Raw genomic sequence first — 123,024 nt, 5'->3', positions numbered from 1 at the left:
CACCGAACGATCTAAATGAAAAATGTTGTAAAATTGATTGATTAGTTTTTTTAAAATCTACTTTATGCACAGAAAGGCTAATTGAGACTTGGCCTATAGCTTAAGGTGGTTCCGAACCACTATGTGCCTCCACCGGGTATCGAACCCGGGACCCTTTGATCACAAGGCGACGATGTTACTACTACACTTTTGGGGAGGCACAAAAGTTGTAAATGGTATAATGCCATGGTGTCCCGTGAAATTATTTTCGCTCTTAAATTAATATTGATTTCAGCCTGCAAAAAAATTGGATCCAAAAATTTTCTTGCTAGCAATTTATATTTGTTCGCTGTAATGCATTGTAAATCACCAGACAGAGAAATAAGACTTGTTTTAAATGAATGAACAGTTGTTTTGAGGAAAGGGAGCGTGCACATTTGAGAGACAATTTATGTAATTTTTACTGTTGTTTAATTGTGAGATGGATGAATTGGTTGTGTAATGTATTTAAATAATATAGCTATGCTGTACATAATATTTGTTAAATAAACTTTGAATACGTACACAATTTAGTGTCCACGTCACTCCAAGTTGCATATATGTGAAACATATATCGTGCATGAAAGTTATAGCCTACATGTTAATGTAAAAAATAATTATATTTGGAATGTACTTATCAAGCATTTTCTGTGTTTCAAAAATAGTTTATGTGCTTGTTTTCCGTTATTAATGGGAAATTGTACGTGTCAAAAAATAATCCAAATCGTTTGTTCGAACACAAATGCTTTGAACATTAGTTTCTACCCCCTTTTTGCGTAATTTGTCGAGGATAATAACGTCTTTGATACTACCACTCAGTGACGTGCACTGAGGAGAGATAGATTGATCAATCTCACATCTCTAATTATTTTCAAATCACAATATTTATTATATTTTTAAAGCCACAGTTCATATGTAACAATTTTTTTCACGCGCTTCTCGTCAGCTGGCCTAGCTCGCTCTTACTCCGCCTCACCAGTTCCAGGTAAAAAAGGCCGCACGAAGGAAAAGGGAAGACTTCTGCATCTACCTCCCTTGCCCCCTCGACCCCCGCTGCAATGGTTGAAAGCCCGTGCTTTCAGGTCCCCCAGGACATATAGGAAATTGGTTTCCTTTCGATTTCTTTGTAAATCCTCTAGAAGCAAATTTCCTGCAGTACTTATATTCTCTGTGTTTACACCACAACTTTTATACGTTGTACAGTGGGATCCTTGAGTATTACCGTGCAAATTGTCCACGACTATTTTCATTCATTTTTCTCTTACGTCCGATGTGTTTTTAAGCCATGGATTTTTATGTATGCTGGTGCAGAAGTTGTCAACAGCTTATTTTGAGTTTTGTTTTAATTCTTGAAGCTCTTATTGGGTCAAATAAAGTGCACGAACATGGTGATGGACAATTTGCACGGTAATACTCATGGATCCCACTGTACAATATGTATGTATAATATGGGATGTAGTTTCATTATTTATGAAATGGGAACGTGTTATGTGCAGACAATAATGTTATGCTTTTTTTTTCAAATATGGAATATATAATGATTAAATTACAAATATTTGCTCAGGCTCTCTCTCGCTCTCGTTTCAGTAGTGTTTTATTTAAATATACGAATCTCTTGGCCTCTAACGGATGTATTTATTTGGGCAAGAGAACGCTCGTTCATATTGTTGTTGGTTTTGTTAATTTTACTTCGCTTTTCTGCCACATTTGGTTATCGCGAAAATGAGGATGAGTGATGATATGATGAAATTGATGAAGGGACCTCATATGAACAATCCAGACCAGGATTTGAACCCGTGATGAGCGCGCATTCTTGTTCCTATGTGTTGTACTCTGCAGTGATTAATTAAATAATTTGGAATGAAAAAAATAACAACAAATCAACCAACTGTGGGGGGAGTGGTTATCACAGCCCGGTACGACACCAGGAGTTCCAGGTTCGAACCGCGACGTGTTTTTTGTGTTTCTCCTTTCATTCATTTTATCGTATCATCTTCGCAATTAACCAAATATGACAAAAACGCTACGCTAAGCAACAAAAATCAAATCAAATCATTGATTGATTGCTTGATTTGGTTTACTTTACTTAGCTTTTCCGCCACCTTTGGCTAATCGCGAGGAGGATATGATAAAATTGATGAAGGGACACACACAAAGAATACCCATGGCCAAGCCGAGATTCGAACCCAGGATCTCTGGCTTAGTAGTCAAATCAAATAGTTTTTTTTTTCGAATGGTGTGGGGGTTACGTGTACTTTTTTTTAGTACTCACTCATCATTTTGCAATCTATTCCTGTTATTGACGTTCTATTTTTAGGAATAATGGGCCCTAAAGGGGGAGGGGGGAGTGGTTATCACTCGGTAACCCCCTCCCTTGCTTCCCCAAGTGTCGACGTCACCGCACGTCACTGCTAGCACTACTAATAGTAATAATAATGTTGGTCCTGGGTTCGAATCCCGGTTTGAGCATGGATGTTTGCGAGTATCCATTCATCATACCATCACTCATCCGCATCATCGCAAATTAGCCAAAAGTGGCACAAGAAGCGAAGTAAAATACAAGCACATCAATAATAACAATAATCATGGCCGTAGGCAGGAAAAATTTTCGGGGGGGGTTCACTCATAATTGTTCCCAGGGCGTCGCCAGAAATTTGAATAATATAAATAATAATAATAATTGTAAAATAATAATTAAAATTTCATAATAATAAAACAATTTTATTTCATAATAATAATACTAATAATAATAATTATTATATTATTGTTATATCCTTGAGGGAGCTTACTCAATCCAGCAGATGAGTGAATATCCAGCATAAGTTTCTTTTTGTATTTTTTTACGTTTCTTACAGTGTGTACTGAAATGCACAATTATTTTACTTCGTCATTAAACTTTAGATACCTTCAAGAAAAACTTTAAAAGTTAGATGGAAATTTTAGTCATAAAGTTTTTGTTGTTTGACTTTAAAATTAAATTTTTGGAATTTTGAAAAGTGTGGAACCAGTTATTCTCTTTAAAAGCTTAGCCTGGTGCATGGATTGTAACCTCAATCGCGAACGTAACGCGCTACGAAACTGGAGATCCTAGGTTTGAACTCCTATCAGGGGGGGGATTTATTTTGGACTTTATCGGACGGGGAATTTAAAAGCTGGAAAGGGAATTTTGGGACAATCATAAGGGAATCTTCAGTCTATATTCCTTGTGACGCAGGAACAACACTCGAAAGATGACAGCAGAAGTGATAATGGAGGGATCGCCGGTGGGCTGCGATTCCGAGAATAAATCCTGTTTCACTCAACTTTCAGAATTCCAAATGTATGAAAATTCTAGCTCGGTCGTTTCAACATTGTCTCCTTGTATTTTTGTGATGCTTTGAAAAAAAATTGAAAATTTGTTACAGATTTTGGTTTCTGACCATCCATTAATCCAACATGTCAGAAGTTTCGGGGGGGGTTGAACCCTAGAAACCCCCCCTCTAAATACGGCTATGACAATAATAATAATGTTATAATAACACTATTAGTAACATTAATATTATTAAAATTATTATTGTTATTATTATTATTATTATTATTGGTACGTTTATCCTGGTCCTTGTCCCCCCCAGCAAAAATTCGTGGTTGCTCCTCTGCGGCATGACCATCCCATTTTCATTAAATTTTCCTTGCATCCTACGTGATCCTACGTATTTTTATGGACTGTATTTTTGCGTATGGTGACGCAGAGATTGTCACAGCTTGTTTGACATTTTGTTTCAGTTCTTGGCAATTCGCGATTAAAATTACCACCTGAGCGAAGTGGCGGATTAAGCTTCCTCGCCGCCCTTAGGCACAAACTTAATGTGCGCCCTTCTTCAATGGATCAAACTCGGCAATAAGCTCTAGAGACATCATGTATTGCCCGTTGGGCAGAGAATGGAATTTTTCTTCGTGACCACGTAAGGGAAGCCCGCGACTTGTCAACTTCTTTACGACAGCAAAGACACTGACCCAGTACGTAAGTTCCGTCTGAATATGTGATTGAAAATGGTTCTCCAAGGTCCCAACAGATTTATGCCTTGTTAAGAGTGCCAACTCGCAGTTTTTGCGTTCTTCAGAATTTTAGTGTGATGCTAGAATATTTGAAATGTTTTTCCAGTCTAAAATGCCGTGAGTTGCGATGTTTGTCTTGCCCTTGAACAACCTGCATGATGCACAATAAACAGCACCAGTGCTGCTCGAATATACCAAACAATTCCGCAAAATTGATTCGCCATTTACAAGTTTACGAAAAAAAAAACACTATTATTTAAAAATCTTGTCTTACCTGATATGAGTCTTTGCGATTTAGAAAAATCGTTTTCAGCATTCTGATTAATTCCACGTCTTAGAAGAATGTCAATTGTAGACTCATTCAGACACCACTCGGCAGGATCGTCACTAACGAAATTTGCACTCTCACCGTCACAATCAGGAACTCCTACGAACTGAGGGGACACTACCTCAGGTGCACTTTCTTCCTCCATTAAACCCACAATATTTTCGACATTTTGCGTTTCACAGAGTTCACTCGATGTAGCCGCTTCCACTTCAATTTTTGGACTGTTTTCGGAAAACACTTGTTCCTTTCGCCTAAAAAACGTGTCCACGGTACCAAGCTTTTTCTGTAAGGTTGCTTCTCTTTCACGCTTTTCGTTTGCAAATTTACGATAAGCCGCCCCACTTAACTTTGTTCGCTTCATGGTGCCTGCTGCATAAAAATAAAAAAAACACCAAAAGCGCAAAGGCACTGGCAACAAACTGAATGCACCAGAGAATACAGTAAGACAAAAATTAGTTGCGGTCCACGCCAAAGCTGCACTCACTCACTCACTTATCAGCAGTGTTTATTTTTTTTTTAAAGACTGGCATTGTTACAGATGCGAGTTTCAAACAACCAGTGTTCTTTCCTGCCTGGCCATTAACAAATTCTTAGTGGATGATTGAGGGGTATGTATTTACAAAAACAAACCAACAAAGGCTGGGCGGCTTGTATTGTCATTGTAAGCAATAAAAGCCACAGCACGGGTTAAAAACAAATTGATTGGCGCCTGAAGGAGGCAGAGCGGACGAAACATTTCTTGATAACACATAAATACGATACATCAAGGTTTCTTTCGTATGAAGCGAAAGTGTTGCAAACCGTTGATTTGAAACATTGGTTTCATAGGTCTAAATTGTCACTGTGTACGTAAGACACTTTTTATTATTCTTGATATTCTGGAAAAAATATTTGCCGCCCCCAAGATTTGTCGCCCCTAGGCACGTGCCTAGTGGGCCTATTTGGTAATCCGCCACTGCCTGAGCGCTAGTGTCGCTTCCAATATGGCCGCTATATGTAGGATAAATCTTTGTTTACATTTATTTATTTATTTAATTGAAACACAACAGGCGCATGCCCAATTACAGTGTTCAATATGGGATGACACCATTACATAAACAAGAACATAACTAAGAAAATTAACAAGAAATATGAATGATGCAATATACATTTTACTTTTAAGAATAATTGTGAGAAATTAACTATTAGATTATAGAAGCAAAGGGAACACAGAGACAAAACAACAATAAATGACGCTAAACTATTGGATATAACCTTACAAGCTGAATGAAAACCAAAATTCAATGAACAAAACAAAACAAAACATACAGAAATTCAGCGATTAGATCTTATGTTACAATTACATTTAAATAGGTCTACGCTTGGATTATTCTTAGAAACTAAATTAAATAACTTGCACATTCTCCTCATGGGTTCAGCTTCGGTCATTTTGGTTCTTCCAAGGGGGATTTGAAAGAGATCAGTTCTGGGCCTTAACATACAGTTTGGCACATAAAAATTTAAATTCGACAACAGATTAAAAGAATCTATTTTACCATTGATAAGCTTGGAGAGAAAAGTTATTTGACTTGTTTGCCTCCTTTCGTCGAGTGACGGAATATTAAAGATTTCGCGTAATATGTTGCTAGGAGTGAGTTTTGGATATGTACCATCAAGTTTAAATAGTAGATATCTGAGAAATTTATTTTGAAGCTTTTCTAATTTTTCGATATCTTTCTTGAATTGCGGGTTCCAAACAAGAGAAGCATATTCGAGTTTAGATCTGACGAGCGTATAATATAGCAAGAGAAATGTTTCCTTTTTTCTAAATTGATGACCCATTCTCATTATAAATCCCAAATTTCTGTGAGCTTCGCTTAAAATGCGGGCAATATGTGATTGGAATGTTAACTTTTGGTCAAAAGTGACCCCTAGGTCGGTAACTATATTCTCACTTTGTACTAACACATTAGAAATAGTGTATGAATGTTGAATAGGGTGTCTGTTGTGGGTGAATGATACAAGTTTACATTTCTTTAGGTTTAGGCTGACTTTATTAATTTCACACCACTGAAGCAAGTTATTCAGCTCTTCATGTAATATTGTACAGTCATCAGCGTTTTCGATATTTTTGTATATTTTAACATCATCAGCAAAGATTAATGTCTCACATTTTGTGAGTAGTTCTGGCAAATCGTTTATAAAAATTAAATATAGCAAGGGACCAAGGTTCGACCCCTGTGGAACTCCCGAACTGGCCACGAATTCGGTTGATCTGCAGCCTTGATACACGACATATTGTCGGCGATTCTGCAGATAGGAAGAAAGAAGGGTAATAAGTGGAGGAGAAAGGCTATTGTTGGCAAATTTCTGTATTAATATATCGTGGTGAACTGTATCAAATGCCTTTGAAAAGTCTGTATATAAAACGTCAACTTGCCCTTTATTAGCTATACTGGGTGCAATGTAGTTTGTCAGTTCGACAAGATTGGTTACGGTTGAGCGTTTTTGGACAAATCCGTGCTGTTTGGGGGAAAGAATGGGTTTAATATGAAAATATATATGTTTGTATATTATCTGCTCGAAGAGTTTTGCTGGTACTGACAATTTTGCAATAGGCCTATAGTTACATATGTCAGCCTTATCAGCGGCTTTGGGAATCGGACAGATTTCTGTTGTTTTCCACATTGCTGGAAATCTCGAAGTTCTGACAGCCAAGTTGAAAAGGGTGTGAAGAGGGTACTTAAGAATTTCCGAACATCCTTTAATTACATAAGGGGGGATTGAATCAGGGCCGGCGGATTTTTTAGGTTTCAGTTTTTTAATGGCTTCCTCAATTTCATTTAGTGATATTTCAGAGATATTTAAGATACTAGGAAGTGAGTTCATGTTTACATTAGGATGCGGATCTTTGTAGATAGATGGTTCTTTGGAATATACGGATTCAAAATACTTTGCAAAGAGATCTTGGATACTTTCATTATCGTCAATGGTTTTATCATTATACTTAGTTGGCTGCACGGGTGGATATTTTCTTTGATTTTTAATGAAGGACCAAAACTGGTTAGTATCGTGAGCAAGATTGATTTCTGAAGTTTCAATATAGTTTTGGTAAGCTTTACTGATCTCCCATTTTAATTTCGTTCTTAAAGTTTTATACTTAGTTTCGTGATGTGTTACATTTCCCATTCTTTGTTTCCATTTTTTGTGGTGACGTGATTTTGCTTTCAGATTTTTAATAATTTCCCGCGTGAACCAAAATGGGTAAGATTTTTTTACAGAGGAGCGAGAGCGTGGAACACATTCATTAAAATGCTTTCGATTATTTCATAAAATTTATCAACGGCAATATCTACGTCTTCGCATTCTTTTATTTGGTCCCAGTCAGCTAATTCGAGTTTCCGATACAAATTAATGAAATCTGCTTTCTTGAAATTATATCGTTGGATGTTTGGATTTAAAGCTCTTTGTTTAGGCATGGTTTGTGTTAAAGTTATTCCTAGAGCCGGATGGTGTTTATCTTCGCTTACCAGAGGCTCTTGGCGAAATATTTTAGTATTTTCAATATTTGTTAAGACTAGGTCGAGAGTTCTACGAGAGTAGTACGAAATAGCAGTGTGTTGTCATAGCTGGTATGGTAGTAGAGACGTTTAAATTTCGCGATATTTTTAAATATTGAGAATGCGATCTGAATTCCAGGAACTTTAACGAAGGTGAAGCTGTGCTGAGAACGATGCATTTAATTATGATAGGCAAAAATAACACGGAAAACGCAGACGAAACTAATGTTCAAAGCAGTGCTGTATCATCTGCCCCTCATATTATAACTGGGGTTCTCGGAAATTATTTGAAAATAAAGCAATTGAAATTGACCTGTACTGAAATATCTGGGACAGGAGAAAATTGCGAACATATCGTAACGATATTGCAGTTCTTTCCCGAAAGAGGAAGGCTGGTTTACTAATATTCAAGACTTCGTGACCAGGCTGTCCTCACTTGAAAAAGGACATCGTACTGAATGAAACAGCAACATTAGCATGTCCATTTTCTTTTTCTGGTTACATTTAAGACATTAATTCATTCTCAAATTATTTTCATCTTCTCTCCTAATCGACTTGCACCTCTTCCAAATTTCACACATACATAATACATGGATGCATTGGGTAAGACGCTTCATGACTTTCCGAAAAGAGATGTTTTATTTATAAAGTACAATTTAAAACTTTACTTTCATGGTAATATATATACGCGTATCTCTCGAAAAATAAAGTGATCAGCCTCGTGCATTCTTCGTAATTTCCTTGCCGAATTACAGTGTTATCCCCCATGCCAATCTTCTGTCAATCAATTACGTTTTCCCTGATTTTTTTACAAATTTCATTGTGTTGATTCCATGGGGTGGTAACACACGAAAACTGGATATGATCCTCCCGAACCATATCAAGGGTTCGGTCATGTTTAATATTTTTCTTAATCATTTTGCTCTTTATAATTTTAAGATATTTGAGGGTTGATCTAATTACATAATTAGATCATCTGGGAGTTTTGTATTTGCCTTTTGCAAGCTTCATGAAAGAAAAAGAAAGCTTTCATTGTTGGCAATTAGTAAAAATATGTTGTTTTCCGTTTCAAAATCAAACTATTATGAAAGCCATAAGAGCTAAATTTCAGTTGAAGTTATTAGAAATACTGTATAAGCCATTATGGACATTGGAAAGAAGTTTCTTTAAGAATGTGACAACTTTATAAGAATAAGTTAATTTAAATTTTATTTTGAAGTTTTCTGAAATTTTAAATAAAATCTTCGCAAAATAATGTTAAATTTCGACTCAGAACTTACTGTTATTCTGACGCATGGTTAGGTTCGCCCTGTGGACTAGGGATGGCCAAACGGATCCGGATCCGAAAGTTCCGGGTCTGGATCCGGATCCGAAAGTTCCGGATCCGAGAGTTTCGTATCTCAATCCCATTATAATATTACCACACCTCAAAAGGTATTATGATCTTCGATTACAAAGAAATTTTTCATTAGTTAGTCCTTCAAGATTTTTTTTCCAAGTGTCGTTCCTAAAATAATTTGCTACGCATCGGCTAACACATTCGTGCACAAGAATAATCTTACTTGTTTAACATAAAATGCCAGAGGTGATTTTGTAAATGACATTTAAAGGAATATGTATTCATTCGAATGTATTGGAAATGGAAACACACATAAATGTGAGACATTCCATTCCAGGATGAAACCTCTAACACATTTAACAAGATAGAAATGTTATACAAAAATTATACAATTGTTCTACAGTTACAGTTTTAAAAATTAAAATAAAACATTATAATATATGCAGTGTTCTATAATTACAAAGTGTAAGACTAACAAGGGAGGTTATCTATGTGTCCCCCTCCGATTTCCATTAAACTTCACAGGTGTATAGAGGAGCCCAAAGGAAGAAATACGTGTTTTATTGTTTCGGCTAAAAAACTGTTCTAGGGGGCAACCACCCCACCTAAATGTCAAGATGAGGACAAATTTAAGTGGGCTTTTGACACCTGTGTCCCTTTCCGATTACCATGAAACTTGGCAGGTGTATAGAGGGGCCCAAAGGAAAAAATCCATGTTTTTTTGTTTCAGCTAAAAAACTGTAATAGGGGTCAAAATCCCCTCAAATGTCAAGATGATGACAAATTGAAGTGAGGAACTGACCCCTGTGTCCCCCTTCCGATTTCCATGAAACTTGGCAGGTGTATAGAGGGGCCCAAAGGAAGAAATACATGTTTTTTTGTTTCAGCTAAAAAACTGTGTTAGGGGGCAAACCCCATTAAATGTCTAGATGAGGACAAATTTAAGTTGAATTTCACCCCTGTGTCCCCCTCCGATTTCCATGAAACTTGGCAGGTGTATAGAGGGGCCCAAAGGAAGAAATACGTGTGTTTTTTTGTTTCAGCTAAAAAAACTGTTCTAGGGGGCAAAACCCCCTCAAATATCAAGATGAGGACAAATTGAAGTAAGGATCTGACCCCTGTGTCCCCCTCCGATTTCCATGAAACTGGGCAGGTGTATAAAGGGACCCAAAGGAAGAATGCCCACTTAAATTTGTCTTCATCTTGACATTTGAGGGGGGTTTTGCCCCCTAAAACAGTTTTTTTAGCTGAAACACAAAAACACGTATTTCTTCCATTGGGCCCCTCTATACACTGCCAAGTTTCATGGAAATCGGAGGGGGACACAGGGGTCAATTCCCACTTCAATTTGTCCTCATCTTGACATTTGAGGGGGGTGGGTTGCCCCCTAAAACAGTTTTTTAGCCGAAACAAAAAAAAAGTATTTCTTTGGACCGCTCTATACACCTGCCAAGTTTCATGGAAATCAGAGGGGGAGACTTAGACCTCCCTTGTAAGTGTATTAATTACAAATCGCGCACGCGCGCACACACACACACACTATATATATATATATATATATATATATATATATGTGTGTGTGTGTGTGTGTGTGTGTGTGTGTGTGTGTGTGTGTGTGTATGTATGTACGTATATTATATTATGTATGTAATATTAGCAGGTAACAATATGTTATAAACACATTCTTACTTTCCAAAGAAGCGCTCATGTGGGAAGGCAAAACGGATCCGGATCCAAAAAACCGGATCCGAAAGTTTTGGATCTGGATCCGTTTGGAACCGGATCCGAAAAAAATTAGGATCCGGATCTGGCCATCCCTACTGTGGACATGCTAACATGTCACCATGCGTGAGAATAAGTTAATTGACGATTTCTTTCAACCTTTGTGACAATTCAGTTTGATTTCTTCGAAACTTATACGTATTTTCAATTTTTGCATAAAGCAACAGGATTTAATGTTATTCTGCCGTATAAGTAGATTCGCCCTGTGGGCATGCTAACATGCCATCATACGGAAGAAGAAGTTCAGATTATTTCGTCTCCATGATTATTATTTATTCATCAGGTTATTCATTATTGATATCTGGCATGGTTAGGTTTCGCCGTAGAGTGGCCGCCGTGTGTTGCTGTTGTTGTATTTGAAATGCCTAAAGACTAAAGAGTATGGTATCGTGATGTGTAAAAACAATGAAACAGTAAGAATATTATTCTTCACAAAATAAAAATAAAATATTCTACTTTTCGTACTTCGTGGGTTGCGCAATGTAAATTTAAAGACCCGTTTAAACCTGAAAACAGGACGATTTGTCGGAACATTTTTGTGAACAACATGAGAAAAAAATCTGCAACATGAAGAATTGCTAGGACTTACAGTTACAAAAAAGATTTACAATTGGCATTTTACCTTCAATGAATTCAAATTCACCTCACGTTAGCAAATCTAACAAAGTTGAAATGTAAGACAGTTGAAGGGGGGTGGCAGGGTGCAGTGGCGATTTCGCTGGGTGTGTAAGTCGTGTGTTAACTGCCAAAGAAAAATGAAATAAAGAAGAAAGTATCTGTACTTTTATAAATTACGATTTTGAGCGTTTTTCTTTAATTGTCAGTTTCGAGCGCCCGGTAGTTTACGAACGCGGCGCAACGCGCAGTGGTTGTCAGGCAGGCAGATCGGTCCCAGACTGCCAGGACGTTGGAGAGGAAATACAACGTCTTACCACTGCCGAAACATAGGATGACCGCGCATGCGCATCCTGCCACCCACCACCATGGTTAGCAAAAAGTATGGTTAGCTTCTCAAGGCGTTGTATTTGTTCCCAACGGTTTGGCTTTCATTCACTCCGCGTTCCGCGCTGTTTTGTCGTGATTATTGTACATTATTTTTTAAACGTGTGGTGTGAAGTGATGTGATTATTTTAAGATGGAGAATAGTGAAAGTGTTGTGCAAAACTATTTAAATGATTCCTTTTTTTCGCTTTCATATTCAGAGAAGAAACAAGTGATTGACAATGGTCGACCATGTCCGAATCTCACGATGTCAAAATATGTTAAAGTAAAAAGTGGTGCTGGAAAAGGGTTTTGAGAGACATTTTCGAAAAGAACTCTATGAAATTTCAGACTGGCTTTGCGGGTGTGATGTGGTGAATAAATTTTACTGTTGAACATGTTTATTATTCTTAGGGGAGTGCGGGATCCCGAAAAGTCGGCACCGGGATTGGGAAAAAAATTTCCTGTCCCGATCCCGACTTCGGGAAATGACTTCCCGACTTTTTCGGGATCCCGAGCAGTCGGGAAATACCGAATGGTTAATGTAAAAAGTTGTTAATTCTCGATGTTTTCGGCATTGCAAATGTCTGGAACTTATCGGAAATTCTTAGTTTTTGTATCAGAAATGCAAAAACAATCACTTAAGGTGAAAATGACGTGTAGAATTCGATTTTTCAAGAGGTTCGGAAAATTTCGAACATTTCCCGTCCCGAATGTCGGGATTTAAAAAATACCCCGTCCCGACTTTCGACTAAAAAAGTGTTTGGAATTATCAAGGGTATGCGGATTTGAATCATCTCAATACTGCAGTGAAGAAACACAGTGAGTCTGAATTGCATCTTTCTAGTTTCTTTAAATTTAGTAGTTTTGCTGCCACCCCTACTAGAATTGACGGTCTTTTGGATACTCAACGAAAATCTGAAACAGAGCTGCACAATGAAAAAGTAAAAAAGAACAGGGAAATATTAAAGAGGTTGATTAACGCCGTCTACTATTTAACAAAGCAAGAACTGCCATTCCGAGGCCATGAGGAAAATGCAGCATCTCTAAATGAGGGCAATTAAATGGAATTCCTTATTGCAAGTATCGAGTTTGATCCCTCATTAAAAGAACATTTATTAAATTCTACAGTTTTTCGCGGTACTTCGGCAGGCATTCAAAATTATTTAATAAATTCAGTTTCGATGTTCTGAGAGATGAAATCTACAATGAAATTCAAAACACAGACTTTGTGGCTATCATTGTCGATGAAACATCAGACATTAGCAATAAATCTCAGGTGTCAACGATGTTACGTTTTTTTTCGGAGTCACAGAAAAGTCATTGAAAGATTTCTTGGGTTTCATGACATGAGCGCCGATAAAACTGCAGGAGCTCTTTTTAGTCACGTGACTGAAATAATGGATAAATAAAAGTGTGGGGATAAATTAATTGCTCAGACATACAATGAATCTTCTGTAATGAGTGGTCAGTTGAATTATCTCCATCGAGAAAGAATTTCTTTATAAGCTGAGAGAAGGGGATAAATCCAAATTTTATGAGGCGGTGATCAGGGCATTTCTCTTTAAAGAAAGAAGAATAGAGCTGGAATTCAAGTAACTGTAAGTAATGAGCAGTCGATTTTTCAAAATTTACTTTTTGGAAGGAGAAATGAAGGGTAAGGGAAAAACCGGGAATGTGCATTTTAGCGATTTTTCAATGAACGGGTCATTCTTATGTCCAGGGTGTTTTTTGTAGGGGTGATGGGAGTTCCACGAACCCCTCTGGTTGCAAACTGCTGCTTTAAAAATTAATTGTATGGCGAAGTATTGAACATTAATTTTCTCGTTTAAACAGTCCTTGCTTGTCCTTACCCTTCAAAAATATTATAATTTTAAATGAAGTATTTACTTCATTTTAAATAATTTATGTAATTTAATGTTTTTCTAAATATTTCTAAATTTACACCAAAAATGTTCGTAGAAAATGAGTAATATTAGGTCACAGAAATGAGAGGGGGAGGGGTTAACATTCCTTCTTTGACAACGCCTTAAGTTCAGGGTCAGGAGACGCCACTGGCAGGGTGGACAGTAGGGGGTGCCAAATATCCACTTCACCACGGTGACAATTTTATCTTCTTGAGCCACCCCTGGACATCGGCACGCTTCGTCGCTGGACGTAAACACAATGCTCGAAGGAAAATATTAAGGCTCATCAGTGTGTATTTGTTTAAAATTGATTTCTTTTAACACTAATAATAAACCTATTTCTGTAATGGAAACGCAATTTTGATTATCACGACATTTGTCATGTGAAGTATTTAAGGAATGTTCCATATTCACAATTATAAGTATTTAATGGTCAATCTTTTCTTTACTCTCGTAGCGACCATTGTTCCAAATAGTATATTTATTTTCACATTCATAGAAAAGTTAAAAGGAAATGAACCAGACGTTGCAACGAAATTCTCATTTAATACCATTGAAAGCAAATGGAATCTTGGTACATGAACTTACACCAGCACCACAGCAGATTTCATCCAGAAACACAGCTGCATATGCGAGTGCCACAGTCTCTCAGTCGTTAGGTAATGTGAAACGCATCACAATACAAAAACATGCAATCTTTCATTCTGCAGGTTCAATTAGGAATGAGAATTTCCCCGATTTTTAGATCACCCCTCGGATGTCTGCAAATGAAAACGCTTGGCTTCAGCCATAAGCTCATCAATTCCAGATATTCAGTCTCAAAATTACATATTATTCTTGCTTATATGTCCTTTACAAAGAATACATTTTCATTTCATAACTAATAAAATGAAAAACATTCAATATAATGTCTTTATTACCAATAAAATTAAAACAGTGGATTAGTTACAAAAATACGCTACAAAATTTACATGTGATAATGATTACAAATTAAAATTCTATTAAGAGATTTCACATTAAACATTACCATTTTAAAATCATATCATGTTAATTGAATGAGATAAAGATGGATAAGTTTAAAATATTCGTGTGAGATGTATCATCATAACTGCTTAGTTAAATTAAATTAACAGCATGATGCTTAAGAATACTAATTGTATGCCTTATTTTGTAAAATCACCGTACCAGGTGAAAACAGATATTTGAGAAGATAAACAAATCTTTCTCTGTATAAGCAAATGAGACTGGTAAGAATCAATCTCTAATCTGTTATAAAGCAGTGTATAAGAATATGATCTATTTATGATATAAAAGCATACATATACATAGATATCACAGATATTCAGTTGTGTTGTGTACAAATATTTACAGATATTTCGCACTTGCATAAGTATGTAATTTCAGTACTTTAACAGTTAGTAGTCATGTGAAAGATATTGGTCGTAGGTACCACACACGATAGGTTCTTGCTGCAGGGTCCTGTAAATATTGAATAGGTAGAAACCTATTCAAGAAATATGAACAATCCTATTTGTGAATATATTTTTTATTAATCGCATATGAAAAAAAGTCTGCGAGTTTTAACAGTTTGTGTTAATAGTTAAAATGGATTCAATTGAGTTGGCTAGAAATTTGATATTTGAAACCTGACACTATTTGAAGGCAGATAAGTGAAGTTTGGTTCGTTTAATAAAATTTAACATAAAACAAGCAAAAGTTCACTGACTAAATTTCAGGTTCCACTTTCATCACTTAAAAATCAAAATGAATGTTTCTACAAAGTACGAGATTAAATTAAAGGGATATTTATGCAGAAAGGAAAAGTGTGTATGTAACGACGATGACATGAATAACTCTTTCTTCGCCAGGTAAATATCGCCGCCACAAAATTCTCACAATTTTAATTGCTTTGTTTCAGCGGTTGTTTTTAAACGAAACACAAATAGCGGTGGACTAATGTATTGGTTTACAGTTGCAGTAGGAACAATAATAACACTGTTATTTCAAATATGAAAGTGTCAGAAGAGTCTTTCTTGTAACAAGGTAACAACGTCTCGCATGGACGCCCACTACTTCTTGGAAACAAACTCAGCGAGATAGAGGCACTTGTGTTGTATTACCTCATCTGGCGTCATTCCCACAGGGGTTTTTACTTGCTACATACTTTATAAAATTGAAGAAGAAATCATTTCCAAAAATGTCCATGTCATTCAAATGGACAAAATGACAACCTTAATATGAAAAACAGCTTATAGGTCTCACATTGTCTTTTACATGTTTCTTGTGTTCAATAAATCATAAATAACAGCAACTTTCAAGTGTTTTACTTTAGGTTACTTTAACACTCACCGGAATGTCTTCACTCGACTTTAAAGGACGCACAAAATATCCACTTCAAAGCCTTTATTTTCCCTTATGTCCTCTCAAGATACCAGAAGAGCAGTAATATGCTCCTATATATAGTATCCCCTAATAACAACAAATAAAGCTGTATTTCAAGTTAGAGATTATTGGGTGCCTGAAAGTTTGTAGTTAAAAGAATTATGTCTTTAGCCTGTTCTTCAAACCAGGACTGCATTTGGTTAGGAACATTACACTTGTATATCCCTAATTACAGAATATAAAATTTTCTCTCAAGTGCTTTGCTATCTCTGTTGTACAAGGTTCAAAACAGGTTCTTGAACAAATAGACTACTTCTTCCGGTAATAAAACAATGTTCAAACTATATTTCAATGTCTTTTCTTCATAACAGCTTACAGCCAAGTTGCAAATACTGGTCTTTAATAGAAGCTTGTATTTGACGGAAGCCTCTATATTGCATCATAAATGTTTCTCCTTATGACATGAAGTTTATCAAAACTGCCTTCTCCTCGTCCTGAACTTGAGTTGAGGTGCTGCAGATCTATTTTGTTCCCACTTGACGCAATCATTGGTTTCATTCTTCATCACACATACCCTTGGGTATGTTTCATCCAGGCAAGGGACTTGGAGAATATTGAAGTAGACATTGCCCATTACAGTTGCCGAAGAATGGTTGTTCTTCTTTAAACACTTGTACAGATAGTCATCACATGCGCAGTGAGATCTGAAAGTAAGAAGAAGTTATTATTAGTAGCTTGCCTTACATTTCCCCCTTTTAATCATATTTTGTATTGTAAAAATGCAGTGAGTTCACGAATAGAAGGAAAAATCCTTGATACAACTAGAGCCTAATTATAGCTGAAGAATTATTCATAACTGATTACACTGGTGATGTTGGTTGGTGACTACTGTGTTCCGTAATAAGACTATACATTATTCATAAAGTATTTTTATCACCGAAAATGAATCCAAGTCATTGTTACAATATTTGTCGAAGTGCCACACAATACAAAGGCTACCTGCTATAAGAGTAAGCCTTGAACTTTATTTGGGCCATATGACAAGTAAAAACCTACAATGTCATTGTGAAGCCAAATAAATACAGGGTTATTAAAAAAGAATGGTACAAAAGTGAAGTTAATTTATTTTAAGGTGAAAAAAGATACAAAAGCAATTCTGGTGGAAAAGTAGAAAGGAAGGTTGTAAATTTACCTGGCAATTACAAATGTTGGATATGAGCACCCTGGATAACACGGCAGATGTCAAAACGATAATCCATTTCTTGCTTTTCTGGTCGACCGGGAATTTTTCTACTGCACAGACATCCAATTGATTCAAACGTCTGCACTCAGCGTGTAATGCAGTGTCTATGTGGTGGTCGTTTCTTGAATTTCTCACGAAAGAGTCTCTGAACTGTAACAACTGCCCCTGTTCGTGCAAATTCCATTACGTAATATGCTTGTTCTACCTTCGTTGCTGCCATTTTAGCTATCAACAACAAGTAGCGCCTCTAGCGGATTTTACGTGAACTACAGCCACAGGCTATAATTTTACAACCTTCCTTCCTTCTTTCCCACCAGAGTTGATTTTGTATCTCTTTTCACTTATAAAAAAATAACCTTACTTTTGTACCGTTCTTTTTTAATAACACTGTACTTCACGAAGACACTAAAGTGTTTGTGGAAGAAGTCTAAAAAAAAAGTCAGAAGAGTATCGATGAAATTACAGTGAAGAATGAGAACTTTAATAAGCATCCTTTCATTGCAACAATGTTGATTTACAGAAGCATCCCCCCTCCTATCACCAAACTCAACGAAGCATCATCCCAGCTAAGAATCACTTCGAACACTGGACGAAAGATTTAGCTATTTTAATCTTTAGTCAGCTAATGGTCCACTAGAGTGCGCGTCAAATCTCCTGCATATGGCCTTGAAAGGCTGAACAGCACCAGCGAATCACAGACGTGCGGCGTTGCCTATTTCCGTGACAAGGCGTTTCGCTCAACCACGCTGTCTCTTTTCCGTGTGAGATTTCGACATGGCACCGCTGCAGTGCGCTGCTATTGGCTATCGCCATATGCAGGAGATTTGACGCGCACTTTAGTGGACCATCGAAAATATAGGCGTAGTCCGCCGATGGTCCACTAGTGGACCATCGTGCTGATTAAAAAGTTCATGTGCTTTTAGGACCTTCATACTTGTATGTGAGGTTCTAAACGCTGACAAGATGTTGAGATAAAACTTTGAAATGTCATGTGGATGAAAACCCACCCTCCAAGGACCCCCCTCCCCCCGACTCCAAAGTTACTTATGGAAGCTGGCGTGGATTTTAAATTTGCACACTTATTTGACAAAAAATGTTATAACTCGTAGATTATTTGACCAATCTACTTCGGGTAACTTTTGTTTTTCCGCTAAAACATCAGGGCATGTAACCGTGCAGGAATCAAAACGCCAAAGCCAATAAGAGGGGGGTTGGGTGGGCCGCGGCCCCCAATTTTCAATGAAAAAATCATAAAAATGGGGAGTTTGCCCCTCTTTTCCCGCTATTTTTGGAAGGGGAGGGAAACTTTAGCCTTATTTTCAAAGAATGGTCCTTTCTCAACCGAATGAAAGTCATTTCATGTTCCTGGGTGCATTACATTATCGAATATGTGAAAAAACTCCCCATTTTTATGATTTTTTTTCACTGAAAGTTGGGGCCGCGGCCCACCCAACCCCTCTTATTGGCTTTGGCGTTTTGATTCCTTCACGGTTGCATGCCCTGATGTTCTAGCGGCAAAACAAAAGTTACCCGAGGTAGATTGCTCAAATAGTCTTCGAGGTATAACGTTCTTCTGAAATAAGTGTAAAGTTTAAAAATCGCGCGCAAAGTCGGCGGCCAGAGAGAGGTTACTTTCGAAAACACGCTCGGCGGTCTAAAGGCACTTGAATCTGCGCCTGCAAATACCTGAATCCTCTATGAAATTTCATTAAAAAAATTAAACACGATTTGCATCTAACGTTACAATACATCAGTCCTCGCCGTCGAAATTAAATAGATAGAACAGAGATGGTAAGTAAACAAATACAAACTCGAAAGGGGGTTACCAGGGCGAAAATCCCCTTCGGTCTTAATTTTCTTTTAAAAATAAGTCATTTTGATACAATAATGCTCAACAAAAAATATTTTAAATTTGTTTTCTTATTTAAAATAGTTACACTTGATTAATTTTGGGTCAAGAAAAACAAATACGACCTCAGATTAAAAAAATATAGCTCTAGTTTTTGAGATACACTCACGTACTCTTGCTTCAATAATATAGTTTCAACAATATTATATTTTATTGAACAAGGGAATTGAACAACCACAACAGCACCTACATACAACAATTAAAATTACTACCTGAAATAGTAGCCAATTCACTAGTGTGCCTTCTCTTTGCTTCTCCCGGCAGAGGCTCATATAAAGGGAGGGTTTAATGGGTCTAACCCCCGTCATAAATTTAGTAAACATTTTGCATTAATTTTGTAATCCAATAATTGATTAAATAACTATATTACTTGGTGGAATTTTGAAAAAATATATATCTACGGTTTAGAGGTCATATATTCCTCAATTACATACAATACTGTTATTTTCTTCGGAACCTCACCATATTTCAGAACTTATTATGTAAAAATGTACCGTAATTGGCAATAATTAATTATATAAGCCTACTTTCAAAAAATGAAAATACAGACATATTTAGATAGATAATTATAAAAAATTATCTAAATTACAATAATAATAATCAGTAGCGGCGATTTTGTGCCAAAATTGGGTGCGTGCAAGGATAGTTTATTTTCTCTTTTTAGACTAGGGCTAAGCATTGAGAAGCTATAATGCAGGGGCAAAAACTGGGGAGGGGCAACTGCTCTCCTCAGCCCCTAAAGTCGCCTCCACTGATAATGAAGAATAAGAATGTTATTGTTAATACATTTAGTGCACATTGATATATACAATTAGGCTATATTGTTTAAATTATAATATTTTATTAATTAATTATACGCTATTTAATGATAATAGTAATAATAATTGGGCTAATGAAAGTGGAACCCCTCCCATAATTTATCTCTATTTACGTTCATGCATAAAGGCAAACAGAAAGAGCTGTAAGTTCAGTGTTCTTTGGTAAATACAACGTACACATTTTGGGCGTGTAAAATTAAGTCTCTGCTGTGTGTTACATTTTTAGCACTAGAGTAGAAAGAATAGGAAGTAATAATTTGTTGAAAAAAATAATAAAAAATTGCAGTTCGTCAATAATCACCATTAAATAATATTTATGTATAATTCTCGAAGAACGCAAATACTACTGGAAATATCTCCATGGTCCAATTGCAAGACAAGTGGACTATCCGGGTGCTTAATAAAAGAAGCTGCTTTCAAGGACCGTGTGGCCTAATGGATAAGGCGTCGGACTTCGGATCCGAAGATTGCAGGTTCGAGTCCTGTCACGGTCGCTGCACCTCTTTTTCTCTTACGTTCATGTGAGGTTATCTACTCTCGGTCTCTAAACGCAGATAAATTTTTAAGACAAATAAACAATGTTAAAAAGAGACAAACTTCTGGACACAACTACTTTCTCCTTAGAAGTTTATTGTTTAGTTCCAACATTAATTGGTTCCCTTCCCATTTGCTAATTCCGCTGCATTTAATTTCACGAATTCAAATGGACATTTTTTTAAATTTTATTAAATTTACTTGGGATTACCGATAAGAAGTTTTTCCCATATCTATTCAAATGGACATCCTTTATTTGAAGACAACTTTTTCTTCTTTTTTTAGGAGATTGTTGAAAACTGTTCATCCAACAGAGGCTAACAATAAGCAATACATGATTTCTTCTACAGATATGTCAGAAATTGGGGAGAAAATAGTTTTTGTTTTCATAAATATAGCTTTACTTTAAATAGAAGCTAAATACGGCGAATAAAGTAAGTTGCTTCTCAATGTTTTTTTTTTTTTGTTATTTACCGTCGATTTTCTTCTACTTTTGCCTAATCGTGATGATGAGGATGAGGAATGATAAGATTAAATTGATGAAGAGACAGTCACAGTTTTTATTAACAATTATACTTTAAGAATTTCATACTCTGAAACGTTTCTTAGAAAACACATTTGAAATAAATAAGTTTGAATAAAAAAGATTCAATTACAAGTAACAAAAAAAATCACTACATTGTAAACGTCTATATTAGAAGGTTTAGTAATGGGAATACACAAATAATGATTGCCTTGTGTTCTGACATCTGAATTATGGATTTTCACACATTATGACAAATGCTATTTTACAACAAATTTATAAAAAAAAAGGTAAAGTGCTCCCCTGTGCATAGCACCACGCCATGAAGGCGTATAGGGGGTGTGGGGGTAACGCCCCACACTTTCTTGATCCGGTCGTGAGTGGGGGTGATGTGATCAGCATCACGCCCCTGACCGCCTTTACCCCCCAGGGTTTCCCCCAGGTACCCATGTTATTCGACGCTGGGTGGGCGCCGGGGCCGCTTCCAACCTTAGAAAAGTTCCCGGATTTGAACCGGCCGGGGATCGAACCCGGGACCTTGAGCATGGTAGTCAGACGCGTTACCGACTGAGCCACCGCGGCCACAAATTTATATAATTGTAAATTATAAGTAAGTATACATAAAACATATTTTGTTCATCATTACAAATTCTACTTAAGGAGAAGAAAACACAAGTCCAGCTGACAGCTTTTAGATATTTTCAAGTATTTCATAACAATTTTCTATAGTCTAATGAATAATATGGAGTAGCAAATTCGTTAAAAAATACTAGCAGATAATTATTTCTATGTCAAAGAATATATAGTAATTGTTGGACAACGCTTCAGTACACACTAGTTTTGTAAAGAGGGCTTCTGATTTTTAAGTGATGAAAAACTGGTGTCTCGTATTCTGTGTAAATTTTCTTTTGTGTTTTCTCTGGCATTTGTTCTTGTAGTTTCTGTTATTCACTGAGTTTATAAGGTTTTAAATTTGGTTATATTTTTGTTCGAAATAAATAGTGTAAGTACTCAGATTCGATGTTTTCGTCAATAGTAATAATAAACTCTGAGGCAGGGCCTAGGGAGCAAATGCTCCCTTGTCTTTATGGTCCTCAGTGCTGGTATAGGATGAAGTAGGAAGAAAAGCGAACCAAATATTTTCGTATACTAAAGAAATGAAATGCTTAAATCTATTACATAATTACTTTTTAGGTGGAGATATTTGATGCTTAGAGAAAACAAAATGTTAAATCCGCTATGTACTTACTTCGTGTAGACGGAGAAATTGATTAGATTATAACGAGATTGGAATGCTCTGACTTTTACAGGACACAAGTCATGCGTTCGACAGCATCGGTCCAAATCTGGGGCTGTCCCAAGGTCAAAATAAGTTTCCGCTATATCTCCCGTACCACACCATTTGGTACCTGCAAAGTAAGATATTTATATCACTTAGATGGTATTTTGCTCAACGCTTACTTTATCAAGCAACAAACATGAGGTAAATTGTAACATTTATTTAGAATCGCTGAGAATAAAAATATACCGTAAGGTAAATGGTGGCTCTTACTTAGCTACGTTTATAAGGTAACCAAGCTTTCTTTCATCTTAAATGGTACAGTGGGGTCGAATCTGACCCCAGGCAGCAATAGTGACCTTCCCTCGATCCTCCCTGTGGGTGCTCATGGATGTCTTGTTATACGTCTATGAAAATCTGGTCACCATAATTTAGTTCCAAGCAGGGCTCGAAATGGACATTTTCAGGAAAAAGACCGCTTTACTTTAGTGAATAGTAAAATGACGCCCTGTATTACAATTAATAATAGTTAATATTGAACAATTTACCAATAATATAATGTAAATAATATAAAATATATTGGACACGTGTCTTCTGAAATTTAGTTCCCTTTTTAAAATTTGAACAGACGGAAATCTTGGAAATCGAAAGTCAAACCATACATTAAGCAGTTAAGAAACTCGCGTCAGCTAAGCAGAGAAAGATTTATCAATTCATATGGAAGTGAAGTCGAGTAATGTTCTTGCCAACTCCTTTAGTTCTTAATATGCATTGTTCTTCAGAACGTCAACAATATAATTTGTCCAGCTTAGGATCAGAAAGATAAAAAGTAAGTAGTAAGAACGATTTGATATGAGTTTGATTTAGGATGCCTAGCCCACTATATACCGTTAGGTTAATCAGGGAAAATGTAAAATATGAAAGTATGAAAGAATAACGAATGACCATAAAAAGAGGAACCGAATTTGTGTACGATATTGTGCAGAACAATTTACGTAGTTCACACTGAAATGGAAAATGGAAAACCTTAAACGAACCGGAATGATCCGTTACCATTTCTGAACCAGGAAAGTTCCAGATATTAACGAACAGGACCGCCGTTCCGGCCCATTTCGAGCCCTGGTTCCAAGTGCAGAAAACTATTGCAACATGTAGGCCTGTTCGCTAAAATGCAAGGTAAAATCCAACAACCAAACGGAGTATATTTAGCTTACCTGGCAAAATGCCGTGGAGGACGGTGTACGGATTCAATTCGTTGCTATCCTTGTGGGTAGAGACATTCTCAGCCCCCCTGGCCAGAATCTCGGGAGATCGAAGCTGGTGACATTTGTACATCAAGTCCAACATTTCGTCGAATTTTATCTGCAAAGGCTTCGAGATCTGCGTCAGATTCCTCAGAGCGAGCTTGGCCTCCTGCTGGTTGCTGAAAAGAAAAGAAGAAAAACAAACATTAAACAGTTTTGCATCTCTTGGGACTACTGTATCATTTAATATGTGACATCTCACTCATTACCAAGGCACCTCCGATTAACTTCCTAGATTTTTCAACAGTGGCGCAGAAATCTGGACGCTACGAAAAACTGAGGAAAAGCGACTAGAAGTTTTAGAAACGGAGCTAAGGTGAAAAATGGACAGACAAGGGAAATAGTTGGTGAACATAATGCAATGCTGAAAATGATAATGAAAAGAAAAAGAAATTGTCTGGGACACTGGCTAAGAAGATACTGGCAGGATAAACGTCAGTTGCAGAAAAATCCTGAGGTTTGAGAAGACAAAGTTTCTTTTCCTCCTTCTCAGCAGGGGCGCCGAAACCAGGGGGGCGGAGGGGTCCGGGCCCCTCCAGTTTTCGCTTGAGTCCCCCTATAAGAGGCCCAATGTATAACTTTCAACATTATTTGAACAAGTGTAGTTAAAGGCACTGGACAATGGATAATGCCAAATTAATACTGCATGCTAATAATACCTGTAGACTACATATAACTTTAAAATTATAATTATTAAGCTTCATAATTTCTTGTGGAGAAAGTATCCACGAGATTTAATATTTCAATACCTCTTGAAAGACAATCAATATTTCTGGATGAAAAATAGTGACATAAACTAATTTGCCCACTGTTTCACATGCAAAGTCTATCAATTGAAATGTTAGCAAGTTACATAAGATATTTTACCCTTGATAATCTCTCTATATAATATTTATACATTTCATTCATATTGCTTTGAATATCTTATTTCACCATCACTTGCAATTCAGTCTTCTTTTTACTGGAGCTTCCAATAAAATATTCCCCGCTTAGTTTTATGGATTCCATTATCCTAGCATAACCCATAGTCATTTTCAAGCTTATTGTTAGCTTTCTATTGAGTTTACATTTCTTTCGCATTATTATTGTACTTAAGTAAGACAACTATTTAGAGAACTAGAGAGAGTAGTGCGCTTGCTAAGACACTACGTGCATCTTCTTGCGAGGCTGAACGTAAAAGCTTTAACCTGGCACAGTTCGCGCCAAACCATAGATTTCCTTCTGCTAGCAGACTTTCCCGGGCGTCACGTGAATGTTTCCAACCATTGGCAGAAGCCTTGGAGACAGCACGTGCTTTGTCCTCTGCCTACTAGGGGTCGCCGCTTCCTTCGCGTGTCCTTTGTTGCCACGTTGTCAAGGACGTGAATGTTGGTGATGGAGACATCTGTGCTTGCACCCCCAAATTACCGCTTGCTTGAGCCGAAATCAATGGCAACAACGTCCTGCAGACGACAGAGAAGGTTTTGGTGGGAGTCGTGCTAGGTTAAGCCTCTTGCGCTGTAGTTTCAGTGCTTTGCGTCGCCTCAAGATGACCCAAAAGCGTCTTAACTCTCTGGCACTGTATCACGTATAACGAAAAACTGATAATATCAACAGTAAACATATGTAGGATTTCATCGAACGCTGCGATAGAACCATCGCATTCGGAGAAACAGTCTAGTAGACGTTGAAAATATTGTTTTGAAACATGCATTGTTTTATTTAATTGGGATTAGTACTACTATTGTGGCTGGATTGGTTCGGTTTATTTTACTTCGCATTTCTGCCACTTTTGGTTAATCGCGAAAATGAGGATGAGTGTTGATATGATGAAATTGATGAGACATTCTTAAAGAACACCCATGCATAGGCCTGGATTTGAACCTGGGACCACTGGCATCGTAGCGCGCCGTGACAACCACTTCGTCTCCGTGCTGTGGCTGTTGTGGAAGTTGCAGTGTTATATATTTATACGATGCGTAAAACAACATTTCAACAAAATACATGTGTATGTGTGTGTTTGAGTTTTTGTTTTAAGTCCACTTTATGCACAAACAAGTTAATCGGAACTGCACCTACAGTTTATAGTGGAATCCGAACCACTGCCTCCATCAAGTATCGAATGTATGAGCATGTGTGAAGATATTAAAATCCAATAAAGGATTGTGGGAATACGTATTATAAAACAGACTGTGACAAATTTTCAATCCAAAGTTACATATAAAGTATCATGTTGTACAGTGACCAACAAATGTGACACCTAGATCCTAAAATAGTTCCCTGCAAGGCATTGTGTGTGTTGCCTAACTGTACGGCGCCGGTAGAAGTTGCCATAGAAAATTTCCTATTAAAAATCCACTTATTGCCGTAGAGTTAGGCAACACACACAACGCCTTGCAGGGAAGCGAGTATTTCAGGATATAGGTGTCCCATTTATATTGCCGGTGACTTTACAATTATGTAACCAAAATACAGTAAGTTCCTTGTCCAGCTAATAAAAGTTTCGACGTTTTCGTTTTCAGAGCTAGTAAATTGTAATAACAGTTTTGCAAAGGTTACGTCGAGTGTGTTTATATTGGGAAAAAACCTCCACCCCCTCGGTATTTATGCTTTTCATAGCATTGCCTCCCCCTCAAATATCGGAAGAATTCGGCGCCTAGGCTTCTCAGTGGCGGTGAAAAGTAACCACATACTTTGCGGTGCATGTGGAGAAAATTGTTGCATAATGTAAAGAGTTTACAAAATTCCCCTGCATGCAAATGAATGTCAAACATTAACGACACTGTAATCAAGGGGTTCCTATTTGCTTGTCGAGTTTCAAACTGCTTTTTACTCTTAAAAAAAAATCAAAACAAGCAATTTTAACAATGGTCGGCGTTGCTGCTACAACCATTTTTTGTCGCCTTCTTCTTCTTAGTGAACCAAACCCAACAAGCCTAACCTAACCACCACAGAATATTACCACCCAAAGAAGCTACCAGCAAATGGCAATGCTTAAAACGGTTGTAGCAGCAATGACTGACTACCTTTAACAATATGCAAAGGCTCTGTCCGAAAGGTACGAAGTACTTGAAGCATGGTTTTGGCGGAAGTGACGTCACCTAGTACAGTTCGAAAGCGCCAAGTACAGGAGTACGCAAGTGCATATTTCGCAGTGCAGATGGAAGCTAACTCGGTACGTGATTTCCACACTCGTTGTTCGTTTGTTTAAAATCGCGGAGGTAGAAAGTCAGCAACACAGGTTAAATATACGTTATGGGTCAGCAAGTTGTTGGTTAAAGTGCTTCTAATGTTTGGAAGTGTATGTGTACGAACATTTGAAAATGCAACGTGATTTCTATGATTAAAAACAAGTGTTTATAACGTGGGGAAAACAACGAGTACTCAGCTTTATCTACTGATCGTATTTGGCGCTGCAGTCGAAGTGCAATTCGAAAGATTTTCACTTCCAGTCCACGACTTCAAGACCGCACTCCAAGACCATACTCGGAGGATGCTGGCTTCAAGTACGGTCTTGCACCTTTGGGACACGGCCACAGTAGTCTACAGAATGGCCTACACAACCAGTATAATGTCTAGAGTGGTGCAAAAGTCTGCCTTTATAGCTAGTAGTCATGTCCGAGTTAGATTCCGAGACGAAAAAAGTCGGGACATGAACAAAAAGCTCCCGACTAAATCGTGACGTCTGGTAGCCTTGCATCAATGATTTTAAAACTAAAATTACCAAATATTGCAGACTGCGGACTTCTAGAGCCTGTCTCTCTCCACAAACAACTTATTCATTCGGCAAGGACAAAATCGAAATTATTGCAAAATCTGAGAAATCATCAATTATTTTTTCGTAGGTTCTTATAGCTTCACATTAAAATATTTCACACCTCGAGGGGGGAGAGCATGGCCCCATCCTCTCCCTTGGGTAAGAGCCTGATTAACTTGAACTCGTTACTTACAATTTTGTAAGTTTGAAAGACAATATTACAATTGTATAATTTGTAATTATTAGATTACATAATTCTAAATTTCTTAACGTTCTTAACATTGCACAATTAGTGTAAAAATTGTGTACTGCAAGCTTAAAATTCATGTCATTATTAAATAATATGTTTGTTTAGGATTGCTTTCGATTTGTTGGCAACTTTCACTTAGTAATAAATATGTATGTTGTTTATTACTTTTAAAAAAGTATGTGTATTTTAATTATATAAGGCTCTTTAGAGTACACTACTCAGTAGTTTCAAAAATGGAAAATTGAAATTTATGTGTTCAATTCCTCTCAACACATATACCTGCTTAGCCCGTATATATAGAGTAGGATTTCCTAGTCTTATATACCAAGATTTTTATGTTGCAATCCTGCACGCAACCATTGTTTTCTTGAATTACAGCAAGTCTGCTTAATTCACCATCCCTTGAACTTTGGAGTCACTCTTGTCAGCCATGAGTGTGCATTCGAAACAGAGAAGAGTGGCAATACGCAAAAGGGTGAATGGGAAGGTGCGAAAAGGACAGACGAAGGGGAATTTTCCAGCAACAAACGATTTGATGTTGTTGATGTCTCTCCCTGGGAAGGATGGTGTAGGTGGGTGTGGATTGATAGATAGGTAGCTCATCGCATTTATGCTAAAATCACACTCCATAGTAGCTTCAATTCCCAGCATCAGCAAAAGGAAATTTGTTCACCTGAAGACGAGAGAACGTGGTAATGTAGGTAAAAAAGATAGGCAATGGATAAGTCCAATTACAAAGGTACCAAGGAGAGAACTAAAGTGGATAGGCATTTGTTTCTTTTCCTCTCGCGTAACCGCAGACGAAAACGTTCCCCTACCCGCTTGTGTCCAAGTGCCCCCGCGTTGAAATATTTTAAACTTCCCTCCCTTGCTTCGTTGTCAAACACTTCACCAACGTTAAATATTACGTCTGTGTTTTCGCTGTGTACTGTTTTCCCTTCATGATGATACAAACACTTGGCACTAAAAGACAGTGACGTGCGGTGACGTCGACACTTGGGGTAGCAGTCAGTGGCGTGCTCAAAGGGGGGGGGGTTGGTGTGGGTCACACCCCTCCCACCTTTAGGGCCCAGTATTCCTAAAAAAAAAAAGAATGTCAATAACAAGAAAAGATTACAAAATGATGAATGAGTACTAAAAAAAATACACGTAAACCCCACCCACATTCGAAAATAAAAAACGATTTGATTTGACTAATAAGCCAGAGATCCTGGGTTAGAATCTCAGCTTGGCCATGGGTATTCTTTGTGTGTGTCCCTTCATCAATTTTATCGTATCATCTTCGCGATTAGCCAAAAGTGGAGAAAAGCGAAGTAAAATAAACCAAATCGAGCAATCAATCAATGATTTGATTTCATTTTTGTTACTTAGCGTCGCTTTTTTGTTACATTTGGTTAATTGCGAAGATGATACGATAAAATTAATGAAGGGACAAACACAAGGAACACCCATGCCCAGGCCGGGGTTCGAACCCGGAGCTCCTGGTGTCCTCTGGTGCCCCACGGTTGGTTGATTTGGTGTTTTAAGTCCACTTTATGCACAAAAACAAAACAGGTAACAAAACGCACTTTTTTGTAGTTTCTTCAATAATATTCATTTGGCTTTTCGAGTTCTGAGATACATTTTTCTTTCCAAATTATTTCATTATTCACTGCAGAGTATAACACATAGGAACAAGAATGCGCACTCATCACGGGTTCGAATCCTGGCCTGGATTGTTCATATGAGGTCCCTTCATCAATTTCATCATATCATTGCTCATCCTCATTTTCCCGATAACCAAATGTGGCAGAAAAGCGAAGTAAAATAAACCAATCCAACAACAATATGAACGCGCGTTCTCTTGCCCAAATAAATACATCCGTATTTATGACTGTTACAGGCCGAGAGTAGTATATTTAAATAAAACACTACTAAAACGAGAGTGAGAGAGAGCCCGAGAACATATTTGTAATTTAATCATTATATATTACATACTTGAAAAAAAAAACATAACAGGTTCCCATTTCATAAATAATAAAACTGCATTCCATATTATACATACATATTGTACAACGTGTAAAATGTTGTGTAAATATAGAGAACTGCAGAAAATTTTACCCTGAGTTCTTTAGAGGATTTACAAAAAATCTATGAGAAACCAATCCCCTATCTGTCCTATAAGAGATAGACTGGGGGACCTGAAAGCACGGGCTTTCAACCATTGCAGCGGGGAGAGGGGGCAAAGGAGGTAGAGGTAGAAATCTTCCTTTTCTCTCGGGCGTCCGTTTCTACCTGGAAACTGGTCAGGCGGAAGAAGAGCGAGCTAGGGTATCCAGCCAGTTTTGCCCGCGGAGAACACCGATGGACGAGAAGAGCGTGGGAAAAAAGGTGTTGCATATGAGCTGTGGTGGCTTTAACAAGACAATAAATATTGTGATTTGAATATAATTCGAGATGTGAGATTGATTGATCTATCTCTGCTAGACTAGCTACTCCTCAGTGCACGTCAGTGCTAAAAGATGATGACAATGTATTGAAGAACACCCACAGTTTGCCAACGAAGGTTATCCACGCTCCGTCCGCTCGCTTAGGATCGAAAATTCGATGACAAGGTCAGAGGGTTTTTCTCTTTTTGGTAGAGCAGTAAGATTACGGAACTCGGAGTTTTCCTTTGAGTCCAGTTTGTGTACAGGTACGCTAATCAGGACTGAACATACAGTTTGAAGTGAGATCAGAACAACGATGTGCCTGGATATCTTGATTACAAGATAATGACGTTACCATTACGGGTTCTTGCAGTATTCAATCGATCAGGAATTACAGCGCCGTCTGTTGATGTAGTGCTTATTCACAAGATTTTTACTCGAAATTGTCATAGAAAGTGCAAGTAAACGAGGCATGGAGTCGTTTTTTTCTCTTCGGAAAGCGATTCCGGAAAGTTTTAAACTTCGGCACGACCTCCATAATTTATCCTTGCCTCGTAAACAAGGAAGAGAGAGAGAGGGGGGGATTAAACACAAATTAGATGGCAGTGTGTGTATGATTAACAGAGAGTCTCCGTTAGAATAAGTAGTCATGATTCTCTCGTTCGCCTGCATGGTAAGTCAGGAACAACTTTAGGATTGGAGAAAGTTGTTACTTTAAAAAAAAAAACTTTCACACGTCATGCTCCTGGCTAATTCATGGATAAATACATGCATTATCTGTATAAAATGCTTAGAGGGGAAACTGTTATGCAATATAGAGAGGGGCGCAACCGCCCAGGGCGCCGACCACCAGAATCTGACAAAATTTCATTTCTCGTAGACCTGGTAAAGAAAAATAAAGTATTAAGAAATGGTAAGATTTTCAAGAAATCTCTAATAACCGAAGAAGAAGCATAGAAAGCATATAATCATGGAAATTATTACATTATTTACCTATAGTGACATAACACATCACTGTTAAATAGAATACATTGTGCTATTTACTGCTGCTACAGGGTGTCTACCAAAACAACAAAGCCAAAATTATTGAGTTTTTCATGACATTTTCTTGACCCAAATAAAATATTTATCTTTGCTTAACGTGGACATTTTGTCTATTGCTCTACGACACAGGACAGGGAGAACTTGGCTGCTGTTCGAACGCTGCTGCTCTCTAACGGTGTATGAAAGAATTAGCAATCAAGCGTTTGTTGTTGGTCCGTCCTCTTCTTCCCTCACCCGTCGGGGGATTCGAAACGGGTCACCTGACTTTGCTGTGTTGTAAACCCATTGCAACGACCAAACCGACTGAAGCAGGGGATAGGAAGAACAGCGTTGGACTTTGCTCCAATACTACCAGCTTTGCAACGAGTAGCTGTGCGTCTACTCATACACTGTGAAATCTCGCAGGATGCCTGCCTTCTTTTATTTAACAGATCATAATGGAATTTGCTTTATGAAGCAATGAAGGGCAAAATTGTTTGTTTGTGTTCAATATATTTAATACGAAAACAAATGAAGAAGTATACTAACAAACAGTATGAAATGTTGTTGTAAAATATCCGGTCGTTGTGCAACACTGCAACAATATCAGTAACCGCCCCTGGATGATAGTAACATTTTAATTCGTAGCAATTTTTTCAGGAGAATCAATCTCTGATTGCTTATATGTCCTTGTTTTTCGCTTCTTGAACCTCCTCAAACAGCTGATCAATTGGAAGAATAGCTGCTACCAGGGAGGCGCGTAGAAAAGAAAAATGTGGGACATACTTTTGATAAACATTGTGTGAGCGTGTGGCGTATGACTATTATTACCATTATTATTATTATTTCAGTCGTAACATATGTATATAGATATCTCGAATTCTTTCTTTTTTTTCCAAAATGATTGTTTACACATTCCTGAAATATAAAAGAAACTGTCATTTACGAGCATTTTTCAACACTTTTAATACAAGATGATTTGAAATGTCTCGACTGTTCAAGATCTCGATCATCAGAAAGCCATTTTCCGAATTTGGAAGCGGGATATTTTTCCGACCCTAGCACCAAAATTTTGGGATCCCACACATTCATAATAATTTACAAAAACTTGAAATTTGTGATGACATTTTCCCCGTCACTTGTAGTGCAAATTCGAATTACCTTTGCACGATTTTTTGATTGATTGATTTGGTGTTTTGAGTCCACTTTATGCACATGAAGGCTAATCGGGACTGGACCTACAGTTTAAAGTGGGATCCGAACCACTTGTGCCTCGCCGGGTATCGAACCCGGGACACTTTGATTGTGTAATTTATATACATATTCTGAATTAAAAGAAGTGAACAAAGAAAGTTTTACATGTTTTTTTTTTATTCTGCTATATGAGATATTTCAATGGGGTTTGCCCCACCCCTTCATGTTGGCACGCCCTTGCTGCTGCTACGACGTCTGGGGCATGAATCAAGATCTTGTGATTTCTACTACAGAGCCTTCAATACAACGGTTATACTTCTTAGAGATGTTTGGTAATATTCAAAGGGTATCTTGCAGAAACTATGAGGATATCTGAAAATATTACTTGTAGAATAATAACTATGTATCGTCCATTAATGCATGTGACCTCGGTTGACTTCTTAGGATCCTTAAAGAATCGGCGTTTTGTGTTACCATTACTGGAAGTGCCATTCCCAACTTGCTCCATCCTGTCAACTACTGTATGATGGCTGAGTTTCTCCCGGATGTCGGTTTTCCGGGGTTTCAATTTTACTTGATCGTAAACGACAACCACGTCTTAAAGTTCTGTCGATAGGACGTGTGAAAGAGGTACTGAAAGAAGTAAATCCACTCATTGGGTGATTGACAGCTTTAAGGAAAATAACTGAGTATTTGCCGTTCCATCAATGACGTTATCAAGTTTGTGCAACACACCAGCAGAGGATGTACCAATTACGACAATGAAAACTTTACCGTTTCAAACAAGATCAAGGTCGGGTATTTGGAAAGTAATTACCGTAACATTTAATATCCTTTTTTTCTCAAATCCAGTTTGACTTCATGTAGCATCTTTTTTAAGCCCTATACCGTAGCTACGCAACTGTTATTTTCATTGCATGTTTCACATCATTTACTTGAGCAAGAGTTGGCAAGCAGTTCCCTCATGGACGCATTTATAAGACCCCCTGCACCAGTCTGTGTAAGTATCTTCACTCCAGATACTCCGAAACATTTTGAAACCTTACACATAGTTCTTAAGCTGATTCTAGACATCTTGAAAAGCTAACTGGACGGAAAACACATAGTTCTCCAACTGATGCTATAGGCATTTTGAAAGCATACTGGTCAGAAAACACATAGTTCTTCAGCTGATCCTAAACATTTTGAAACCCTACTGAACAGAAAACATATAGTTCTTCAACTGATGCTAGGCATTTTGAAAGCTTACTGAACGGAAAACACATAGTTCTCCAGGTGATCCTAGACATTTTGAAAGCCTACTGAACAGAAAACATATAGTTATCCAACTCATCCTAGACATTTTGAAAGCTTACAAGGCGAGAAAAGATGTGTTTCTTCAGATGATCTTAGACATTTTGAAAGCTTTCTGACCGAAATACGCAGTTCTCCTGTTAAACCTAGACATTTTGAAAGCTTACTATGCGGATAACTCAAGTTTCTCCAGCTGCTCCTAGAAACTTTGATAACTAATTGGAAGGAAAGCACATAGTGGCCCATGTGTTCCTAGACATTTTGAAAGCTTACTAGACGCAAAACACATAGTTACTATTAATATGCAAATGGCGACCCATACACATGCCTTCATTATACATAGAACATGTGCAACAGAAGTTCGCATGTGGTGTTACCGACATTCAGCGCCATTTTCAATGGGTGAGACTGACCGTACTATGCACTGGTGAAAGACAAATGAACGACTTTCACAAATAGGTCATCAAAAATTAGGGAAAGCTGCAACAAATTTTATTAACTTCAAAAAAGGGTTCCTAACAACATACTAATTTTGCACCCCTCTACCACCCCGTATTTCGCCGCCATCTTGGAAAAATGGCGCCCAAAATCAGTTTTTTGCAAATATCTCGCTTGGAAAGTATTTTACTATAGCAAACGAGGTTATGACAAAATATAATCTACATAAAATTCTCTACAAAAAAATGTTCTGTGCATTTTTCTTCTAGGATGCGCCGTTTGGGTGCTAGCTGAGCGAGAAATTTTGTTTCTTTTCCCGCTCAGTTTTGCAAGTGCGGAACTCACGAAAACGTCTTTTCCATGATGTTTTGTAGTATTTATCTTCTATAAAACTGTACTTATTACATTTATTCTTCCTTACAGAATGTCATTTATGAGTTCAATTTATCATTGCATGCAGTTATTTATGTCAGCTGTGTGCAGGAGATAATATGCTTGGTCTGAAAGAGAAGATAACTCCAAAGGAGCATGTTAACTTTGTCCAAAAAGGTTGTTTCACAATAAAATGGCATTGTAATCAACGGGTCCCGGGTTCGATATCCGTTGGAGACACATTGCACAGTGGTTCGGATCCAACTTTAAACTGTAGGACCAGTCCCGATTAACCTTACTGTGCGTAAAGTGAACTTAAAACAAAAATTCAAACCATAATAAAATGATCAGAAAGTTCTGATCAGATACGAGAACAACTGAGCCGTGATGCGCTCCATTAAGAGTTGTTGTTGTTGAGTTGGTATTTTGAGTCCACTTTATGCACAGTAAGGTAATCGGGACTGTCTACAGTTTAAAGTGGGATCCGAACCACTATGTGCCTCCACCGGGTATCGAACTCGGCGCTCCATTAAGATTTGGGGGGGGGGATGGCAGAGGAGTGACCAGAGTCAATGCTAAGTGAATTTTTTGGCATGTTCATTAGTTTCCAGATAAAAAAGATGAGCAGCATGTCGATGCATGAAAGTCTCGTATATCAAGGGATAAGCAAGAGTTTCAGTTCTTTTATCAGCGAGGCCTCCCCGATGGCAGTGATAACGCCTTCTACTTGTAATCAAGGGGTCCCAGGTTCGATACCCGGTGGAGGCACATATTGGTTCCGATCTCACTTTAAACTGTAGGTTCAGTCCTGATTAGCCTTACTGTGCATAAAGTGGACTTAAAACTCAAACTCAATCTTTTGTTAGTGATTCTCATCTCACCCACTATTCCCTGATTTTGATGACATAAAGTCAATCATTACGGAAGTAACAGGGATTAAGAAAACCAATCCTTCTGAATGCTTATGATGTTGATCCAGTAAAAATTTGGCAAATGTCAAGTTTGAACAAAATAAGAGAGTTTATCACTGGAGCGGTCACTTCAGAAGTGAAAATCAGATGTGTTGTATCCAGTTGATCCAGAGATTTTATTTAATAAATTATTTTACTAAAGAATCACAAGACCAATTCAGAGAAAACTTTAAGTACAAACTTGCCCCATACCAGTTATAGCTGATGAGGTAGGGATGTGGACAGCCAAGAAGTCACTGTTCATCCGCCATTTTCCAATATGGCGGCCAGAGCACAACTCGGATTGTCGGGGACTTTTAGTATGTTGTTTGAAATACCATACTAGTGATATCTACAAGGGTTGGATAAAAAGTAATGGCAACACTGCTGTCCCGTGAAAGGGGCGAGTCACAGCGCCACAACCGTTTCGTGGTTGATAAAGGAATGTCAGACGAGGAAGTATAGTGAGTGGGGTGCGATTGTATGTTATTCAGTCAAAAACAGCAGTGCTCTGAAGCAGAGGACGAGAGTGCAAGCGCCCTAACAATATGTTTAGGCAAGAAGAACAACGTCTCTTAGGCAGACGGTCAACGCAGCCTACTACTGCACGTTCTTGCAACACCACCTTCGTCTCGCATTAAGAAGGAAGCGACGGCACGTTCTGGCACGGTGTCCCATCATCCTGCTTGACAATGCAAAGTGTCACACTGCGAACACTGTGACGGCGCTCCTGCATAACTGGTAGTGGGAGGTACTGGAACATCCGCCGTATTCACCGGTATGAGACCGTGTGATTACGACCTTTTTGCCAAAATGAAGAAACCACTGGGCGGGAAGCACTACGACACGCGCGAAGCCATCATACGTGCTATAGGGCGGTCACTGCGGGACATCGACAGAGATGGACGCGCTGACGGTGTACGACGCCTTCCATACGTGTGACAGAAGGTCGTAGAGATGGGGGGGGGGCGATTACATTGAAGGAATGTAACACGTGCTCCTCTGCCAATACAGTCAAGTAGCAATTATACCAGTGTTGCCATTACTTTTTATCCAACCCTCGTACCAATTTTTATCTCTGTTGGAATTTTTTCCATTCTTTTTTCTAATTTGCCTAGACTATTAATGCTTCTCTTTGTACCACTCGCTGAGAGACAAAGATGCTGCACCGCCATATTCTTCGCATTATACCCTGTAAACGCCTTAAAGATTGCGCAATTGTAGCTGTAGAAAAATTGGGCTAAAGTGTTCAATAACCGGTTTCGAAGAGACACGTGCCGCTTCCGTGTCAAAGCTCCCTTCCTCTACTATACTCTGTCCTGGGAATCTTTGGAACAAGGTCGCGTGTTACATTAGAGAAGGGGAGAAAGCTTGTGGGCGGGCGAAGCAGTACACGCTCCTGTAAGTGGCAAGTAGCTGCAGTCGTTTTCCCTCCACCATGCAATTATATTCGCTCTCACGTATTCATTGGTCGAGTTACTGTCTTCTCGAGTTACTACTTGTGCACACCCTTGTCTTCGTTCGCTCGCTCCAGTATTCCCGGGACAGAGTATAGAAGACGAGCGGAGCTTTCAGATGGAAGCAGCACATTTCTTTTGGAAACCAATCTTAAGAAATAAATGCAACTTTTCGAACTGACGCAAGCTGCACGTGTCACTGGCTTTGTTCTCGATACCGTGCTTTGTAGCACCTCGTCAGTTGTGCGCGCATACACGGTGAATGTTTTAGACTAAAGGGAGCCGTGTCATCACTTAGCTTTGAAATCCCTGTGTAGATTGTGGCCTGTCGCTTTTGCTTCGATCTGCAAGCTCACGTCAATTCTGATGATCTATTCCACATTCACTTACAAGAATTCTTGCTGGTAGAAGACAAGAGATGTTTTGGTTTCTAACAGTAGCAGAAATACAGACATTATGTTCATTTGTTTTATGTTAAATATTACAAAATTATGTTTTAATTAATATACATATATTACCACTGGAGAATACATTTTCAAGAAGATTCTTTAGAACAGGCTGCCATGCAAAAGCGTTTTCTTGAGTTTCGCTCTTTCACAATGGAGCGGGGAAAAAGGTGAAAATACTCGATTCTCTAGCGCCATAATGGTGCTTCCTACAAGAAAAATTCTCTACATTTTTTGTAGAGAATTTTTATGTAGATTAATTTTTGTCATAGTCTCTTTTGCTGTAAAATGCTTTTCAAGCGAGATATTTGCAAAAAACTTATTTTGGGCGCCATTTTTCCAAGATGGCGGCCAAATCCGGGGTGGTAGAGGGGTGCAAAATTAATATGTTGTCAAGAACGCTAAAAAACAAATAAAATTTGTTCCAGCTTTCCCTATTTTTTTCCTTATTGGACCCCAAAATCATCCCTTGTTGACTGGCCTAAAAGGCAAATACCTACTAATGTACGTTAGCACCCGTATGGAACTGTTCGTAGCAATATCTTTGTTCTCTTGGAGATCGAAATTTCCAACTTTGGCTTGATTTTTACACTTCTAACCCACTGTGCACTGGTGTAAACTTATTTCCTAAATACTACATTCAAGAAATAGCGTCATTAAATACTATATTCAAGAAATAGCGTCATATAGTGAGTGAAATTAGTCGCGTTTGGTGACCATCGCGTGCACAAAATAAGATTTTATATTTTCTAAGGTACTGACAACAGACACTGAAACAAAACTTTCTGAGTTGGCTGATGGTTGTACTAAAATGCGAACCGTACATGCCATGCGAATATGAACTTCCTCTGTACGTGCATAACTGTAACCTAACATTATCAGGTTGCGTTTCTAATGCAACAAAAAACGTGTTATTAAAGGGCATTAAACCACTGCACACAAGAAGATTCCATTCATTATATTCTCTCTCATTAGGAGTTATGAATCGTTTGGGTGTTAAACAACGGTTAAATGGGTCATTGCGAGTCATGCTTCATTTATCAACACCATTCCCGCTCCTTAACAATTACAAGTAACGAAGTCGTTATGGAGAAACTCATACTTGCTCTTGCAGAAAGAAATTTGAGATCCGTCAATGTTAACCAGTTTTTGTTGCAAGTGGTGTAAGGTGAAAAGCACACAGGCCACTTCGAGGTTTTTTCTTATAAAAAAAATACATAATAATAATTCCAATACAGGATTTAATTACGTTGATAATACTTTGGCTACATGTAGGAATATCTAGTGCACTTTGGTTCACACACACACACACACACACACACACATATACACACACAAACACATAACACATTCACGCGTGTACAGTCACCGGCAAGAAAATGGGACACCTAGATCCTGAAATACTCGCTTCCTTGCAAGGCGTTATGTGTGTTGCCTAATTCTACGGCGATAAGTGGATTCTAATAGCCAATTTTCAACGTTAACTTCTATCACCGCCGTGACACCTTGCAGGGAAGCGAATATTTCAGGAACTAGGTGTCCTATTTTTACTACCGGTCACTATACTTGTAACAAAAACCGGAAGGGGTGAAATGAAGTGCTGTTTATCTTCCATATACCGAGTGAGTCACCTAAAATTACCACCTGAAATATTTCGTGAACAACAATGAATATAGAAAAGCTGCTTTCGCAGATATATACGAGGGTCACTATTTATATTTTGAGCCTTGGCAACACTGATTGAAGTTAGGCACGATTTGACGTTTGCACGGAATCGTCTGGCATTATTGACCATAACGTACTTCAAATGTTTTGTCAATAGCTTCATTTGTGTTGTTTATGTTGCCTTGGAGATTGCGCGACAACAATAAAATGGAATTAACTCGTGAACATTTTCGTGCGATGATTTTTTACAATTTTTGACGTGGATTATCAAGACTTGAGTGCATCGATCAACTTACTTCCACATTTGGCGATGAAGCCCCATCCTTTGCCACTGTGAAACGCTGGTATAACGAATTTAATCGTGGCCGCCATTCGCTCACCGACGAGATTCGCGAAGGTCGTCCAAAATCAGTTGTTGTTCAAGAAAACATTGATGCTGTGCAAAACCTAATACTGCAAGATCGTCATGTGACATACTGTGAGATTGAGGCAACCATAGGCATTAGTTCCACCAGCATATATAAAATATTACATGATCATTTAGCTGTGAGAAAGGTATGTTCTCGTTGGATCCCACACAATTTGACAAAAACTCAAAAAGACGCTCGCGTCAATTGGTGCAAACAAATGCTCAATAAATACAATCGTGGTGCTTCAAAAGACGTATATAAGATTGTAACAGGTGACGAATCATGGATATATGCATATGAGCCGGAACGTAAACAGCAGTCGACTGTATGGGTGTTTCAAGATGAACCCAATCCAACAAAAGTTGTTCGCGCTCGAAGCACATCGAAACAAATGGTCGCCTGTTTTTTCGGGAAAACTGGTCATGTGGCAACTGTGCCTTTAGAGGAACGTAGAACGGTCAACTCTGAATGGTACACAACAATTTGTTTGCCAGAGGTCTTCGGTCAAATACGGAAAACAAACAAACGCCGTCGGATCATTCTTCATCAAGACAATGCCAGCTGTCACACATCTCGTCTAACAACCGACTTTATGAACAGTCAAAAAATCGAATTGATGGGTCATCCGCCGTACAGTCCTGATTTGGTACCCAATGACTTCTTCTTGTTCCCGAATGTCAAGAATAAATTGCGTGGACAACGATTTTCGTCGGCGGAAGACGTCGTTGATGCGTTCAAAAACCATATTATGGAGGTGTCTCAAGAAGATTGGAAAAACTGCTTTGACAAATGGTTCGAACGAATGCAAAAGTGTATTGACCATAAAGGAGAATACTTCGAAAAACAATAAAGCAGTTTTCAATGCCAAATTCCTGTTTTTTCATTGTTAGGCTCAAAATATAAATAGTGACCCTCGTAGGTATAAGAGGGGCTCATGAAATTAGTGGACACAATAGGTTCAACTATGCAAGGAAGTACGATTTTCAACACAAACTTAGTTCTTTTAATGGAAATTCCATTTTATTTTTAGCTCATTTGAAAGTACGGAAAAATCCATTAAGAACGGCGTTTGTTACATTGCAATACGTCAAGTAGTTCTCAAGTAATTAGAACGTAAAATTGAGCGTGAAGGCGCATCCCCACTATGCCTGTCGGCAGAGCCGAGCGTAAATGCCGTCTTGCATACAGCCCGCACGCTTGTGCTGCATTTTTCCTACACTTACCATAGATAAGTAAAGTATCATCTTTACCTTTTCAGAGTTTGACAATAGCCTACTATTTTCTCAGCAGCAGTTCTGACGTAAGTACACTATCAGAAACGTCTGGTTAATCAGTATACTTTGTTACGCCCTTGCTTTGTTTGATAAATTTGGTAAATCAATTTGAAAGAAAGAAGGAAAGAAGAAATTAGGTGCAAAGTTTAATAGTTGAAATCTTAGTGATTTGTCATGACAAAACGAGAAGAGTTTATTGTTCCGATGTACTAAAAATTATAACGTAAATGAATGAACGGAAATTAAAAATTAGAAAGATGTTAATGTACTAACATTTATGTATGTGACTGATGGCGGAATGTTTAAAATTTTTACTTTTTAATTAAAAAATATTTGTTAACTCAGAAAGATGTATCAGAATCTTTTAGATAATTTGTCAAAGCTTACTTATCTACAAACTACACGTTTCATTGTAACCCGAAGTTGCTGGAACGTAACAACTTCCCTAAGCACAACGCATAGTATGCAGAAGAGTAACATGTTTGTTACGATACATGAATGGCGTCAAAAGGGGGATATGTAAGTTACGACACGCGAATCAACTTGTTAGAATGTTTGTTTCAAGCGTCAACTTTACGTTAGAATTACTTGAGAACTTCTTGACGTATTACAATGTAGCAAACGCCATTCTTAATTAATTTTTCCGTACTTTCAAATGAGCTAAACATAAAATGGGGTTTCCATTTTTTTAAAAAACAAAAACAACTATAAGTTTGTGTTGAAAATCGTACTGGCTTACGTAGTTGAACCTATTGTGTCCATTAATTTCATGAGCCCCTCTCATACCTATATAACTGCGAAAGCAGTTTTTCAATATTTTTGCTGTCCACGAAATATTTCCGGTGGTAATTTCAGGTGACTCATCCGGTATAATTAAAAGTCATACTTAATTTTAAAACATATTTTCTTAATTAACCCTGCATAAAAAAACAACTTTAGGGCAATGAGCTTTCAAGCGGTTCTTTATTGGGTGATCTATTTATTTGTCAGTGTATCGAGTTCCATCGCAATCTTTATCTGACTATCGCTACTATTTCTTTCAAGCAGCTCCCATTATTCTAAAGATGCTGAATAAAAAATCGAAATATTTGTGACTCCCACCAGGGATCGAACCAGATAACCGAGAGAGAAGACGAGAGAGTACTAACTATTAATTGGGAACTCAATTAAGCCTACATGCCTTGTAAAAACTACCGATAATGACTTATTTATAACAGCATTTACTGTTCGTTACTTGACTCGTGGAGTCATTGATGTTCCTCGCCAAATTCCATAAGGGGCTTGGTTCATCAGCCCAACATCATGACGAATCTTCATACTGTAATTCAAACTGTCAGACACCGTAAATCCATCTAGTATCGTTTCATGTAAGTACATATCGGCATATTTCTGATATTTCCCTTTCTGCATTCATCCTTGAACGTAGTACTTGCAACAAAACTCTATCCCCCTCTCCCCCCGACCGAATGGTACTGTCCCACAAAAAGGGCTTACACACGCTTGCTGCCATATTTCTGTATGTACGGTTCATGTACAGTGCGATCTCTTACATTCTATGTGTTTTTAAGCGATGGATTTTAATGTATGCTGGTGCAGAAGTTGTCCACAGCTTGTTTTGAGTTGTTTACTTTTAATTCTTGAAGCTCTTATTGGGTCAAATAAAGTGTACGAACATGGTGATGGACAATTTTTACGGAACTACTCATGGATCCCACTGTACCACGAGAGGGTACGTCGTGGATCCTCCTTCGGTTAGAAATTACAATGCTATGTATTTCTGCTTTTTTGTAAACATATTTACCACTTTCTATGATTTTTTTTCTGTTATTGGACATTGGACCAAACCAGAAAAAACATCTGTCTATTCCTCTAGCCATGAGCTTCAAGCTGGATTATGACTTCGTATCCGTCACTATTTCATAGTCAGAAGTTTTGCTCCTTTTTAATCCATAAAAAAGGTTTAGCACCCATCCTAAATTAGGTAAATGATGGGTTTGTTAAAAAGTTGAAACTGAAAATGCGGGTTCAGCGTCAACTTGGAACCTGGCTTTCGAATGATGATTTGCTACAATTTGTGACGGATGGAAAACGTTTTGGTAAAACTTCTGACTACGAAATAATGGCGGGCTCTTCGTTGTTCTGGTAAAAAGCTATTCTTCACCTGTGCTACTCTACTTGTGACTTGCTTTCTGTATTATTATCGTCCCCAATCTTTGGAATTCCTGAGGAATCAGACAGTAGCAGGGAATAACCGCAAACCCGGAAAGAGCCAATTGACAGCCGCATTGTGTACAGTCCTCAATTTCCCTTGCATCACGTATATTTGCTTGAGCCGAGTAACCTCTTTTGACATGTAAAAGGGATGCTGAAAATTGTATAAGCCACCAGCGCCGTCTACCCTCTGGCACGAAGAAAATATTGAGTCAACATCTCCTTGGCCTTTTGTGGAGAGGAACACTACCGTGACATTTTTTTTCAGTGTTGCTAAGTGTATTGACTTTCCACATTTCCTCGTAATTTGGGGAGTTTTCCAGATTTTACGCTTCGATTTCATTCAGAGATGATATGTAATTATAAAGGCTGTTAGATCTATATTTCAAAACAGGTGTGCTTGGAAAACACAATTACAGAAACCTTCCCATAAAACATATATTAACCAACAATAAAGTTGTGCATGAAATATTAATATTTTCACGAGAAACAATTTCGTGTTAACACGTAGAGCAATTATTTCGGAATGTTATCATTATATTTTGTTATATGGTGCAATACGATCAATAATATAGAAATATTTCAAGGTTAAGGTAATAAAAAAAATAACAAACATAAAACCATCATGGATGATAGCGACTATTTCACAACGTTTCGTCGCAACACACGCGTATCTTTGTCCAGATTGCTTGCGTAAATTGCGTCGGAAACGGGACATTTGCTACACCTCAGGTCATCATCATTATGATTCATTAATATCAATCTCTCGGCAAGAATGTGATTTGCAAAGCTGTAAAAGAGGAAGGAAGGGAAAATAATGAACTCCACAGGTTTCCATTAAATGTTTATGACTTTTTAATGTAGCTATCTGTATTGTTTGTTATGTTACTGCGCCTATCAACCTACAATTAGCGGCTATGACAACTGTTCATAGCAATTCCATTCTTCTTTCATTCTGAGCCCTATGTTGTTTCTCCTGATAATGAAGAAGATATTTGCCATATGTATTTCAATTAACTACCCTCACATTGCAGGAAACATAGTGATTTATAGATAATTCGCATATACATTTGTAGTCGGCCTAGCTTTTGTGAGAGATAGACAAAATTAACAGGCGCAATAATGTTGAACATTTTTTTTTAGTGTGTGTACTATTTACTAAAATAGAGCACCCCTTCATATACTTGTGCTCTTTGAAAGAAATGAACTATATTCTGTATTAGTCTAATACGACGGTAGACACGTAGAACCTGTCCGCGCACTATAGCTCTATTAGAATTGATTATAATTGATTCTCAAGACCAGACACGACTCGTCTATTCATTCATCCAAGTTACCAATGCATTAGATACACACCTTATAATCGATTACTAGGTTCTGTTGATCTGTTCTTTACAGAATTTAATGGGCAACATTTAAACAGCACTTAAAATCTATAATAATAATAACCCTACTTTAATTAGATGATAATTCAAGTCTCTGTCTCGTCTCGTCTCGATTTTACAGATGCCTGTCTCGTTCACATCTCGGTGACACCAATAAAATCGAACAGTGCACATTTAATACACTCACATGTACGTACACCACACCAACTATGTATGATACAACTAGCAGATAGATCACATTTACATATGTGTAATGTAAGTGGAACATTACTGACGTTGTGTACTGCATAGCAACAGTTCAATTAATTATCACGTATTTCTTGTCTTTCTGGTTCTATCGCGACCAGAAATACCGGCATTACTCTCTATCTAGTGAACAGATTACGACGCATTTGTTTTCCTCAGAATATCTGTGATTGTTTCATGAAACAAACAAACAGATTGAAGATAACAGACACAATTATACCTTCTGATAAATAAGTTACCTGCAGCTACCGGTTACAAGCGCCCCATCTTCTGTTCTACTATACTAATTACTTACGCTATTCGTAGTCCACGTGCAGCCCAATGACTGACAAACGGAAAGGGGTAGGGGTTCTAGTTTCCACGTGAAGGCAGATTTGAACGCAATGGAGTGTTTCATATTGCAGCTGAACTTGCTGGCCTTAATCGGAATGTAAAACTAGTCGGTGGAAGTTCGGTCGTAGATGTTGTCCAACTTTTACTTTCCTCTAGCATTTAGAAGAGTTTCGAAATGTTGGTAATGTTGGCCAAGCAATTGCAGTTCTATACTTTTTTAAAAGCCCCGAAGATAATTACATACTATATATTTTATTATTTGTTATGGATCAGAATTATTTGCCTGGATACATATGTTTCGTTACACACACCCACGCTCATATATATATATATATATATATATATATATATATATATATCACACATACACACATACGTACGTTCATATATATATAAGTGTTTGGAAGTAACTAGTAACTGTAACGTAGGTAGTAAGAGTTTCTTTAACTTGCTACTTTTAAGTAATCATAAGAGTATTACATTTTTGCAATACAAGTAGTAACGTTATCGACAGTTACTTAAAATTTGTAACGTGGTAGAATGTGTCTTCTCTGTATGCTTAGGTCAAAGAATTATCAGATTTAACATTTTCTGAGGCAAGCTAGTGTTTTGGGGGAAAAATTTTCGTGATATTGTTTCTAATTATAATTTAATTTAATATAATTCATCTTATGTGATAAATTGTAAAAAAAAGGTAAAAAAAAAGAAAGGTAAAGTGTTCCCCTGTGCATAGCACCACGCCATGAAGGCGTATAGGGGGTGTGGGGGTAACGCCCCACACTTTCTTGATCCGGTCGTGAGTGGGGGTGATGTGATCAGCATCACGCCCCTGACCGCCTTTACCCCCCAGGGTTTCCCCCAGGTACCCATGTTATTCGACGCTGGGTAGGCGCCGGGGCCGCTTCCACCGTTAGAAAAGTTCCCGGATTTGAACCGGCCGGGGATCGAACCCGGGACCTTGAGCATGGTAGTCAGACGCGTTACCGACTGAGCCACCGCGGCCACCTCTTTTTAATTTAAGGCATCTGCATAATAAAGAGTAAAATAAAATGAATGATCATTCAAGCTCAGATATACGTTTATCTGTGATTCAAGCAAAGCTGACTCCTTGTTCCATTATTTATTTGTTTGAATAATATAACTATATGAATGCTTGTATTACGTACCATAAACATTATGTAAGTAGCCTTATTTATGTCAATACAAGAAATGATAATTGATTGCGTGAATTTGTTTGCAGGAAAATTTGCAGCAGAAAGTAACTCTAACAAATTCACGCAATCAATTATCATTTCTTGTATTGACATAAATAAGGCTACTTAATAAAAACGTTAGAGTGAATGGTGAATAAAAAAATCAGTGAAGGAACATTGACAATGTAATGTCCATGCAATAGCATATTCAGGATTTAAACCAGGGACTCACTGCCTTAGTCGTGATCTGTGTTAATCACTCTAACATCTACTGTATATAGCAAAATGTCTTATTCTCGTACTGCCTAATAAATGAACGAATGTAGAGAAATGAAAAATTAAGCACAATGTGAAACAGCTTGTGATTGGTGGCCCAGTGAAGTCATGAATGAAAGAACCCTCTTCCGCAGAATTATTGACAGAGCTCCATTTTATTAAGAGAAAATCTCTTCAATATCAAAGCGGATGTTGTCTTTTGGAACACACTGTTATTGCGAGCCAGTAATAAAACTTTCTCTCTTGGACAATTTGAATGAAAAAGCCCACCTTGACTCGACTTGTAAACGTGCATGCCTGCCGGCACTATTTCACCTACAACAAGAATAATAAAGTTCCGAACCTTCTCTCACACATAAAAACCCTGTGACAATCCATTATAGGCGGGGCTGTAGTAAATAATTGACTTTTGATGGCCTATCAATTCACCTGCTTCCGCCTCAGCAGTCTGTAACAGAGAAGGGACAATTACAAAGAAGGATAGGAAAGTCTTGGTTGAATGGATCTCGTCTGCACGTAAAATGGCCCTTGCACGCTACATTACATACCAAGTGTTGTGTGACGAGCTGAAGTAATGTGGCTTGTAACTGCTAGACGGCACGAAATGAAGTAAGGTCTACAAATCAAACAGAAGGTCATTTGAAAAGTGGATTCAGAAAGAACTTGTAGCTGCATGCCAAGTAACGAAGCAAGAAACTGGAACCTATCACAACGTGCGTTGATTTGATCTAGTGCCATGTTTTTTCTTCTTTCTTTTTTCTGCCTAAAGCCTACTTTCTTCTTCTCGAACGAAAACAAATTTAGGATCTTATTATGTAATCAAAATATTTGAACATCAATGTGTTGTAGAAAGTCTACGTGTTTCTTTCTTATATGTACGTATATTCATTGACATTTTGTTCAAACCTCTAAACCGAATTGTAAATCGACAGTTAAAGAAAGCGTAAATGCTGATAAAAACTAACAGTTTTGATGCACATAACTAGACTTCAACATCAATGATTGATTTAATCAAGGGGTCCCGGGTTCGATACCCGGTGGAGGCACAAGTGGTTCGGATCCCACTTTAAACTGTAGGTCCAGTCCCGATTAGCCTTACTGTGCATAAAGTGGACTTAAAACACCAACTCAAACCAACTCAATGATTGATTGATTGAATTAGGTTTACGTAGCTTTTCTGCCACTTTTGTCTAATTGCGACGACGGGGATGAATAGTGATTCGATTATATGGATAATAAGACAGTGACAAACACATATAGACACCACAACACGATTTCTACAGAAGATTATCCTGGCTGCAGGTCCAGGCGCCAGGGCCTCGTTAGTCTGTAAAATGCAGTCCAGGATGTACAGTGGAAAAGAGGTTGACATTTGAGTGCTTAAGGTGAAGGCACCTCTTCCGTCCATTCAACATCAATGGAAAATAAGTTTCACTGATTTATAAAATGAAACCATGATGTGAAAATTATTTATGTAGGCTATACATTTGTAGTGGAATGAAATTATGAGATTTCCCTACTCTATGAAATTATCTATCATTTCTCGATTTGTCATCATGCTGTTAATATTGTAGACTATTTATTACGTTGCTTATGCAGGAAAAGATGAGCGGAAGAGGAGGTTTTCACTGCAACAATGACCAAATGAAATACCTGAGGTTACATTAGGTTGTGCTAACAGGTGACGTAATAAGTAGTTATTCAAGGTTACCTCCTGTAATACTATTGTGAAATCTTTCTTTTAAAAATCACATTTATTATTAGGAAACAGTGGCACCGACTGCAAATAGTATTTGGGATACAAAAACTGTGTATGTGTTTTATAACAAAAGTAATTTAGTAAAAACATTGAAAAATATTAACAAACTGACACCATAAAAGGAATGGTGTAACAGCAACACTCGCTGTAAAAATAAGCTCTAAAGAATGTCTTCTATGTTGACCCATTTCTTGAGGTAAAAAAAAATCAAGAGGTCCTGGGTTCGTTACCTGATGAAGGCACATGATGTGTAGGATCGCATTTTAAACTGTAAGTCCATTCCCGATTAGCCCATTACACATAAGTGAACTTAAAATAAACAAATTCAAGCTCTTGAAAAATCGTCTGCATCAGTGGCAAGCTCAAGGGGGGGGGGGGGACAAGTATTCTTAGAAAATCCTGTGCACACCACAGTTCTGCATCCTTCGGTATTCTCATCTAATCATTCTCTGATATCTTCCGCCTCGCCGATGGCGTAGTAGTAGCTTCGTCGCCTCAAAATCAAGCTCTCCCGGGTTCGATATCCGGTGGAGGAACATAATGGTCCGGATCCCACTTTAAAACTGTAGGTCCAGTCCCGATTAGCCTATCTGTGCATAAAGTGGACTTAAAAGAAAACACTTTGATAACTCCGAGAGTGTAATTTTGTCGAGATTATAAATGCGTTATAAAAAGGAAGCTTACCAATACCGTTGACATATGATATTCTCGCTACCGATTTAAATTTACATAAAGTAATTAGTAATTACTAGAGCCCGGAAGTTCAGGCATTTATTTTCGTTAAAATAGGCAGGCAAAAAGGCATTTATAATGTGGAAAATAGGCACTAAAAATGAAAAAAAGGCAAAATAAACCGAAAAAATGGCACATTTGGAAGTCGCTTACTTTTATATATAATTTCTGGCAACATGTTAAAATCTACATTGGGAAGAGCATTTCAATTTTCTCCGTCTTGATTGCACATAACTACAAGGTGTTTTTTTAAGTTCTCAACATTCATTGATAGTCGTCTGTCAGAGAGAATGTTTTTCATAATAGAAAATGATCTTTCTACTTCGACAGAAGTTATTGGAGCATACATAGAACAAGCTAATGTAGCTGGACTCATTTTGGTAACAGCATTTTCATCTTTTAGAATATCACAAATTGTTTTCAATTGTTTCAAGTCCTCATTTGCACTCACTACCCGTTTGCACTTTTCCGCAACAGCTGACCCCTTTTCTCCTGGCACTTCCATCATCTGCTGCATAGATTCCTCGAAGATTTTCATGGATGCTACAAGAGTCTCACCTCTTTTTTCTAGCTTTGTAATTGTCTCTGGTAATGCACCATAATGTGCAAAAATAAACGACAGTTCATTCTCGTGTTCTGAATAGCACAGGAGTTTTATACTTCACGAATTGAAGCCGCTTAATTTTCTGGATGAGCATCGATCACCTTACTAATTTTTTCAAGGTTGTTAGCATAATATATAGCTGCTGATATCCAGGTTCCCCATCTCGTCAAGACTGGTTGCGGAGGAAAACTAAGCTCATGCGTAACTTCCTAAAATTTTCGGGTTCGAGAGGGAGATTTCAGAAATATCTTCTTTGTGTTCGAAATCAACCTCTCCACTTCAGCAGTCAGTCATGCACAAGAAAATGTTAACCGAAAGGCAATATCCTAACTCAGCATGAAATACTTTTTTCTCACACTTTTCTCCTTCAGCAATGTTGAAACATGCGTGAGTTCAATATTACTTAAATAAGGCGAAAATTACACTGGTCGACATTTTTTTCAAAATTTGAACGATGTTTTGAAATGAATAGGTGACTCTGAAAGGATTTTTCATGCTGAATTCAAATTTGAAAACTGTTTTGCTCCATCACGACACAATTTTTCACAAATCGTGAAAACTGAATAGCATATAGGGGTCTATTATGGTATTATTGGGATCATTTGGGGTTTATATAACCATATTACAGACACATAGAATAAATATTTTTTGCAAATATAGTAATCAGTGGGACATATATTGAGATTGTAAAATCTATATTATATACTATATTCATGTACATTTTCATTTACACATGTCTAGAAAGAGATATAACATAGTGCATTTCGAATTACTGAGACTCAGGATCAAACTTCATTCTTTTTGACTTTCTGCCTTTCCCGACACCCGAAGTAGGAACATCTCTTTTTAACATCCAACAAAAATCTGCCATCATGGAAACATTCCATCGTCCCTGGTATCTCCGTTCCATCTCTGCTATGTCCTTGTGAAATCTTTCCCCGTGCTCCTCGCTGAAGTGTCCGAGATTACTCGGAAAGAAATCTAGATGTGAGTTAAGGAAATGCAATTTGAGGCTCATTTTACAACCAAGTTTACATAAATTCCTTAGCAGATTTTTCACAAAATGTTCATAGTTAACGTGTTTTTCATTGCCCAGAAAATGGGCAACCACCATTTTGAAACTTACCCAGGCATCCCTTTCCGTAGCAGTCATTATTTCTTCAAAATCTGCATCCAACATCAGTTTCCGTATCTGAGGGCCAACAAAAATACCCTCTTTGAGCTTACCCTCAGTGACGGATGGAAATTTTTTGGCAATGTATTTAAAGCATTCGCCGTTTTTGTCTAACGCTTTCACAAACTGTTTCATTATCCCTAACTTAATATCAGTGGCGTGCGGTGACATTTAGACTAGGGTACGCAAGAGAAATACGTAAGTGAAATCCTTAGTGGATAATTTACCAAACTTTGAAAACAATACTAGTGGCTGTATCAAATGCATTCATATGCACACAAAAAGAAAAGAAAGATTTCTGCCGCATTTTTTGGTATGTTAAAGGAAGCAGAATTTAAGCTTCCTTTATGCACACGAAAGCTGATTGAAGTTAGTTGAATTGAAATGGGATCTAATTCAGGACATTTTTATATAAAGATATAACATTAAAACGCTACCGGAGAGATTCAGATGTAACACGATAAAAAATTTGTATGATATTTTATATACTTGCTTCGCAAATATATTTTCAAAAAACGTGCAGCCCAACAATTCAATTTTGATTAGTTTCTTCATGCAGCGCGATGTACATTGAACGGGAACGAAAGGACATACAAATGTTTAAATAAGTAATATCTTAATTAAGGGTTGAGGAAGAAATACACACATAAGTAAGTTTTTTTCCTGAAAATGTCTAACATACTGCTTACCATCCTTCGTAACTCCTGCCTGAGACAAGTCCTCCAATTCAGGAACAGGCCTCTCATTTCGGATTATTTCCACTTTCTTTTCATAACTATATGACGAAAAACCCCTCTCCAGAACGTCATCAGCAACTCCCGATTTCATATCATTTCTATTTCACCTCTTCACCGCACTGACAAAACAATAACAATAAGAACGAAACACTACAAATTTCACACGCAAGACGGAAGAAACAAAAAACGTCAATCTGTCGCGGTAACAAGTGTCTCCTTCCTCGAAATAGCCACTCACATTTGTAGATGAATGGATCAGGGTTGTCAGTCGACGAGATATTTTGTAGAATGAAGAAATTAAGGAGACTCGTAGAAAATGCATCAGAATAGAATGGTATTAATCCCAACACACTTCAAACGCTCAAATAAACGTTGGGCAGGGTTCGAAGTCCTGAGGGGGAAGGGAGGGATTTCCCCCCACCAATAATTTTGGCCTCAAAAATCCCCACACCAAAATTTCCCGGGGGGGGGGGAGTTTTTGTTATAACAATGAAAGATGAAGGATAATATTGAAAACATACACTACCTCTTCCAGAGATCTTTAACAGATCTACACCAATAGCAAAATATGCACAATAGAAGTAAAACAAGAATGCAAGACAAATATAAATATGATGTTAATAGAAAAACTATTGCATAATAAAACGATTCCAACTATTTTTGTAATTTATTGACATCTTTAACCCGTTAGTAAATGAATTAGTTTGCTACTTTATAAATATCTCATGTATATAAAAGTAACAAATTGATTTCTTTCTATGTATTTATTAATAATGCATTTTTAAATATTTAGAAATTCATTATTTTTTTATATTGAATGACATTATAAATATGTATATCATAATTATATTATGTGTATATGTAATATATGCACGCGTGTGTGTAGATTGAGATATCCCCCCCCACCACCAATATGATTTTGCACCCTTATGTTGGGCACAATGTAACGTCCATTTACATAACTTTGCAACGTAAGGGAGCGGGAGTACAGGGTGGGAAATAACCTTTTGCTAGGGGTCCGCAGGAAAAAGTAACAAAAATTAAGAAATTATGGTAATACCAAATGTTTACTACGACAATTGTGGTTACAAAAACAAAATTAAAAGTTAGTTCACGACAAAGCACCTTGCTTCAAGGCAAGTGCTAAAACCAAGACCTTCTTCGGCGAAGTGGCATTGACTTCTTCAGCAGTTCTGAATGGCCGGGTGCATCACCGGACCTGAATGCAGCGGAGCTTTTTGGGGCTATTCTGGAGGACGCAGTTGAGTCCTTGATTATAGTGGAACGCGGACCGGACCGCTATTCCCTGCCAACACTCCTTGCACATCTGGAACAAGTCCTCCGTGACATGGAATGGAATACGGACTGTTTGCGAATCTTCTGAGCTCCTACCCTGATCGTCTTCGTGCTGTGAGAGAAGCAAACGGCGGACATACTAACTTTTAATTCTGTTTTTGTAACCACAATTCCCCTCCAGGGAACACCGCCTTAAAGTAGCACTGACCGTGCGGGCGGAGGGGTTTGTGTGCTTTGTTGAAGCTGAGAGCTATGCCAGCGGTAGAATCTACCGGCAGGGTCACCCATGCTGGACAGGTCTCAGAAGAGAAGCCAGACTAAGGTGTTCTACAACGTCCCATCTTTACCATATCCTATCCTAATATTCCTTCCTAGTCCCAAATACTGCTGCCTTGTAGTCATAGAGGGATCTATAAAGGCTAAGGGAAGAAAACCCTAAAAGAAAATTACCTGGTCCTCCAGGTTGGGGGTTGGCGTGAGGCTGACAACCTTATCCGGAAAAATCAATCGTTCAGAAACCACAACTTGTGCCTCGGAAAGTGGATAAACATGATGACGGACCAGCTAAACGGATAACGGACATGAATATGGCCACGTGGAATATAAAGACAATGCTAGCCCCAGGAAAGTTGCAGGAGGTAGCACAAGAAATAGAAAAAAATGGTATACAGATAGCAGCAGTACAGGAAATTAGATGGGTTGGAACGGGCAGAATAGACAAAAAAGACTTCACAATGTTTTATAGTGGAACAGAACAAAGGACAGGGCAAAGAGGTACAGGCTTCATAATAACTAAGGAAGCAAGAAAAAGTATACTGCAGTTTGTGCCAGTATGTGATAGAATAAGGAAGCTCAGAGTTAAAGGATCATTCAGAAACATAACAGTGTATGGACCTACAGAAGACAAAGGTGATCAAGAGAAAGAAGAATTTTATGATAAGCTGGAGGAAACATTAGAAGAGACACCTAGATATGATTCAATTATTATCATGGGAGATTTTAATGCACAAATTGGCAAGGAGGATAGGAGAAAAGGAATAAGTGGAGTCTATACCTTACATAGAGAAAGCAATAATAATGGCAATGTACTCTATCAGTTTGCAATTAGAAACAAAATGATAATAAAAAGCACGTGTTTCCCACATAAAGATATACATTTGGGGACCTGGAGATCCCCAGATGGAACAACAACAAACCAAATCGACCATGTTTTGGTAGGTCACAGATATTCCTCCTCAATCACAGATATTAGAAGTTGCAGAGGACCTAACTGTGACTCTGACCACTTTCTTTTGAAAGTAAAAGTTCGAGAGAGAATAAGAACAACACAACAGACAGAAAAACTAAAAAGAATAAAATGGAATATGCAGAAAGGGAAAAAAGAAGAAATCAGACAAAGATACCAAGATGCAATAGCTCAAAAAACACAAAGTTGGACAGCAGAGGAGAGGAGCTCAACCGAGAAACACTGGGAGAAAATACAAGGAACTCTAAAAGAAGTAGCAGAAGAAATAATAGGAGAAGATAAACAAGTAGGGGAAAAAATGTGGTTCGATGAGGATTGTGAGAAAGTAATAAAGGAAAAGAACGAAGCTAGACAAAAAATGATACAAAGAAAAACGAGAGGAAATGTCGAAAGGTATCGAGAAAAAAGGAATATAGCTAATAAAACATGCAAACAGAAAAAGAAGGAGATAATGAGGAAACAGCTGATGAAGATAGATGACTTGAGTAGACAAAATGAAACAAGAAAAGTATATACCGCAATCAAAAAAGTAAATAAAGGATACCAATCAAAGGAAATTGGCTATAAGGATAAAAACGGAGCAGTGATAGGAGATCAGTATAGAAAATTAGAGAGATGGGCAGAATATTATCAAGAACAACTAGGAAAAGAAGAGGAACTAGTGGGAACAACAGGAATAGATGGATACAATGAGGGAAACATTGAAGACCCACCAACAATGGAGGAGATAGAAATAGCAATTAGAAAAGCGAAAAATAACAAAGCACCAGGAGAAGACGGTATAATAATAGAAATGCTAAAGATGGCAGGACTGACAATGAAAATTGAAATCCATAAACTCCTGGAACGGATCTGGAAAGAAGAACAAATGCCGGAAGGATGGAAAGTTGGAATAATATGCCCAATACACAAAAAAGGGGATCGAACGGAATGTAGTAACTATAGACCAATAATGCTGCTAAATGTGGTGTACAAAGTCCTTACCAGTATTATTAATGAAAGACTGAAGAAATACACTGAAGCTATAGTAGGAGAATATCAATGTGGATTTAGACCAGGCAGGGGTACAACAGATCAATTATTCGTTATACAACAGATAATTGAAAAACACTATGAATATGCAATAGACCTCCTAATTCTATTCATTGACTACAAAAGAGCATTTGATAGTATAAGGAGACCCGAACTGAGTAGAGCTATGCAAGAATTAAAAATCCCCATCAAGTTAATAAATTTAATAGAAATGACAATGAAACAGACCAGAGCAAAAGTGAAAATAGGAAATGAAACAAGTAGAGAATTTCCATATTACAGAGGAGTCAAACAAGGAGATGGACTGTCAACCACACTCTTCATACTAGCATTACACGTGGCCGTTCAAAAGGTAGATAAGAGAGGATCAATTTTTACAAAGAGCACTCAAATATGCGCATATGCAGATGACATTGCAATAATAGCACGAACAGGAAACGATTTAAAGAAAACATACCAGAGATTAGAAGAAACTGCAAACAGGTTAGGACTAGAAACAAATGTCAATAAAACAAAGTACATGATTGTTACCCAAAAACCTGACAAATATAGAGAGGAAAGAATAGAAATAAATGGGAAGGAATTTGAAAGAGTCAGGTCATTCCAATACTTAGGGCTGACCATAAATGATCAAAATAAAAAAAGATAGCATGATAAAAGAAAGGATATACATGGGGAATAGAGCATATTATGCAAACATGCAATTATTAGAGAGCAAACTAATAAACAGGAATCTCAAAATTACCATATACAAAACGTTAATAAGACCTATAATAACATATGGTTCAGAGACATGGGTAATGAATAAGATAGAAGAGGAAGCAGTGCGCAGATTTGAGAGAAGGGTGATACGCAAAATATGTGGACCGGTTAATGAAAATAATTTCTGGAGAATAAGAACTAATGAAGAAATTAACCATATACTAGGGAAAGAGGATATTGTGAGATTTATTAAATCACAAAGAATGCGGTGGCTGGGTCACGTACAGAGAATGGGAAACGATAGAATGCAAAGGAAAGTGATGCAAGAAAAAATCTATTCAACAAGAAGAAGAGGAAGACCAATGACAAGATGGCTAGATGGTGTCCTGGAAGATTTGCGTCACATGAAGGTGAAAAGATGGTGGGAGATTGCAGAGGACAGGAATAGATGGAGGCACATAGTTGAGGAGGCCAAAGCCCATGAGGAGCTGTAGCGCCATGTGGTAAGGTAAGTAACCACAATTGTCGTAGTAAACATTTGGTATTACCATAATTTCGTAATTGTTGTTACTTTTTACTGTGGACCCATAGCAAAAGGTTATTTCCCACCCTGTACATTCGAATCCCATAGTAAGCAATGTGTTTATGTTTTTTCTTTCGTTCATTTATATCGTCGGGTCAACAGTCAACACCCATCCTTATCATAAGCTGAAATGCAAAGTGACACGCACGAATACAATTTTGATCTCTAGAATGAGAAAGACAGGTACTGAGAATGGGGTGAAACATGCAAATTGTCCATATAATTTCCCTCTGACACATTGACATGACAACGCCGAAAAAGGTTTCAGGTAAAACGCAATGTTCAGTCGATCACTCCATTTCCCTCACCTCCCGATAAACATTTTCTTGCCTTCGCTCCGATTTGTATGTCAGTAATCAATTTTTATAACGCATTTTTATTGCAACCAAAGCACAGGGATTAATTTATCTAAGCGTGTCTGTCCAATGTTAGTAAACTAAACATTAGAGAAAAAATATATGTTGACTACTACCAACACTGCAGACGCTGCCAAAATCTTAGGTACCCTGGCTTCTTAGAACCATGTGCTTTGAACAGGAAAATGCACCTTGGGATGAGCGCGGGAAGACCCAAACATATGGTGGGGTTGATCGGAGCCAATGGGGATTGCCCTCCGAATTTCTAGGGTACCCAACAGAGGCAGCAGCTTTTGCTCGTGGAAATCGGCAGAAGCCACGGTGGATGGGGTGGGTGCGGGCAACACCGAAGGCACAATCGGGATCATTCGGGCAGACGTTCGGGACTGCCTGGAGGGCCAGGCTACTCGGGCAAGGCAGCAGCGTTCTCGGACGGAAGATAGAATTTCTGGCAGTGGAAGGGGGTTTCGGAGAGACGATAGTTGAATTTTCATGCTCCGAGAAGGTGGGGAAAATTATTATTTTTTCTTACGGTGTTGTGGGTACGCAGTGCGTACCTTGCGTATCCAGAATGCACGCCGCTGCTTAATATGCAACGGAGGAAGCAGTATTTTAGACGTCTGAATTAATTGCCGTTGTGTCACATTCTTCTTCCCTGGAGAGAGAGATTCTCTACTTGGCCACGTTTTCACTTTCCAATGATTCTCCCTGTCCCGACTGTCCCATTCGCACAAGAAGCAGGGGAATTTTGTGTTCCCAGCCTGGAGACCCAACAACAAAGCTATCTCCACAGACAGACCAACCATGTTCTTCATATTTCACTTTCAGTAGCATGAACCTCAAAGTTTCATAATTTTTCTTAAGCGACACAGAATATGCAACTGGAATCGATGGGAACACATTACAGTTATTTAACAGAACACCCTTCAGACTAGTCTGTGATGCATCAATGAAAAGTCTCCATTCACTTACATTGTAAGAAATACCATAAAATTCTATGACTTTCCTTATGTTGTTACAATAAACAAGGTTTTCGTCTTCAGTAAAGTATGGGAGTAGCTCTGTCTCTCGATGCCTGTACCATGATAAATGTGTTCCTGGAGACAACAGATTTTTCTTACTCAGTCGGGAACCAAGAAGTTGGGCACTCTCCTTTGGTAAATTTAGGTCTCTTACGAGATAATTCAGTTCATGTTGTGTGAAAGGTTGCAGAGTGCCTGTACTTGTACCAGGTCAGAAATCAACACTGTCATCATAGTGTGCACGTTCAACTTCAGTGTCACTTGAAGTGCTGCAATTATCAGTACTCGTACGTGGTACAGGTACATCTGGCCCATGAGGCACGGGCCTAATGGCCGATTGTATGTTGTTGGGATAGCTCACATTGCTCTTGTTCTTAGCACTGAAACCGCTAACATCTATAGCACAGAAATAGCTGTCATCAATGTGATTTTTTGGTTCCCGCCAAACCATTGGTATTCCAAATGGCAATGCTTTCCTCTTGCCACACTTCCACAATCGCAAAGCTTCCACACATGTTTTGCAAACTTCATGCGGGGCCCAGTTTTTGTCCTGATCACCTACTTTAACACCAAAATATTCGTGGTAAGCAGACCTCACAAATGTGGTGATACGTTGTCTTTGCCTCTTCACTACATAGATTCCACAAATATAACAGAATACATGGGGCGAGTTCAAACACTTCCTGGACGACAACGACATTGTCTCTCGACACAACACAGCACGAACTATCGACAATGACGAAAAATTTATCAAATATTTTGCATTCCCTACTGCTATTTACATATATAATATCTACAATACACTTAACTAAGGTTTTCGGATCACGTAACGTTATACACGGTAAATAAATTAAAAACTGTACTATTTGCATTAGTTGGTATCGAATAACAAAACTTAGAAACAAATTTATTGAATCATTCATTGTTACTAGGCGTCTTCAGCAATTTTGTTAATCATATAATGTAATAAGAGGTGCACTGCCATCTATCGGGAATATTATTAACTTCTAATTTCTGGGCAGGAATTACGATTTATACAACAATGAAGATTTCTAAATATCTGAGGGTGATAGAACAAAAACAAGGTCACTTCTGAAATCAGCATCAAATGTAGTTTCAGAAACCACAATTAGTTTCCAAACATCAGAACCCATGTCGACCAGTGGTATTCACGTAATAAACGGAAGAAAAATAAATGCCAACATTTTTTTTTTAAAAAAAAAATGGTCAAATTTCATTGAAAAAGGCAGAAAAAGGCATTATAATTAAAAATAGGCAGTGGGGTCCCAAATAGGCAAAATAGGCAAAATGAAAAGGCTTCTAAATCATTCGAAACAACATAAAAAACGTATATCCGGAAAATTTTTATCAATATATGCAGTAAATAAAAAGAGGCATTTTGCCAAACTTCCAGGCTCTAGTAATTACGTAACTGGGAGTACATACAGAGGAGGAGTGGGTAAGATACTCTGGAGAACAGAAAATGTCTCCCCAATCTCGGAGCCTATGCTAAGGAGCAGATTCCTTACACGCCCCTCTCCCCTCATTGATGCGAGCAACGAGGTCCTCAGCTGATGTGACAGGTGTGTCGTATACGAGGGTTTTCATTTCTCTGTATCTGTCTGTGCGGAAGATATTGTAGCATTTGTTGTTTGTTGTGTGGTGTGTGTGTGGGAGGGGGATATTACGTAGTTGTCGCGTGTAAAAATACACGTTGTCGCAATCATCTGATATTGTGTTTTTCTTTCCCTCCTCCTGGTGGAGTAATGTGTCTCTCGTATGCCACATGACATGATTCGTTCATTCCTCGCTTGTAACTGGGGTATGCAGCCGTGCTCAACTTTTCGGATTTTGTGTTCGGTGCTCATGTTTTGATGTTTTAGGTCGGGATGTGTTGTCTTAACGCATTTCTCATTGTTATGGTCCTTCTTGCTGCGTTACATACCCTTTCCATGCATTGTTCTTGCTGGAAATCCCCAATTCCTTTGAGGACTCCATTGCACATGCGTGCAGTGAACTTTTCATAGTGACTTCCGGACTGAGCACATACGATTCCTTGATGATTCCCTTGGAACGATCACTTTCTCACCTTTTGCGAGGCTCCTATCTCGGAAACGAAGCCTCAGTCGTAAAAATGGAACTCACACTTTTTGCTTGTTTTCGTGTGAGGAATCACCTCCCAAGCGTTGTAAACGACCTTTAGAAACACCCAGGAGGAGTGGGTAAGATACTCTGGAGAACAGAAAATGTCTCCCCAATCTCGGAGCCTACGCTAAGGAGCAGATTGTTTACACCCCCCCATATATATATATATATACACACACACACACACACACACACACACACACACACACCCACACCCACACACGCACACACACACACACACACATCGTCATTGCCTTGTAATCAAGGGGTCCCGGGTTCGATACTCGGTGGAGGCACAAGTGGTTCGGATCCCACTTTAAACTGTAGGTCCAGTCCCGATTAGCCTTACTGTGCATAAAGTGGACTTAAAACAACAACTCAAACTCAAACACACACACACACACACACACACACACACACACACACACACACACATACACGCTATACAAGTCTGGCTGTCGAATGGAAAGGAACCCAAACTTTAATTTTATTTTTTACGTTTTTGTTGTTGGTGACAGAGCAGTAAAATGCCAGAGCATGCCAGAGTAAACAACTTTCGGAGAGGATATCGTAGCCAACTTGGTTCCTTCCTGAGTTCTCTATATGAGTTGGCTACGATTTCCTAGTCGAAAGCTATTCGGTCAGGTACCCTGAATGCAATAGAAACGTTTTAATGATTTACCACCTACAACAACAACAACAACAACAACAACAACAACAACAAAAGAAGATCCTTAATTTCGAAATAGAAGAAAACCTTTCTTCTGCCTGTAGCACGCCACTTAGCTTTTATCGTTGGTTTGTGAAACAAGCTGTCCTCGGTTCGAATACGAATGTAAACATCGGATTGTTTTCTCCTCCTCCACTTCGTGATCATCATTCGTTATTCATCATTGTTAAGGTTAACCCAGCGGCATAGATATATCCACTACTCAACCACACAAAACCATAACTATATCATTTTGTTGAAAAATGATGTGTGATATTCAATATGTGTCAACAGAGCTCTAATTGTAACCAAATTGTTCGTAACAGGTTTCAACACCAGTTACACAGCCTTGCCCTGAATAGATGAACGTAATTATTCTAAGATACAGAAAACATTTAGTTTGACCTTCGAAGGGTTGCAGTAAATGTTATAATTCCATGCTTTTTTAGACAGAGCAAGTACAACACACAAAATCTCGACAGTAGTGTAATTTGGGAACATAAATGTAAAAATCAGGTATTGTATCTATATTTCCATGGAACTATCCCAAATTATTTATCGCTTCATAATTCAACTATCAAACTACTTCGATAGTCAAAATACTACTTTCACTTTTCACTAATTTTCAATGTCTATCGTTCAGCAAACGATAAGGGGTGAGTATAAGTGCAGAAACACCCTTTTAAAATAAATGAGGTGAGAAAACACGAATAAAAGGTCCTGACACATGATATAGGAAAGGGGAACAAACAATATGGCGGCCATATTCAAGTCCGACATCTTAAATAGAAAGGTTGTCACGTGACGTCAAAACGGACTAAACATTCCATAGAAACAAGTTAGGATGTATAATTTAAGCATAACGTTAGTCCTTACGCTGCTGGAACCATAATGTTTTTCGTGGTCCATAACCGTGGAAACAACCATTAAAATAAAGGATCACGAAACAAACGTCTTGATGTATAATATCAAAAAGGGGGAGAACTTGTTAGGGGACATTACCAACATGACGGCCATCTTAAAATCCGCACTTATAACGGTGTTTCCGCACTTATAAACCATCCTGTATATTGCTTTGTTTACAAAATTGTGTTTAAAACAAATCATTACCTCAACTTAAGTTGCAAGCAATAGTTTGAGTTAGGATATCTACAGGGTGGCTCATTAAGTCACTTAACACCCCCAGTACAAGGCCACTGCAGCGCGCAACATGGAAATGGTGATGACCAATCGTTATCAGGCAAAGGGGGAACCACATTGACGCCACCCACACGGTCGGCGGCCATCTTGATGTCCGCCATCTTGAATTCAACTTCAGAATTTTAAATGGGAAGGGGGTCGTGCGACATATCAAAATGGGCTAGAATTTCACGAGAAATGCAATGGTGAATTTTTTTTTTCGACGTATCTTTAACCAGTAAAAAGTTATGACTGAATTCTTGTACCAATTTCCTTTTTTTCGAGGTGTTAGAAAAATGCCTTAAAATTTGTTTAGCGCTTCGGTAATGCATTGAGATCAAAGTGACGTCTATGGAGAGACGTTCGCATGCCATTGCACATTATTTTAATCGGATACATCCATGAAGAGCTGTGCATTATGAATGGTTGTCGCGAACAATATACAGTGTGACGCTTCCATTGAATTAAAAGTCCTTCACAGTGACAAGGCTAATATTTATGTTCATAAGGAAGTTCATAAACAGAATATTCTATGCTTTTTATCTGATAACCCATTTTCGACAGATCAAAGCTGAATGGTTAGTGTTGGTAAGTTAATGGTGTGGCGTGCTGTGTGGAACACGATTGGTTAGTCAATTTTCCATCAACGGAACCTTAAATGCTTAGGACTACTTGGATTTGTTAAATAAACAGTTTTTTTCATCCATGCTTATGGAAGAAGGTACTTTTTACAGAGTTTTTTCAATATGGAGGAACACCAGAACACTTATGGGAACGTTATGAACCAGTTTTTGTCCAAAGTTAGTTATCAGATGACAAGGGTCGCATATTCTGTTTATGAACTTCCTTATGAACATAAACATTAGCCTTGTCACTGTGAAGGACATTTAATTCAATGGAAGCGGCACACTGTAAATTGTTCGCGACAACCATTCATAATGCACAGCTCTTCATGGATGTATCCGATTAAAATAATGTAGCAATGGCATGCGAACGTCTCTCCATAGACGTCACTTTGATCTCGATGCATTACCGAAGCGCTAAACAAATTTTAAGGCATTTTTCTAACACCTCGAAAAGGAGCAAATTGGTACAAGAATTCAGTCATAACTTTTTACTGGTTAAATATACGTCGAAAAAACCTTCACCATTGCATTTCTCGTGAAATTCTAGCCCATTTTCATATGTCGCACGACCCCCTTCCCATTTAAAATTCTGAAGTTGAATTCAAGATGGCGGACATCAAGATGGCCGCCGACCGTGTGGGTGGCGTCAATGTAGTTCCCCCTTGGCCAGATAACGATTGGTCATCGCCAATTTCAAATTCCATGCCGCAGTGGCCTTGTACTGAGGGTGTTAAGTGACTTATTGAGCCACCCTGTATATATTCAGGAAATTCCCCGTAATGGTACTACGACATGAGACAAGCTAAACGACTGGTGGATTAAAAATGAAACTGATAATCAAGATTATTAGAATTATGATCATGCCCCACCCCTTCTTGCAACCCTCTGTGGTTTAAGAATGAAACTAATATAGCAACAGAGAACATATGTAATCGTATTCAAAATTTCGTGAGGAAATAACTCGAATAAGAACGCTAGGACAACTGTATATGCAAAGTTGATGATGTTACACAGACCTTGAAACATTTTAAGTTACGGTTTAAATGTTCATTATTTCAATTAGGCTTCTCCTGCCACATCACATACTCATATTTCATCACCTTGACATTTATTTGCATTTACATTAGTGTTGGCTGCATATTAATCGTTCCTGGAACAGTGCCTTTCTCTTGAATCTCGCTCAACTTGCAGCCACCTTAACAAGAAGCGATTCTATTCACTTTCTACAACTGTGTAGGTCTTCTAACTGTATAATTCCCTTTCCAAAAGTCACAAGATAAGAAATAATGTCGGAATTATCCGTGTTATTAAGAATGGCATTCAACTATTGCACGTTGTGACACGCAATTTTGCAAGTAGGACAGAGAAAGCTTTTCTCAAGAATTGGTTTGATTCATAAAGAGATTTTTTAACTGTAAAAAAGAGCAGTTTTTATCAATAATGAGATGGTATTAATATCGCGAAAAACACCAGGAAGTCATCTGTAAGCGTTAGGGTAATCAAGGAATGAAACTTCTGTGCAGAAAGAAAAGGGATTTTTTGGTGGTAAGAAGTATAACACTGACTCCGACGTCTCACTTTGATATTTACAAAATGTCCGTAAGAAGTTTGAACATGCTCGTTTCTCGCATTCAGTACAAATCTCTTGTCTTGAAATTTTCTATTAACATTAGTTTAAAGTAAATATATTTAAATATTATAAGAAAGTCTATTGTTGTCTTTCTACCCTGAGGTTGTCTTTATTTAACTTCAAATAAATAAAAATCCGCAAAATTGTAAAATAACTATTATTTCATTACGGTTCGCAAGCCAAAATTCGTCTGAGTTCACAGCTTTAGATTCTGTTATGTTCCATTAAGTACAAAAATGAATGATGATTTTAAGTAAGTTTATTATATACAGGGATAATTAGAATATAGATTATGACGTCTGGAAATAAAATAAAAATCCTGTCAGTTTAGCGTAAAAATGAACTCCAACAGAGGTTATTTGAACCGTAATATTAGGACTTGGTCTTTTAAACGACATGCAATATGTCCTACTAAAGATGGGCGAATTTCAATAGACACGAGCTCACAAATCGCCTAAATACGTGTCAGGAACACAGTTTGGGAAACGCTCCTCTAAGGCACGTTCATTGATTTACACAGCAGAAGGGCAGAACAGGTTTTATTTGCATTGTGCAAGAAAGTTGCACAAGGCCTCCTGGACTGTGTCTTCTCTGTATCCAAATGAGTCTTGCACAATGACGGTACACATGACCTAGCACAGCACATTTGTTTCAACTTTTTGTTCTCCAAATTCATTCGCATTATGTAGGGAAGGCCGTGCTACGCGGATTACCATACCAAGCTGGCACAGAGAATGAAAAAATCAGAAAACTTTTAACCTCAAAAGGCATCTAACTACAAATCTTGGCTCACTCTGTAAAATCTGTTTATTCAATTGACCTTTTCAGAAGTTCAACTTCCATACGTTCTTTTTCTACAATACTTTGGTTGTATTAAATGTTTTCTTCTATGAGTTGGTTTAATCTGAACGACGATGATACATAATGAACTGATGAAATGGATGAAGGGACAAACGGAATGATACATCCATGACCAGCCATGATTCGAACCTGCGATCACTGGCTTATTACACTGACCACTCTGCCACACAAACTGCATGTTTTCCTTTTTAACTGATTTGTTTTTGTTTTTTTACTTCGCTTTTCTGCCAATTGTGGCTAATCGCAAAGATGAAATTGATGAAGGAACACTTACAGAGAACAACCATGCCCACGTTGTGATTCGAACCTTGGACTCCTGATCCTATCTGTGCAAAGATACTCCGCCTAAGAGATCGGCAAGTTCTGGGTTTTATGGGAATTACAGTCACTCAACATTACCTCATATTTTATCCAGTTTTGAGAACTTGTTTATTTAATTACTTAAAGGAAAATGCTTACTAAAACTGGGGGGAATATTAGACCCGTTAAACTATCTCCTTAAGTACCGCCATGTCAGTTATAATAATTTAAGGATGTGTTTACTATTCATGGATCATTAGCATTCCTTTCTGAGATTCATGTGAAAGCGATACAACTGAAACACTGTAAATTAATAGCAATAATAATTATATTACAATTCCAGTTATTTACTTTCACTTTCGTTTTCACTGATTACATAAATACTTGTTCATCCTTTTGTGCGCAAAACGAGCTTTCAGTATGTGTACACACATTTGCTACGCCCCTCGTGGGTACGTACTTAAATGTTATTTACCACGGCTACAGATATCTTATCTCAGGGGGATAGGTTCTTTTATTTGAGAATTCCAAATAAGAAAGCGTTTTATAGCCAAGAGGATATAGTTAAATGCGGATCTATATTCTGATAACAATACAAAATACAGAGAAAATATATAGATATATGTATAATCGAAAAGGCTTCTTCTTCTTTGACTATCAAAAAGGCATCTTCTTCTTTTATTGTCAAAAGGCTTCTTCTTCTTTGATTATCGAAAAGGCTTCTTCTTCTTTGATCATCAACAAGACTTTTTCTTCTTTGATTATCGTAAGGCTTCTTCTTCTTTTATTATGGAAAAGGCTTCTTTGTAATATCAAAAGGCTTCTTCTTCTTTTAATATGGAAAGGACTTCTTCTTCTTTTATTATCAAAAAGGCTTCTTCTTCTTCTTTGATAATCGAAAAGGCTTCTTTGTCATATGTAAAAGGCTTCTTCTTCCTTTTTTCTTTTAATTTATTATCTTTTCCTTTTTAAAGCGTAATCTTATTTATGCGCTCGCTTTCCCCGCTTCTTTGGCAAACAATACAAGCTATACTTGTAGAAAGAGTAGGGTCGACTAAACTGACAATAGCGCCACCTCCTATTTAACGACCAAAGGGGAATAACCAGGATCGCTAATAACAAGCGCTGCCAATGGCCCAGTGCGACTAAGAAAAAGCGCAACCGAAAAGTGCTTCGGGGCGTCTAATTTGACACAGCGCCACCGGGGAACGGACAAATTCAAAAGCTGACGATGTTCTCCTCGTCAGAGAATCAAAAAGAAATTGAGATGAGATACATTTCTGAATTCATTTGGTCGCTTAATGACTTTCCTAAACGTTTCATATGCGGCTATATTCTGAATTCTTTTACATTACTACATACATCATTCTATTTACTTCTATTATAGTATTTGAACTCTTCTTTTATATATTTCTCAATTTACTATAATATATATCATCCATCTTCTCCGCTCTAAGTTTTTTATAATCTCCTTCACTCCTCTATATATAACGTGCTGCCATCTCTTGTCGATTCCGAGAAACCATTCCTCCTTGCAACATTCATTGTGTCGTGTGAAACTGGCACGTGACACATTACCACGAACATTACCGTGCGTATTAGGTAAAAGCAAAGCTAATAACTGTAATTTGTGATTTCCCTAATAAACGTGAAAGGGTTTTCCCCGAATCGAATTAGAATTCTCACACTTGAAGCTTAGTGTCAGCAAAGCAATGCACGAAAACGCTTCCATTTACTTCTGTCACCCTCTGAAAGCAATTCACGTTGTTCTAAATATAAGTAATGGTATTCTCATACTATTTTGAAGAATTATTAACCAATAATTACTCTACATGAGTAAAGGGGAAGGTTGAGGAGGGTCTTTTACTCTCCTTTGGAACAAGGTATAGTCCGAGTGCATTCGGAACATCTTCAGCTGACTGCGCGAGTCTAGCCAGCGAGTCTACGAGCAGTGCACAGCGTAAGCAATAGAGTTAGCTATAGGCGCAGAGTAGAGATGACGTCAGCGGTTCCCTTCTTGATTGGAGGCGTCGGGAGTTACGATTCGCTCCCAAGGTGCAAGCGCAGAACGGCCAGAGCTGTTACGGAAATAATCTCATTCTAACATCGCCTATTTGTCCTTCTTCTCTTTTTGTTTATTTCTCTAGCTTTCGATATTTCTTTTCTCAATTTTAGTACCACTTTGATCGTGTTTATTTCCTCTTTTCTTGATCATATCTGTCTCATTTCATTTCCCCTTCCCTGTGTTCCTTCTTTTTGCTTTCTCTCTATCGATCCCACTATTCCTCTTCCTCCTCTGTCTCTTTCTGCCTCTCTTGCTTCTATGTTTTTCTTTTTCTATCCTTATTTCTTCCTTTCTGCCTCTGCCGAGTCTTTATTTATCTTCTCTCTCTATCTTTTATATATTTGTTTCTCTCTCTCTCTCTCTTTCCGATTCCTCTCTGTCACTGCCGCGTCTTTATTTCTATTCTCTCTCTCCTTTATATATCTCTTCTTTATCTTTCTCTCGCTTGTTTTTCTACTCTTTCTTATTCTTCCTCTCTGTACGACTCTTTATATTCTCTTATTGCTGCTTCTTTTATCTCTCTTTCCATTATTCCCTATTCCCTAAGACTATTTTCTTAAGATATATCCAAGTTGACACAATTTTTCCATTGTGATACCTCCTCCCCTTGGAAAATTTTCTGCTCCACGACAGTTTTTAAAGAGGTTTAATTTTAATAATTTATTATAACAATGCATTTTACATAAATACTTACATGTAAATATTCAAAAAAGGGGAAGGACTGTTGCAATTAAATTGGGTTGTCTGTTAGCATTATATATACACATAAAATCACTGAATTTTACACTCGAATACAATCAATCAAACCGTACCAAGTGGATATATACCAGATTCGTTTAGAAAAGTCATAGCCTTATTTTATAGTAATCGGAAATCACTACGTTTGTAGCAATTGTGATAGTATGACGCGTGGTTTTGAAAGGCTCGTAGCGTCGAACAGAGCAACTTTATTAGGAAAAGTTGTTTGCCTTACTGAATTCTATACGCTGTGGAAGTTTGTACGTGGCACCCTGTATGTGTTGTTCTAACTGTCTTCGTTTGGTTATTATGCCTCTCGAACGCGTGCTCGCGTAGCGGGTGGAAACACACCGCTTGCCGGCGAAATCCGATGTGCGACACGATAACCAAATGAAGACACTGTACTACGTACATATTTCGAGTCTCGGGACAAGACTAGTGTTGCTCACGGGACGGGACAAGCCTTTTGAAATTCGAGACGGGACGAGACGGAATGCCTTTCTCGTCTCGTTTTCGAGACGAGACACGAGACGGGACGGGACGGGACGGCTTTTGAAAAGTCTCGTCTCGTCTCGAAAAAATAAAAGCAAAATTTTTAATCAGTTGCAAATACTTGTTTGCTTGGAATAAAGTATTTCAATTAGAAACGTTGATAAGCGTGTATTAAGTCAAAATAAGAAGACTATTCTAGAGAGAGGCATGAATGAATACCTAAACTTATTTCCTATACTCTTTCGAAACACAGCGTTACTCCCCATTTTTTTAAAAAAAATATTCCAGGTTAATAACTCAATGTTACGATAGTACTCCAGATACTAATACAATTCTGAATAACATCAAGTAAAAGGGCAGGTAGAGAAGGTGGAAGGAGGAGTCAAAAGATCGTGGAATGTCTGCGTCCGAGGTTTATCTTGTAAAAATAGTCTCAGCTCTATAGGTTGGGAAGATAAACGGACCGACGGATATGGTTTATTTTTATTATTTAATTTTTACATCAAAGGGTGTACAGAAGTAATTGTTATTAGGAAGTAGGAAAAGCATTGTAGGAAACATGGCAGTAGAAATTGATAAGGAGTTGTTGGGAAAGTTATTAAGGAGTCCAAGATATAAGCAAGACTAAGAGAAGGAGATAATTAGGGACAAATAATCTTGCATTATCCCACTCCGAACAGCTGAGAGCTAAAGAGGAGGAGAAAATACGGGAAATATGGAAATAAGTAATTTGGTGATTTTAGTGTTTACAGGGAACCACGACAAGATTTTACCACATGATTATTTGCACGGGCTGCGAAATTATTAGAATGTTATGGAAATTTCGGATGTCTTTGTTGAAAAAATTCTTGTTGTTTCCCTCAGGCATTCTGCAGGTGGTTGGATTCGATTTTTTACGTCCGTTTGAAGATTATTTCCAATGTTTTTTTTTTATTTCTTTATTTCTTATTTAAGGAGAATACTATTCCTTGGATTGTAATAACGAAATACTGATGCTGATATAGAATAGATTTCAAATGAAGGAAGTGCACTAAGTTCTGTATAATCGTCGTAGAAGGAAACTTTGTTCTATTAGGGGACTCCCCGATGGTACAGTGGTAGCATCGTCGCCTTGTAATCAAGGGGTTCCGGGTTCGATGCCCGGTGAAGGCACATTGTGATTTGAACCCCACTTTAAACTGTGGGTCCAGTCCCAATTAGCCTTTCTGTAAATCAGATGAAAGAATGTTGTAGCTGTTCTTTTTATTCTGTAAATTTAGCCTTCAAGTTTATGAGCAAAATACATGTAGTATCTACTGTCTACATTTTCACTCGTTATTAAACACATTTCACAAAGTAGTTTTATCGAACTTCAGAGGGAAGCTGACAGCAATGTCAGGGTGGCGGGAGCTTGTTTACGACCAGGGTGTATTCCGAGACTATTTTTCGCCCTTCCCCACTGACAAAGGTTTCGCTTTGAACAATGGACACCGTTGCTTCAGGGGGCAAACACCGAACATAGGGCGAGGTTGACCTGCAGTAGCGGGTACGTGCCATAAATCCAGGCCTAAAGTAGTAATGAAAGTTGATGCAAGGGAGGGGCAATAAAAATTCTGTAATTTGGTTTGCTTGCTGACAGGAAGTTTTGCAGGAAAAGCTGAAAAGGAAAACGGCAGACTTTGAATGAAAGAGGGACAGTGAACACAAGTTCTTTGTATTATTCGCCGACACACAAGCTTCCATTTCAAAGGCGAGGCTATCAGCAGCGAAGTTATTAGAGGGTTGGAAGCAGTGACGACTCCAGAGGGGGCAGGGGGACGCCCCATGTCAGACACTTCGCCCCCCACCACCCGGGTCCCCCAACTGAAGTTAATTAAATATCGAATAATAAGAGAGTTCATTTATAAGAGTATGACGATTTTCACCTTTTCAAAGTGGTGTATTCTGCATGATATCACTTTTCTGCTTATAATACCAACTTGATTAACAAATATTAATTTGTTTCGTCCAAGATTCGAGCGCCGACCTGGGCATAGGTGATTTCTCATTCATTTATGTCCTGTAATAGCCGAGATTAACCTAAGTTTTAGCCAGTCTTAAGAACTGGGGAAAAATGTTGAATGTGGATGGTTTTAAAACATCACGAATATTTTGAGGACCACAAGACATCATCTGTAGTACGGGCAAATTATTCTAATTGTGGTCGTTAGTGACAACGCTAATTATTAAAAGACATTCAAAGTTGATTCAAGAATTGGTTGGTTGGTTGGTTGATTTGGCGTTTGAAGTCCACTTTATGCACAGTAAGGCTAATCTGGACTGGACTTATAGTCCAGTGTGTAAGGCCGCGGTGGCTCAGTCGGTAACGCGTCTGACTACCATGCTCAAGATCCCGGGTTCGATCCCCGGCCGGTTCAAATCCGGGAACTTTTCTAACGGTGAAAGCGGCCCCGGCGCCCACCCAGCGTCGAATAACATGGGTACCTGGGGGAAACCCTGGGGGGTAAAGGCGGTGAGGGGCGTGATGCTGATCACATCACCCCCACTCACGACCGGATCAAGAAAGTGTGGGGCGTTACCCCTACACCCCCTATACGCCTTCATGGCGTGGTGCTATGCACAGGGGAACACTTTTACCTTATAGTCTCCTCCGGGTATCGAACCCAGGACCAAGAGTGATCCACTACATGTCAGTTGTTGTGGATTCATCGCGACTTCTTACTATTCAGGGACTTGAATTTCGAGATGATGAGTCTGAGGAAACCTTAACAAAGGGAATTTCTTTGATACTCTTGAAGTTAATGAGGGGATATTATTTGGAAATGTATTGAACGTGAACCTTAAAATGCAAATTACACTTAAAATTCGATTCAAAACATATCGCGGGCAGGTAAAAGAACGCTTATTAGGATTTGCCACTCTTCAATCATTAGATGCAGGTTCGCTCTTTCTCGTACATATCAAAATCGAAGAACTTCTTCCCACGAACTCCATAGGTGCCTGTAATTGGGTAGCACAGACATACATACGTTGGAGTGGTAGAGTTAAGAGTAAGTAATGCCAGGGTCAGAATATTTCTTGAATTATGAGATAACTGTAACCTTTGTCTGATTTTTTATCCTGTGATAACATTTCCCTGAAAGGTGAAACACAAATTTTGCCCAAAACTCTTCAGCGTTACGAAGATGGTTGTTCTTAAAATCTTTGAAAAGGCTTGCTCGAAACAGGATGCTGGATGCAAACTGCCTCATTTGGCTGTTCTTGCCATTGAGAAGAAATGTCAAGTCCTGGACGTACCAAGGGTGGGCAATGTGTTCTCCAAAGCACATAGAGCAGAATTCTCCTACAGGAGAATTGCACTTCACTAAGTGCCTCACATTGTTTCTAATACTTAAGAAGATTAATTTCTTCCAACGTCACGTTTATTTTGAAAGAAAATTAAACTCTTAGAAGCATTATTTTCATCATTTATATTATTATCTTATAACTTAAATATTTATATCAGTAGTTTCATCTCAAGAAAGACGATGAATTATAAAATTATGAATGTCTTTCAATACTGAAATAGGCCACTAGAGACAACGCAACTTACCAATAAAAAAGAATTAATGTCTTTATTAAAACTAATCATGTGGAGATAAACTCGTAATCAATAAGTAAATTTAGACAGTAAACATCCACTCTAAATAAAAGACACACACAAAACACCATACATGAATATAATAATAATTATAATAATAATTATTATTATAATTATTATTATTATATAAGTATATATATGTGTAGTGTTTTCGGGCGTTTTAATGTGACTGCCCCCTTACAATATTTTGTTGCCAGCCTTCCCCCCACCAGTCATATTTCCCTGGCGCCGTCACTGGTTGGAAGTAAATTTATTAGGACGAGGAAAGTAACATTAGATGTTGACAGTGTTGCACCAAATGACGTGATATGTGCTACTGTTTGTATAAATGATAGGAAATTTAAGCAAAAAGTTATAATTGTTGAGACTTGAGAGTTGTTTCCTTCATTTAATCGTAGGAAGAGATTTTCTGAGACAGAGTGGGATTATTTTACACATACATGGGAAAGGGTGGTTGTTTAAAGATAGAGACGTATTTTGCACATTTTTTAAAAGTTCAGATAAAACGAGAATTTAGCCTTACTGTTATGAAAAGAAATAACGCAGTACGGGGAAATAATAACTTCACATTTTTCGCACCTGGCGGGATGCAACACAAGAGTATTGCAGGAAGTCTATGAACGAGGATGAAAGTATGTGCGTCATAAGCTGAGCATAAGAAACAGCACAATATCACAAAGAAACACTTTTTGAAACTTATGTCACAGAAGATGTTTAACAATATTAAGAACAATAAATGCTTTCTATTTGTAATATACTAAATATTGAAATTTTAAATAGTCTTTTGTGTTCGTACTACACATTTAAAAACTTTTTTGTTGCTCCCCAGCGCCAAGCTTAGAATTTAAAGAAAAAATGTACATTTTCATAGTGCACGGAAGTTCGACATTCAGAAAGAAAGAAGGTCTATTGGAAAACATTTCAAGACTTCCAAAAGGTATAGCAGTAATGAAAAAGAGCACTCACTTATACCGTGTTTGTTACAACCTGTCCGACTTCCCGCGGTAGCTGATCGCTGGCTTTTCTAGCATAAACCAAGCGGTGTTGCTGCTGAAGACCGCCTGAACTCCGTGCTGGGGAAAGCCAAAGCCAGGCAGCAAATTAAAATACGCAACTTGGCAACAAAGTCTACGTAAGCTCCTCTCTTCTGGCTTCCATTCGCTCCTCGCTGCCCAGCAGACGACTTTTTTCTCGTTTCTCATTGGCACCAAAACTGTCAAGCGATCGCTAGCGCGGGAAACGGGACAGGTTCTAACAAACTTGGTATAAATGTACGATGGATAGACAGTTGTATGAAGCGAGAAAAACCACAAGGTAGATTTCATAAGATACCTAGCAATCAGTAACCAACAAACTGCATTTTTAATATTAATGTCCTCATGATTAACGAACCTTATTTATTCTCACCAAGCAATGGGTAAAATATTTGGAGCTTTATCCCACTTTCCGGAAAAATATTTCGTGTTTCTGCTACTTTTGACTTTTGTTGGCATGATATCCCGGATCACTTTTACGAGACGAGACGGGACAAAACGAGACGGGACGAGACGAGACGGGACGAGACGAGACGAGACAGAACCCTTCGAGACGGGACACGAGACGGGACAAACGAATATTTTCGAGACGAGACATGAGACGAGACAGCATTTTCACGAGACGGGACGGGACAGACCAAAGTCTCGTCTCGTCTCGTCTCGTGGGCAACACTAGACAAGACTGCGCGAGATGGATATTTATTTATAAATCCAAACGAAACCGACAACGGGATATGTATTTACAAGTCAAGACTAGACCGAGGATAGACTGACTATCTATTAATCTGACCCATTTCTAGTTTCATGTTACCTTCAATCCTAGACAAATCGTAGTCGAAATCTACAAATCTCCGTAACAAGAACAAATACCTTCGGGCGTCTGTGTTTCGCCTTGAATCAACGTTTACGACCATTGTTAATGTCACAATAACAGCATATCTGCATCGTTAGCACGGAATGAGAACTTTCACAGCGCCTTCACTTGAAAACGGCCGAAACTGCAAACAATTGTCGCTGCCGTGTTCTTTTTTAATTATGACAATGCGAGAATCACCCTGAACTTCATGGCAGTCGCAGACACAATAAGGGACAATGCAAAGAATGAATGGAGAAAACAAGGAGAGTAGTGTACGTGTAATACTTCCTCATGGACAAGAAAACGTTCTGTACACAATGGCTCCGTAAAAGTACAGGGGAAAAAGAGGAAATTAATTGTCCAGAAGAAGAAAAAGATAAGAAAACGAAACGTCATGCGTTCACCAGATGTCCTAGATTTCGCAAAACTGTCATGCATCGGCGGCAAGAGGATTTATCATCTAAGGGTGCTGAGGTGATGCGGAATGAAATTTAGGGGCGCGATGTTGTAAAGGAAAATGAAACTTGCATTCAACCCTTAGCCACTACATCAAATACCAACTACGTTTAGTACGCATTTATGATAATATGCCATTGAAACTGAAGAATACTAGTGACTTGTTTTATTTTTGCTTGCTTTTACCACAACTACATGTTTGGAAATTTGATTGATTGAATTGGGTTACTTTACGTCATTTTTCTGCCATTTTGAAAATTTGAAAGCAACAGCTTGTTGAAGGCTGTCTGATGACATGTATTGTGTGTAAGGGGCTCTGATAAGACAATATGCAAGACAATATGCAAGAGTTAATAGTGTTTTCTGTTGAAAATAGGGCTTCTATGCACCCCCTTGGCGCTGCCCCTATCACGCTGCAGTACACGAATTAACACTGGATTTTCGGAACGGCAGGAATATATACAGATATAAAAATGGATGTATGTGTGTATGTGTGTGTATATGTTTGTTCCGGCATAACTCTCGAACGCCTGGAGCGATTTCAACCAAACTTGGTACACGTATCACTTGCAATATGGAAATTATTACTGTGGGGTAAGACACCCCTGGCACCCCTAGGGGTGAGGGTGGGAAGGGCAAAAATAATCGAAAACGACCGATATCAGTGTGGAATCCATAGTTCTCGGGGTCGCTAAGATGAATAGTGACTCTTCCAATGCCATTCAACTCTAAGACACCCCTGGAACCCGTAGAGTTGGGGAGGGAAGGGGGGGACGTTAAAATTATCGAAAACGACCGATATTAGTGTGAAATCCATAGTTTTCTGGGTCGCTAAGATGAATAGTGACACTCAAAATGCCGTTCAACTTTAAGACACCCCTGGCAGTCCTAGGGGTGGGGGTGGGAAGGGGTGACATGTGTGTGTGTGTGTGTGTGTGTGTGTGTATATATATATATATAGAGAGAGAGAGAGAGGAAGAGAGAGAGAGAAAGAGAGAGAGAGGGAGAGAGAGAGAGAGAGAGAGAGAGAGAGAGAGAGAGAGAGAGAGAGAGAGTCGCAGTGGTCCAGTGTCGACCTCCGTGGCGGAGTGGTTAGCACAGCGCGCTGCGACGCCTACGACGCCAAAAGTCACGAGAATCTCTGCATGCCCTGAATGAGAAAATAGAGAATTTAAGTAAAACTGATGTAAGAAACCAGAACAAGAGAATGACTGGGGAAACTACTCTTAGGGATTTTTCTTTGAAATAAAAAAAAGATCGTCTAACTGATCCGGGTTCGATTCCCAGCGTACTACGTGAATTCAAGTGGGAACTTTTCCTTCAATGCTACTGCATAGAGCAGCTCTGGGGTTCACCTAGCCTACCTCCAGATTCACCCAGATGCAATCAGGCACTCACCGACCTCCGTTGCGGAGTGGTTAGAACAGCGCGCTGCGACGCCAGGGATCCAGGGTTCGAATCACGGCCAGGGCATGGGTGTTCTTTGTGAGTATATCTTCTACAATTTCATCATATAATAACTCATACTCATCTTAGCGATTAGCCGAAAGTGGCAGAGAAGCGAAGTAGAATAAACCAAATCAACAAAATAAGCAGGAATCAGGGATTCAGGTCATGTTGCACTGTACAAGCGGTAGCTTGAATTTATCTTGTACAGTGGGATCCATAAGTATTACCGTGCAAATTGTCCATCACCATGTTCGTGCAGTTTATTTGACCCAATAAGAGCTTCAAGAATTAAAAGAAAACTCAAAATAAGCTGTTGACAATTTCTGCACCAGCATACATAAAAATCTATCGCTTAAAAACACACAGGATGTAAGAGAAAAATTAATGAAAATAGTCATGGACAATTTGCACAATAATACTCATGGATCCCACTGTACACACCGCGTGTCGCCGTACAACATCGAAGAACTTGCACAGGACGAATAACTTTTCTTAGTAACGTATTGATTGTCGAGATCTCCCTTCGACGCTACGAACCCTCAAAAACTGCATTATTTATCCTGTACTTGTATATGTTGCCACGCTGGAGGTTCAAAGAGCTCGGTTTTTGTCGTACTACCACAATATACTGCTTATGTAAAACAATGCTGATATAGACTAGAAAATTCCTTGGCTCGGTATCTACATCCAGACTGACATTCATCCCTACCAAATGACATATCTGGATCCGCCACTGAATTCCTTAAAGTCTGTTCTTGTACTTTCCTGTTACATTGTGAATTACTAGGCAGGCAAGTAACATGTCAAGAAGTAAATTACATATTCTAACCGGCTCTTCACAGAGGATAAAAAAATCTGCGTGGTGTTATCTCCAAAATCAGGTTTCACTACTTATGAATGAAAGAAACACAGACTGTGAATTAACCTGCTCTTACATCTCCAGTGGATCTGGTTGGCCTTTCAAAAGGACATGAATACTTCGAAAGGAGTTTTCTCATAAAAGTCAAGATAGGCCGGTTAAGAAACTAAAGAATGCGTAATCCCTTTGAAAATGGACTACACCAGATAATACACCAGAATGAAAAAAAAGTGAATAAAAGATGGAGAAGTCAGTGCCCTTTTCCAAATGATTTCCTGTGGCAAAATAGGAGTATCGGTTGCAACTGTAACGGAAAGCAGATGGGAAGTAGGTTTCGTGAAAATCGTGTACTGCAGAAATTTGATTGATTGAATTGGTGTCCATTTTATGCACAGAAAGGATAATCGGGACTGTACCTACAGTTTAAAGTGGGATCCGAACCACTATGTGCCTCCATCGGGTATCGAACCCGGGACCCCTTGATTACAAGGCGACGACGCTACCATTGCGCCATCGAGGAGACACTTGCGTACTGCAGAAAACTGAAGTTTCAAACATAGTAATGTTGCCGCCGAATAAGACGAGCAATAATAAACAACTGAACACATACAAACGAAATTCTCATCCGAGTAGCGTTTCTCTCATGTCTTTTACCTACCGTTTGTATTAGTTCACTCAAGCTAGGCAAGTATTAAACTATCGCACAGCACCTCCCGAAGACAGCCTTGAGGTATACACAGAGTTATAAGGGTACCGACGTAACAAGGATTTGATTTTATTAGATTTTTTGTGCCTTATCATTAGTATGTATTTTACACGACTTCATGTTCGTCAATTTTTTTAAAAGTTGTACATTATGTACATACATTTTTAAGGTCTCTCTCCCTCACAAAAATATCAATGCATATTTTTCTTATTTTATCTGCTTTATCTTATTCCTGCTTTTTCTGGCTTGTCTTTACCCCTCAGGATGGATGATGAACATAGGCGCCCACTTTATGGGGGGCACTTCCCCCCCCCCACAAATTCACGTAGAGGGACACATTTTATGCATATCTACATATATATAAAATAGTGCTTATGCCAACCATGTCCCCCAAATTTACCTTGTGCCCCAAAATTTATCTTAAGTTTGTGCCTCTGATGATGAATGATGATTAAGGGTCAATCCATATGAAGTCATACAACATGGTTCCTTGACCATTTTTTAAAAAGTTTATTTTTTGTGTGGTGTGAGCCTCATATGTTATTTTATTTTTACCATCACCGATTTGAAGATGGCGGGCATTTTTTATCATGGCGCGCGTCATTTTCTCCATTCGTAAACATCAGCGGCAACTTTTTTTTTCTCAGCTCTGGTAAGTCCTACAACAATGAGACCAAATCTGTGATGTTAAGCACATTATAGGCTACAATTATATTTTTGTGTAATTTTCTAAATAATATTCCTTCATAATAAATTTTAAGGTCAAAATTGTGTATTTTAATCGCTCAAAATGACATTTTCGGACATTTTTTTGGGGGGGGAGAAGGCAGTTTGTTTGACACTTGAATTTTTTTGTGCAAGTACCTGTGTACCAATAGAGTATGTCAAAATTATTTGAAGCTTGAGACTTTAATATTTTTTTATCTACAGGGTCATAAACATGTACTTTTTGTTAAAGAATTCCAAGTTCAGGGTTAAATATCTCTGGTGGGCAGTTGTTTAAAAATCTGAAATTTGTATACAATTATAACCGATGTGCCAATTACCATAACCATGTGCCAATTACAAATCTCCATCGGTCTTTCTACGCTTTCCCCCCAAGATCTTATTTTCTGCTCTCTGAGAAGAAACCCAGCTGCCTCGCCGAGCGTTCGTTCCCATGGAAGCCTTCCATATATCACCGCCCCTACTTCAAGGCGAAGGAAACAGCAATAAACTCCCATAAACTCCCATATCTGTCCCATACAAATTAATCTAAACTCTGGCTCACGTCAAGATAATTTCAGCCCAGATGGAGCCTATCAAGATGATTTCGGCCGAGAAGGAGCTAATCACCTGGAACTTCAGGCATTTAAAATTTAAAACCCCAAGAAGACTTTCTCCCTTGTTTTGAACAAAGATCGTCTGTCCTCGTGAGATTTTGCAGGTGGCCAGGCTCGGATTCTAGACAATCGCCCCACACATGGTGTTCTCCACGAGACACATAACTTCCACGATCGCCGCCATCCCGTCTGGCTCATTGACAGTGGATTGACAAGAGTAAATAGCACAGAATCTTGAACTCCAACCCTGCCAGAACATTTCTCTTCGTATATCCTCGCCTCGATGCAATTTCGACAGCAAAGGAAGGAATAACTTTACTGAAGTGTCCGAGTTGTGTGCGATAAAATTTGAGCTGAGAGTCATTAAAATTAATTAGAACAGATGCTTTTCATTCCTCGAGATCAGCTCTCAAACAAGGTGCTATTGTGTTTTTGTGCTACGCGAATATGGCCCCTATCACCCCCGTGTGTTACGATTATCGCCCCTACATACAGAAGTGACCACGTGTGGGTGGAGCAAAAAGTTCAACGACCAATAGAGTGAAGGACAATTCTAGAGAGAACGGAAAGAAAAGACGAAGTAAGGACTTAGCATAGGCAGTGGAAAGTTAGAGTGAAAATAGACAGTTCGATTTGGCAGTTCGACATTTTAGAGAGACAGTTTTAGAACATTCATTCACAGTTAAAAGTTTCAGATAGAAACTTTGATTCTCAGCACCTTTGTAGGTCAGAGAGAAACTGTTTTCTCTCTCTAGACCATGATCATATTCGTTGCTTTGGGTGCTTTAATGTAGTGTTTGCATATAACACCGACCATCAGCGGTCCGCGTTGCTCACTTGTTTAGACCAGGTGCATTGTGGTCTGTGACAGTGTTTTTTTTTATGGTGCCTCAGTAGGCGAGCGGAATTGTAAGTATGTATAGAGTGGTGTATTAAATAATATGTCGTAACTTATTTCGGTGTCCGGTGTTCTGATTTCTGATTTCCGATTCCTGATTTTTAAATTCAAGATAAATTCATGGTAAATTTGGCTTGTAAACGAAGACCGATGAAAAGGGAACGTCATCGTCTTTTTCCATCGGCCGTATCTTGGACCGTGACAAATTTTAATGGTACATTTTAATTTCTCCTAGCTTGAAAGAACATCCATGCCTAAAAATTAGCCGTAACCTCGGTTCGAACCCTAAACGCCACCTAATATTCTTGTAATTTATAATTACTGTTATAAATGGCGCCCGAACAGGGACTTGTTTACAAGCCATACTTAATGTACCATTTCTAAAATTGTTCTAAATTTTCTAAATTTGCCCTCAATTTTATAAATTTCATAAAGAAATCAGGACACTGCAATAGTTTCTTTTTGCATGCCACGCGAGTGCACTAACCTCCGCTAAAACCTAACAACAAACACTTGTCTGATTTTTTTTTCTCTCTCTCTTTCTCTCTTGTAAATTTCGAATGCCCATAACCAGAAAAATGGCAATATCATTAGAAGAACTCAGGGACTCCATGAATGAAATAGTGAAGATTAGGGCTATTAAGAACAGATTTAACAGAAAAGATAGATGCAAGCAACACAAGTTTGAGCCAAAGAATAGACTCATTACAAAGGGGAAATGAGGAATTGGGAAACAGGATAGAGGCACAGATAAAGAAATGTGAAGTAACAAGAGGGAAAGTAGACCAGTTAGAGAAGAGGGTAGAGAAGTCAGAGGGAGAAAATAGAGAGTTGATTGTTAGGGAGGTGCAGCAGGCAGAGGGTAGACTTAACAGGGAGGCTGTTAGCTACATGAACTCATTAAGGGATGCCAGGGAACATGAGTTCAATACCTACAAAGTTAGCTTTGAGGCCAGAAGTAAAAAAGAGCTAGAAGTGATTAAGCGCCGAGTAGCTGGTATTGAAGATCTTAATAAGGAAGGGAATGATCAAGTGAATGCTAGGTTGGGTGAGTTAGAAAAGGGAAATAGCAAAATACTGAATAAGTTACAGAGCAGATTAGATAGAGTAGAAAACCTGTCTAAAAATGTAAAAGGGAAGAAGGATAATAGTGGGGAAATTGCCAAATTAGAACGGGCTATTGAAGACCTAGAGAAAAAATATGAGAGCAACCAGGGGGAGATTAGCCAGCTAAAGATAAAAAGGGAAAAACAGGCGGTTAAGCCTAAGGTTCAATCCCAAAGCACCCCTTATGCTTCCTCGGACTCGGACAGTGATTCCGGGGTAGAGCATAAGCCAAAGCCAAGGAAACGGACTGCCATCAGGTTTGGGGACCTAGAAAAACTCCCCAAATTCAGTGCTGCAAGACCTGAGTACCTAGCTTCTCAGTTCTTGGCAGACATTGAAGAGTCGTTTTGCTTGCTGGGTGTGCAGGAGGAGGATATTTTATCCTACCTGCCAAAGTTACTAACTGGCGTAGCAAAGAACTGGTACCTCCAAGTAAAGGGGAATTTTGATACCTATTCGGGGTTCAAGGCATTGTTTCTGTCCACGTATCAATCAGATACGTGGAAGTCAACGTACCTAGCCAAGGTAATGAATAGTAGGTACACTGATCATAGCAAGGGCACCATGCTTTCCTATTTTTGGCAACAGGTCAACTTGCTGAATAACATACAAACTGGCATGACGGATCAGCAAAAGACGGTCATCATAGCCAACCAGCTCCCCAACAAGGTTAAGGAAGCTCTCTTAATCCACCCCTATATTAGCCTAGAAATGGCAGCAGAGATTGTGGCTAGGTTAGACATAGTGTCCCAATCCAGCCAAAGGGAGGACCAAAGGAGGTTCCAACCCCGGTACCCCCAAAATAGACAAGAAAACTTTCAGGCTAGGCAGGTCAGGGTACGAAGACCTAGGTTCGAACCCAGTCCCCCACGAAGAACTGAAAATAACTTCCGTCGGGGTAGCACTTGGGATAGCAACCCGCGACGCAACAACTCATACCGGGGCAGATCGAACACATACTCCGATAATCGCAACGGGGGAGGTAGTAGTTTCAGCTATCGTAACGGGAGAGGAAACTCCCCGGTACGTAGGAACAACAACCAGGCTAGCCAGGGTAGGGGTCCCACTTATTCACAAGTGGTGGCTGCGGATCGAACCCGAGCACCAGAACAAGGCCCCACCTTAAATCCTAACAGCCCTCCATTTAGAACTGGTAACCAGCCTACCAGATCTTTAAATGCTTAGGCTCCCCTCTTACAGAAGGTAGGCAAGGGGGAAGCTCCATTGATACTGATGACAGGGAAACACAAGTAAAGCAACTGGTGAATGATGAAAATAAATATGAAATTTGTAGGGTTGATTTGAATTTTTATGAGGATTTTGAAGATAATGAGGAATATTATAGTGCTAAAAACCTTTCATTGCCAGTAAATATCAGGAACAAAGTAAAATGTAGTTCATTTGTTAATGTAAGTTTCAATAATAAAGAATATAAGGCACTTGTAGACTCGGGAGCAGAAATTTCTGTAATGGCTGAGAGTGTTTGGAGAGAAATAACAAGTGAAATTTCAAGACCTACCTTGCTTAATACTGATAATATAATGCTGATAGATTACAGTGGGAAAAAGAGACAAAAGTCACTAGGGAAATTCATTACAGATGTGAATATAGGAGGTAAAATAGTAACCGTGCAATTTTTAATAGTCAGAGAACTACCAGCTAGAATTTTGATTGGGTTGGATTTACTTTTTGCACTAGAGGCTAAGCTAGACCTGAAGGAAAGAGAATTGTTATTAAACACAGAACAAGGAAGTAAAGTAGTACCATTGTTACCCCTACCACTTGCTGAAGGCACTCAGGATTTAGATAATCCTTGTAACCAGGTGGTCTTTGCAGTTGCAAGCCTACCAGTTTCAAGTACATTACTGCAAGGGCAAAGAAAATGGTCTGGCAGACCTGTTAAGCAGGACTTTTGAAAGTAAAGAAACTGAAAACTTACATATAAATGCCACAAGCGAACCGTTCCGTAACGAGATACTTGACTTTTCCGTTGACTTCGTAGCTGCGGAGCAACGAAAAGACCCCATACTTCTCCCTATCATACAGTTTTTGGATGGTACGCACACAGAAAATTCAACCAGGTCTAGAAATTGGTTTAAATTTTACAAAATTTTGCCAAATAACTTGCTAGTTACTAGGGATTATCATTTTTTGAATGAATGGAAACTCTGCATACCAGAATCGTTTGTACCAGTAGTTCTTAGAGCTTACCATGACAATTTAGGACATTTTGGGGTAGATAAAATGATGAGAAGGATTTTAAAACTGTATAATTGGAGAAATATGAGGAAAGATGTCAGATCTTATGTTGCAGACTGCATTACATGTCAAAGTACTAAAGATAACACACACCCACCTAGACAAACACTGTTATTGCACAGTATGGAAGGTAGAGATATTGTTTTGTTCATAGATATTCAGGGCCCATTACCAAAGGGTAAGAGAGGTGAAAGATTCTTACTAACTATTCAAAATGCAAAAACTAGGTTTCTAACCGCTTACACATTACGTAACAGTACTACCGACAGCATACTACGGAAGCTAATTGATGTCTATTTTTTACATTTCGGGATCCCAAATTTAATAGTAAGTGACAATGGAGTCCAGTTCAAGGCGAATAAATATGTACAGTCATTAGCCTCTCTAGGCATAAAGGTTGCTTACACCCCGGTATACAAACCGAGCAGTAACCTAGTAGAGAGGATACACAAAGATTTGAACCGCCTTATGCGAGTGGTCTGTGAAGGCGCGCATAATGCTTGGCCAGAGCATGTCACCAAAATTGTTAACTTGTTGAATGCAAGTGTCAACCATTCCACTGGTTTTGCACCCATAGAGCTTCAATTAAATTATCCCATTGACAATGCAGTAAAAGCACACTTTGAGTTGCCACCTGGTGAAGAGATGAACTGGGAACATAAGCTGTACATGGCTAATATTAATACCACGGGTGAAAGGAACAAAAGAAATACCAGGATAAATGCACAATTGTCCCAAAGGCAAAAGGTCTCTGTAGGTAACTTAATCTTTTTGAAAACACACTTTCTTAGTAGTTTATTGGATGCCATAACCAGGAAGTACTGCAATACCTTCTCCGGACCTTATTACTGCTATCAAGAAGAGCGAGTTGACGTGTTCACGCTGTTGGACTGCTGTACCGGCCAGATGGTAACCAATCAGCATGTGGAAAACATGAAGCTGTGGCACTGTACAGAAGGTAAAAGGACATTGTACCTCAGGATGTTGAAGGGTAAGAGACCAGATCTTTTTCCACAGGATGTTAATGATACCCATGTTACATAACACACATACTTTAAAAAGGGAAGTCCTCTTAAAGGACTGGAGGCTGGGAGACTCTTTTACACTTGATTCTCAGGATGGCGTAAATAGAATCTTGTTCTTTATTTCTCCTTCAACCTAAAAATTGGTTCTTAAAACAATATTTGGCTTATCTTTCATTTTCCAAACTTAAAAGCGTTACGCTGTTAAATAAGGCACTTAAAATGAATTTTCAGCATAAAAGCTACAATTTTTGTAACAAATTTTTACATTTAGAACTTAATAATAACAATTAAACTATAAATTACTTAATAATAAAGAGTTAATCTTGTATTGTTTCATAAAATTGAACTACTATGACATAAAAATCCAAATTTTGTCTGAACTAATACTTTTGCGGAGAACTTTAATTTTAAATCAGCCATAAAATGCTTAATTACAGTCGGATCTTTATGAGAACTAATTACTGAAGTCATAAACAGACTACCCTTGAGGGAAATTACAAAAAATCAACCAGGACTTGCATAATTTTATTTTTAATTATCCAGTTTTTATACGAAGGTGTCGTACCGGAGGCTCGTAAACCGAGAAACTTCGAATTTATGTAAAAATTTTACTTTTATTTCATGATATCTACTTCAAACTTGTTTAATTATTTAATATAAGTGTTATAGATGTTTTGCAACCAACTACCATTTAAAGTTAGTGAAAATCAGTGTTGCCAGCTAATTTTTTAGAAAATTTTTGACGTTCCGAGGAATTATTTTCCGAAATCACCTTTCTTCGATGTACTGATTAAACCAGCATACCTGTGACTTGTGTAATCATACAGTATAACAGTTACTGAGTAACAATTCATTATAAATGGTTTTGCAACCATCAACTTTAATATTTTTCTCAGCATGCGTGCTTACCTGTACATGCTGAATGCGACGGATGACCTGATGATAAATAAAAACTTATAATGAAAAGGGAGACCAACTTCTTCGTTTTATATATCTCCCTAGGGTTAATTTCTTGCTATAGAGAACCTCAAAGATCGAAATTTCTATTCTCAAAGGAGACTAGAACCCAAAATTTATTTTGCCACCATTTTGGAATACTTTCGGTATACCCCGGGTAACTTGAAAGATTTTTTTGGTGTGGAAGTTAAGGAGTTAGGAAGAGGAAGATTGGAGCACACCGCGTGTCACCTGTCCTCCCAACAGCTCATAAGACGCTATGGCAGCGTGAGCTAAATATGATTTTAAATATGGATTAGACTTAATCATTGCGGAATTCGACAGTTTTCATGCGCGGAGCATATTTTATTTTCACTTTGCCTTCTTTAGGCTTTAAGGGATTTTTTTTTATCGACATATCATCTTGCTGTCGGATTCAAGGGGGGGACTCTTTTATATATACATGCGGGTTGGGTTTGGACGTGTTCGGTTCCTGGATTCTATCAGCCACGTGACAGGTCGACATTTGGCTGCTAGAAGTTAGGTCCTAACTATGTAGTCCTCATAAAATAGCCCTGCGGGGCTAACACATTGCAACAATTGCTTAAGAATAAGTAAGACAACAATTACACTCGACCAAAAAGCAAAAACTTCATACACATGCATACACTTGTAATATAGTTGTATTTTAATCTTTTGATTTTTATGATGTAACTAACAGAAGGTGGTGTTAAGTCATCTGTTTGTAATAATCTCATGCAATTGCTCATATTAACTTCTTTATTATATTTAAACAATAATGTCCTCTAATATTTTGTGTGTTTAAATTTTATGTTTTTATCATTTTGTAATCCTAATTTTTGTAAACTTGTGTAGTCAGGTGCAACATTATGTAGGCACACACGTGACTCAGTAAGTCACCTTATCATTTTATTAATGTCTAGTTAGTGGTGAAACTTATAATTTTGTTTATTTAGCACAGTCATAGTGCCATGTAATCCTTTATTTACTTAGAAGAAGAAGTAGTTTTTTTGTTTTCTTTTTCATTTTTTTGTCAATATTTACAGGAAATATTAATATCAATTGATTATTGATTAATCTATTTCTATGTTTTATCTAAACGTGTATTCTGATCTATTATAGTTAATATTTGATAGGCTAGACACACCAGACCAACCAAGGCATTGAACGGCCAGTGATGTATGATGGAGAAAATAAGTTGGGTCTGTATATTAAAATAAGGATTAAGTTTGTATAACAACTAGATTCATGCACCATTTAGCTATGATCAGGAGAAAATGGAGGCTAGATCTCCATAATGAGTATTCACGGTTTGTTTTTATGTTGATAAGGAGAGTATTTAAATTTTGGCATTTTAACTGGTTCAAGTTGCATAATTTTACTTAATGTAAGGTATAAGACACAGAATAAATACATCTACCACATACACTTGCCGACAACACACAACAAGGATTTTGGCGTTATAAGAGGGTTGCGTTAATTTTAATTTGCCCAAGGAGGCCTATGCTTTACATAGCATAAAGAATGTGCCTATGATGCACACATAATCCCTTCCATAGAGCAGAAGATTTGCCCATAGTGGCCATTATAGTTTTAAGTATGCACATGTAAGGGGCTGAATGCCCGTGCAGTAAATACTGCCTAACCTATGAAGTGTGTTAGTGAAATAGTCTTGTGTTGGTAAAGCCTTGAGCCAAGTAATGAAATATGAAATAAGCTAAAAACAATGAGATAAATTGAAGAGAAGGGTGCATGAAGAATATGAAATAAAGGGAATTTTCTTATTTTAATATGTGTATTGGTAATTTTTCAATTTTTAATTTCAAAACTAGCCAACAAATTTTTATGTAATTTTCTATTTAATCCTGTATTGATTTTCATACTATCTTTGTAGAAGCTACAAATTTTTGTGTAATTTTCATTATTCATAAAATGTAATCAAGAGACATAGTGGTCAAGTGCACAAAGACAAGGAACTTAAAGTGGTAAAGAGACTTGAAGTTGTGACATGTGAAGAAAGTGCATGAAGATAAATTAAGACTTTCAACTAAGCATATTCTAATGCCTTTAAACTTTCACAGAATAAGATACTACAGCCAAAGAGATGGCAGGAGAAGAGGCACCAAGGAGACTCCGGACATTTCTCCAGCTGATACGGGAACGCCAGTCAGAGAGACCAGATGACAGAAGAAGAAGCCAGGACAGGCTACCATTCCAAGACGACTAGGCAATGAGGGCAGCACACCATTATCACCGACCGTATTCCTGAACCACTCGACACCAGGGTTGGCAGTCAGAAGAGAGAAGAAGATGCCATGGACACCAACTGAAGCATCAAGGGCGCAACTCACTTGCCCAGAGCCAATCCAGGCAGGAGGAGCAGCAGCAGAAGAGAACTACTGCTATGGGAGGAGGAGAGAGGCAGGCAGACTTGCCCATAAGAGGCAGATGTGACCCGAACACTTAAGTCTACGGGTGCTAGGGTTACATTCTGACCTAAGTTAACATCGGGAGGCAAGACACATCAGAAGTCCTGCAGGAGGCAATGCAACTGATAGCTGAAAAATTTGCTTCCCTTCATTTCAGCAAATTTTATTCGGGAGCAGGGGGATGTATAACCGATGTGCCAATTACCATAACCATGTGCCAATTACAAATCTCCATCGGTCTTTCTACGCTTTCCCCCCAAGATCTTATTTTCTGCTCTCTGAGAAGAAACCCAGCTGCCTCGCCGAGCGTTCGTTCCCATGGAAGCCTTCCATATATCACCGCCCCTACTTCAAGGCGAAGGAAACAGCAATAAACTCCCATAAACTCCCATATCTGTCCCATACAAATTAATCTAAACTCTGGCTCACGTCAAGATAATTTCAGCCCAGATGGAGCCTATCAAGATGATTTCGGCCGAGAAGGAGCTAATCACCTGGAACTTCAGGCATTTAAAATTTAAAACCCCAAGAAGACTTTCTCCCTTGTTTTGAACAAAGATCGTCTGTCCTCGTGAGATTTTGCAGGTGGCCAGGCTCGGATTCTAGACAATCGCCCCACACATGGTGTTCTCCACGAGACACATAACTTCCACGATCGCCGCCATCCCGTCTGGCTCATTGACAGTGGATTGACAAGAGTAAATAGCACAGAATCTTGAACTCCAACCCTGCCAGAACATTTCTCTTCGTATATCCTCGCCTCGATGCAATTTCGACAGCAAAGGAAGGAATAACTTTACTGAAGTGTCCGAGTTGTGTGCGATAAAATTTGAGCTGAGAGTCATTAAAATTAATTAGAACAGATGCTTTTCATTCCTCGAGATCAGCTCTCAAACAAGGTGCTATTGTGTTTTTGTGCTACGCGAATATGGCCCCTATCACCCCCGTGTGTTACGATTATCGCCCCTACATACAGAAGTGACCACGTGTGGGTGGAGCAAAAAGTTCAACGACCAATAGAGTGAAGGACAATTCTAGAGAGAACGGAAAGAAAAGACGAAGTAAGGACTTAGCATAGGCAGTGGAAAGTTAGAGTGAAAATAGACAGTTCGATTTGGCAGTTCGACATTTTAGAGAGACAGTTTTAGAACATTCATTCACAGTTAAAAGTTTCAGATAGAAACTTTGATTCTCAGCACCTTTGTAGGTCAGAGAGAAACTGTTTTCTCTCTCTAGACCATGATCATATTCGTTGCTTTGGGTGCTTTAATGTAGTGTTTGCATATAACACCGACCATCAGCGGTCCGCGTTGCTCACTTGTTTAGACCAGGTGCATTGTGGTCTGTGACAGTGTTTTTTTTTATGGTGCCTCAGTAGGCGAGCGGAATTGTAAGTATGTATAGAGTGGTGTATTAAATAATATGTCGTAACTTATTTCGGTGTCCGGTGTTCTGATTTCTGATTTCCGATTCCTGATTTTTAAATTCAAGATAAATTCATGGTAAATTTGGCTTGTAAACGAAGACCGATGAAAAGGGAACGTCATCGTCTTTTTCCATCGGCCGTATCTTGGACCGTGACAAATTTTAATGGTACATTTTAATTTCTCCTAGCTTGAAAGAACATCCATGCCTAAAAATTAGCCGTAACCTCGGTTCGAACCCTAAACGCCACCCAATATTCTTGTAATTTATAATTACTGTTATACAATACAGTACTCCATGAAAAGTAACTTCAGTAAAAATTTTGAGTTTGAGATTCAATTGGTTTAAGAGATACAAAACTCGTGAAAAATTCAATGTTTTGCATTAAATATGTTGAAATTCTGCAAACTGTAATTTGGAATGTCAATCAACAACATTACAATCCTGAAATGGATCTACAATAAAGTATATATTCGAGGGCGTGCTGAAAAGTAAAGCTTTCTATGTTTTTATTTTCTTTGTTACCTTGTAAACGCATTTTGGATTTTGAGCAACCATACATTGCACACATAAGACTTTCCCGCTTCTCCATTGAAGGTTTCAAACTTCTATCGCCAGGGGGTGCTGAATTATTGCGAGGAAAATGGCAGCATGTAACCATGCAATGTTGGTGAAGCGCCTGAAGTAGCAGTGATCGAGTTTCTAACCGCAGAAAATGTGCTACAAATTGACATTCATCTGAAACTGAGGGCATTTTATGGGGATGAATGCGTATACATCAGTACTGTGCGATCTTGAGCTGTTCATGCTCGTAAAGAAAACCCAGGCTGAACATGATTCCGATGACCTCCATCAGTTGCAGTTCGTGGCCTTTCACTCCATTCTCTCACATAGCTGAGATTTCTTCAGCTGGGGTTTACTTTATTGTAGATCCATTTCAGGATTGCAATGTTGTTGATTGACATTCCAAATTACAGTTTGCAGAATTTCAACACAAAATGTTAATAAGAAATGAAATTAGGCATACCATATTTAATACAAAATATTGAATTTTTCACGAGTTTTGTATCTCTTAAACCAATTGAATCTCAAACTCAAAATTTTTACTGAAGTCATGGAGTAGGGTATTGTGTACAAATTTCAGATTTTTAAACAACTGCCCACCAGAGATATTTAACCCTGAACTTGGAATTTTTTAACAAAAAGTATATGTTTATGACCCTGTAGAAAAAAAATATTAAAGTCTCAAGCTTGAAATAATTTTGGCATACTCTATTGGTACACAGGTACTTGCACAAAAAAATTCAAGTGTCAAACAAACTGCCTTCCCCCCCCCCCCAAAAGTTCGAAAATGTCATTTTGAGCGATTAAAATACACAATTTTGACCTTAAAATTTATTATGAAGGAATATTATTTAGTAAATTACACAAAAACATAATTGTAGCCTATAATGTTCTTAACATCACAGATTTAGTCTTATTGTTGTAGGACTTACCAGAGCTGAGAAAAAAGTTGCCGCTGATGCTTACGAATGGAAAAAATGACGCGCGCCATGATAAAAAAATGCCCGCCATCTTCAAATCAGTGATAGTAAAAATAAAATAACAGTGGTTCTGAACTGTCAACATATGAGGCTCACGCCACACAAAAAATAAACTTTTTAAAAAATGGTCAAGCAAGCATGTTGTATGACTTCATATGAAATTGACCAGACGAAATTTCAAATTCAAAATCTTTAGTTGCGTGAACGAGCCGAGGTTTGCAATGCATGGAAGTTACATTTCCGATATGCAGTTACAATATTAATACAATAACATACAAGAGTTACGATTTAAGTACAGGCTACAAATATTGTGGCGATTACGGGGACGTGGACACCATTTCTTGTCGCTTTTCCCCAGAACTATGGCCTCCTAATGCCAAGCCTTGTATACACGGAAAAGTAAACTGTCCTTGCCCCCCGGTTTTGGCACGCAATCACCACTACTGCATATAATTGTTTTAGTACATATTATACATATTATATTGAAATAATAATAATAAATGGAGAGAAGATAAAAAAAAAAGATAAAAAAATCGGAAAATAATCATACAATTTAAATGGACATTCACAAAGAACCACTTGCCGACCTCCGTTGCGTAGTGATTAGCACATCGCACTACGATGCCAGGGGTCCCGGGTTCGAATGGCCGGGACATGTGTGTTTTTGAGTGTCCATTCATTAATTTCATCATATCACCACTCATCCTCATCTTCGCAATGAAGCTAAAGTGGCAGAGAAAGCGAAGTAAAATAAACCAATTCAATCAACAAAGAACCACTTCTTTCAGGCTAAGATTGGAACAAGGACCCTTCGATGTACTTTACTGGTTTTATTGATATTTTCGGTTTGAAATAAGGTTGTAGCTGCTCTTATTGTGGGCGCGAATAGCCGGATAGATTCTTAATGGGGATGAATATTTTAATCTGGATTTAAATTTAGATAGTTCATCTAAAGGTTAACATGTATGGCCTAATTTCATATTTTCTCTCCTTTCTTATACATTCCAAGTTAGTTTTTTTTTAAAGCTCAGGCGAGTAACTCAATAGTTAAAACCATCAGGTTAGATCCGTATGGTTGTAAGAAAATCAAGGGCAGCTTGAAACAAGTTGGACTCGCCGAGACTAGCTTAATGTCCTTGGGTTTTTTGCACGCATGGTGAAACTGCTTTCACCGCTACGTTCGAAGAGAGCAAACCGTATGTGAAGCCAGTTTCCAGTCTATACGCTCTTGAGCCACAGCTACGTAACAGCCTCACAATGAAAGTTGCCAATGATTTGTCGCCCGTGGGGAGAAATTCCAGATGACAGCAAATGAGAAAAGAATGTAATCCTTAATTGTTGTTGATGAATGTGCATTGTTGGATGACTAGACACTGAAGCATACACGCACAAAAAAGGAGAAATTAAGTGTTTAATGGAATGTGGAGAAAATTGTTTCTTGACCCTAGATTACTTAACAAGTATTTCTGCAATTAGAGAACCTGACGGCTAGACCTGTGCAAACACATCGTTGAAAGTAGTGGCGTAGTAAATAGGTTCGATGGATCAGGGCCTCTCCTTAAATTTATCTGAATATTTTCTCGTCAATGCAATGAAGTATGTTTTCAAAAGCCTTTGTGACGCATACAGTCAGGGTACGAATTTATGGGGAGCCATGGAGTGCCCAACCCTAGCAGTAGACAGTAGCATTCCTGGCAAGAAAATATACATTTTCATCCTCTCTCACATTATGACACATATATTTCCCAAGTTTAAACTTGTTCATGTAGTAAGAAAATGTTCTTGCTTCCAAGCATCACGAGTATAATTACTGACATTGCATAAAATTACTATGAAACTGACTATATACACAGATTATTATTATATTTTATGTTTGTTATTATTAAACAAAAATGAAGAGAAGGTACGAATTTAATGAGAATCTTTTTGTCTAGTCTTTCACAAAGTTACCGTTTCCACAAGAAGACGGTTATTGATGAACTATTGTGAGGACTCAGTATTGAATTTTAAAAAGATTAGTGTGAGAAAGCGAATTATAAATTTATTGTTTGTGCTTCCACTGCTCATTCATCTTGATTATTAACAATACTGATAATAAAAATCTATCATTTTAACTGTTGAAAGTTATGTACATCAAAGTTACTTTATTGTGCGATTTCTTCAAATATAACAAGCGGATATTAGCCTGACGATATAAAGATAAGTCATGTATTTTACTTATTGTAATTACAAAGCCAATCCACTAGCGTCCATTGCACAGCGCACTACGACGCCAGTGGTCCCGGGTTTGAATCCTGGCCTGGGCATGGGTGTTCTTTGTGAATCCATTCATCAATTTCATCATATCATCATCCATCCTCGTCGCCTCGAGTAGCCAAAAGTGGCAGAAAAGCGACGCTAAATAACAAAAATCAAATCAAATCATTAATGGCAATTGTGTACCTCTACTGCGTGGTTGCATATATTCAGGATAAATTCCGTTTTCCGAGGGCTTATGAGGTGATACACTCACTGCATTTGTTGTTTGCCCTTCCAGACCGAGACAAGAATGAGATGAATGTTTATAAATTGAGACAAGACTGAGAACGATTCAGGCATTACAAGTCGAAATAAGACCGAGACTGCCAAGTTATGTCTCGTCACATCTTGATACCATCCATATTATTTCAATACTCTCTTTTTTCCAAGGGAGGTACTGTATAATAATGGCATGCTTTCCTTTCAATTTTCGAACTTCTCATTGCCTAAAACAATGCGAATGAACACGGAACATGGTCCTGAATTTCTCATTCACTGAGTTCTCAAGATGATAAGATTTGAGCAAGTTCCTATTCACATAGGGGCAACAAACTCCAACACAATGACATCCGCGGCAATAAAACAAAAACTTATCTCACATTTTCAGCCTAAGATAAACAAATTTACAGAAAGGTTTAAATTTAAACACTGCGTTCAAGAACCTTGCCACAGTCCATTGTTCGGATGAAACAACAAGCATTTCAGTGTTCTTATCTTCGGAACAATTTATTTTATGGATAACATTAGATACAGCAAAGGCTCTTATCAAAAGCCGAGCTAGGGGGAGGGGTTATAAAATGTAGGTCCCTAGGCTATCTTTTGTTTTGGACCCTACCGACATTATTATTATTATTATTACCGTCAATCTTTTATAATAAATCTCTTCAATGTGATTATTTTCCTGAAATTTGGAAAGATGTTTATAGCCTATAATTCCAGACATTAAAAACAAAGATGGAAATTTAAGTGATATTGAAAATTATAGACCAATAATCATTCTAAATGCAGTCCCATGTTTCCACCGACCATCCCACGATTTGGCGGTTCCTGGGAGTCCTGCGTCGATAAGTAGCTCTGAACGAAACTCGCTATGGACAGAATCAGTGGAAACGTCGAGCTGCCAAAAAAGAGATGTAAAGATGCAAAGACTGTTGTGTTCGACAAGGTGTTGCTCGTAACTTTTTCATGAAAAATTGCTTGTATGAAGGGGCACAATAAAGAGAGCTCAATTCAAAAGAACATAGGAAGTGATATCCATGCACACAGAGGTAGCTGTGTTACGTTGGTTGCCATGACAACCGTGACGTCACTGAATGGGCTGCGAGCTTTACCATTACGTGACTGCAGAGCTACGGGCAGATTGATTGATTGATTGATTGATTTGGTGTTTTAAGTCCACTTTATGCACAGTAAGGCTAAGCGGTACTGGACCTACAGTTTAAAGTGGGATCCGAACCACTTGTGCCTCCATCGGGTATCGAACCCAGGACCCCTTGTTTACAAGGCGACGACGCTACCACTGCGCCATCGGGGAGGCCCCCAGCTACGGGCAGACAAAGCAACCTACTGCACTTGCCTTCGGGGAGTTGAACTGAGTGCGTATTTTTACCCGTGTCGTTTCCTTTCGTGCAGTTTTAAGAGAAATATGAATCCTGTTTATGATTTAGTGTGTGTTTTGCTAGAAACCCCATTATCTCGTTGGGAAGACGAAGATAAGAGGGATGTTTCACTGTGTGTTTTGCATTACCTCATTTTTTCCTATTAGCCTTTCACCTAAGTCCAGAGCCAGCAGCCGCCGCTGCAACAGAATCAAAATTATAGATTCTTCTCCAAGACTTTCCTTCAGGAAGATTTAACCATCTAATTCTTACAAAAATTGTGTTCACATAATCAAGTATAGATGTAGTACTATACTTCACCCGCCTTCCAAAATGCTAAAATTTAATTCGTTCATTGCTTGTGGTTGATTAATTGAGTTGGTGTTTTTAAGTCCACTTCATGCACAGTAAGGCTAATCGGGACTGGAGCTACATTTTGAGTGGGATCCGAACCACTATGTGCCTCGAACCCGCGACCTCTTGATAACGACGCTACCACTACGCCATCGTGGAGGCATTCATTGCTTGTGGTGACCACAGATACGTCTTTTACTCTGCAGAATAATACCAACGTACCAGCATCCATGAAGTCATGGTTCTCGGCATTGAGGGCATTTTCAACTTTTTTGTGATTCACGACAAGATATTTCTCCGGTGAAAGTAACTGCTTTCACTTTGGCATTTCGTTGCGCCGTCGTCGTAGGAGAGTACTACAATGTGTCATACAGCTCACGCGCAAGAGAAACGGAAGTTCGCCGGTTAACGAGGGCAGTCGAGAGGACCTACATAGCAAGCAAGAAAGCAGAGTATGGAATTTTGTGCGGGTGGGGCAATGCATTTGCAATCGGTACACCAGAAGAGCAATGTGGAATATTTCAGGGTCAAGCACTTGTGCTGAAAATATTAAAGAGGCCCTTGTTTCGTTGGCTCAACCTACGAGTGTTTGCCAAGTGAAATCAAGGTAATGTCACTTCCAAGCTTGAATTATAACATTTTTTTTACAGGACGAAACTGCGATCCTTATAAACACTGGCGTCAGAAGTTGTTTGTCTTCCAATAATTGAGGAATAGACTTCCGGGTACGTGGAGGCAACTCTGGGTGGTAAAGGTGACCGAAGCGTGGTGCCTATCACATCACCTCCACAAAGGGGCTGAGACCTTGAATGTGTGGGGCGTTATCTTCACATTCCTTCATATGCCTCTATTACTAAAACAGACATGTTTGTGTGTGTTCAGAAAGGGATGAACCTTTCTGAAGACATCCAAATATCAACCTCCCTTTCACGTAATTTGCCCTGGAGTGCATTTTGCAGACTAGCGAGGTTATGGCGTCTGGACTTACAGCCAGTTTTAGACGAAATCATTGCCTTTAACATTTTTGCTAGCATAAATGCTACGTAAATGCTTCCACAATCTCACTACAAGGTTATTTCTTGCCTCAGCACAGTTTGACAATCGTTAACAATTACGGTGTAATTTTTTCTTGTGGCATCCTGTTTTGCTTTTTTGTTATTGTTGCTGCTGTTGTTACCCTCGATACAGTGTCAGTATGAAATGCCCGTATAATACTGTAGATGAAACTTTAACTAAATAACAATAAATAAACATTCTTTGGTGATCCTGTTAACCTCACTGTACACTATGATGTACGTATAACCACAGATATCTGTAGAACTTTGTATTCAACCAGGATATCCACACTATCCGAATTTATATTTGGCTCTTCTTTCTCTGTAATACAAAGTCGAGTATATGTGATACTGCTTTATTACAAGCTTATGGGTACTTCATGATTAACATTTGCGCTTGCAAGCTTATAAAAATGGCAAAACATTTTTTTCTAGTTTACTTAATGTCAACAACATAAATTGCACAGTAAACGCAGACTGATAACGACTAAGAAGACAATGTCCTATGGAACATGTGTTTATAATTGATAAAAGACAAATGTGAGATGCATTTTCTGATACCAAATTACACATAAATTTTGCGGCGAATTTACGCAGTGCGTCTATAGTTGTTATCATTATCGAATGCCTCTCCCCCTTCCACACACAATATTGACAGCACAGTTCCAAAGTATAGTTGTATGCTTCCTAGAAAAATCGAAATATACACGACATAATGTAATATTGCCTGTTATATCACTATACCAGACCTAATTTATGGTATGTATACTCTTAGGTGTGGGGGGGGGGGGCAGATCCGAAAATGTGATTTATTTTACTTCCCTTTTTCTGCCACTTTTGGCTCATCGTGAAGATGAGGATGAGGAATGATCTGATGAGATCGATGAACGGACACTCACAAGGAACGTGCTTATATTGTTTACTAATAAATTTTTATTCACGCCGTTTAGAGTTTATTCCAACAAAGGTTGGCAACGCAGCGCAGCGTTGACCTTGAAGTGGCCGAGCCGAGCCGAACACAGTCTGTGCAGTTCAGTGCAACGGCGACGCCACTACAGAAGGCGCAGTGTGTGATATGGCTTGTAGAAACTGGATCTGTTATTACTGTACGGCGGAACTTTCGACGCGAGTATGGTGGTGTTTAGCCTTCGGACAAAACCATTCGTCAATGGCTTAAGTCGTTTAAAGAAACTGGAAATGTAGATTGGAAGGAAAGGGCCTATTCCATGGCCTCCAAAAAGTCCGGACCTTACTCCCTTAGACTTTTTCCTATGGGGACATGTGAAGAACATGGCTTATGCGGAGAAAATTCAAGATGTCAACCATCTAAGGTAAAGAATTATCGCTTCTGTGGCAACCATCACCCCAGACGTGCTGGCCAGGACGTGGCAAGAAGTCGATTATCGATTGGATGTTTGCCGTGCTACAAACGGGGCACACATTGGAATTTACTAAATTGTAAACAAAACTTGATAACATTACCTTCAAACATATGTATTTACTTTTTCCTGAGTTTCAGTTTTTAATTAAATATTTAGCTTCAAAACCCAGGAGTTCTTTTATAGATACCCTGTACTGTAAATTCCGTATTAACAATATTTTCAAATTTATTTTAATTTTCTTTTGTCAGTACCCCTGAACAACCATGATAATTACATGTTTACAAAAGAATATATTTATAAATTAAATACGTATTTGCAATATCAAAATGTAAGTTAATCTCCCCCCCCCCCCAAAAAAAACGGCATCAGGAAAAATAATGGATTGTCCCGATTGTATCAATGGTTATAAAACTAAAATTACCAAATATTGCAAACTGCAGACTTTTGGAGAGTGCCTCTCCCCATATGCAACCCATTTATTTAAGCAAGGACAAAATATAGATTCTTGTAAAATCTGAAAAATCGTCAATGTTATTCTCGTAGGTTTTATAGCTCCATAGTTCGAGGGGAGGGGGGTTGACCCCTTGGTCCTCCACTTTGGTACGAGCCTGTATGCAGAGAAAATTTGTATCTTTTTGGTATATAGAATTCTGAAACTGTTGATGCCATTATGAATGCCACAACTTGGTAGATCAACTACATAAATTTGGAACTCCTGTCATAAAGATGAAACTTCTTTGATTTTTTTTATAGCTATCTAAAGCATTAAATGCACAATTCAATGCCTCATATAATTTGTCTAAGGTAACTGTAGCTATAATGTGCTCAAGGGGTCGCTAATGAAAGTAAACAGGTCCGTACCCAAGGGGGGCATGCCCCCCCTCGAGCCATGATTTTTTTTAATTTGAACGTATAAAAACCTAAAAAAAATTACGTTGACGGTTTTTCAAATTTTGCATGAATTTCGATTTTGTCCTTGCGCAAATGAATAGGTTCTTTGTGGACAGAGGCAGGCTCTAGAAGTCTGCAGTCTGCAATATTGGGCTATTTTAGTTCGTATAACCTGATGCAAGGCTATCAGACGTTCCGATTTAGTCGGGACAGTCCATTCCTTTTAATCCATGTCCCGACTTCTTCGTCTCGGCTCGGACACTACTTGCTATAAGGGAAGAAAGACTCTTTCGCCACTACAGACATTGTACTGGTTACGTAGGACGTTCTGTAGAATACTGTGTACATTATTAAAATTGTCTGAACTTTTTATGAGTCAAAAACAGTTGATTGGCACTCGGCAAATAGGAACCCCTTGATTGTTGAATGGTTTCTTCTATTACAGTGTCACTAATGTTTCACATAATTAGAATAGAGGGGAATTTTCTATACTCTTTACATTATGGAAGAAAGGTTCCTCAATGACTGCAATACAAAACCAACCATATAAGGGGCATTTAGCTCTCTACCCGCACAGCAAGGTCTGTGATCCCTTTTCGCCACCACTGAGCAGAAGGATAAAAAAACTTTGTTTTCTTTCTCCAACATCAGGGGTTTTCTGCAACTGATGTCATTTCTACCACTCAATGGCTTAGGGTTAATTAATATTATGTAAATAGGAAGATCCATTTCACAGCAGAATCGTTGCTAGATTTTTGAGGTAAAAATTGCCTGAAGTGCTTTTAACATGTATTGTTATTTGTCCAAAACACTCAAGAAATTAAGTACATTATTATTTACTAAATTCTGTCAATCGGAATTTGCTTTACTGCAACTTTTCTTCTTTTCTACTTGTAATTGTCTTGAACATAAATACACACTGGTGTGACCGTACAACAGACAACTTTCACAGTGTGCAGAGGACATCAAGGCCAAAAAATTCGATCCTACGAGCCGTTGAAAATGGCATTTTCTATCCCACATGTATGCAACCCCATTTAATAGCTTCTTGGTTGCCACTGGCATTTATTTTTACTGTCGAATAAGATTCTAAAAGCGAAAACACGCCATAGAAACAATATTATGCCAAAAGACACACTGCCAGGGTGAAGTCAAATAGCTGTTCCCTTCAGATAATTTATTTACAGGGTTCGCACTTACTCCAAAGTCCTGGACAACTGGAGGAGTCAGGAAAACAAGGCTAGGACTGACGTGATTGGAAACAAATGATTTTTTTTAAAAAAAGGTTTCAAAACCTGGAAAAGTCAGGGGAATTAAATGATTTTTGCTTGGTAGAATTTTTAACCGGAGACACGTTTCGTTTTATCTTCCCAACAATCTTCCGTTTTGGGAAATATTGCTTATAAAAAGGTTCTTTCATTTTATTTTTCATTCATTTTCAAAAATGTTCAACAAACGTGATTAATTTGATTAACTTACAAAGTTGAAGTGTAACTCTTATTTTTTAGCATGTCAAATCGTTATACAGTTATGCAAAATGCCTGGAATAGTCAGGAACTTTGCAAGATAGGCGCGAACACTTATCTGTCAACCCCATACTACGATAGCTTTTCGTAGGATTTTTTGAATTGTTTGTATTATGCAAACATGTAGTCTACCCGTATCATAAATTTTTCTTTTCGCTCTCTGTCTGACAGAAACAAATATTAGGGTCGGTCAACTACAAATATTTGTCACGTGGTTGTATACATATAGGTTTAAAAATGTTGTTCTTCAACATTTCGTAGCAAATGAGCAAATTTCTCTAACCAATTTCCCATACACCCCCCCACACACAGACATATATATATATATATATATATATATATATATATATATATATATATATATATATATATATATATATACAGTAGAGCGTCGATTATCCGAACGTCGGTCAACCGAACGACCGCTTAACCGAACTGTGTACTCGCTCGCACCTGTTACTCTCCCACCCTACCGTCCATCATCCCCCTCACTCCCAAACCAAGTTTCCCACAGTAGTCGCCGCACTGAGCCACCGCTGGCGGAACATTGCTTCTAATGGGGCCTTCATAAGGCGCTGCTGACCGGCCAAGCCGCCAGTCGCTGTGTTTCAACAATCAGCACACTTCTGTCGGTTTGGCACTGGCTGTAGAAGTAGCGGCAGTATCAAAGCTGTTCACAGCAACAGCTGCGCCAGCTTAGAGTTGAGGCGTGCCGCTCCGCGCAGTTTGAAGGATTGCGCGCCCCCAAGAAGAGCTTCTCACGGTGCAAACAGTAACCTTCTGTTCTCTGTTACGACCACTTGTGTGCTGCTGCGTGAAGAAGTGAACTGTACCACATACTATATATTCCTACTAAAGTTGCCTTTGTACGTTACTTTGTAATACTTAAAGAGATGCCTGTTTTTATGAATAAATTTACTGTACAGTACTTCTTTTTGGCAAATAAACATGTACAGTTCGATTATCCGAACAAACCAGTTTTCCGAACACCCATGTCCCCCAATTACTTCGGATAATCGACGCTCTACTGTATATATATAGTGTATAATATGAGAGAAAATTTATGAAAATTCGCCTATTCGCCCACTCAAAAACAACCTGGGTACGGGCCTGAAAGTAAATAACATTCATGTTCAGTATTAACATTATCTCACTGTGCCAACGTAGATCGGTCATTTTTTAACAGTCTTTTCGCAAGGAAGATAACTTTTTATTTGAACAAAATCTCTCCTTGGTCGCTGCCCAACCATAAATGAAAGTTGATGACAAAGAAGAAGAAAAGGAGAAAAACCGCACCTGGCATGACGAAATGGCCGTCTTCACTGCAGAAATTAAGTTTTTTTCCTGGTTCATAACATAAGTAAACGTCCTACCACGGATGAAAGAACATACTCGATTGTGGAAGAAAAATCACCAGCGGGTAGCTTTCGTTCCAGTGTTGCCAGTTGCGCGGTCAAAGAATCCCTTATGCATTTTCTTGATATGACAGATCACACTAGAGGAACTTCTTAAACATTTGGATGAGTGGCATTCATATGTTGGAAAAATAGGTATTGTCTATCCTTGTATGCTAACATTTTCTACAAGAAAAATAATAAAACTGGATACTGAAAACATGGGAAATGTAGCACTCACAAATTAAGGCTCGGCTGGACATTTGGCATGCAAATGGGCGATTTTTTTTTCAAATTTTCCTCTCCATTCGAAAAACTTCTTGGATATTTCAAAATATGAAACATTCTTAGAATTTCTTCGAGAGCATTGACGTGAAATTTCGTGGAGTTTTCTTTCACTATTGTCTAGATAATATCAATAGTTTTGTGATTACATAAGTCTATTAAACTATTAATAATATCTAGACAACAATGAAAGAAACTACATGAGAATTCACGTCAATGCTCTGGAAGGAATTCTAAGCTGATGTGATGTTTCATATTTTGAAATATCCAAGAAGTTTTTCGAATGGAGAGGAAAATTTGAAAAAATTCGCCCATTTGCATGCCAAAGGTCCAGCCGAGCCTTAAAAGAACGGTCATATGAAAATTCATGGATCACACTTACAATGTTATTAGAGATTATAGTTATTTATATTACAGTAAGTGGGTGCGAAGACATTTAAATATTAATAGTTTCCTCACAATAATATTAATAAAAAATTTGCAACTTATAAACTGGTTATAATGCTAGTTATTTTCCAAATCGTTATTACATCTAACATTTTGATACAATTTAATTTTTGTTATTTAGCGTCACTTTTCTTCCACTTTTAGCTAATCGCGACAGTGAGAATGAGTTACGTTATGATTAAATTGATTAAGGGACCCCTGGCATCGTAGTGTGCTGTGCTAAACACTCCACCAAGGAGGTCGGCACTTTCTGCTTCAAACAAGTCCTGATGGAACACTTCTCTTCCTACTAGCGTAAATTCCGATGAGATATTTTGCTGTAAATTGCCTGAACTGTAATGTTCTATTACGGACCATAGAGACACATAAAATTATGTCATAACAGAAAGATTAATACCTATTTATCGAAACGCAATGATCAGATTCAATACCAGAAATATAAATTTCACATGTACACAGGTGATATCAGTGGCAATATATTTTTTGACGACAGTTGTATGTTTATAAAAAAAATTAAAATTTCTATGTTTAGAGTACCCTGAAAACTGATATTTCTGGTCAATTTGGAACAACTTTAATGTCTAGCTTATACATGTAAATCAATTATAGATATATATGAATATATATAAGGTCGTTACGTACAAAGTTAAATCACCAGGCTGATTTGCTCAGATTGGGTGCATTTTTAAAGTATAGGACAAATATGTCCCTTGGTCCTGAAAGGGTTACTGTTAGACATTTTGGCGCTTTTCAGAAACTGATGCCCTAAGAGCACTGAACTAACTGTCTAAACAGAGCCAAAATTTTTAGTGTGTCTCGCAACATTGTTTTGCTCACTCTGGTATCTTGTGGAATACCCACATCTAATGGAGCGACCAGCGCGGGAGGATGGTTGTAATGGTGAATGAAGCCATCAAGCGAAGAAGAAAATTGTCTGTCTTATTGTCATACAACGCAATGCGAGGGCGAGTATGAAATTAAAAATTGTATATAAAATTGTCATTTTAAACTGTTAAAACACCGAGCTTGAAATCTGATACTGCCAGTCCTTGATACTTGCGCCAATTTTGCTACAAGTTGAGGTATCAGATGAGGCCCGTAACCAGGATTTTTTTAAGGGGAGGTAGGCAGATCCGAAAATGTGGAACAGAGAAGATCCAAAATGCTGTTAGATTGATTGAATTAGGTTCTCTTACGTAGCTGTTCTGCCACTTTTCGTTAATCGCGACGATAAGTGATAATATGATGAATTTGATGACGGGACCCATGCCCAGGTCGGAATTCGAACCTGGGACCCCTGAAGTCATAGCACGCCACGGTGCTTGACGAAATGCTGTTGGGAGTATTAGATGACCACCAATGCTATGGCAGTATTGCAGCTAGAGCTAATCGTACAGTGGGATGCATAAGTATTGCTCAGCAAATTGTCCATGACTATTTTCGTTGGTCTTTATCTTCATCCTATGTATTTTTAATGACTGTATTTTTACGTAAACTGGTTCCGAGGTTGAAAGCAGATTGTTTGGTGTTTTGTGTCAGTTCTTGAAGCTCTCATCGCATAAAACAAAGGAAGTAAACGTGGTGATGGACAATTTGCTTGGTAATACTTATGGATCCACTGTACAATTGTAGAGTTGCAATATTATGGTCTAAAGTAACGGGAAAAATGAACTGACCGATAGACACCCCTCCACCCGACCCGACAACAACACGTAGTCGCTTACAGATAAAGGTTATCACACAGCATACAACTTGGTGCTTATTATTTACATCAAATTTTCAGAAGTTTTTGAATAGTACAGTGTTCTGCATGCAGCATGTTTAATATATATATATATATATATATATATATATAATTCAAATGATTCGTATTAGCAATAATTATTAAAATAATAAGAACGTGTCTAAATGTGAGTTTACAGAAAAACGAGATATTTTCGCATCAACACTGAATTTCGAAAAAGGTGGGGATAGGGAATGAAAAGAATGGACTATCCCGACTCAATTAGGACGTCTGGTAGTCTTGCATCAATGGTTATAAAACTAAAATTACCCAATATTGCAGACTGCAAACTTCTCGAGCTTGCCTCTTCACAACAAACTCATTCATTTTTGCAAGGACAAAATCGAAATTCTTGCAAAATCTTTTTTTTTTTTTAAAAAAAAAACACGTTATTTTCGTAGGTTTCTATGGGTTCACATTAAAATATTTCATAGTTCGAGGGGAGAGGGAGGTACATGTCCCCATGTCCTCTCCCCTGGGTACGGGCCTGTGCCAGATCATCGCCTTGAGCTATACTACGCTTTTCCACCTCCACTGAGATCGCGAAATGGGCGTAGTTCAAGTTCTGGCCACCGGAGCGTTGTTTCCGTGCACTTTCACACCATGGATCGTTCGAGGTTAATTCAAGTCAAACGGGAAGTTATATTTTTTTCAGACTGACTGAACACATTCGGACTAATGGAAAAGGCTTTTTTTATCGATGTGTTCTGTGTTCCTCGTCTACACTAATGCACTTATCCAAGCGTTTCACCAGTGCTTGGATACTAGCAGCGTAGATTGATTTTTCAGTACGCCGGAGGCATGATCAGACTGCTTGGGTGAATATCGCTTGAAGCGAGATCCAGACTGTAAGGAAGGTGTTGCAGTAACTCTCAACCGAGTTACTGTAGTGTGCAAATTTTATTGTGGGCAGAATGCTGACGTGCCATGACTTGCAGAAACAAAACGCCTATAGTGATGAAACCAGACCGTTTTCCCTTGAGAGCATTATTGATTGATTGATTGATTGAATTAAAAGTTTTGGATGCGTCGGCACTTAAGGCCATTTTGCACCCTTTTATGTATATTGAGAGCATTATGCACAACCTTGAGGACCCTGAGGTTGTTGATTGTTACACCACTGGCAGAACGTCTCTCGTATACGTTGCACAAGTAAAAAATTCTTTCTTTGAGGCTTTGTGTACAAATAATTATAGTATAGCAGAAGACGATGATCAGACATAAAAAAAATGAATAGAAATAATTCTTAATTTCTTTTTGTTACAAGACTGCATCTAATAGAATAATAGGTTAAAATGTGTGTGATCGAGAAGTATTTCCTGGATTAACTTCGAGCTACGCAGTACATACCAGGGAAAAGAAAGACAGACACAAACGACAATCTGAACGCCCCGTGGGATTTTCCTGTTTGTCCCGGCATGCACGCCAGCGCTGCAAGAAAACAGCTTCCTGTATCATTGGGCTTCCCATGTTGGGCTCTTTCTGGTCTTGTTCGTAAATAACTTGCAGCAATTCATGATTTCCGACACACCAGCCAATTCAAGGCGAGCAAGATTTCTTGATGATACATCCTCACTTACTGGTTTCAGGTTGAAGCATTACGCGAATTTTAACCAATTGAAAATCTTTTCTGTTTGTAACAGAACAGGGCACGGAAGAGTAAATTATAACGGATCAATACGTTGGACCTGGTCTTACGGCACCAAACATTCTCCGTCTGTACAAAGCGTTTCGTAGGTCGTTTCCTTACATAGCTTATTTCGAAAGGATGACATTCAGCCTTTTTTTCAGTGTTTAAAATTGTAGGCTATATGCTATTTCTTTCTTGTAATTGCATTTTCTTTATTTCAGTACAGAAGGTACTGAAAAGCGTGGAAATACAGGAATCAACATTACACTGCTTAAATTACATAGTTCTGCTGAGCTCGTTGATAGTCCTATCCCGTTGCAAAATGGACGCAACTGGCAAAATTCCGGTACGTCCTTTGATCATTGTACCTTGCCATGATACAGCCCAGTTCCTACTATCATCTTCAACCAACATATGTAAGGTTTAGACGCATCTTACTTCCATAAATATCTGTCTTCTTTGCCAATGAAATTACGTTTAAAATATCAATCTTGTAATTTTCATTCATAGATGATATCACAAGATAGTTAATTTTTGTTGGTAACAAAAATCACGTAAAGTTAGACTGATTTTGTTATTTTATTTTAACCGGCTTTGCTGCCCATTTTTTCAAATAGCGACGATGAGGATGAGTGATGATAAGATGAAATTGATGAAAGGACAATCGCAAGGACATGAGATCCACAGAAACGTGGCGAAGAGTCCAGACGCTAAAGCCTCGTTCGTCTGCAACAAACCAGTCCAGAGTTGACTGAATGGAAGTGAGGTTGACACTTGAGCACCCTCTAAAAAGGTCTCCGTAAATTAAAAAGAAAATGATCATTATTTTTAACATTTTTGTCATTTTCTTCACGTTAATGTCCTCAACAAGGTAAAAGATGTTAACATTTAAAATTCAAGAATTCTGGTATTTACACCCAACGGCAAAGGAAATAGTACGCGAATTACCCATCACCATTTTCATTCAGTCCTTTTTCCACAGTGTGATGATTATGGCTTGAAATAGAAATGTCAATATGCAGAGGACACCATCTCATTCACATCAACATAATTCTCTACCTTAAGACAACATAGGATTTACTCGTACAATAAAAGAGAATGAAAACAGTGATGGACAATTTGCCTACTATTATCGTTTCCGTTGACTGTACAACACTTAAAATTATTCACTTGGCTTGTAACTTCAAAACTACATTAAGAAAGAACTACCAATCTTTGCACGGGCAAAGAGTACCCGTGCCAAGTTTCATACGGGCTAGTATAAAATGCCGTGGGCGGAGTCCTGAAATATGGGAAGAAACTACAAATTCTCACATATCAGTGAAGAATTGGTCAAAATTATTGTCTGCCATCGGTATAAATTGTACAACAATAGATCATAACTCATGCAGCATTCTTTGTTTGAGTTGGCAAGTTTCCAAAATGCACAGACGTTTTCTATTTCTATTACCAGAGGCACATAAAAGAAAAAAATGATTTAAAACAAAAATGTAGATTTGGCTCCCCTATTCGACCAGTGAATATTCGGATTTAACGTTCAGCTGCAGTTCATGCTGTTCTAAGATTTCCTCAACATTGAGCGGATAAACAACAATGCAGTGGACAGACGGTGCCGTGCAATATGGGGTTATTAGTTTTCTTCCTTCTCTTTTTGCAGATTCCAGTGAGTACAAGGTCTACTGTGCTAAATGAATGCCACAGACATTTAATTATCCCATACCAAGTTAGATGCATAACAACTGCCAGTTACGCATGCGTAGAAAAAATAAATTATGGCCTGGAGCTGGTTCTTCTTTATAATTAGGCAATAAGTGGAATTTGTTTTTTTTCTTCTTTTGTGATTCTAAGAGAAGGGGTTTTCCAGGATTGAGAAATTATTATTATTGTTAGTGTAGCAATTACTGAAAAAACTTCCATGACGTAGTTTCATCGAGACAATTATTGTGATATTCATTGCCTCAGGTTATTGGAAAATATGAACAACTGTGTGGATTATGTAAAGGCGATTCAAGGTTAACAACACGGTTGAGAGGATGGTTACAGGCAGCAATGGTATTTATAATTGTTCGTGACGTGAAAGCACTGAAATACACTAGAGAGTAGAACCGCAAGAATTGTTTCACGATGGAGACAAATTTGAAGGGGGTTTATATAAGACGGGCACATCCCACACAAAAAAAATAGACAAGTAACTTTAAAGAGCCTCCTTTAGTACTTGGAAATCAACTCTACCCATATCTGACTCAGATTATAACAAAAAGAAGTCATTCTACATTTGCCACAACCTTGCAGTTTGCACACGAGATACTAGGGTCAAGTGTCCATATTTCGGATAGGTTCCTAATTTCGGATACCAAGAAATTTCCACCTTAGAACAGCAGCGCCGAAGTGCAGGTAGTGCCAACTAACACGCTACTTCGTCCTCCAGTTTCACCCTTGTGCGTGACCTTGAGCAATGTTCCTTTACTGTGTGGCTGATAATTCTGACTTTTCCGGAGTTTTGATGTAATATTTCACCATCCAAACTTAAGGCCTACAACTAGAAGATTAGTATTTACTCAATTCTGTCTAAATTTTATATAATCTTGAGAGATTCAGCAACCATTATTACGTAGTTTCAGTCACATTATTTCAGAGGGGGAACGCACAGAATCGCCATATTGAATATGCGACTGGGTTTCCTAATTTCGGATGCTACACGGCTACCTAATTTCGACTATCCGAAATTGTGCACCCTTTCCAAATACTCATTAGTTACCCTATCCGAAATTAGGAAATACCCTATCCGACATTAGCCAACCTTTTTGTCAGACTAAAAATATGCATTCAATTCTTTGTTTCATAAAATATACCAAGTATTTCTTATATATGTTAATATAACTTTCAGAAACATTAATAAATATATGTTCAATGTTTATCAACACATTTAGGGCTTATTTTGTTTACATTTAGATAGTGAAAATCTAATTTGAAATTAAGTATCCGAAATATGGGCACTTGACCCTATAGACGGTATCAGCTTCCAGCTTTCAATATACACATAGGATATAGGTATGTACACAAGTTGATTCATAATTCACTCCAGGGTCTCGAATTTTGTATAGTACAAGAACTGTAACACATACAGCAAAAAGGTTCATATCAGTACATAAATAATCTCTCCAAGTTTGGTGTGTACCTTACAGATGCTCGATATGTGCACCCCTGGTGACGCGGCAGACATCAATCCTGAAATAAAGTTCCTGCCATACACGTTTTGGCCTCTTCGTTTTCCATCGCACAAGCAACCAGCCTTCTTGAACATGTACCACGCACGAATTGTCATGTCTGTAGGTAGTTCTGTTTGACATTTAGTACGAAATCTCCGTTCTACCGTCACAACGGACTCACATTTATCGAATTTTAGGACGCAGAACGCTTTGTCTTCATGAGTGCACGCAATGTTTGCGTTAACTGCGTTATACTGCCACCTAGCGGCTAAATCTACAATTACGTGATGGGGCCAATTACGAGTGCAAACTTGGAGAGATTCTTTATGTAGTGATATGCACCATCTTGCTGTATGTGTTAGAGTTCTTGCATTATAAACGTTCGAAACTCCGGAGGGATTTACGAATTCGCCTTGATATATCCTTTTCGCCGAAAAGTGGGATAGGTTCTTCTTGCGTCAATCCCCTCAATTCTCAATGCTTACTCCGAAAATTGCTCTGCTAATGCAGAAATTATGTACTGACACATTATATGCATTCATTTCCGTAAGATTTCCTGATTTATGAACCAACACAAAAATCTAGCTGTCGTAAGGCTCTTCGTCATCAGGGAAAAGGTATTTTGTATTTTTGATATTTTATATTGTCTTTCTGCCACTTTTAGCTAATCAAGACGATAAAGATGAGTGACGAAGGGACAGTCACAAAGATCACTCAATGAAATTTCTGTTACACTGAGACAGGAACAAGAAACAACAAGTAGGTAGCAAATACGAAAACCACAAATGCGCCAGCTGAATGAACAAACGAGGAAACAATTCTTTACAACAATAATGACAACCGACTTCCGTGGCAGAGTGGTTAGCACAGCGCAATACGACACCAAGGGTATCGGGTTCGAATCCGGCCTGTGTATGGGTGTCCTTTGCTAGCGTCCCTTTTTCAATTTCATCATATGATCGCTCACTCATCCCAATCTTCGCGATTAGCCAAAAAATAGCAGAAAAGATAAGTGTAATAAACCAAATCAAATCAAACAATGCTGACGAGAGAAAGACAAAACCGCTGATCTTTGTAGAGACTGTCCCCAATATAAGAAAATATATGTGACTTCTCTTTCATATTAGGATCAATGGCTTGACTTTTGCATACAATAATAGCAGTCTCACTTCAATACCTAACCTTCGATGCTCTCATAATATGACACTGTAAAAGTTAATATAAGTGTTTTCGGTTGAAAATGAGCATTGGAAAAAGGGTGCAGGACGGGTTGTGGCACCCCTTCGACCCCCTTGGCACCTCCCCTGGTTCTAAAGAAAACCCAAACGCATACACAAAAGGAGCTATAAAAAGATCTATCGAACTAGTAACACCGAAAACTTAACCAAATTCGTACTGCCAAGTTCAAAATTAATGTCCATCTAACATACCTACAAGTTCTTTGTCAACACACATGTAACATATCAACACTATCCCAAATTGGAATCAACATGCTATGCTGTTGTCACGGCTCGATTTGTTGTTCCTTTTCAGAATGGTGTCTTTTTTTTTTTAATTCACAAGGTTGCATACTTTTCGACAGGGAAATCATTGATGACTTGTGCCTTCCAGGACATTACTCCAACCACTACAGCTCTGAGAGCAGTAGTAACATAATGCAATGAGGAACAAAACATAAAACCTTGAATCGTGCGAATGACTTGTGAGAATTTATCGTTTTTAACAGCTTGGTGATATAATTTTGTTCATAAGCGTCAACTTTGGGATGGGGAAGATCCTTCTGTATCCCAAATTCTTCAAAATGGCCATTATATAGACAAGGTTATTAAGTAACTTATTTACTTCTTTTGAGTTAATCGCGAAGATCTTTGATGAAGATCTTTCTCGACTTCAATTACTTTGTTATCAAATTCACTGCTAATATTGTTCCATTGTATATGATTTTATTCCTATTGTATTTTATTGTACTTTCTTGTTCAATTTCTTTGTAATCTTTAATTTCATTTTAATTTATATTTTAATCTGTTCTATTGTATGGGATTTTAATCCATTTGTATTTTATTGTAATTTCTTGTTCAATTTCTTTGTACTTGAATTTTATTTTAATTTTATTTTAATCTGTACTTTTTGGAACGCCAAGGGTCCCGGGTTCGAATCCCGCTCGGGCTTGGTTGTTTCTGAATGTCCATTTTATCACTCATTCCCATCTTCGCAAATTAGCCAAGAGGCACAAAATGCGAAGTAAAATAAACTAAATCAATCAATGTATTTTTGGGGGTTAGGTGGTAGACCAGCAACAGCTGAACCTCACCCAGCAATAAAGTCAATTCAATTCAATTCAACTGAATAACAAAATGTCCAGACTAGGAATCGAACCCAGAATTTTCAAGCCAAGATTGAGAGTAGATTAGTCAATGCGCTCAGGCAGCAAGGTCGCCTTAATTTTAATTTGGTTCTTTTGCGTCGCTTTTCATACACTTTAGCTAATCTTGACGATAAAGGTAAATGGTGATTAGATGATATGAGATTAGATGAAAGGACAATCACAAACCCACATTGGCAGGATACAACACAAGCCTTACAGATAATTATAGTGGTTGTGGGTCCAAGCGCCGGGGCCTCGTTAGTCTGTAAGCATCCTGTCAAGGGTATACTACGTGCAAGAGATACTGACATTTTGGTGCTCACGGGAAAGTCACCCCCTTATGCTCCACCAAGGCAACTTTGAACTACTACAGAATTCCTAAACTAGTGAATCTAATTAATAACAATGGCAATGCGGTTCGATGCGCTGACCAGTGACCACAAGCTAACTAACTTGCAAAGAAATCGACACTGCTGTTATTCTTATTGACTTATTCAACGAATTTAAATGTACCGCAAGTTTAGATGGAAAAGGAAAGAAAGATGGATAAATGAGAGATAAATGGATAAAGGAGAAAAATAAATAAGATAGGAAATGGGGGCATATACGTTTAATTGTTGCATTCACTGAGATATCACTCCAGCATTCGCTTGTGAAATTAGGTTGGTTGGCTGAGGGGAACCCACGAATATCCGTATCATTTTTCCCCTAGGAATTATTTGCAAGATAACAATAACCAGTATAATCCTTTGTGGAGTTGTTGTCCTGTGTTTTGTCCATATATGCTGAACTGAGTGACTTGTAGCCTCAGCCAAAGGCATGGTCATTTTACTTACTAGATGTGTCTTTCATTGCTCTTGATAAGGAGATCATTTCCATAACATACGTTATGGTCAAGATTACTGTTATATGTATTTGTTTACACAAGTTTGTTTTGTTGTTCTTTAAGCATTTGTGTTGTCGATTACTTGAAGGCTGCAAATAAGCTGTCTCAGTGTAAGTTATCATAATAACGTTAATAATCATATCAATGAAATTATTATTTATTATGCAGCTAATTTATTACCAATGCAACCGCAGAACTTTCTACCGAAATTTTGTGGTCCTTTCTCACTATTTCCGAACATAGAGTAGTTGCCTATCATTTGATGTCATTCCACACTTATCTTGCTTATTCATTTCTTCACTACCCAGCCACATAGTTGCCATTAGGCTCCAAGGGAAACAACCAGGCACGTAGCCAGGGGAGGCCTAAGGGGGCTGAATCCCAACCCCGAAATCCTACAAATATGTAATTTAAATAGCGTGTAGTGGTAATTATTTTAACTTCCTTAGCATGATTAAACATTAGATCGAAAAAAGTTTAGTGTATAATAGAGTAACCAGCTTATATTTTATATTATACAATTTAATGCAAATAATAAATGGATCCACAGCTCCTAAAATACTTATATAGTTTTCTATGCCAGAGGTCACACATTATCAACTTTATGAGTAAAATTTTCCCCTAACTGTTAGTCTGTTTTTTAATGGAATGTGTAAACATTAATAACAAAATACAATAACTATTAATTTCAGTACACTAACTGTACAAAATGTAAGAAAAATAATGTCACTCATACGGCGGATCGAGTAGCAAAGTTCCTCCATTTACATAATAATAATAATAATAATAATAACAATAAATTTGGATTAAAATTTGTTTACTTTTAATAACTTATAATAGTTATTATCGTAAAATGACAATTATAACCGTGGTAATAATAATTATTGTCATTACTATTTCTACTAAAAAAGTTTTATCAATGGCCTGTCCCCCTCTACAAATATTTCTGGCGACGGCTCTGCTGATAATGGATGAGCCTTCCCCCCGAAATACAATCCTGGCTACGGGCCTGGAAACCACAATGATGGCGCCAGAGGAGGAAAGGGGCAGACGCCCCCCGATTGACTAGTTTGCTCCACAAAAATGAAAGAAGAAAAATTAGACCAAACATGCATTTTCTTTTTACATATATGGGGTTATTAAATGTGACTGTCCCCAGAAAATATTTCAGCCCCTTGTATGGCACTCGTCTTTCTGACGTCGTCACTGGGTTAAAAAAGAAAAGGTGGTGAAACGAATTGCAGAGGAACCGATTTCGGAAGTTGACAGAAAATGTGGTACTTACTAAACTTCTATCAATTCGCAGTTTTCCAGATGCTTGCTGGGACCAAGCTCCACAACTGCAATGGTCTGTTCGTTGAAATACACCATCCTCCGGCTGGTGTTGCTCCTACGGAAACCGCTGAAGCCCTTGTAAGGGCTGGTGTCCCTGAAGAGGTTGATAGGCGAAGCAGAGACGACGACGGTAGAGCTCCAGCCCAAAATCAGCAACAGCATCACCAAAAACGAAGGCACAATGTACGTAGACATTCCTTTTCCAATTCCAAACGTTGTCAATAATGTCATCATCGAGCACCACACAGCAACGAACCACTCGTCGAAGCACGAATATTATGTTATTATCCCTCACTGCACACACACAGACACACACATGGACACACACACACGACACGGTTTTTCACAACGAACCGATCGAGTACAAGATAGCCCTTGCACACCTTGTGCACGTCTATTGACAAGGCTTGGATATCATCCGTAAACCTACTTCTGTCGCGGCTTGAAAACAACTGACTGTGTATATCTACTGCGAGAGGTACCGTTAATCCGTCCACTATGACGACTAAGTGTGCCGCTGTCTTGCGCACTTGGTAAGTTCTTCAAATCCCAACGTGCAGCCGAAGTCATGGGAGTTTTGAGGTCACTAGTTCAGTGGAACTTCAACGCAGTGCCGACGCGACCAAGCTGCTCGAGTCTCGCTCTTTAACGACTGTGCAATTTTTTTTACTGTCGCGTTAACAATAACATATCGGCTCAGTGCAATGCTGCATTACGATGTTAACGCCGGGGAACAACAGTTGCAACATTGTAATGTTAATCTTCAGACAAGTGAGTTTCTACACATGTTGGCAGTTGTTATACACATTGATGACCCAAGTAACACGATAGAAACACTTCATAAGGTATATGCAAGGGCAATCAGCACAACGATAATATCATCTGTATTTGAGTTAAATAACTTTGCCTCTTCATTTGTTTCGAACTTTGCACATAAATTAGTAAGCTTATTGCTAGTAAATCTAAAGTTACAATTAGACAATAGTGGGCAGGGACTGGATGGCTGTAGAAGATTTATGAGGGCCACAAGCACAACCCACAGGCGTACGCGCGGGGGTTGGGGGCAAGTAGAGGCAATTTCCCCCTCATGGACGTCCGCAGATTTTTTCCACAGAGGGGCAAGCAAGGTATTTAGTGTTGCCCCTCAAAAACACCACTTGAATTTGAAATTATCGCATTCCTGCATCCCCATTATAATAATTCATGTAAATTACTGTGGCTGAAATCAAATTATACGTGTGAAATATATACTTTTAGGTTGACATTCGTTTTCTAAAGGGGAGATGTGCCATCCTTGCCCTTCCCCCTTTTCAGACGTCCATGCCATTTTATTATTATACTGTCATCTAGAAATATAGTGTAGATGAATTTTATCGCCGTTTGCTACCTCTATGTTACTGCAATTATATATATATATATATATATATACAATAAAACTAAAACAGTGAGATAATATTAGGTTTTTCTTTCCGAACTGAACTTTCATCAAGGCTTTTTTTACACACCCCCCACTAATCAGAGGCTGTGCCACAACCTCAAAGTAATTTCATATTCACGTTATTATTACATGATTTAAAGAAGGAAGGTTACAATCATATGCATTATCTATCATGAAATTTGTCTATTCCATTTTGATAGCGCCGGCCCCAGTGGCGAAGTGGTTAGCACATCGCGCTACGACGCCAGGGGTCCCGGGTTCGAATCCTGGCCTGGGCATGGATGTTTGTGAGTGTCCATTCATCGATTTCATCATACATATCATCACTCATCCCCATCTTCGCAAATTAGCCAAAAGTGGCACAAAAGGCAAAGTAAAATAAGGCAAATCAAATCCAATCAAATCATTTTGATAGGTTGGGTCAGTCTGACCCTCACTTGGCGCTATCCCTGCAATTAGATAATCAAATTAACCCTATAGAATCGCAAAACGGAAGGGATTCCTGCCATTTCACTATCAATCAAGGGCTTACCCACATGGATTACGCTAGAGTGAGATGCGCGAATATTACCAGGCAAATTGCACATCGATATATGGTCATTCTCTTGTTTTTACATAATTAAAGGCCCAAGAATTGATTCAAAACGCCACGAAGGACCATCTTGTTACCTTAAAAACGCGTACGATGCAAGAGTAAACTTAATGAAAGTAGTAGTGGATAATTTGCCTGATAATGCTTAAACATCCCATTGTACAATATTCGGAATTTTCGAAAAGGGTAGAGAGGATATAACATTAACCTTGCGCGTATCACCACCATTCCATTGCTTCAAAACTCCTCACAAAAATTCTGATGTGTTGGAAAAATAAAAATATACCGTCGATATGCTAAAAAAAAAATACAAAGATAGGAGTCTCATTATGGAATTACCTATGCATGCCAGCAGTGCATACGAATAGTGCATATTTTTGATTAAAATATTTGAACACGATTTTTATGTAGTCAGTGGCGGCGATTGGGTTCCAAAAACGGGGGGGGGGGCAAGGTGCCAAAACTAGGGGGCCAAAGATAGTATATTTCACTTTGTAGGTAAAGATTAGCACAGTACAGGGGCAAAAATTGCGAAAAGTAAGGGGCAACTGCCCCCCCCCTCGGCCCCTAATCGCCGCCACTGTATGTAGTATATTTCTTAAAATAGGATTTCAATAATTTTGTCTATTTTTTAAGTACATCAAAACAATCCATGAAGTCCCCGATGACGTAGTGGTAACGTCGTTGCCTTGTAATCAAGGGGTCACGGGTTCGATGCTCGGTGGAGGCACACAGTGGTTCGCATTCCACTTTAAACTGTAGGCCCCGTGCCGATTAGCCTATCTGTGCAAAAAGTGGACTTAACGCAAACACTCAAACAAACTCAATCCATGAAGTCAGAAAATATCAGACTGGTATCTTAATTGGAAGCACCAGATCGTAATAAGCCGTACACAAACAATTATTTTTATCTGGCGCGGGGCCCTCTGAAGCGAGGGGCCTCGGGCGCTTTAGGAAATTGAATTCGGAACCTCTCGCACCACAGGTTATGGCGCCTGGACACACAGTCCGTAAAATCCTCTGTGATGTGATACATGTGTTGTGTCCTCTTCGTGCATGTTTGTGATTGTTCTTTCATGAATTTCATCTTTCATCCTCATCTTCACGATTAGCCAAAAGTGGCAGAAAAGCTAAGTAAAATAAATCAAACAAGAAATCCGGAATTTAAATGTTATGCAGTTGCAAAATTAATACTTTATGTCACACCGTGGAATATATTTATTTAGATTACGGGATAAAAGCTTGATAACAAGGCCTTCAATATGATGTGTGTTTGTGTGCGTGTACACGGATCCGTGTACTCTTGGCATATTTTCGTCATGAGAACAATCATATTATCAGGATGTAATGCTGATGCTAAAGATATGTGCGTAAAAATAAGTGACACGTTACAGATCGAAAATGCCAGCATCTGTGCCATGCCTCGCCGTCTGCAGTCACGCGCTATCTCGGCCCCGAGCCAAAATGAATTCACTGTACAGGGTGTTCATAAAGTCCCGGTACCATTCCGAGCTATGTTATTTTGTAATGTTACCTGGATTTTATGAACACCCTGTATATCTCGTATACACACAATCACACACCATCACATATGCGCGCGCGTGAGCTTGCTCGTATAGGAACTACAGGAATTCGTTAAATGATGCAACTCTATTGTCCAATAGTAAAAAATAAGGTCCATTTGACATGTATGTATGGTTTCGACATGTTGCGAGATTGGCATTGCTACCCTCTCCTTTCCAAGGTAGCAGATTTCGGCTAAAAAATCTGGCAATACAGAGGATAGTGTTTAAAAATAAATAATACAAGCCCATAAGTTCCCATACTCCCTTTTGACGCCAGATGAATTTGTACCGCTATTTTTCTTGCATGAGACCGGGGACAACACTGCACTTGAAATCGAGAAAAATAAGACGGTCTGATTGCTGTAAGAGGTAAAATTCGGTGTTTCCGTGCAGCTCTACCAACACGCCAAAGTCAAGCTCACATATTCCTGAACGTGACATTTGTAGTAAGCCTGTCACGTATGCTTCCTGAGGCTTGAAGGAATTTTTCTTCAATTATGATAAAGCCTGACATGCAATGGGTGCTTCTTAGATAAAAGCTTGATAACCATTTGAACACGAGCAAAGCGAAGCATGTACTTTTGAGTGAAACGGCGTTCTTTCTCCTTAACACTGTAAGGTCGGTTTCCGCTTAGACACGCAACGAGGTTAATCAAAAAGTAAGTTACACCCGAGCCGTGTCCCTGCACTAAAAGAGATACAATAATCACGCTTGGTGGCAACACTGTACAGAATGTTTTATCACCACACCCGAAGAAGCAGTGCTGCAGCTGGTTGAGTATGCGAGCAGTTACAGTGTGAGTATGGCGCATCGTATTGAGGTGCTCTCCGTAGTCCGATTTTTATGGCCACAAAGGCATAATCGGAGTGAAATCCATTGCCAAATTGTCGAGGTGTACGGTGATAAATCGACGTCACGCCCTATGATCGCGAGATGGTGCCAGATGTTCGAAGAGGGAAGAACGAACGTGAACGACGAACCGCGTGTCGGGCACCCTGCAACTGTGAAGAACATCAACAACGTGGGGCGTGTGAATGCAATCATTCTTGCCAACTGCCGCGTGAAAATTAAAGAGATTGCAAGTCAACTGAACCCTGTGACTACCAACTTTTCGGTCCTCTCAAATAAGACCTAGGAGGTGAGCATTTCGCGTCAGATGGAAGCAGTGTCGAAGTGGCTGAAATAAATTGGACGAAATTTTTTACACACAAGGAATCGAAAAACTGGTCACACTATGCGAAAAGTGCTTGTGCTTTGCTGACTATGTCCAAAAATATTAAAAGTTCATACGTTTTTGTCCAATATTGTTTCCTTTTTAATGTGTTTTGTTTTATACAGAGAGGTGTAACTGGCTTTTTGATTTACCCTCGTACTATGCCACTATCACACTGCTGCAACACACGGCGTCAAACTGTCTTGTAGCATAAAAAGCTATTGGCATTTAAATCAGGCTGATTTATTTTGTCACCACTTCAGGTGAACGTCCTTTACACAGTTAGTGTCTTACGTGCAATCAGAGAAATGCCATGTAATGGATTAATTGCATTTCCTTATTGCTTCACCTTTGGAATCCTGCTCTGAGATCAACATAAAATGCAACTAATCTCCTTTCCAAGTTTAACACTTTTTTTGACAATGTTAATCTGCTTCCGTATTGGCGTTGACAATTTCAACCACCAACACCGTTATCTGCTATTGGCTGAATCCAGGGAATTGACTGACCATTTTGTCACGTTCTGAAGTTACTTCTCTGTTCTGCTTTAGATAACATGTTGCTCTTTCTAAAGCGACATATTCTTCAATCGAAGGCTCAGAACGTTCTACCTTTTGTCAAGAATGTTACGTCAAAACTTGCAGGGCGAACAATGATCACTGGCTTTATTCATTTGTTACCATGGTAAAAAACGATGGAGGGAAAACGCCTATCAAAATTAAATGTCGCTCTAAAACTTAGGTCTCGGGGACACCATTGATAAGCAAGGCTTTGTCGGGAACCTAGCACCTTCATGGCAGGCAAGATTTGGTAGAAATATGTACTGTAATGTGCACATTTAATTCTTCTGCTCTCCTGAGGTACCAGCATAGGTACCAGTTTGATAGAACTTCCGAAGAGGGAGTCTTAGATTGTGCATAGTCACGCAACTAGAAATGCATTTCGGGGAATATTACAATATTATTAATTAAATACGTAAATTAATTAATTTTGTATTATTATTACAGTATGTAACATTGTTATTCGTACACATAGAATTTCCGAAGGAAAAAATGTCATATCTACTAGTAAATATAATCATTTTCATATGTACCTGGAAATTAATGTTAATGAAGGTTTCACCAACAAATGTCAATAAAAATGTATGTTCAAAGTGTATAAACAGAGCATATAATTTGTGTGAAAAGAGACAAACACGCTGTTTCATGCAACATTGTTATTCGTACAGGCAAGAATTTCAATCTTCCTCGCATACAGCGCCACCGCTATTCGGGCGATTTTGTGCAGTTTGCAACTTCGTAACAAGTTTGAACATGCAGGCGCGCTCCCCGTCAAGCGGAATGCTGGCGTAGGTATTGTTGTAGGCCTATCGTCTATCTATCAGCGTGTTCGAAATGGGCAAGGTGAAGGAACTTAGTTCCGATCTGAAGGATGTTATTATAAATTTGGCTCTTAGAGGTTATTCGTTGAGAAAAATTGGACAAACAGTTATTAAATCACACTCCACAGTTCAATACATAGTAAACAAATTTAGAGAGGAAGGTTCAACACAGAATGTGCCGAGAAAACCAAGAGAGAGACGGTTGAATAAACGTGATGAACGCTTTATTTTAAAAAGAGTGCGAGAAACCCCCGACTAACAGTATTCCTCAGTTACGACCGTTAGTAGAAAATGTTGCTGGCAAGATGATGTCCGATCAAACTGCCCGACGTGCCTTGTGGAAGCATGGATATCATTGCAGAATACCACGAATGAGGCCGTATGTAAATAAGGTGAATCGCAGGAATAGACTTTCATTTGCGAAAGAGCACATCCACAAGGACCAGGAATTTTGGGATAGTGGCATATGGTCAGACGAGTCCAAGATTATTATATACGGGTCAGATGGGATAAATAGGGTCTGGAGAAAATCAAATAAAGACAATGACCACATTAACACAGTTCCAACAGTTGAACACGGTGGTGGGTCATTACTGATTTGGGGCTGTATGTTGTCCAAAGGTGTTAGTACCATCCAGTTTATTGATGGTATCATGGATGCATATGTCTATTTGGACATATTGAAGAACAATGTAAAGCAGAGTGCCCAAAAAAATGGACATGCCGCCTAACTACAGATTCCAACAAGACAATGACAGTAAGCATAACATGGAATGTGCCCAAACTACTACAAACACCAGCTCAAAGTCCAGACTTATATCCCATTGAGCATATATGGGCAATTTTGAAGAGGCGAGTCCATAAAGCAGGCGTCAAGTCCAAACAAGAGTTGAAAACTGTTGTGCAAGCCGAGTGGAATAAAATAAGCTCTGAAACATGTCGGAAACTTGTTAATTCTATGAAGAACAGGTGTCAAGCCAAAGGATACACATCCAAGTATTAGAACTGTCAGTGAATTTGCTCTGAATATACTTTTTTCTTTTATATTATTAAGTGTACGAATAGAAAAGTTGTACAAAAAATGGCATGTTTCTCTCAGTTTTATTTAATTTATGATTGTCATTGGTTGTACAGAATTTGGGTAAGATTTTATAACTAATGATATTAGTTATTGAATTGTAAAGAAACAATTTCAAAAGAGTGTATTTCCTTTCAGATATTAAAGCATTTTCTTTGAAAATCCGTGTGTACGAATAAGAATGTTACATACTGTATTACATGAATAGGTAAAAAGATGGTAAGAGAATTGACATATAACAGCATGTATTCATAATCTAGCTTACGTGTAGTTGAGGTCGCCAAAATTTGTATAAAAACAACTGCTCTGGCACGAGAATTAACGACAACAATAAATGTACGGTGATCACTTTTAATTGCTTATTACAATTGCTGATTAATATTTTATACATATTATCATAAGTGGTAGTGTGCGTATACAAATATTAGGAACCAGGCACGTATCCAAGGAGGGGGCTTAGGGGGCTCGAGCCAGCTCGAGCCACCCCGAAAGGTTTCGGTTAACACTAGATAAAATAAGGTTTTTGGTTTCTTGTGGTTTGAAATAAGATAATGTAACGATAATTTAAGGAGAGACATATTTTCGAGGCAACACGGAGAATCTTCTGTATCCCTGTTATTGTTAATAGTGCGTATACAAGGTGGAAATCATGGGGCTCGAGCCCCACCTCCTTTAGGAAATTTTTCTGTTTACACTACATAAAATTAGGATTTTGGCTTCTTGAATAATGTGATGATAATTTGAGAGAAATAATTATCAAGAAAAGACGGAGAATGTTCTATAACCATGTTATTGTTACTAGCGCGTATCCAAGGTGGGAATCAGGTGGCTCGAGCCCCCCTCCCCAGGAAAGGAAATTTTTCAGTTTACACTAGATAAAATTAGGTTTTTGTCTTCTTGAATAATGTGACGATAATTTAAAGAGAAATTATTGTCGAGGCAAGACGAAGAATGTTCTATAACCCTCTTATTATTTTAATAGCGCGTATCCAAGGTGGGAATCAGGGGGCTCCAAGCCCCCACCTTCAGGAAATTTTTCTGTTTACACTAGTTAAAATTAGGTTCTTGTCTTCTTAAATAATGTGACAATAATTTAAAGAGAAATTATTGTCGAGGCAAGACGAAGAATGTTCTATAACCCTCTTATTATTTTAATAGCGCGTATCCAAGGTGGAAATCAGGTGGCTCGAGCCCCCGTCCCCAGGAAAGGAAATTTTTCAGTTTACACTAGTTAAAATTAGGTTCTTGTCTTCTTGAATAATGTGACGATAATTTAAGGAGAAATTATTGTCGAGGCAAGACGAAGAATGTTCTATAACCCCTCTTATTATTAATAGCGCGTATCCAAGGTGGGAATCACACGCACCTTCAGGAAATATTTCTGTTTACATTAGATAAAATTAGGATTTTTGCTTCTTGAATAATGTAACGGTAATTTAAGGGGAGAAATACTTATCAAGGCAAGACGGTGAATGTTCTATAACCCTGTTGTTGATAATATTGCACGTATACTTTTCTTGAGCTTTCAGTATTGTCGCAGCAAACTTGAGCACTATTTAGAGACTTGTCAGCATTTGGAAGCTGCACAGCAAAGGTACCGCCACACGTAGAGCGATTCGTTGTAATTTTTAATCTCTGGAAGGCGCGAGAGGGAATGTTCTTGAATAAGTGGAGTCGAACTACTGGCAATATCTATAAATTGTTTATCTGCGCAACGTTCTAGAATATACTGAGGATATAAATACTCGTTAATTAGAACCATTCCTAAATGGAAATTCTTTGACCGAACCTTGGATCCAATGAGAAAAATGGTGTTGTCTCTGACATCATTTCCTTTTAAGTGTTCAATTCAAGGACTTGTTCATGATTTATTTGTTCGTGTTAAAGGTGCTTTACTTCAGTCTCTAATACGAAATTATAAAAACTTCTGGTGAGTTGATTTTTAAAAATGTGTCCGAGATAAAGAATGGCGTGCCAACGATTTTCGGCAGGGAGAGGGGTTACGCATACCTACTATTTTTGGTGGTCAGTCCTCATTTTGCCATATTTTCCTGTTTTTTACGTTATTTTTTTAAGGACTGTGTCAAATGGGGTTATGATCCCACCAACCCTCCCTTGGGCACGTCACTGGAGATACCTAAATGAGTAAGCATTTGATTATATTGGGAGAAGAAACATTAGATGTGTTGGGAACGGAAGGGTTTTCACTGTGCAATAATTGTTTCGCGATCCAGCTGTATTCTATAGAAGACATCCTTTGTTTTTGTTTCGTGCCAATATATGACAAGACTAGCGGAAGCTGTGACAGACAATTTTGAACACTTGCGAGTGCTTAGGCCTGAATGAACAATTTGGTGGGTTTCGGCTTGTAAAAGAGCTGCAAACATGGGAGGACAAGACACATTAGTGGTGTTCAGGCTCGAATCAGAGAAATATTCAAGAACTGTCTGCGTCCAGTTCGCAGCACACAGTTTGAATCTTGTGTTGTCGAGCGGCTTGATTGTCCATCCCGTGCATGTGCAACAGCTTCGTAAAACACTTTTGGTTACCTGGTACACAGATGTTTTGATGCCTGATGAGAAGAAATGGACGAACATACAATACTAAGATGGTTCCGGCACACAAGGTTAATGGAAACTGAGGAGTCGACGAGTGGTAAAAAATGTTCCGATTTCACGTTCTGATTAAAATCACAGCCTTAAACAGTGGTGACGAATTAGTTGCTCCCCATTTCTTTGCCTCCATACTATGGCCTCTTAATCCTAAGCCTTGTTTAACAAGAGAAAGTAAACTTTCCTTGCACCCCCCACCCAGTAGCGTACGCAGGATTTCATCAAGGGGGGTGTTATTTCGAAAACTTTCTACAAATTCACATTACCATTGTTTTATTATACTTTAATTAAT

The 123,024-nt window shown here is 38.4% G+C and overlaps 1 protein-coding gene and 1 non-coding gene across 2 annotated transcripts; one reads left to right on the top strand and one right to left on the bottom strand.

Moving 5' to 3' along the window:
* Window positions 1-14,833: 14,833 nt before the first annotated feature.
* Window positions 14,834-113,439, bottom strand: LOC145992092 (phospholipase A2). The gene is made up of 4 exons (XM_083128317.1): window positions 112,803-113,439; window positions 23,832-24,040; window positions 22,588-22,747; window positions 14,834-17,015 (listed from the first exon to the last, which is right to left on the bottom strand). Exons 1-4 carry the CDS (start codon window positions 113,084-113,086, stop codon window positions 16,784-16,786), a joined length of 885 nt encoding a protein of 294 aa, XP_082984443.1. The 5' UTR covers window positions 113,087-113,439; the 3' UTR covers window positions 14,834-16,783.
* Window positions 20,703-20,775, top strand: TRNAR-UCG (transfer RNA arginine (anticodon UCG)). The gene has a single exon. It is a non-coding gene; the product is annotated as a tRNA-Arg (tRNA).
* Window positions 113,440-123,024: the final 9,585 nt, after the last annotated feature.

The sequence above is a fragment of the Lepisma saccharinum genome, chromosome 9, assembly GCF_977018435.1.
Source record: "Lepisma saccharinum chromosome 9, izLepSacc3.1, whole genome shotgun sequence".
Taxonomy (NCBI): Eukaryota; Metazoa; Arthropoda; class Insecta; order Zygentoma; family Lepismatidae; genus Lepisma; species Lepisma saccharinum.
This window is presented reverse-complemented; position numbering and strand designations above follow the sequence as displayed.

Bases quoted from the DNA above. Each gene is read 5' to 3' on its own strand.
- LOC145992092 (XM_083128317.1), bottom strand. From the start codon at position 113,086: ATGATGACATTATTGACAACGTTTGGAATTGGAAAAGGAATGTCTACG. The intron at 22,748-23,831 runs GTAAGCTAAATA...CTTACTTTGCAG, and splicing joins CCTCCACGGCATTTTGCCAG to GTACCAAATGGTGTGGTACG. The intron at 17,016-22,587 runs GTAAGTACATAG...TCTTACTTTCAG, and splicing joins AATTTCTCCGTCTACACGAA to ATCTCACTGCGCATGTGATG.